Genomic DNA, 144,179 nt, shown 5'->3' with positions numbered 1-144,179 from the left:
AATTCTTGAATTATCTCCTCCACCTGATCGCCTCATCACCCTCCTCTGGGTCCCTGCACACTGTGGGCACCCAGGCAACACGGCCGCTCACACCCAAGCCCGAGCACTCGCCAACCAGGCTCACAGCGACCTGCCTTCTCTTCGAGGTGCCAGGGATCGACTCCTCAGCTATCACGATATCACGCTATTGTACCGAAATTCCCGCCTAACGTATCCCCCACCACATAAATCTCTTTCCAGAAGTGACCAGGCTTTGTGGCGCAGACTTTAAACGGCCACAGTGACGACTCCTTTTCTTCTCTTCCTTTTTACACATGGCGAAACCTCACCTCATTGCAACTTATGTCCCCGCACCAGAGCCAACTTCCAGCACATATTTCTGAATTGTCCAAACAAACCCAAGCCCCCGTGGCAAGGGTCAGAACACCAGGAGCGATGGGAGGCTGCTCTGCGCAGCTCGCAACCGGGTTTACAGCTCCGGACAGTGAGCTGGGCCAGAAGGGTCGCCGAAGCACAGCAGTGTCCGGCCACCTAGAGCGACCCGAGGGCTCATCGTCATCCTGATTCCACTTCCCCTACCACACCCTCCCCTTAAATGATTCCTTCGTGAATCAATCAAGTTGATTACCTACCTACCTACCTCACTTCGGTTTACATAAACAGCGACTGGCGTAGGCAACGACGTTTTCAGCAGCTTCATGGCGTTGGACAAAGACGGCGCCGATACCTACACCACTGGCGTCAGTATGAACTCCTGTGGCAGGAGATAGGTCATAGTGGCGAAGTACGGGCCCTGACGTAAGAGCAAACTTGAGTTGCGAAAAAGACGACTCGCAGTCCGCTGACCACCCAAAAAGGTGGGTTCTTGCTGAGTAGGGACGGAGTAATGCAAGAAAACGGTATATTCAAGCTGAATAGCAAATGCACTTGTTACAAAAGAGTAAAGTAGTTCATTTACTTCTTGCGGCCTGCTTTCACTGGATGGATTTTAAAATTTTAAATGTTCATGTAGTGCTGCCTTATATGATCACGTCATGAGGCAGCTGCGAAGTTACTAGTAAAAGTGTGTTTTGAAGACAAGTTTTCAACTCAAGAGTTATAGAATGCTTCACTTTGTTACTGAAATATCTGAAAAATATTCAGTCCACTGAAGATGAGCAGAGTGTAAAAATGTACATAAAATCATTGCAGCAAGAAATGAAGAGTGCGACACTATCTATGGACAAACACACAGACTCAATAACCCGCACATTTCATGCTCGGCGGTATTGGGTAAAAGAATCAAGTTCGTCACTGTAGGAATTGCTGCAACAGTATCCTGCCCTTGAAAGACCTGAGCTGGCAAGTTTCAGATGCTTTGTGCAGCTCGCAGTCTCAATACTTTCCGGCATCTGTTATTTCAGATCTTTAACGAGTTCAAATTGCTTGGTGGGTAGCCACCAATAGAAACTATTGTGCATGCAGCACAGAAGCATGTTGATTAATAGTAACCAAATGAGGGAAAAGATGGAGCTGATAACCTCACAGCTGCTGGGAATGGCCGTAGGAACCAGTGAGGATGACAAAAAATGTACGAACACAAGGACCTTTCCTGCACTAAAGTAGTATTTAGGTGTATGTAACACATATTTATATTGCAGTCTGACAACTCTTGCATTCCTCACGGCTCTTCCCTGCACAGTGAAGGAAAAGTCATCATCACTCCTCCAACAAACAGCAAGCCATTGTCAAAGATATATGATACTTTCCACAGTTCTCTTGTTTGTAATACCCTATCATGATGGGGTCTCACCAATATTGTTTGAGGTGGCCTATGTCTCCCAGAAGAGCGGCACTTTCCACATAGGAGTATGAATTGTACTGGTTCCACAGCTTTTATCCTCTTTTATGAATCTTTTAAGGGTGGTAGGGCACCTTCGCACTTTCTGCTATCATAATAAAGCTGAAGTGTTGTATAACTGCACAATACTGCTTTATATACCTTGATTATTGCATTGTTCTATAAATATTACTTACTTTTTTTTGAAGTGTGCTTGCAATTTGAACCTGCTGCCCACCTTTAGAGCAGGAAGCTTTGCCATATATGGAAAATATTTTAAAAGACATGATGGCAACTTCTCACAGCCATGTGCGTTTAGTGAAAGTGGGCTTCCAGCTTGAGCTTCTCGTGTGTAGCTACATTCCTTCCTTCTGCTCTGTTGAGGTGCAATTCACATTATTGACATTTGCATAGACTGGTACTAGACAAGGTATTTTTGGTGTTCATTAGAGAAGTGCAGCTACTGAGCTTAAATTATAAAAGTTGGTGCATTGATACACAACACACCTATAATTTTCAAGCAAGATCATTGCACTCGTTGGATAGCCCCCTGTGTACTACTATGTTGTCCAGCTAGCAAAAACGAAATAGCCTACATGAAAAGGGACAAGCGAAAAGACAGCTGTCTTATCCTGTTCCTGCATCGCTAGTCACATTTAAATAAAACTAAACGGCAGTGTTGCATGACCAGGCTAGCAGGTTACCTTTGGAGCCTGAAATATAGGTGATAATTTTTCTGTTAAACCTCTCTTCTTTTCTCTTCTTTTTATCTCTCTCTCTCTTCCTATCCGTCCAGTTTTCTTGGAGTACTGCTACTAGACTAACACTTAGGGTACCTTACAACAAGAAAACATGTAACATTTTGAAGCCTGACATGGTAGGTCTGCGTGCAAGGTATGAAGTAGCAGAATGTAACCACTTTCTGACACAGTTCTAGCGTCAACTTGTGATGGTATACAGCACATAGACACTAAGTGATTTATAAGATTGATGACTCGTAATACCTATAAAAGACGCAATGCATACTGAGCCAAACGATGTAACATTACGCATGTTTTATAGCCACTTTTCCTCAAATAATTGCACCATACTGATTCTTCCCTTGGTCTAGTACCGGTCTTAGATAGGCATCACTATCTCAATTACATGTGTACACGTGTTTTGCATAATCTGGGAGTAGTCAATAAAGGGCTGGACAACTAAGCACTTGAGGCTTGCAGAAAATGTTTTAAGTCAGAAGGAAGAAGTATACTATTTGCAAACGTAAAAGGGAAGTTGGTATGTTGCAAAATATTCATGCATCACTTATGCTGTCATAAAATTTTACTGACCAGAGTTCTCATAACAAGAGTCTGGATGATTTCTCAAAGTGGGCCTTGCCGATTCATGGGATTCTGCAGGCTCGAAGAAAGTTAGCGGAAGGTCTGGAGAAAAATTGGTCCCTTCCCTCTCCCCCTTTGAACCTTGAGAGCAAGCCTATTCAAAGCAGACCGCTTAAGTTTCACGCCTACTTGCCCCTCTGAAGGAACCCACTTGTCATGAATGTCGTCTCCCCACCCCACCCTATGAAAAGCTCCTAAACTCCTGGTATGGTTCCTGCATAAGCACATCCTTTGTGTTTCGCGAGCCGCTAATCAATTTTTCCTGGTTCTACATTCATCAAGTCACCCACTACGGTTTCGCCTAGTCACTAAGCAAACCTGAGTGGTGATTGATCTATGCAACGTCCATTAATCACGCCCAACTTTCTATAAGCACACCTCAGTGCATAACATGAATGAGCAAGCTGTGAAAGAAATCTATTGTGCACCTGGGATATCAAGTTCTTGTGGAATGTGGAAAGGAAAGCAAGTGCAGTTGCATTTCAGTGAATAATTTTCTGTGGGCTCTTGCTTTTTTTAAATTTTGGGCTTATGAAAGTAAAACAAGAATGATTGCTTGAAGGCGGATGAGGGGGTAGGTTCTAAGGATGACTTCCTGAGAATATGCTTGAGAACCCCAGCTCTACTGTATAGGTAGTATTTCCTAATTTTAATACACAATTGTAGGCTAGACCGTATGACGAAACAGAAATTAAGGTGTAAATTTTAGGGTATTTAAAGCAGCTTATGCAGCTCTTTGTGTGTGTGATGAAGAATTTATGGTTCAAGGTAGCTAGGTGGTCTAGGTTTAACAGACTAGTCATGTACTGTGTGCTAAGGTTATGAAAAACAAAAGTGTGAGTATTCATAATGTGTTATGCAAATTGATGAACAAATGATCAGCATTTCATCATCTTGTTTTCACTAAATGTTTCATTGGAAAGATATTCTTGTGTTTAGGAATGTTTGTACTGTGTTACATATCAATATTAAACTCTTTCAGGCACTGTGGTTCAGCGCACATCCCTGTGTCATTCTAGATAAAGATGAATACTTCAGGCCATGCATGGTGCTTACAGAGAACCAGCTTTTTAAGGAAGACAACCCCATTCAAGCAATTCCTATGTGCTTCTGCCTTCACTGGGTACTAGATATCTGCTAAGGCACTGCCTTTAAGGGGTTTTACTCTATTCTAGAGAACGTGCTTGGGCTGCACAGTGTGAACTGTCAGTGACAGCGAATCATGTTCTTTCTGCTTTGGAATGATTTGTCCGAACAAATATTTGTAATTAAGTGTTTGTTAACTGGTGATGGTAGAGTATTTTCTTTTTTTGCGAACTTACATTTGAAAACTAGTTAAAAAGTGCATTTATTGTGCCATGATAATAGAGTTCATTGCTGAACGAAACGTGTATTGTAATCCGTTTTACTTGTGTTTCGTGTTGCTGCGCATTATTAAACTTTATGCAATGATTGACTGCCACAGTGTCCCCTGGTTGCACCCTTTCGTGCTGCTGCAGCTCATTGAATCATCCAAGCTTCTTCAATTTGAAGATGCTGACTGAATTTGAGCAGTGTTGTAGTTTTTTGCGAGGTTGAATGAACGCATTCTTACTGTACATCTCCCAATGTTCTTTGGGCACTTGTATATTGTGTGGATTCAATCAAACAATTTAAAATTGCCACTTTGGAATGGCTTTTTCTAAAATAACATGGAATGATAGGGATTAGAGACATGCAAGTTTGAACAAAATAATGAAGCTGAAAAGTTAATTCACACGCTACGTCGAGAACCTCAGGCACGACAATGTTATGTTTTATTTACATGCATACTTACCTAAAAATTAGTCAAATATGAGTGGCTTTGCTATAACACTAGACTCTTAATGCAGAATTAACCAAATGATAATTGACTGGTAATGTTAAAAGACTAGATAGATTTGTGGGGTTTAACGTCCCAAAACCACCATATGATTATAAGAGACGCCGTAGTGGAGGGCTCCGGAAATTTTGACCACCTGGGGTTCTTTAACGTGCACCCAAATCTGAGTACACGGGCATACAACATTTCCGCCTCCATCGGAAATGCAGCCTCCGAAGCCGGAATTTGAACCCGCAACCTGCGGGTCAGCAACCGAGTACCTGAGCCACTAGACCACCGCGGCGGGGCGTTAAAAGACTAAGGTGAACCTTCAAACTAATTTATGAACATGTAGCTTCACACTAATATGCCAGGCAAAACAGCAGTATGCTCAGCCAAGAAGCTTAGTTGAAGAAGGCCGTGGCCCATCAAGTGCAGTGTCTCAAAGAAACGAGTGCAGAAATATGATGATACCTATTTTTCTATTTTGGTTGCGTCACCTCAGCTCATCGTTTTCACTGGTATAGCGCACCAAACAAGGACACACACAAAGGAGAGATGAACACACACAGCGCTTACTTGCAACTAATGTTTTATTTGCGATAACACACGCTGTTTATACAACAGTAGACCGATAAAACCTGGATAATGTCACGTCAAGAATACAGCACAGCCCATGCACGTGTCATCACCGATAGCGACAATCTACACTAGCCCATCAGGGTGAAGATTCTAGATACTTCTTTTTTTAGATGATAATGCTATGGAAGCCACACTCACACATTTTTCTTTCATTTTGTCTAATTCAAAAGCTTCAATAATTTCACGTGTGGTTCTGTCACGGGCCTTAAAGAGTATACGGGTGTTTTGGAACATAGCGACGCAACCGCAACTCTGACAGTGAAGGGCCAATTGACCACATACAGACTTTCTACATTGTACTCGTGTTCCCTTAGTCCTTCATTCAAACACCTTCCAGATTGGCCTATGTATTCGCAACCGCAAGTCAAAGGAGTGCTATAGACAACACCACAACACCATTTCACAAATTTCTCCCAGTGCTTACTCTTACAATCCTGTTTCCCGCTACTTTCTGCATTGACCTTTTTGCACATTCCTTGCAACGTTTCGGGAGCAGAAAACACTACATCCGCACCCGCCTTCCTTGCTATCCTTCGCAAGTTATGCGAAATGGCATGCATGTAAGGCACTACAGCAACCTTGCCTGCCTTAGTGGCGGTTGCCTGGTCTTTGACGTTTGCCCTTCCTTTCCTGCTTATACATTCTGCGACAGCGGTCAACAAGTGTAAGGGGTAGCCAGAGTTCAATAAACGTTTTGCTTGAGCCCACAAGCTATCCTCAAGTTTGTGGTGGCACGACTTCATCAGTGAATTCCGAAAACAGGATTTTATCACCACACGCTTTACCAACTTCGAATGAGCGGACGTGAACAGAAGAACCGGTTTATTCCCTCGCGGTTCTTAGCTCCAGCATACTCTTGCTGGCGAAAAATACAGCCCGAGGTCAAGGAATCTTATGAAATTGTCATTTGGTACTTCATGCATCAGCACCAAGGGAGATAACACTGTAATGAACATGGTTAGAGTTTCAGTCACAACTTCGTCAAAATTGTTATGATTATTATTGGCAACAATCAGATAGTCATCTACATATCTAAAAACTGCAATAACGTCAGTGTGCTTCATAGGTTCGTCAAGGACCTTGTTACGTTTTGCTAAAAACAGGTCGCTCAGGTACGGGGCTATGCAGGAACATATACATATCCCTTTCTTTTGTTTTACAGTGTTTCCATTCCACGTCGCATAGGTCGAGTTAAGATAAAAGTAAAGGAGCTCTAAAAACTGATCACACGACAGACCGGCAGCATTTTGAAAATCAATCACTCCTACTCTGTCTATACCTTCCGACACACACGCCATCAACTCTACCTGAGGGAGGGTGTATTAAAGATTCTTAACGTCAATCAAAAAAGCCAAAAGGTCTGCGTTTTCCTTGCTTGCGAGAAAGTTTAGCACTTGTTCCGACTTTTTCACCAAAAAGGGGTCGTCAAGAGATATCAACTTCAAATGTTTTTGTAGAAATAACGCAATGCACTTTTGCCAGGATTCATTCTCTGAGATGATCACTCTGAAAGGGCAGTCAACTTTATGCGTCTTTGCCGTGAAAAATATATGAAGATCCACTTTTTTTGTCTTCTCGATCGATTTAACCAAGCCTTCAAGATTAAAGCTTTTGCATAGCTTCTTCGCGGTAGTTCGCACTTTTTGTAACGAAATATTGTTATGAGTATCAAATACAGAATTGATGGCCTCTGACGCCTTCGCTCGATACAATGATTTACGCATAACCGCAAAGCCACCGTCTTTATCGGCTGGTAGCAGCGCGAGGGAGTTGTCCTTCAAGTGCCTAATGGCCTCCTGAATATCACATCTGCTACCCGTATGACGGACACGCATGAGAACGTCGGCACCTTCAGATACACACCTGTCAACGTCACCTTCAGGTACTTGTTTTGAGACAATCCGAACCATCCCTAGAAGTTCGGAGCTAGATTTTCACGGCTTGACGGCGAACTTTGGTCCACACTTGAGTACCTGTCGCACTTTGTCGGGCAGGTTCACATCACCGATAACGTGAAGAAGATTCGATGGCGCGGAGTGCTTCTTTGGTACTTGCGTCCTCAGCCCCGGCAGAACTTGCCGCCAGAGAAATTCGGTTGTCCGTTCAGCTAGTAGCGAGCAATCGCGCCAGTCGTTGAAGCTTGACCTTGGTCCCAGAATGAGCCTTGGATGATTTCTGTACATCCGAGTTTGCCTCTGCCATTCGTATCGCATAACTTTGCAAATACGAACACCATGGTTGAAGGAAGGCAAACAGTATCCAAACAGCGCCAATATTTCAGGATGGAGCAGCTTGTGTCGAATGTAGAACCCAAGTGTCCAAGCTCTGCAGGCTGCCGTCGCGATCAGTGGGATGATTCGGCAAAGTCGGTGCTGTACCATAAAGGAATGCCCGATGGAAAATGATGAATCTCAACCAACTAGCCCGGCAACGTGCCTTAGCAAAGTTCATTTCTTGTACATCGGGCATTCTTCAGATCAGATGACTATCTGATCTTTGCCAATAATATTAATAACAATTTTGACGCAGTTGTAACTGAAACTCTAACCATGTTCTTGACAGTGTAATCTCTCTTGGTGCTGACGCATGAAGTACCAAATGACAATTTCATAAGATTCCTTGACCTCGGGCTGTATTTTTCATCAGCAAGAGTATGCTGGAGCTATGAACCGCGAGGGGATAAACTGGTTCTTCCGTTCACGTCCGCTCATTCGAAATTGGTAAAGCGTGCGGTGATAAAATTCTGTTTTTAGAATTCACTGATGAAGTCGTGCCACTACAAGCTTGATGAGAGCTTGTGGGCTGAAGCAAAACATTTATTGAACTCTGGCTACCCCTTACACTTGTTGACCGCTGTCGCTGAATGTACAAGCAGGAAAGGAAGGGCAAACGTCAAAGACCAGGCAACCGCCACTAAGGCAGGCAAGGTTGCTGTAGTGCTTTACACGCATGCCATTTCGCATAACTTGCGAAGAATAGCAAGGAAGGCGGGGGCGGATGTAGTGTTTTCTGCTCCCGAAAAGTTGCAAGGAATGTGCAAAAAGGTCAATGCAGAAAGTAGCGGGAAACAGGAATGTAAGATTAAGCACCGGGAGAAATTTGTGAAGTGTTGTTGTGGTGTTGTCTGTAGCACTCCTTTGACTTGCGGTTGCGAATACATAGACCAATCTGGAAGGTGTGTGAATGAAGGACTAAGGGAACACGAGTACAATGTAGAAAGAGCTGTATGTGGTCAATTGGCCCTTCACTGTCAGAGTTGCGGTTGCGTCCCCATGTTCCAAAACACCCGTATACTCTTTAAGGCCCGTGACAGAACCACACGTGAAAATATTGAAGCTTTTGAAATAGACAAAATGAAAGAAAAACGTGTGAGTGTGGCTTCCATAGCATTATCATCTAAAGAAAAGGAGTATCTAGAATCTTCACTTTGACGGGCTAGTGTAGATTGTCGCTATCGGTGATGACACGTGCGTGGGCTGTGCTGTATTCTTGACGTGACATTATTCAGGTTTTATTGGTCTACTGTCGTGTAAACAGCGTGTGTGATCGCAAATAAAACATTAGTTAAAAGTTAGCGCTGTGTGTGTGCATCTCTCCTTTGTGTGTGTCCTTGTCGTAGTGCGCTATAACAGTGAAAATGATGAATCTCAACCAACTAGTCCGGCAACGTGCCTTAACACCTCAGCTCAACGATCGCGACTATATAATTTTTAATTAAATCGGAGAGCTACAATTTCGGCACCTTACACAAGGTACAAGTGCCAAAAAAGTAAACTACAGCACTTATCGAATAAGTGCTGTTCTGCTGCAGTTGGCGAGCTCTAGGGGGGACTGAGCCTCTGCTTGAAAAGTGGGAAGGGGAATACCCTTCCCCCCACTAAGGCTGCCCCTGACTTTAGGCCCTGCATGGGAAGGCCTGTGCCACGGTCACTGATTTTCACACCAGGTTTGGGTTAATGGCAAGAGCTATGCTGTGGTTACTTTCGGGCGTCACTGCGTTACAGTTATAAATAAACAAGGACCAAATATTTCTCTCTGCACTTTACAAATTTCCTTACCTAACAAATAATATTGAGAACTAACATTGTGTCTAATTGTGTCTAATAAAAAATATGAGCTCTTAAATTTCCGCTTCCCTTGTTAATGCAACAATTCAAACACGGTCAGCACTTCCACGCCAAGTTCTATGTGTAAGTTAACATAATCAATCGAAGAATATTATTTTTAGTTCTTTCATGTAATATCATTGTTATTCATACAAACATGAAAATAAGCCAATAATAATTTTTCAAAGTTGTAACTATTTACCTGCCCCACCACTTCTCCCAATATATAAAGAAATGATTTCGGTACAAGGTTATTTTGTCCGACCTTAAGGCCAAGGAGGATCGCAATACTAGCTGCTTTCTTTTGCTTTGCCTTAATTGTCCAAAATCATCAATGTGCTCCCAGTCCTGCATTGTAATCTTAAAGCCCATTGCTTTCTCTCTCTGAAATATCATTAGCTTAGCAAAATCTGTGCAACTCTCTGGTAAGGTATTATTGCCCGTTCAGATATAGTTTTAGCTGTACGCGTGGGCATGCGCCCAAGGGGAGGGGGCGGTTCCGAAAGGAAGGGGGCGCCCCCTTCCTTTTCACGCAAAAGGAGGGTGCAAAAGTCAACACCATACTTTTATGTAGTAGGGTAGTAGAGACGGGGGTGCTGCGACAGAGTGGGGGAGAGGGGTTCAAAGTCAGCCCCATACTTTGACCTAATAGGGGGAGGGACGCTGCGACGAACCTTCGCCGTCGTTCTCTATGAATGAAAACCCTGCGCGCGCCTATTGTTGTGCGTCGTTTTGTTCTTACAGGTGTGCCCTTCATTTCTATATGAAACAATTTTGCGATTACTTTCACAACTTTCTGAATTAACAATCACGAAGTACAGTCGAAGTAGCACAGTACCACTTTTCAGGCACCTTCTGCGCACCGCAAGTTGTTCAATAAATGATCGGCACTGCTGGCGGATGATAATGCATCGCTTTTTACGCCTAGCCAGCACTCTGAATCGATCTGCAACACTCGACGTAGTGAGTTGCGTGCGACTATTTGCAGCTTGTATTCGCGCGAGGTACGAGGGAGTTAGCAATTTTCACTCACAATAACGACCTGACGCATTGCGGCCAAATAAAACCACTGAACGTACGCATAGATGCTTTTAGTGTAACGCTTTAATGTGTGCACATGTCGTTATTTCTGTGCATATTTAAAAATACGCACATTAACTCGATCCACTAGATCGTTTATCTTTAAATAAAGCGATCATCCATCGGTTGCGGGAATATGATGAAACAGCTCCGTAATTACACCTATTGCCATTAGTCACTTTCGAATTAAAAGATATGTGCCTCTTGCAAAAGAAGGTAACAAATGATATCAACTAACCCTTTGCATTATCACTAAACAAAAGTAAATGAAATAAAAACATGCGCCCCAACGGCACTCATATGACAGTCGTATTTCCTGCCTATAGAAACTGGAACGTTTCAGAGCTTCCGAGTGAGAGAAGTAGTTTAGTGTGTTGGCGACATTGCTGGGTTGTCAATGTAAATATGTTAGGCTGTATACATGTATTGCGTTGTATTATTGTGCATTTATATGTGTTTACATGTATGTAACTTTGACTTAACATCGCGTTGAATAAACTGCAATATATATGATATAAAATAACAAAGCTAACTTTGTTGCATATAATTATTTATTTCTGTAATTTTTATTCATTCTCTGTAACTCATTCTTTTTTTTTGCATCGTATTTCTTTTAGTATCATTCTTTTCCTCTATATGGCGAGAGTTACCATGTACTTCATGGCAGTGAAGATGTTATTCTCTATAGCTATACTGTGAAACATCCATCTACTGAGAAGTATTCCTTTCAGGAATGTCACTTTTCTTCAGGTGGCACGAGCTACTTTCTACTTCAAGGATGTAGTCCTATCTTGGGCATCTGCCTCAGTTGCACAGAAAAAGACGAAAGCACTCCTACTTTACTTGAAGACTACAAACCTGAGCGACCGCCCGTAGACTGTGTGTGCTCCTCCGAGCGTGCTAGTGATTGTGTGTACCTTCTTTTCTCTCTGCAACCTCTTTTCTCCCCTTCATTCCTTCTCCAGTGCAACCACATGCACGTCTCCAGTGCAACCACATGTGCGGTAGCAAACCACATGCGCGTCTGGTTAACCTCCCTGCCTTTCCTTGCATCTTTATATGTCTCTCTCCCTAGTGCTATCACAGATCCACATCGTATACAAACGAAGTACATTTATCTCTGTAGTTACCCATGCATACGCTGGTGCATTTCTGCTGCAATTAAATTAATCACGTGGAGCGTACACGTTTAGAGAAAATTGTACCTGCGAAAGCAGCTATGATGTGCAGTGCGACCTTGTGTATGTGAAGTGAAAATTTGCGAAGGATAATTAGCCGCATGAATGAAGGTGAGCTGAAACACGAAAGTGGGACCGTTCTTCTCAGCAGATCGTTGTCGACAAAAGTTGTCATCGCCGATTGCCCTCGTAAACAAGCACACAACGTCACTACACTGGCTGATGTTTTCAGAAATAAAGACAGCCTTACGTTTACTTGTTGTGTGACAGTCATTTTGCAGTAATTCCCGTAATGTTCTTGTGACTGCCGTTTAAGTGGGCGAGTGAAACGCACGATCAGCGTTGTTGTTACGCGTAGTTCTTGTCACTAAGAATTTGACCGCTTCGTTTTATTTGCGATATAAATTGATATTACGCTGAACGGTATCGTTTTTACGGTGCCCAGTTGCGCATGTTGTTTATTTGTCGAGATTCAATGTCGTTGATAGGCTTTAATCTAGTGCTCGTTTCGCTGGCTTGGCATCCGCCATCTTGAGTTTGACGATGGAGGAACACGTTTCTCCATGGCGAATGAAGCAACTTTGCTCCATTAAAAGATGAACATTGGGGACATCGCCGTTCCTTCTTAAATAGAGAGAACGTCACTTCATTTTGGTTAAAAGTGTACTACTAATATGTAGAGATTTAGGTGGTGGGTTTCGAGCACACCCCTACATGATATGATCTCGGTTGGCATCGCTACGGCGGTGTCAATTTTCATTTTGTCGCTAGTGCGCCAGTCATCTACGTGTAGCGTTTGTTGGATGAAATCGAAAATCAGAAAAAAAAACATGAAGGATACGATCACAACAACTTCCACCAGATATTTCAATTACGCAAGTAAAACGCCCAGAAGGCGTCAGCTTACGGGACAGTACGGAAGCTTCAGTGCACACGCATGAGATACATATAGATACAGGGACGAGCGCAGACTAACAACTGATTTTCAATGCGAAGAATTTCTTAGAGAACTGCGACTTTGAGCGTATCTATCTAACCAGCCGCCTACGACTTCTAGTTCTCGTGGCCGTTTCGATAATGATATCGATACCAAACTTGGTATGGCATAGCACGACTGTATGTACAACATATCTGACTAGTCATAACATGAAAACAACAACATGTATGTCATGAATGTCATGATTTACCTTTCTTAGTTCTGCAGCTCTTGTGGTGGTTTCGTTCAGATGACACGGTACAAAACTGGTATGGTATGACATGATTGCATGCCGAACACAAGCGGTCGACCCTAACATGAAAATCATGACATGCGTGTCCTGTAACAACATGACTTCGTGCCACACTCCTGATGCGCTCGCGGTCGTTTCGCAAGCCTGACATATACCAAATTATATAGTAAAGTACGTGAATGGATGACGAAGGTATGTGACTGGTGAAAACATGATAATCAAGGAATGCGTGCCATGTAACAACATGACTACATGCCACGCTCATGATGCACTGGTGGCCGTTTCGCTAGCTTCACCTATATCAAATTTGGTATTACGGGACGTGAATGGAGGACGAAAGTATGATACTGGTGCAAATGTAATAAAAATGAGATGCGTGTCATGTAACACCATGACTACCTCCTACGTTATGATGCGCTCACGGCCGTTTCGCTAGCTCTACAAGTGTTAAACTTAGTATTACGTGACGCGAACGAATGAGATAGACAAATGACACTTCCAAACATAATTACGACATGCGTGTCATGTAACAACATGAATACATGCCACACTGATGAAGCACTAGTGGCTGTTTTGCTAGCTTCACTTATGCAAAATTTGGTATTACGTGACGCTAATGGATGACGAATGTATGATGTGGAATCATGATAGTCATGAAATGCGTGTCATATGAGAAAATCACTACATGCCACAGTCAAGGCGCCAATACATTTCGACGTGACGCGGTGCGCGTGCTCGGCGGCGATGCCATGGCAGGCGCCGGTGCTGCCATATACTCGCGGGTGCGCACCGCTCTGCGTTGCTTTGACGCATGCGCGTTTGAGCGCATCCGGCGTGTCTACGTCACGAAAAGCGGGAGACGCAGTGTTTTCTGGATATTGCATCAGCGCCGAAATGCAGCATGTCGCATTTTGCGCCAGTTGCTGTCGGGCCGTGCCGATTGACTCTGGTCGCGCCTGGCGTCAGACTATAGAGTACTCGCGTTTTTCAAACGTGGCGTCGCAGTGCCCAGCATGGGTGTGCGTCAACGCTATATTCGAGTGTAATGGGTGCTCTATGATACGCTCGCGGCCGTTTTGCTGGCTTCACATATCCCCAATTTGGTGTTACGCTATGTCAATAGATGACGAAATATATGACTGGAGCAAACATGATAATGTCATTTAAAGACATGAATACATACCACGCTCGTAGCGGGCTCGTGGCCGTTTTGCTAGCTCCACATATACTAAATTAGGTATCACGGGACGTGAATAGATGATTAATCTAAATGACACATCCAAACATGATAATCATGACACGGAGGTTATGTACGACCTCATTTACCTCCACCTCGTAACGTTGTACTGATTTTAAAGTGACATATATCAACATTTCTAATTTGTGCTTCGCATATCATCGATTCCCATGGTGCGTGGGATCGGCCAATTTTTTTTATTCAATAAGAAAAGATAATATATACATTTCAGCACCTCATTACCATTGCGCATAAGCAAAAACGGCGTTGAACAAACAAGAAATAAATAAGATCTATTCATTATTTATGAGATGCGTTGTAATATCACATCTTATACAGCAGTTCAATTTATTTTTCAATCAGTGATACTGGATGGCTATAATACCGGTGTCACACGGACACATTTAATCGCGATCAGTGTCGATCCGGATTGAAAATGATCCAGATTAGGTGATGCTGCGCTCCATGACGAAGTACGAAGCTGGTGACGAAAAACTGGGTGATTTCGGCTGAAGTAGCTTTGGGCAGGGCCTTTGTTTTGCTGTAACGCGTTGAATAATCGGTGATGGTCACTTTTAATCAAGGTCAGGCGTTATCGGCATCAAGACTATAGTGATCCCAGCATCGTGATCTGCCTGAGAGATCGCGATTTTGCTGTCGTCTGCACCCTCTAGCCGAGCTTGTTGAAAGCACAATAAGCAATAAGATCAAGGATAGTTCAATGAAAACGTTTTAGAGGGCTACCCACTAAGATTGACAATTTCGAGCTTACAAGAGCGATACGTAGACGAGGCGTTCATGATCACGTCTGCCAAAATTTTCAACGTTAAGTGCGGCGAAAATGCGTTAAATTTCAAGATGAACGCTGCTCACCCTCCCCTCTGCTGGTGCGCGCCTAGAGAATGCGGGCATGACGTGCGCGTATGAATGGCCCTACGGCAACCAATCCTTCGGTAACCAATTTGCTTGCATAGTCGTTTGTTTCCTCTGCAAGAGCAGCGATTCTACGCTGTAGCGTTCTGTTCAGGCAATGACGTGTCGCACGCTTTAGTAGGCTACGCCTGCTCTTCCATAGGTGTAGCACACGGCTGTCTACTGCTGGCGTCTCTACAGTTCTGGCTATTTCCTTCGTAGTGATTGCGTGCACTGACTTTATGTACTCCGACCATGCCTCTATTGAGTCCAGTACAGAGTCGGGTGAAGTATCGTGTTTCCTGAACTCAGTACAATCTGTGATCGCCACGTCGCCTATCAATCTGCGCAGTTTGGGAGTCGATATAGAGACGCTTATAATGTAATGGTCGTTTCCTTGATTTTCCTCCAGATTTGTCCAGGCTGCGTCTTTGAGGTTGAAAATGAAAGTGAGGTTCGGGAACGAGTCTATACAAACGCTGTTGCCCACTCTCGTGGGCGCGATTGGGAAACTTACTAAACTCAGGCCCAGCCTAGACGCAGCATGTTCGAGACGCGTTCCCTTCGGCGAGTCTTTTGGGTAACTACATGTGGTGCTGGGTGCGTTAAAATCACCTGAAACCAATAGGCAGCCCTTGTTGCCTGCGATTTTAACCGTTTCAGCAAGTAACTCATTGAAGTATTCGCCTTTGCCTTTTGAAGGACCGTGTAGGTTCACTAATGTAGTCTTCGCTTTGCCTCTCTTTTGCGGGAATAAACTGATAATTTTGTGATTGATCTTTAGCTTTGCTAAGTAATCATCTGTTGCCGCAATCATCTTGCTCACCAGCGTCGCTACGCGGGGATATATTTGGTTCTGAAAATTATAATAACCCGGAAGCTTCACCATTCTTGCACCAATTTCTTGCAAGCATATATAGTCGGGCTTAATTGGTGCCACATTGATATAACTTCAGAGTGCTGTGGCGCGTTTGTGAAAAGTGCGGCGATTCCACTGCCAGATCTCTACTTATTCCACACTCTTATGGTTAATTTTGGGCACGATGTACGGGTGCTTCTATGTCGCCGCGAATCCCCTTAGATTGTTTGCTATTTCCAGCGGAGGTCGAGCGAGAGCGCTTGTTTATTGCCCTTTGGTAGCTGCTCACAGCGTCATTCACGTACTGCCTTTGAGTTTTTAATTCCTCCCCGACGAAAGATTTTATCTAAATAATGAAATCGGCTAGCAGTTTATTAACGTTAGCTATACCTTCCCTGTTTTTGTCTGACTGCGGCTGTAATTGCTGCGTTATTTGGTCGTGGTTATTTACTGTTGTACTTGGGAAAGGTCTGGTTGTACCTGCGTACACCATCCCTTCCTCGACTTCAGCCGACGCCACGCTACCCCCCGAGAGGGTGGGTTTTATTGACTGTTGATATGTCGCTTTCTGACTACATCCTCCAGCTATTTCTGTCAGGTTTTGTGGTCGTAGTTTAGCCTCTAGCTGTCTCTCTAATGAAGATATTGCTGCCTGTAAGTTATTTGGCTCTTCTGCCATTGGTTTTTTTAGCTGTTTAACCTTTTCAGTCAGTCTAATGATTTCTTTCAATATTTTCTTATATTGTAAATTTTCTGGTATAAGAGCATTGGAAGACACTGCCCCCGCAAAGCTCACCTGAATCATGTTTGTCCAGCCAGCGGCTAGGCCTTCTTGTGATTCCTGGCAAGAGCCCATCTCGGCAGGAGGTCCACGGTGCTTTCGTTGGTTTTTCAAGCTGGATTTCCAAGGGGCCGGAGGTGCCGTTTTAGTGTGATGTTGCCTGTCACTCCTTGAACGAGATCTCGATCGCGACCTTGAGTGGGATCTTGATCGAGATCGTGAACTTGACCTTGACTGGCGCTGTTCCTGCCGGCCCGAACTGAACCATCAAGGCATGTCCAGCCTTAGTGGAGGGAATTCTTTGGATGACTTGCCATCGCCAGTTCATTCAGGTACATTCCTAACGTACACAGATATTTTGGAGCCTCAAAGACTCGAAGGACGGACAAGAGTGGCGATGTGAGCTTCCACAAGAGTGGCGATGTGGAAACTTCCGCCCCCGGGGCCTAATCTCAGTAAAGAATCTCAGGTAGTGTGGCGTCGCCTGCAGACCTTGTCTTACCCCCATCCATACATACAGTCCAAGATAGATCCTGACACTTACGCACCATAGTGCACGTTCTGCGTGACTAAAACAGCCACCCTGTGCCACATGGTAAGGGAATGCCCACACAACCCACCTCTCTAACCCACAGCACAGCACAACACTGTAGGGTGGGAGGCAGCTCGGTCCAGCTCGGATCCAAAGACCCAAGAGGCCCTCCTGAGACGAGCGAGGACAGCGACCCGTGCCAATGGGATCCCAGACTGAGGAGCCCACTCACCGACACTCTTTCCTTGGTCCCAAATAAATGTTTTATTCTCTCTAAGACCGCGATGAGCTGTTGGCGTTCGGCGATTGAGAAAGAGCGTTTTTATCACATGCCCAGCGAGTTGAACGTGGCAACCCTTTTCAGGGTAGATGGGCGCTCAATGTACGACCTTCTATGACAAGTTTTTTTAGTAAGCCTCAAATTCAAGGCAAATTTTATCAGAGATTTAGTCATTGATACTCGCCTCAATAAATTATTTCAGGACGAACAACCATCTCTAATAGGAATAATGTGTTCTGATTTTCTTCTTGATTTGAATTCAAACACGTGCGGCTGATCTGACGGACGCTCGAGCGGACTGACGGGTGATTTGCCTCAAAGACATCATCATTTATTCCGTTAACGTGCTTTGATTTTTTTAAAGTACGAATGCACTTCTTAGTGGACCTATGTCAGGCGTCTGTCGGGACCTGTCCACCGCCATTTTCTGTAGCAGCAGATTCAGGCATGCACATTCATTGCAACCAGAACCCTCACAATTTCACGATTCAGCGTCCGCAGCTGTCAGCAATAGGTGCGGGCGCACGCGCGTACCCACGCCCCTAGCAACCTGAGCCCCCCCCCCCCCCCTCCTTGACTTTAACGTGACTTGCCACCAGCTCAATGCAATGCGTTTGAAACGTATTTTAGCGTTTGGGCTGCCAGCGTTTGCGTAGCGTTTGTGTTCATAAGACGCTGACAATATGGCCGTAAGGTACTTTGACAGGTTCAGTGCTTCGCCACTCCTTCACTTGCCGTTCGCGCTTTCTAATTCCTGCGTCCCACTCTCCCGTCCGATGGAGTAGAGCCAGGCCCCGGAAACTCTCAATTTTCTGTGATGACCGTAGAGAGAGAAAGAATCGACCGTGGCGAGTTTCGTCATTTGCGCGTATAGTGGAACTACTAACTCCTCTTTTAGTGGTCGGATAAGTTAGTGTGCATTTTCCCTGTTAGGGGCACTGAATGCGGCTGAAATTTTTATTTCAGGATGTATCAAAAAACCGTCAAAGGAGTGGTTACTGCGTCGTTTTTCATAAAAGATTGAATATAATATGTTTATCTTATTTTTGCTAGTAATACAAAAGCGGTGATCGTTTTATTTCAAGTATTGATATTATCCTGGTGATCAAAAAGCAGCAATCCACTGGCATCGATTGCGTTTCTGTCTGTTAATTTATTCAAATTGTCCGCGGTTCGTCGCGGTACTATTTGTCGATCGGCATTGCGAAGCTGAGTTTTAATTCAGCTTTGACATATCTATGCGAGCTTGTACGTCAGATTTTACTGGCCACTACGACGGACTGAACGTGCCCGGAGGCTGTGAAAAATGTCAGCATCCGTGCTTCGCCGACATCCGGCTGTGCAGAATCCAGCGTGAAAATTCAATGCCGGCAAATTGCTCGAAGGCTACCTACGAGGACGGAAAAATCTTGCACAATGAGGGCGTGATCTCCTGTGAGTGAAAATGCGCTGCTTTGCATCTGAACATGGACCTTTTCTTTTGCATGCGCTACAGTTTTTGTGATTTCTTAAGGCTTTTTGACTTGTACAGCTAATAAGATGCACACCTTGTGAACATTCGCTAAAAACACCGTTACTTCCAAAACTTGTAGCACAGATCACAACATAAGTTATACCTGTTTCTGCTCAATATGAGTCTGCTGCATCATATTCTTATAAATTTATTACATATTAGAGCCAAGTGAACCTTTGGTTCATATACGCATTTGAGTATATGAACTCAAATGCGTATATGCAGTGTTCTCATACACATTCTTCTTTGTCATGCATCACCATTCCGTTCACGCTTCTACCAGAGTAACCAGGGCTTTTTCATTCTTACAACCTAACCGCAGCCTCGAAGGAACTGTTCATCTCAGTGTATGCCTGGATGCTTCATTGCTCTGAACCTACCTCAAGTCAGCGGTGAATGTGTCATCCCTGTAAGAAGCTCATGGGCCAAAGTCCTCGCAAGGCGTGTTTGAAGACTATTGATTGAACATAATTTGTTCAACCATTCTTGTATTACCCTACACCTGAGTCTACTTTTTTTCTTCTCAGAAAACTAGAGTGAAGAGAGACCATTGATTTCTATGCTACCCACATCCAGTCGTAAGAAGCTCTACAGTTGCCATGGTATTCCCCACCAATATGCCAGGCGACCAAATGGAAGCCTTATACTGAAAAGCAGTGATAGTGTACGGTATGTTCAAGTTGTACGAAATTGGGTGCACAGATTGTTGTTTCTTGCTTCATGAATTACTCAGTTTCCAGATAATGTGCAGGCTTCAAAATTCGTGGACAGTGCATGTCATGGGGTGCACACACTGTCAATGTTTGCATAGATTATCCCATGTAATTAGGTAACAAATGGGCTTGTAGTAGTGCATATTTAGCAGCATTTCCTTTTCACATGCAAAAACTGTTGCAAGGCAGTGATAGGTACAGCTATATTAGTGTTGAAACAGTTACAAATGACGTGTGCATGTTGAGAATGACACTACCAAATTCTAAAAAACCGTGCAAGAACTCGTGCGTTCATTAAGCAAGACTTGTCTTGCAGAGGTGGCAATCGCGGAGCCAAACCATGAGATTAAAATACCTAAAAGAATAAGAAAGAATAAGAATGGGTGGATCACATTCGGCAAGCATTCTCAAATCATCAATGATAATGTGTCAATATTATTCAAGAAGAAGATATATAACAGCTGCATCTTGCCCAAGCTTACGGAGAAGAAATCGTGAGGCTTAAAAAGAGTGTCATGCCTAAATTGATGACGACGCAGTGAGCGATGAAAGGAAATTGATAGGTGTAGCCTTAAATTACAAGAATATAGCGGAATGTGTCAGCGAACAAATTGGTGTTAAGAATATCGTAGTTGAAATCAAGAAAAAGAAATGGACATGTGCTTTGCACGAGTTACGCAGGCAGAATAACCGGCGGTCATTAAGTGTAACTGACTGGATTAACAGAGAATGAAAACGCATGAAGTGAATGAACAAGGTTAGGTGGGCCAATGATTTTAAAAATTTTGTACGTATAACGTGGCACCAGAAAGCACAGGACCAAATTTATTGGCTGATCACGGGGGAGGTTTTGTTCTGCAGTGGGTGCAATCAGGCTGATGATACGCAAAACAAGCCCCGACATGCAAGAAGGCAATGAGCCTAAAAGGTTAAACGTATGTCAATATTTGTGCTTCAAAACATGTCTGTTCACATGACACAACACAATCAAAATGAGAAGTAATGAGTAATTTGCATTAACTTGCACTGATTCCTCTATGACTATATGGCCATCATTCCTAGCTTGTCCAAGGGCTCCAGTTCAGCATCCGAAATCTCAACTTCTGAGAAGTGCTGCTGTTAAGTTGTTTTCCTCCTCTAGTATCTTTAGTTTAGTTTGCTTTTGCAAATTGTTGTGATCATTCAGGACAGACGTGTGCGAGCAGCAACGAAAACAAGGGGCTCTCAATTTGAATGAGCTGTTGCGAATACCAATGTGTTCAAATTGTTGAGAGATTTTTCCCCAATAGAAATACACAGTGCTGTGCGCCTTTACTTAACCAAGTTCAAATAACGACCTTTTACTGTAATATACTTGTTCTATGTGAAATACCTGACACATGATAAGACATTTTTATACTATGAAAATTCTTAACAGAACAATAACTGAGTGCACTTAGTAGGTATAATCAAAGTTAGCCAATGTTTGCACATGTTGATAATTCGAATGTCTACTAACAGCTATTTTCTTGATATTGCTGTGAAATATGTAGCCAAAAGGACTAGTTTTGTATGTTACGCATGTTATGAGTGAGCCAGACAGTTAGGAAGTAGTGAAGAATAGAAATGTGAATTCAGCTTCTGCCGTTGTCTATTGTTTCAGCAGTGTCTTTGACGACTATATACGGTTGGCACAAAAAACTTATTCTTTCACCTGTCTAGTCAAAGCATGAAAACTTTGACAGTCATTCAAAAAAAGGGGCCATTTGGTCCCAAGCTAGTAAATATTCATTAGCAAAATCTTTTATTGGTGAGCTTAGTTTAGAAAAACCCTACTACACTTTTTACAGAATCCTTGCAAACTTCTTAGTGCTTCTCATACCGTCGCAGTAGCTTCTTTAGTCAATGTGAATAAATGATCGCCGCTTGGTAATTGAACCTGCTGCGAACGTTGATCTTCAATTTCTCGCTGTCTTCAAACCGTACCACGAGCCACAGTTTCAAGTGAAAGAAGAGATAATATTCACACGGTGATGGCACAGGACAGTAGGGAGAGAAATTAGTGTTCCCTACTAAAATATTTGATCTTTCCATTGGTTCTGATTGTGGTGCGAGGATGCATGTTGTCATATACGAGGCCGATTGCGGATGAGAGTTTGTGACGTTATCAATGTTTATCGTACTTATTACTGTGGTGAATGTTTCACAGAAGATGTCAGCTGTAAGTGTGGCCTACATTTTATGAAATTAAACAATAAAAATTCTCTTTTTGCCCTTCAAAATGATAGCCATCATTTTCTGACTGGAGTTAGCTATTTGCTTGAATTTATCTCGGTTTTTGTAAAAAGGATTCGTGGCACCACTGTATTGTTTCTGGACTTGTGCACTCTATGAAGCGTCATATACTGTTCAAAAATGTGCAAAAAGAAATCATCTCTTTTTTATCCGGAGCAGTCTAAAAACGCTCATCCACTTGATGTGTTTTAGTGTTTGAGTTGGCCGGTAAGCATTTTTGGAACCTAGCTTTGTCATATCTGGGCATATCGGTTACAATTGTGCAAATTGTAGCGAGGCCAATAAGAGGAAGTTTGTATTACAGAACATTAACTGTTAGTCCTCAATCCACTGCAATATCCTGTCCACTTGAACAGTTTGTTGGGTCTGAATACTAGGAGTGGTGCTCCACTCTTTCTTGTATGCACTGGTGCAGCCATTTTGGAAGTTTCAACACCGTGTACCGACACTTGTTTCATTCCTCACAGTTATATCACGAACTGTGCACAACTCCTCGCAAATTGGAAAAGCTAGTGATTCTTTTACATTAAAAATGTAAATACAGTGTGCACCCCAAAGAGGCAGGAGCAACAAAGTTCGCCAACATTGTTGCCTGCGTTCCGCGTTAAGCAGATGACTACTGAGCCAGAACAATCACTTCAATACTTTCGCTAAAAAGTAGCTGATTGTGCTGTGCACCTAACTCTTCAGTCTGACGTGCAAATACCTAAAGATTAGGAAATTGCCCTTACTTTGTGATTAAACATAGTAGAAGATTTAATTATGCAGATTTGACTGCAATGAGTATTCAATGCCTGTTTTTCTAACATTGCTACTGTGACTTCAAGCACATTTCTGGTGTCTAGTGTTACTAGTGTTCCATATGTCCCTATTGTATAAGTAAATGTCATGTGCAGTGTATTCCGAGTGCTTCCCACTGCCTAATTTCTTTTTTACGAATAAGTGCTTTTGGGAGCACCAACAGGCATCCTCTGTCTCGTTTGTCAGCTGATCAACAATAAGCGAGCAAGGGCAAGGGTAGCTAATTCCCTTAGCTTGTTATCCATGACAACTTTCACAAAAATGTTGAATTGCTGAGATATTTGACTCAGGTTTTCGCTATTTGCCAACTGGTACTCAATTAAAGTGCCTGTCACTGCAACCCTTTTACCTCTTTTGAAACGTACAGCAAATTTCCTTTTCAACATGAACCTGTATTTGGTGTTTTCCCACGATGCACGTGCTTACCACAACTCGAAGATAATCTAGTTAGTCGTAAAAAGATCGGACGCGCAAGTGAAAACACATATTCTAAACCCAATATCGAGAACAATGTTATATGGAGGGATACCTGGCACATCAGCATGGGGTTATTTCTTTTTATTCTATGCGATGCGCTCCTCGCCAATGTGTTGTCGAATATCATATTGTGGCTCAAGCTAATCGTACTGACACTGCACTTTTTGAGAGCATGTGTGGTGAGAAAGACAATGGGCAGCAAAGTACCAGGTACTGTGCAAGGGGTGTCCAGTGTAAATATCGTTGTCTGACTGAACAAGCCAAGAGACACAGTTGCACAATTTCAGTGGGTAGTTTTATGAAACAGATGGTGATCACTGTTTTTTTTTTCATGTATTGTTCAACTCTGTGAGAGACAGTGGTTCGTGTTTACATGTATACTGCTGCATTCACTATTGTGAATAAACTATGGAAGCTTGCTTGCTTAGCATGTTTTTTGCCAGTTGAGGCCTCTCTGTCACGTAGTAGCATAGCGTAAATATTTCTAGCAACGTTAGGGTGCTAAGTGCGAATACCACCACGCAATAGCAGGAAATGAACGCTCATAAGCCTGCGGGTGCGCACCGCGACCCTCCGCACCCGCTACCAAAGCAGCCGCCATATGTTCCCAGCGCAATAATGATGATAGGCCTACCAGCGCCGTCTCTAGGTCGGATAAGTTAGTTCACAACACCACCGCTACTCTTATTTTTGTGGTACTGTCAAAGGTACAGTTTTCCTTCTCTAAGTGATAGTGCATATGTTTTCTGTTGTGAAACGCGCGCCTCACTTTAGACTGTTCGCTGGCTGGACGCCTATGAAGGCGGTGGCAGAAGTCAGTGAAGGCGAAATTCAGACGGCAACGGTACCCCTAGCAAGAAGAGTAACACAATGCATCTCGAGCATTACACCTCTCGCTGGAGTGCACGTTGCTGCAGTAGCTTCAACGCAATCATCAACTGGAGCCGAAGAAGCGGAAGAAAAGGCTGTGAAGGCAAATGACGTGATTCTAAACGCAAGCGAACGACGCAAGCTGCCAGTACCAAACTGGGAGCTCAGTGAAGAGCGTGTGATGCCGAACGCAAGCGATTGAAGTGAGCTGCCAGTATGCAACTCTGTGCTCGTTGAGCTGCTGCAAAACACCAATGCCAAGCGGACGACGCAGAAATGTGTGCTCGATACGCCACTGGGAAATGTGAACAGTGAGCTGAGAACGCTGTTTTTTTAGTTTTCTTTCATATTGTCACAGTTTACAGAAGCTGCACGCTAGCTGCTAGAGCTGGTTAGGCAGAAAAAATGCCATGTGTGGCGAACGGCACTATTGGCTGCACAGTGTAAGAAAAAAAAGAAAACAATATTCTTCTAAGTTCTCGCTAAGTTATAACGCTAAGTTCATACGTCCAAAACGCCATTACAGACGCTAAGCAATGTATCCACATTTCATCACGATTCCCTTTGGGAATGTGGGGGCGTTTTTTTTCCTTTACATGATGAGTGGTACTGGAGAAGTTCGATTTTTGGAGCGAAGTTTCTTAGACCGTGGCTCTTTCCCTTCTTCGTATGCGTATATCTTGCCACCTCTACTTCACAACTTGTTCAATAGACGGCGTTGTGTGTATATGTCCTTTAGAATAATATAACTAGGTGGCGTTAGTGGTGTACACAGCATATCTACGGAGTGAATGATGATGAGAGAGGCAGTGTGTCTATCTTTCCGTCCCTGTGTCTAACAGTCCCTGAATCTATTCATTCCTGCTTTCCTCAGTCCATCCGTGCTTCTGTTCATCCGTTTGTCAGTCTGTGCGTCCGCCTGTTCGTCCGACTGTGCATGAGTCTATCTGCACGTGCTTCCATCCGTCCATATTTTCGTACTTCCGTCTTTCCGTCCGTACGCTCGTGCTTCTGTCCCTCCGTTCATCCGTGCTTCCGTTCGTGCTTCTATTCATCACTACATGCGTTCATCCGTCTTTCTGTCCGTGCGTCTGTCCATCCGTGCTTCTATGCGTCAGTCAGCCGGTGCTTCCATCCATCTGTCCATGCGTCCATACCTCTGCAGGTCCATCCGTCCGGACGCATGGACGAATGAACACACGAATGATTGGACACACGCTTTGCCACACTCATCATTATTCACTCTGTGGATATACTGCGATTTGTTTTTTGCGCTTCTCAGACAGACAGATTAAAAGACAGAAAAAAGAACTTCGGAAGATTGTGAAAAGCTTTCACGTGAACCCTCATTGGAAACCCGCGGGAACCGCTGGCCGCGTCCAAGTCAAGGCAGAGAATTCACGATGTTACACCCTCTCTTCAGCCCTCTGGATTGCCTAATGTTGTGTATAGAGCGATGAGTTCCGGAGAGCCTTTTCCCAGTCGGCTTCTCTAAATAGAGGGGCATTAAGTAACGCGGGGCATTGACAAAGAATGGGCGCTAAAAGACAGTAAGCTTCGTTGCAGTCCGCACAACTTGAATCAATTTCTAATACCACTGAGAATTCCCGCGAAGAAAATAAGCCTGTTTGCAGCATTCTAAGTATGACTGACTAAGAGCCACCTACCTTCGGGTGAGGAAGAGGATAGGCCCTTCTACTAAGCCGATAGTTAGTTTGAGATGATTTTGTTGAAAGTAAGAAGCGGATCGTTAAGCTGGATTTCATCCTGTCCTCATAAGGCCGCTGGGCCGTCCGAGCACGTGAGATCTCGCGCACGGTCATGGGCAAGCATATTAAGGTTAGGTATGGTCTGATGAACTTCTGCGTCCAAACGAGTGGGAAACGAAGAGAGGAAGTAAGTGCCATGGTGTCTTCTTTTTTCCAGAATGGGGGCAGCATCTCGCGCTAGGTTACCCGATTGAAAAGCTTTGATAGCCGCGTGTGAGTCTGTAAAACTGTTGGTGTTGGAAGGGTCAGTCATGGTGATGGATATGGCAGTCTGTTTCGTGATTGTGCTAGTAGCTAATCTAGCCGAGGCCAAGGAGCATATTTCTCTGTTGCCATGAATGATTGCGAGCGCAAATATGCAAGACTGGCCATAATGAGCGAATCGACAAGGACAGTCAATTGCTCGTGCTCGGGCCTTTCGCCTCCCTACATTGATTGCGGGTGCATAGTTAGAGAAAATGGGCTGACCACAAAGGTCTCCCGAACCTCCCTGAATAAGGCAATTTCGCGTTCTTTCACCATTCTAGAAGCCATGACAGCCGAGGATGGGATTTGTCTTCCAGCCCTGTTTGACGAGAGCCTGACTATCTGTGTGGTAACCTGCACTTCGATCACTTCATCAATGTCTTTGTGCATACCAAGTTTGCTCAATCTGTCAAAACAAGTGATTACCGGTAACTCCGTTGCTCTTAAGCATAAGTGTATTTAGCGTTTTCTTTGTTTTCGCCCAATTAGGGGCGAAGCCACACAGTTGATGTGACTCAATAGAAAGGCGCGATGAATCCGGAATAGATTTTCTTCACGTAGTCTTTTCCTGCGTCGTGACTCTGGTTATGAGTCACAACATGTTTTCAGTTCTGGTCATGATGTGCGTGAGTGTTTAGGCATTACACCCTCTCGTGTCAATAAGTGATTCCAGAATTGTGATAGAATCAACTTCTCAAATGCGCTGTCCATTTTTTTGCAAAAAGGCCGATAGAAATTCGGTTCATAATTGGACCTCTCCGAACACCTTGCGTGGCTGACATGTAAAGCAATAGTTCCGACTTTTTTTTGGGGGGGGGGGGTTGAAGGCCAATGTCTTCTGGTAGAAGTTCGTTTCATTCAGAGCCGATGGCAGTGCGCTTTCCCCTTTTGCGAGTGATCCTACTGGGCACCAATTTGTGATATCTTACGCGTAATGTGAGTGGCCTATATCGGTCAGGGAGCTAAGCTTTTCCAATAAACCTTTCATAATTGTGTTGCTTAACAAGGGTGAGATGACTGCTCCTTGTGGGGTGCCTCTGGCCCCATTGCACGTTTTAGGGCAGTCTTCAATTGGAAAGTAATTGTAAAAAGGTTGGAGATAAAAAATACCCTCTACCTGTCCCGAGCTCTTCGTACCATGAGCGGTGAATGGTGCTCACCATCAAAGCCTGGTGCGGTGGATATATTCGATAGTGCCGAGGACTGCGGAGCGAGGGGTCAATAGTTGGAATACCCAGTGTGTTGCTTTGTTATTTTTTATCTCGTTTATTCTAGAGCGAATTTGTTAAGAGATCAGAACTTGGGTCATGCGTGGTGCCGTAGTATTCCGCCGCAACCGCCGCTGGTGTCCGTAAACACTTTCGCGTGGAATAGAAAATCAATTGGTACATCGAATGTACAGTGAGAATTAATGATGTGCGAAGCACGAATGAGGACGATTGGTATTGATACAAGCCATCAATAACACCAAGCAATGGACCATGCAGGCGTCGAAGATGACAATTTACCAAAAGCTCGTGTTGTTGTTTCCACTCCGCCATCTTGGTTAAAGGACACTGTGTACTGCGTGTACAATCTGTAAATATATTTCAACCCTCTGCCTACTCCGACCCCGGGACATTTTGGTGGAGGTGCGGGGTAACAAGACGGAGCTACGCAGCGGCTGAAGCTTGGTTTCTTCCACGAAGACACAAGAGGATCCAGCTCCAGCTCCCGCAGCGGCCACCGCAATGACGACAGTTGTTCTGCCCCAGCTGGAAGTCCCTGGCACGTTTTGCGGGAACGACAACGTCAGCATTTAAGAATGGTTGCCGTTGTACGAGCGAACGCGCACGAATTATTACTGGGACGAAACGCTGATGCTGGCGAACAGAACATCCTATTTTACCTGAAGGGGACAGCCAAAGTGTAGTTTGAGAACCACGAAGCTGAAATTGGCAGCTGGGATGCGTGCAAAAAAAACGTGCGTGCACTGTTCGGCGGTTCGGCGAATCAACTGGCAGGAAGACAGCGGCCAAGAAGGAGCTGGCATCTCGCGCTCAAACGTCATCGAAGTCGTACCTGTCTTACATAAGGACGTGCTTGCCCTTTGCCACAAAGCAGACGATGGTATGGAGGAGTCCGAAAGGCAGCGCACATATTAAAAGGCACTGCCGATGACGCGTTCAGTTTGCTAATTTGTAAGGACTGTGACACAGTAGATGCCTTTATACGAGAGTGCCAGCGTTTTGACGTTGCCAAAAGCCGACGTCTTTCCCATCAGTTCGCTCGACTTCTCAACACCACAGCAACATTGTCGTGGGAGCACATGCCTGTACCACTAGCACCGTTGACTGCGGAGCACGTCACGAAGATCATCCGTCAAGAACTTAAAGCTATGCCTCCCGCTTCAACTTTCTCTCGTACCTGTGAGTCCAACTCCAAATTGATGCCTTTAGTGCATGATAGTGTTCACCAAGAGCTTTCGAACGATGGCCTGGAATCTGTGTGCACCACCGCCCCCTTCCGGCTGACTGACCATCGTCCGCTAGTTTTCTACGCCCAAGGCCAGAGGCTTCCAGCGCACTCTCGCAATGCACCTGAGTGGAGAACTGATGATGACCGGCCCATTTGCTTTAATTGCACCGTGATTGTCACGTGGCCCGCTATTGCAATAGCAGGTGGTGTTGGCATCAGCTTTCTTATGGCTACAACCGTCACAATGAGGCAGATGATGGCCACTTCAGAACTCGCCACGAGTCGCCTCGGCCGGCCGGCAGTGATGGTTCGTCGATGGTGCATTGCCGATTACCATCCCCTCCCGGCAACTAGTCCCGCTCAGCGCTGTCTCGTCGCTCATCATCACGCTCCGGCAAGTTTCGCCGTCTTCCTTCACCGCCGCACATCTGGCTCGGGAGAACTGGACGATGCTGCTCCAAGCGGTGATGCTGCATCAACGATTCGCGAGCCAAATCTTCTGACTATGCCGGCATGACGCAACCTCATGGACGTTAAAGTAGACGATGCACTTATTGTTGCCCTTGTAGGCACAAGGTCCCATATTTGGGTGATCAATTCGGAGCTTCACCGCCACTTTGAAATGTTTTAACACCGCCCACAGTGCCGCTCATCCAAATCGCTGATGATGAAACCTTTCCTTTGCTTAGAATGTGCTCCGCACGTGTTACTGTTGCTGACCGCTCGACAACTGTGCTTTTTGCCGTGCCCGAGAAGTGCCCTCATGAACTCATCTTGCGCATGGAGTTTCTTGCCGCGCACTCTGCCTTCATTGATGGTTGAATAGGCTTGCTTTAGCTTGACCTACCTTATTGCTATGGCACTCCAACTACACCTCGACCACGTGTGTGTTCTGTCGAGTATGTTAGCCTAGCGCCCCAAGCTGTTACCTATGTAACCATGAGGTCTTTTCTTTCTGTACTCAACGGCGATTATGTGCTGGCACTGATTTTGCACGTGTTATCAGACAGAAATTTTGCCTTTCCGCATACGCTGTGGACGATTACGAATAATGTGGCATCGCTACCAATGCAATGCTTCCACTACATGCGAGACAATGATAGACTCCCTGCTACGGGGTTTCAAATGGTCAACTTGCCTCTGTTATCTCGATTACGTCATAGTATTCTCGCCGTCATTTTAAAGTCACCTTAGACTCCTGCCAGTTGTTCTGAAAATTTTCAGATGGGCAGGCCTACTGCTCAACTCCTCCAAAAGTCGTTTCGGCCACCAAACAATCACTGTGCTAGGCGATCTTCTCAGTACTAAAGGCATGCAACCCGATCCCCTAAAAATTGTGTCCTCAAATATTTCCCCCCACCACGTTTTACGAAAGATGTACGAAGCTTTGTTGACCTCTGTTCCTATTTGTGGCGTTTCATCCACAACTTCACCGACATAGCCCATCCCTTGACACAGCTACTGAAGAAGAACACGTCGTTTTCTTGGGGTTTCCAGTAAGCCAATTCGTTTCACCGACTTAAGCGTTGCTCACTTTCCCGCCCATCTTGGGTCTTTTTGATCTTTCAGTGCCCACTAAAGTTCGCACCAGCGCCAGCATACACGGTATTGGCGCTGTCCTCGCCCAGCGGCCACACGGCCACAATCGTGCATTCGCCTACGCAAGTCGCTCCTTCTCCCCACCCGAGTGCAAGTTTTCCTTCACTTATCGCGAGTGCCTCGCTCTTGTATGGGCAGGTGGAAAATTTCAGCTACACTTGTTCGGCCGCTGGACATCACGGAGCTGTTCGCACGTATCACCGCATGCGGCGTTGATTCTCTAGCCCGGCCTTTACCACTCTGTGCGCCGATACGTTGCATCTTGTGAGTCCTGCCAGCGCCGCAAACATCCTTCATTGGCATAACCTGGCCCACTTCAGTCTATCGACATTCCAACATACCCGTTTAACCGCGTCAGCCTCAATTTCATTAGACCCTTTCCAACGTCTCTGAGTGGGTATAAGTATTTAGCGGTGGCTACACACTACGCGATATGGTTTGCCATCATGCAGGTGCTACGAACAAGCTGTGCTACTGATGTCGCAGACTCTCCTTCATGACGTTATTCTCCACGATGGTGAGCCGCGTCAACTGCTGACCGACCGTGGTCGTTCATATCTCTCCAAGTGTTAGATGACATTCTTCGCTCGTGTTCCACATGTCATGAACTCACCACTGCCTACCACCTGCAAACAAACGGACTCACTGAGTGCCTTAACTACACACTGACGATATTGCTATCCATGTACGTCTCTGCAGATCATCGCGACTGGGAAGTCACTTTGCCTTACGTGACGTTTGCCTACAACTTGTCACGACACGACACCGCTGGTTTTTTTCCCTTCTATCTCTTGTACGACCACCACCCCACTTTGCCTTTTGACACTCTCCTGCCTTCGCATACTGACGCTCCTATCGAGTGCGCTCGCGATGCAACTACTCCTGCTCGAGTAGCCCAGCGGATTGCTCGAGACCACTTTTCTGCCTCGCAGCTCCCTCAAAAGAATCAATTGCTACGACAGCCGCCACAGAGCTGTCTCTTACTCCACAGGATCGTCGGTCTTGCTCTGGACTCCCTCCCGTCACGTTGGTCCGTAAGTTCCTCGCTCGCTACAACGTGCCTTACAAAATCTTGCGCCAACTAAACGAGGTCACTTATAAGATCACGCCCTTGGACACTCTATCCTCATTGTCTGTGCCATCCACTGATGTTACACACGTCTCCTGACTGAAGCCGTACTTCTCTGCGCAGGATCGCACGCTTTCTTGAGCACCAAGACGGCGCTTTCAACGGCGGTGGTTATATAATATAGGCCATCAATAACATTAATGAATGGACCATAAAGACGACGAAGATGACGATTGAACAAAAGCTGGTGTTGTTGTCGCCACTCCACCATCTTGGTTCAAGGACACTGTGTACTCCGTGTACAATCTGTAAATATATTTCTACCCTCTGTCCACTCTCACCCAGTGACATTATATCACTTGAAAATCAGCACAACGTTAAAAGGCGGACGTAAATAACGCCATACATGACTTCCATGTCGTCATTATCATGTTTGGACGTCTCATTTACCTTTGTCGTCTTCACGTCACGTGATACCAAATTTGGCATATGTGGAGCAGCAAAACGACCGCAAATGCGTTATAAGCATGGATGTAATGTATTTGTACAAAACGCATGTCATAATTATCATGTTTGCACCAGTCACATACATTCTTCGTACTTTCACGTCCCGTTATAGGAAATTTGGTGTATGTGAAGCTAGCGACTCGGCCGTGAGCGCATCGTGAGTGTATCATGTGATCATTTTGTTACATAATACGCATGCCATGAATATCATGTATGGACGTGTCAATTACCTTCGTCATTCATGCACGTCAAGTAATACAAAATGTAGTATATGAGAAGCTAGCGATACGGCCGCGAGCACATCTTGAGCGTGGTATGTTTTTGTGTTCTTACATCACACGCATGTCATGATTACCATGTTTGCACCAGTCATATACATTCGTCATCTGTTTAAGTCATGTAATACCCAATTTGGTATATGTGAAATTAGCGAAACGACCATGAGCACACCATGAGCGTGGCGTGCAGTCATGACTCATGACTTACATGAAATGCATGTCATCATTTCCTAGTTAAGGTCTGTCACTTGTTTTTGCCATGGAGTCCTGTCATATACTTGTTTTGCAGCATGTCATGTGAACGAAACACCGCAAGAGCAGGAACACTACAAAATATATGTCATAACATTTATGATAATCATATTATGGTACTCATGTCAAAACTAGTCAATTATGCTCGTCATACAGTCATAGGTTGCCGTACCAAATTTGGTATCGATACGATGAACGAAATGGCCAGGCAAACTAGGAGTCGTAGGCGGATAGATAGATATATAGATAGATAGATAGATAGATAGATAGATAGATAGATAGATAGATAGATAGATAGATAGATAGATACGCTCAAATTCATTGAAGTTCACTAAGAAATGCTTCATATTTAAAATCAAGACACATGGGGGCTCGAACTCGGGTTTGCTGCATGCCAGCCCAGGGTCCTACTTTTGAGCCACTTCGCTGCTATCTACTTAGTATCATCGCGTTATTGTGAGTTATGAAGCGTTTCAGAATGGAAATGAAAAAAGCAGGCGTTTGCGTTGCGATTCACGTAACGAGTTGGTCGTGTAGAGCTCGAATATAGTACAAAAGCTTGTTCTTGAGCTCTAATAATGACGCAAACAGTACTTCTCTTGTCTTCGAAGGCAGGCAAAAACATCCTGAAGTCAACAGGACTGGCCCCCTTGGCCATCGACGACAATTGCACTGTGTTGTCAGTGTTTTGTGTTTTGGTTCCGGTTTTGCAATCGGTTTTCTGGCCCCCAAGGGGCGTTGTGCATATGTATATAGTAGCATGCTTGTGTACATAAGAAGTGTTTCTGCTTGGCAACCGGCTGCTGCATACGTCTAAAATGCCGGCGCTTCAGCGCCGTGCGTTGTGTTCTTGGTGTGGCGCGTCTGCCGCACGATACATTTTGGCGAAGAGGATGAGATCCACGTGCATCCAGCCAAGGTGGGCATACGACCATTCGCTACTGGCGCTACCATACTCAGCACCCTGTATGCAGCCCACCGATACTTCAGTTCTGTGGATCAACAGTACATGACTGCTGAGAACATACCTGCATTGCACTGCGTTTACCCTACCGAAATATGAGGCATACTTCGTTCTTTTTTCTTCTGCTGTGCAGCTCATATTCATGATGCTACCTTTGGATATTTCGGCGGAGTGATAGGAATGCGGAGTTTTACACGTGGGGCGGTCTACATTTCTTTCCGCATCTGGTTTGTCGGCAGCAGCATGTTCCAGCAATTCCACCACCTCCGTTTCTACAATGCCCGGGCGTGCCTCCGATTCCGTGGACGACTTGGCGTCTCGTCGTGGAAGTGTACACCGACGCGGCAGTCCCAGACTCTACGCCACATGAAGGCCTTGCTGCTCAGCGCGTTTGGAGTGGAGGGATTGCAGGCTTACTACAAGACTGCTGACAAACAGACGTTGCTCAAAGGCGTCCAGGCTTCAGCAATGGCGCAACTTGTGGCGCGTACCAGCAGGCCTTAGTCATTCTAGACGCATACTTTACGCCACCTGAAGACGCTTTCTGCGTACGGGCCTGATTCCGACGGAGAGTTCAAGAACAGGACGACACTCCTGCCCGATTCATTCTAGCGCTGCGGTTGTTGGCCAACAACTGCGATTTCGGCACCGTAGCAGAGACAATGGTACAGGACCAGATTCTGCACGGCCTGTGTGACCCCGACCTGCTTAGGTGATTCGTTTAGATTGGTACGCGTTCACAGTCTGGGCAGCGTTGGAACAGGCCAGGGAAAAGAAGCGCGTCGACTGCGCCTTGCAGAAGCTGGCTGCTCTGCACGACGACTCGATTACGCGACACGAACATCAATGCCGCGGCGTTCGTGCTTCTCAAGCCATACTGCTACAACGTTACGCTTCCAATCCTCATGTGCTACCGGCCCCTAGGAAATCTTGCAAATTTTATTGTACCATGCTTCACCTTCACCAACTACGACGATTCCGTCCCAGACTGAATTCGTGTTGGCTTGTACTGCATCTGTCAGTGTCTCAGCTGACCGTGTCCCGGATGTGCCTGCTCCTATCGTGTTTCCTGTGGCTGACCATACCCGGACTCTACGTGCTTGCGTCCCGGCTCACCATACATCGGTTGTGCCTGCTGCTCCCATCTTGTCTCCGCCCCAGCTGTGCGTCTTTTGGCTTGTGGTGGCCTCTGGGATGCTGTGTCTGTTCTCGAACCACCAGAGGTGCATCCATCAAGTGTTCCAGCCATAATTCCTGAGTCAGTTTCTATTCTACGTGCTGCCGAGGTTCATCCGCTGGTCGTGTCTACACCTACCATGCCCATTCCTGCACTCGGCACGGGTTCTGCATTGGTGGCGCAGAGCCACCCTATTGAAAAAACGTCCACTATGGGAATGGTGGATTCTACCTACCACCAATTTGGTGGATTACGGCGGTGGAAATGGGGGCACATGGTGTATGGTGACGTAACGGGGTGCAGATGGTAGATGGCGCGCACCAGCCGGCAATGCTGGAGCGTGAAGCAGCGTCAGAACCACCGTGATGAGCTACCGCTAAAAAATAGGAAAAAAATTGTCAAAAAAGGATGTAGCAAGCACCCGTAAAAAAAGCTGCACCAGCGTGAAATCGGACTTTGCACCTCTGAATTTGGAACTTAGTACACTACCACTGCGCCGCGCCTACGAATGGCGGCATGGGTGTTGAAGAAATAGTCAACTCACAACATCACTGTTTACTTCAGTTCTGTTTTGTCGTTTACTCTGGAGAGACGGGTTCTGCAGCTGCTACTAGTATTTGCACATTTGATAAACACGAGCAACTGCTACCTGTAATGATTGTCACTGCGATAATGGCAACAGCGCTATGTTTTTGTTACAATTTACAACCGCAAGAAAAAAAACAACTCAGTGGACTGAAAAGCAGGTAGAGTTCATTGGCGGTTACTGCCAAGTTTATTATCCGTTTCTCGCTCCTTCCAAAGGGCGTTATCTCTTCAGGCTTTGCAGCGCTTTTATGCTCATTCCATAGATGCGCCTACACAATTGACTGTGATGTTTATTGCGCAACGCGCACCACAGTCGCGCTAGCGCACCACTGTTGCTCTGCCGTTAGGAACAACTACATATTGGATTGAATAAAACGAATACAGTGTGCCAGAAACATTACACTATCATATTGGTTCAGTAAGCATACGAATTGACGTGTCTATGTTCTCGCACGAGAACCAGCAAAGCGCCGGCGAGTGCGACCAGTGGCTGTCGGTGAGGCGAGGCGTACCTTTGGTGGAAGTGCTGCCAGCGCGTCGCATCGATGTTTGTCGCTTCTTGCGCGGACACCGTAGACAATAAAAAAGGCTTCATTTACGTTAAATGATGTCACAGCTGTGCTGTGTAGTCATTTTTCTCATCAAACTTGTGTATTCTGAAACCCAGAAGCACCGATAACACTTGTGCGCGCACAGTCGGCATGATTAACCTTTGGTGGAAATCATGGTGGTAGAACAGAAGGGCGAAAGTCAAATTTGCTGGGGCTCATCTCAACGCATGTCGAAAGTGAAAGTTCATGCATATTCGCAAGCACTTTTTTAACTTAAAGGTACGGCTCAAACAATAGAGTGTGCAAAAATTACCAGAGTTGCGTTTCTAGCGTGGCGACATGAAGTGACCGCTGTGTAGTGCACTGACAATGCAAGGGGCAATTGCGAACTGGAGCTCATTTATTTGTCGACAACTGCTCGCCGATGTAAAACATTTATTGTCATGTTCACAGTAACAACACTAGTCTTCTAAACATCACAACAAAGAAACTCATCGTGAATGTCAAACTGATATAAGTACGTGCGCGAAATGTAAACATATTCCCGGCCGCATATTCTATGCTCCAAAAAAATGAAGCGTTGTTGACAACACACGAATAAAAAAAACGTACTAGATAGCAAAGTGAGCAGCATTGGTTTCTATTGACCGTAAACATTTTTCTCTGTGCATTCAAGAATTAGACACTACAAACAAGTGATTTCACATACTGTCATGTGTTTTTCATGATGCCACCGTCATCCACCAAGCTTCCATCATGTCACCGTTATCAACTTTGCTCACGAACCCTTCCACCAAACACGTTTTGCCTCGCCACCATGAGCCGGCATTATCCACCATAACCACCATTGGCTCGCCACCACCAACACCACCTGCCACCATTTTTTCCATTCTAGCCGTCATCAACCGGCATTTTCCACCTTCACCACCATTGCCTCGTCACCATCACCGCCATCTACCACCATTTTTTCTCCACTCTCGCCGCCATCAATCATTATGCCCACTACAGTTTCCACCACATCCACTAATATTCCCACCATATCCACTATTCTTTCCACCATATCAACTAACGATTCCAGCATCAACCAACCCAGGATTTTCAATAGGGCATGCTCCATCGGAGCGTCTTTACCTGCCTGTTCCGGCCCCGAATATGCCGAAAGTACCCTCAATGCAGAGTTCTTTGGCCTATTCTGTCGCTCCGCAGGACTGCTGCGGGCGGCGGCAGTTCAGACGCCTGTCGTCAAAATGGCACCGCTACAGGCGTTGACGCCATATACTGAAACACGATAGTGACTGTGCAGACATCCTATCTCAGGGGAGGGGATGATATGGTGGTTGCTTGTCATTGTGCCTTTGCTTGTATTGTTGGTCTGCATGCTACACATTTTCAATTCATCAGTCGTTGTACAACGTGCAGCGTGCTTGTTATTCCCTCTCAAGTGTGCAATACCTTTGTCATTTGTGTGTTTGCTGTGTAATTTTTCTTGCGTTATGCTGTGCGATTTCTTACTGTTTTGTGTATTCTGTGCATTGTATTATTGTGCATTGGTTGCGTGGAGGACCGCCCCCCCCCCAACATACTTATTTCAAGAAGGGATGATGTGGTGTATGGGTTTCAATTACGGTTTGGGAACCGGTTCTCTGGCCCGCAGGGGGTGCTGTACATATGCATAGAGTAGCATGCATGTGTATATTGTCGCGACGTGAAGACAGAGGTCGCAATTGAAGACCATGAAAAAGCAGCAGCGGGTCGGTATTTTTATTAACCGCGCGCGCCAGAAAGTTCCTCGTCTTTCTCGTTGTTCCGTTCTGCATTAAAGCGTGCAGGTGTGCGTAGCGCTGTCGCCTTCTTCTTTTTCGCTGGACGCACGTGACATTTGCCTCCCTCCAAAAATGGCATCATCCCAATGCGCAGCCAAGGCGCTCTACTTATAAAAACGTACATATGCACCAGCACCCACAGGACAAACGAGAGTTGGCTGGACAAGTAGGGTTTCATCCGGATGAGATGCACGATCTCGGGTGAGCAGTTTCGGCAACTAGAACTGCAATTTCCGTCGGGAATAACTTCGTAGTTGATATCCTTCAATCGCCGGGTGACTCGGTATGGGCCGAAGTATTGTCGTAATAGCTTCTCTGAAAGTCCGCGCCGACGTATTGGGATCCAGACACAATCTTTGTCGCCTGGTTTGTAGGTTACCAATTTATGTCATAGGTCGTACCGTTTCGCATCTTTGTGTTGCTGGTGACAAATACGCACGCGGGCTAGTTTTCGGGCTTCTTTGGCGCGCTGAGCAAATTCTTCGGCGTCAGCTTGAGTGTAATAACACTCGTGCGGCAGGACAGCGTCCAACGTTGTAGTGACTTCACGCCCATGTATTAAACTAAACGGCGCCATTCCAGTAGTTTCCTGCCAGGCGGTATTATAGGTGAAGGTCACATAAGGCAAGACTTCATCCCAGTTCTTGTGTTCTGTGTCGACATACATGCAAAGCATGTATGCGAGGGTCTTATTAGGCCGCTCTGTTAGTCCGTTCGTTTGTGGATGGTACTTCGTTGTTCTCCGGTGAGCTTTATCGATGAGCCTGAGAACCGACTCCAAAAGTTCTGCCATGAACGCAGTTCCTGTATCCGTGATGAGAACTGTTGGAGCACCGTGCTGAAGGACGACGTTTTCCATAAAGAAATGAGCCACTTCTGCTGCTGTGGTCTTCGACATGGTTTCAGTTTCTGTGTAGCCAGACAAGTAATCGGTGGCGACAGTGATGCATCTGTTCCATGAGGTCGAAGTTAGAAATGGGCCCAGGAAATCCATTCCCATTTGGGCGAATGGCTTTGCTTGTACTTGGACGGAATGTAATAATCCTGTTGGCCTGCCGGGTGGTGCTTTGCGTCTTTGCAAGTCGGCACATGTATGGAAGCGATGTTTCACAGCAGCAGGTAGGTTCGGCCAGTAGTAACTGTTTTGCAGACGGGACAATGTCCGAGTGTAACCGAGCTGACCGGAGGTGACTTCGTCATGGCAGGCTTCCACAATTTTTTCGCAGTGATGCTGGGACAACGACCAAGTATGGGCTGCCGGTGGGAAAAATGTTTTTCTTCTATACACTCTAAGGCAAAATTACTCGGAGAAGGAGTAACGGAGCCAAATACGCGAGCGTGATGAACGGATAGCCCGTTAAAGAGCAACCACAGAGGGAAGCGTGCGGCACGAAACCACTTAGTCTCCACTGGGATTAACCGCGCGGGCATCGCAGGCAGCGCGAAAAGCGTTGCCAAGGGGAGCAGCTCTCCTTCTCCACAGAACACATGTCTTTTTCCTCCTCTGCTGGCTGAGTCTTTTCCCGTAATTTACCGGCGGCAGTTGCGTAGCATCGCGCTCGGAGTGCTTGACCACGGCCGCATGGATTTGACAATCTAAGAATTACGACGTGGTGCTTGTGTGTACGCCTGGATGAGCGTGGGCTGCTGCTTTAGCATTTCGCTGCACACATGAAGTCTGGAGCAAGCCTCGACAGGTCACCACGCCGCGCTGTATATCTCTGGCTTCAAGATAGTCATGACCAACACAAGACAGCAACAGTTGGGAAGGCCATTATGGCGGCCGAGAAGAACAGGCCTATCAGATATATACATCAGTCTGCCCAGGGCAGAAAACAACGCTGGATTCTAGGGCAAGTAGGATATCATTCTTTATTCTACTCTACTTGTCGGGTGTGCGATACGGATTGCACTTGCTGGCAACGGGCTCGGTCGTGTTGTATATCGCACGCACGAAATGCATTGCGTAGGTCATCTTCAGCGTCTTCAGTTCGCCTGTGCTTAGCAACCGCCTGGAAATTGGCCGCCATTGCCGTTGGCCTCCCGTACGCTCGCTCATCGAGTGCTCGCCTGTCTTCGCCACCGCGATGAGCTCCGTGCTGACTATATTGGGCTGAGACCTCGTCACTGCGTTGGAAGTCATCGAAAACACGTTCCGGGTTCTCGTAAAGAGATTAGTTGTCGTATGTCGCGCCCTGTTAGCGCACTAGCACGGGCTGGCGGGGCTTTCACTAGCGTTGGAACTCACTGAAAATTGGTCGCCATTACAGTTTCCCGCCAGTCGGTCTCAAGCAGCTCGTAGCCATCCACTGGCCGCGGCGGCGGACTCGCGTTTGCGCGTTGCACTCGCTCGAGTTTGTCGAAAAGGGCCGCATTACCGTCGATTTCTTCGGCGCTAGCTCCAAGCCAGCTCTGCGCTGTTCGTGGCGGCGGCCGAGCGTATGCTCACTCTCTTGTTTGAAGTTCGCTGGCGGCAGACACTTCGCGTGCAGTGCCGTGTTTGGTCTCGCGTTCGCTTGCTCGAGCTGAACCACGTCGCTCGCTTAGGAGTTGCTGACTTGTTAGCGGCACGGTGGTTTGCGGAGTTGAGGCTGCAGCTGCCACTCCTAAGCTGTTGCGCTACGGGGATCGAAATGAGTCTTTGACGATGTGTGACATCACGGTGAAATTATTAGCATGTCATATCTCACGTTTCACCTTGAACGTATTTCTCATATGCAATTGTATTCGTCCTCTGTCACGTGTGACTCACTATTTTAAATACTTATTGTACTGCCATGGGCACACACCGTGCTGAAGACTGTGCGCTGGCGTTTGCGATGCCCGTCATTCAACTCTTTCGTCAGAGCAGCTTCAGAAGGACTGTGCGAGATGTGAAAGTAAAGTTATTTGTGTGTCATATTTCGGCGCTTGTTTTTATATTAACGTGCACGTACTTGTCATATGCCTGCATCTTCATCTTCTGCGACGTGTGCCTAACTATTTTTACTATATTATTTACGTCCAGCCGTGGAAACACAACAAGCAGAAGGCTGTGTGCGCTGGCGTCTGCAATGCCTGTAATCAATCGCTTCCGTCGGAGGAGCTCCCCAAGGAGTGAACAAGATTTGACAACGAGACTGGACTTGTACACTTCTCCATGAATTCACGTAAGAGAATGGGAAAACTTCGTGTGTATGTATAAAATTAAAAGATTTCGATGTCTCACTTTTGTCTATCGTTGTTGCAGGGACTGTGAAAGCAGTTACACATAGGTGGCTAACTAGTTTTTCACATGGTATTTTCTGCGGAGTTTGTTGCTCACTGTGCAGAAAAACAGGCGAAAAATGTATTAGGCCTGGCGGAAAATAAACAAAACACAATGTTCGAACTGGGGACAAAAAGTTCATCCGATTGAAGTATTTGAGTGGATCAACCGTTTGTATGCAAGATGCCACTCTGAGGACTAACGGTTGCCCGGTAAGGTGTAAATGTGGGAATTAACAGTTGCTCTTTAAGGTGCAAATGTGAGGACTAAATGTTAGTCCTTTGGGGTGAACTGTGGGACTAACGGTTACTAAATAAGGTGTATATGGGAGGACTAAATGTTAGTCCCTTGAGTGAACTAACTGTTAGACCGGGCGCCGCTAGTCCTCAAAAGGATTAATGGTTGTAGCAGCCCCATTATACCCCAAAAGGACCAACCACACACCCTTTTAACAACCTTTTGCCTTAGAGTGTAGGACGTCCTTCCTTGAACAAAAAGATGGCACTCCTCTCGCAAAAACTCGCGGCATGCCTTCACGTCGTCTTTCTTAGAAGTCGATAAGTGGAAGCAGGTCAGGGTCACTGCGCTGCTCTTGTGAAATAGTGGCCACGTTGATGACTCCCAAGAATGTGGCGTTTATAGAGTGGTAATTAATAGCAGCAAGCTTGATGAGTGACCGCGAGAGACAGTCTGCGTCAGTGTGCTTCTTCCCTGATTTATAAATAATGACCTTATCAAACTCCTGAAGCTGAAGGCTGCAGCGAGCTAAACGGCCGTATGGGTTTTCCAAGTTAGTGAGCCAGCAAAGCGACTGGTGATCACTGACGACCTTGAATGAGCAACTGTACAGATACGATGAAAATTTGAGAATCGCCCAAACCACGGCAAGGCACTCTTTCTCGGTAGTCGAGTAGTACTCTTCCGGGCGAGAAAGAGGTCTGCTGGCATAGGCTATCACTTTCTCGGAGTTATCTTACCATTGTATCAGTACAGCGCACAGGCCTACATTGCTCGCATCGGTGTGAAGTGCTGTTGGCGCTTCCTGGTCAAAGTGCGCAAGAACCGGAGGTGTTTGGTGGCGTTGGCGTAATTTGTTGAATGCTGTTTGTTCTTTTTCGCTCCAAAAAAAGGGGACATCCTGTCGTGTGTGCCGCGTCAAAGGCGCCGCAATGGACGAAAAGTTGGCGATGAATCGTCGGTAATAAGCTCAGAAGGCTAAAACACGTCTCACAGCTCTTTTGTCATGGAGTGCGGGAAACTTTGCGACAGCGTCGATTTTGCCCGGGTCAGATCGAACATTTTCGTGGCTGACCACGTGGCCTAAGAAGCAAAGTTCGCTGAAACTGAAATGGCACTTTTTTGGTTTTAAAGTCAGGCCAGCCGAACGTATAGCTTGTAGAACTGCAAATAATCGACTTATGTGTTCCTCTACTGTAGCTGAGAAGACGATAACGTCGTCTAGATAGACCAACATGTCTGCCACTTCAGTTCTGATAGCACATTGCCCATTTAACTCTAAAAAGTGGCTTGCGCAGAGCAAAACCCGAATGGAAGCACTTTAAATTCATAAAGACCGTCGGGTGTCCCGAAGGCAGTTTTCTCACGGTCTCTCGTCGTTCTCTGTTTGCCAATAGCCACTTCGCAGGTCCATTGATGAGAAATAGCGTGCATGCCGCAGCCGATCAAGAAAGTCATCCATGCGTGGCAGTGGGTTGACGTCTTTTTTCGTGACTTGGTTTAAACTGCGGTAATCTATACAGAAACGCAAGCTGCGTCTTTCTGTTTAACCAATACCACGGGGGATGCCCAGGCACTTTTGGAAGGCTGTATTACGTTATCTTGGAGCATCTTCTGAACTTGCTTCTGGAACTCTTCACGCTCTTTCGGAACCTTACGGTGTGGGTTTTGACGGATCAGTCTCGTGTTTTCTTCAACGATGATTCGGTGCCGGGTCAGTGGTGTTTGCTTGACTTTCGACGTGCACGAAAAACAATTTTTGAACTGGTGTATCAGCTCTAGTAGGCGCTGTTCATCCGAGTGTTACAGAATTGAGCAAACGTTGACAGTCAAAGGTGTCGAGGCTGGGACGTTCGCGTCGTCCGGTTGCGAAGCGAAGCAATCTCTGACTTGGTCCACGTCGTCGTAGTAGGCAATCGCGGTGCCCTTCTGGTTGTGACGACGCTCGTGGCTGAAGTTCGTGATGAGCACTTCTGCCCATCTATCAATTATTGCCAGAACGCCTCTCGCTATCGAAACACCTTGCGTAAGCAATAGCGTGTCTATTCGCTCCGCTATCACCTCACTACGGCACCGCCTCTCACATAACACCAACACAAAGCAGCAAAATCTCGGCAGGAGCAGCACATCATCGGCTACACGTAAGCGTTGCAGTTGCTCTTCAGTGGTGGCATATGCACGGCCAAGTAGGCACGGCCAAGTTTCTCTTGCATGCTCCAACGATTCGCCACAGTGGCCCGCTCGAACTGGTCGAGTGAGTCCTCGATATCTTCATACGGTTCTCCACGAAAGACTTGGGGAACACGAGGAGTCTCATAAGTTACCTATTAGGGATGAGTCGTCTGGGACGGAGGAAGATTCGCAGACGTTGAAGGGGCCACCATGTTGGTAACAGGAGATGCCGTCTAGAGTTCTGGACTTAGGCCTAGTAGGCGCCGGCTGAATCGGTGCACTAGAGTTGTTACAAGATGTTGAGGCTCTGGACTGGGTGTAGAGTCCCGAACAACGCTTTCCTGCATCAGGTTGCAGGCCCCAGCACCTCCACCAGTGTCTCGACGTGAAGACAGAGGTCGTATTTGAAGACGCTGAGAAAGCAGCAGCGGGTCAGTCTTTTTATTAACCGCGCACACCAGAGAGTTCCTCGTCTTTCTCGTTGCGTTCTGCATAAAAGCGTGTAGATGCGCGTATGCGCTATCGCCTTCGTTTTTTTTTGCGGGACGCACGTGACAATATAAAGAGAGTTTCTACTTGGCTACCGGCTGCTGCGTACTTGTCGGCCGGCGCTTCAGTGCCTTGCCCTGTGTTCTCCATGCGGCACGTCCGCCACACGATGGTACAAGCACCAAGCTCTCTCACACCATTAGGGAGAACTTTCAGGTAGTCCCTTTCCCAATAAATGTACGGCCGCAATGTATTGTGGCTATGTGTAGAACTCGAGTTCGCTCCCTCGTAGACTTTCCGCAGAAAAGCAGTGACATATCTACTTACGTAGATGCTGCGCAGTATGGGCGGACAGATTTATTGTAGCCGTTGTAGCTGATTCGTATTGGACGATCCCTAATGCGGCTTCAGTTAGAGATGTCACGGTTGCAGCCGAAGAGGCAGCCATCGCGCTAGCTATGAACAACTCCTCAGGACCTTACATCTGCACTGACTCCAGACCAGCCTTCCAGGCCTTTTATGTGGACCCATCTCGAAAGAAGCGGTGGCTATAATGAAGAGAAAATCACTTGATGGCTTTCACACTATAGTATGGTTCCCAGAGCACATGAAAATCAATGTACGTCCCAGCAAACCCAACCCGCATGAACTAGTTCATGACCAAGTGCGAGATCTGCCATATCGCGATGTTCCGGATACGCTTGAAATTCGGGGTTTGGAGGATAAATCCGACCCACTACTCTTTTTCTCACGAAACAGTGAAACACTATAAGCTTAGGCGCAGGAAATTCCAGCTCCCGCCCTTAAAGCTTCCTAGACCTCAATCTCCTTCTGTTAGAATGTTATAAATAGGATTTTTCTCGCCGAGATGAAGGTTTCAGTCGCTTTGCTACAGGCATCAATCCATACTGCCTCGATTGCTATGAAGAGTATTGCTAATTAGCTCACATGCTCTGGCAGTGTTCAGCGTTACGAAATGACTCTTTTAAAAAACAACTGGGAGAAAGCCGTCATAAGCAGCGATCTTCATAAAACACTGAGCGCTGTCCAAAGCGCCTGCAATTAGGCAGACGACCATGGTCTTCAGACACCAACGTGGGTGCGGCCCGCAAATACTACTGTGTAGCTTCTAGAACCCAATAGAGTTTGTTGACTGACTGACTGACTGACTGACTGACTGACTGACTGACTGACTGCCCCGCCGCAGTGGTCTAGTGGCTAAGGTACTCGGCTGCTGACCCGCAGGTCGCGGGTTCGATTCCCGGCTGCGGCGGCTGCATTTCCGATGGAGGCGGAAATGTTGTAGGCCCGGGTACTCAGATTTGGGTGCACGTTAAAGAACCCCAGGTGGTAAAAATTTCTGGAGCCCTCCACTACGGCGTCTCTCATAATGAAATGGTAGGATTGGGACGTTAAACCCCACAAATCAATCAATGACTGACTAACTGACTGACTGACTGACTAACTGACTGACTGACTGACTGACTGACTGTGACCGACTGACCGACCAACCGACTCTGCATAAAGAATTGGCACAAATTCATTGCAAGTGTTTAGCGGATACCACGCTTCCTAGTAGAATGATGAAGCCTAGCATAGTGAAGGCAAGCCTAATACACAGAATTTATGAATAATAATAGCGTAGTACCCAGCATGTGCTTGTACCAGTTACCCAAAGAGTGTTAGGCAAAAGCTCTGAATTGCCGGTCTTCTATCTTTCGCAGTGACTGTTCGTGCCTTCGGCGCTGACCTGGCGTATATATATATATATATATATATATATATATATATATATATATATATATATATATATATATATATATATACGGATATCACGTCACGGATATATATATATATATATTGCCACATTGAATATGCAGCACGAAGAGAACAACGAAGAACACGCGCAGCGAGTGAAGAAGACGAGGTTCTCTTCCGATCAGTTTGCCAGTATTCTAATACAATTAAAGTGAGTTTCCTGGATTCGACTGCTGCTGTTTCTGCATTGTGACACTGGTGGAGGCGCTGGGTACATGTTCGGGACGCCTGACAACAGCCCCGCACCTGGTCAAGAAAGACTTCCACGCATCGACACCCCCGTTCACCGCAGCAGCCGGCACCTGTTAGGCCTCAGCCCGGAGTTTGGTCCATTTTCGGAAAGCGTGACTGTGCCAGAAAGCATGACGACGCCTGCAAGCACTGGCCCCAACATGTCCAGCCCAAGCACGACCCAGGTAACTGTCTTGAACCCTCGACTTCCGGTTGACTTCCACGGAAACGCATATGAGGATGCACATGACTGGCTCGAGGAATTCGAGCACACAGCGAATGTCAACGGTTGGAACACCACACAGAAATTGGGCTACGTTTATTTTCCGCTTCAAGACGGAGCCCGAACGTGGTTCACGAATCGCGTGTGGTCGTCTTGGGACGAGTTCCGGCAGAAGTTCCTCGACACGTTCGCGAGCACTGAAAGACGAGAAATCGCACAGCGTCTCCTCGAGTCACGGATTCAGAAACCAAATGAATCCGTTACGATGTTTGTTGAGGACATGGCGCGGCTATTTCGTCGAGCAGATCCTAATATGCCCGAAGCCAAAAAGGTTAGCCACCTCATGCGGGGCGTTAAGGAGCAGCTGTTCGCTGGCCTCGTACGAAACCCGCCTACAAGTGTGGATGAATTCTCCAAGGAGGCGACATCTATCGAACGCGCACTGCATCTACGTTATCGCCAGTATGACCGCCCAACCCACAGTGCACCGATCAGCGTGGCAGCCTCTACCACAGCAATAACACCCGACGAAGGTTCTTTGCGCCAACTAATACGAGAAATCGTACAAGAAGAGGTCAAGAAACTCGTCGCCAAACCGAATGACTGCGCGATCGCCTCAGTAACGGAAGTTGTACGCCAGGAGATCAGGCAAGCGCTCTCGCTTCCTGAGCCGAACACGAGCACTCCCAGGGCAAGCTATGCAGACGTAGTCCGCCGACAGCCAGCGAACGTGCCGACACCACATCAGTACCACCAGCAACATCAGCCGACAGCGCCTTGGTACTACAGAGAAACTTCGATGCCGAGGCGGCCACCACTTCGCAGAACTGACATCTGGCGTACCCCTGATCATAGGCCCCTGTGCTTTCACTGTGGGGAAGCAGGCCACATCGTTCGGTATTGCCCGTATCGCGCCGCAGGGTACCAAGGGTTTCCTTCTACGGTTCCTCGGCGCCATTTCAACGGAACATCTGACGTCGACACGAGTGTCATGACCCCGCGGGATGTTCCTCCTGGGTTTCGGTCACGCTCACCCTCTCCTGGGCGTTATTCTCCATCCTCTAGACGGAGCACCACTGACATGCCAAGAGGGAGATCTCCTAGTCCACGCCGGGGAAACTAAAAGCAGCGACCTCAGGGGGGAAGGTTGCGAATCGTCGAAGTGCTGAAAATCCCCCATTACTGCCGAGTGAAGAGAGACACATTTTCAATGAATCGACGAAAGATGGGGTTGTTACTGCCGAAGTTGCAATTACGATTGACGGACATGACGTCATGGCATTGGTCGACACTGGCGCGGACTTCTCAATAATGAGTGAGAGTCTGGCAGACACGCTCAGGAAGGTTAGAATGGAATGGACAGGACCGCAGATTAGAGGAGCTGGAGGGCAGCTACTCACACCTACCGGAAAGTGCACCGCAAGAATGAAGATAGGAGATGCATCCTTCGTCGCAACTTTTGTTATCCTTTCTGAGTGTTGCAAACAGGCAATCTTGGGGATGGATTTCTTGCGGGAATATGGTGCCATCATCAATATTCCGGACGGTGTACTGACCTTTTCAGCGGATCAAAGCGCAGCGCTACACCGAAAATCCCTACGAGTCATTGACGATGTGACCGTACCTCCGTTATCGTGCCGCCTTGTTTCAGTCACGTGCAGCGAGCAGAATACTGGAGAAGGAATCGCTGAACAAGTATTGACGCTCCTACTATCTCGCGGTGTTGCAATTGCCAGAAGTATCGTCAACGTTGTGTGCGGTGAAGCAGAGGTTCTGTTAACGAATTTTATCAACGAGCGACGACACATTACACAAGGCACTACAGTCGCCTACTTCGACGAGATCACCGAAATCCGCGAGTGCTGTGTAGTACAGCAGGACGAGTCGCAAGCCACGTCAGCCCCACCACCTATTGACGTAAGCTCGGATTTGTCACCAGCGCAGAGACAGCGTCTAGTAGATCTTCTTCACCAGTTCAAAGACTGTTTTTCATCGACCTCGAGGGTCAGTCGAACGCCACTGACGAAGCATCGGATAATAACGGAGGAGACGGCAAGGCCAATACGACAGAACCCATACCGCGTAGCACCGAAAGAGCGTGAAGCAATCCAGGAACAAGTGAAGAAAATGCTCGATGATGACGTCATCCAGCCGTCAAGAAGTCCTTGGGCATCGCCGGTAGTGCTGGTTTAAAAGAAAGACGGAAGCTTGCGATTTTGTGTCGACTACCGCAAGCTGAACCGTGTGACAAAGAAAGACGTGTACCCATTACCGCGCATCGATGATTCACTCGACAGGCTGAGGTATGCACGCTACTTTTCGTCAATGGACCTCAAAAGTGGGTATTGGCAAATTGAGGTCGACGAGCGAGATAGAGAAAAAACGGCTTTTGTAACGCCTGACGGGCTTTATGAATTTAAAGTCTTGCCATTCGGATTGTGCTCAGCCCCCGCAACATTTCAGAGACTGATGGATACCGTTCTGTCAGGCCTTAAGTGGCAGACATGTCTGGTCTATCTGGACGACGTCATTGTTTTTTCAAAAACATTTGAGGAACACCTGAGCAGGCTGCTATTGGTATTCAGGGCGATAAGGTCTGCCGGCCTGACACTGAAACCCGAGAAGTGTCATTTCGGTTTCAAGGAGCTTCAATTTTTAGGCCATGTGGTGAGCCATGAAGGTGTTCGACCTGATCCCGATAAGATTGCGGCCGTCAGAAAATTTCCGGTACCAAAAGACAAGAAAGCAGTCAGGCGTTTCCTTGGCCTATGCGCATACTACCGAAGGTTTATTGCCAATTTCTCCCACATAGCCTCGCCGTTAACACGACTCACAAGAGAAGACGTTTCGTTCACATGGGGCGACGATCAACAGGTGGCATTTGACGATCTCCGACAACGCCTGCAGACTCCGCCTGTGCTTGCTCACTTTGATGAGGATGCTCCTACCACGGTCCATACAGATGCCAGCAACGTGGGTTTAGGCGCTGTACTCGTCCAGTGGCAAGACTCAGCCGAGCGTGTGATCGCATATGCTAGTAGGACGCTTTCCCGCGCCGAGTCCAACTACTCCACAACGGAAAAAGAGTGTCTTGCTGTCGTATGGGCGGTTATGAAGTTTCGTCCGTACCTCTATGGTCGTTCATTCCACGTAGTCAGCGACCATCATTCCCTCTGCTGGCTGACCAACTTGAAAGACCCGTCTGGTCGGCTCGCACGGTGGAGCTTACGCCTCCAAGAGTTTGATATGACGGTCGTGTATAAGTCCGGACGGCAGCACGCCGACGCCGATTGCTTATCAAGGTCACCGATAAAGCGCGACGTTGACACAGAAGATGACAGCATGGCGTTTGTAGGAGTCGTTGACACCACTACGATTTCGTGCAAGCAGAAAGAAGACAGTGAGTTGCTTCCTCTTATTGAATTTTTGAATGGCCGGACAACAACCGTCCCTAGAAGATTTGCAAGGAGCATGCCGTCATTCTGCTTACGTAGTGGTGTTCTCTATAAGAAGAACTTTTCTCCCAGAGGAAGCACCCACCTACTGGTCGTTCCGACGTCACTTCGTGAGGAGATACTTTGTGCTTGCCACGATGAGCCAACGTCTGGTCATCTCGGATACACACGCACATTGGCCAGAATCCAACAGAAGTACTACTGGCCAAGACTTACAGCTATTGCGAAGCATTATGTGCGCACGTGCCTCGATTGCCAACGACGAAAATCGCCACCGTTAAAACCAGCTGGACTATTACAACCAATTCAAGTGCCCATGGTACCTTTTGCCCAAATTGGAATGGATCTCCTTGGACCATATCCGACTTCCCATGCTGGCAACAAGTGGGTAATAGTCGCCACTGATTATCTTACGCGCTATGCCGAAACAAAGGCTTTGTCAAGTGGCACCGCCATTGAAACCGCACGATTCTTCGTAGAAAATATCGTCCTGAGGCACGGTGCTCCAACAATCATAATAACGGATCGAGGTGCCGCTTTCACAGCCGCGCTCCTGAAGACAGTGCTTGAGCTCAGTGGAACCGCCCATCGGAAAACCACTTCCAATCATCCACAAACCAACGGCTTAACAGAACGCCTCAACAAGACTATTGCCGACATGTTGAGTATGTACGTTGACGTGGATCACAAGAACTGGGACGACATTCTACCGTACATCACGTTCGCCTATAATACAGCGCAGCAAGAAACTACACGAAGAACGCCGTTCAGTCTCCTTCATGGCCGTGAAGTGACGACGATGCTTGACGCCATGTTACTGCACGACTGCAATGACATCGATTTGGACGCTGCATCTTTTATCCAACGAGCAGAAGAAGCGAGGCAGCTTGCGCGCGTCCGAATCACCCAGCAGCAAAATTATGACGCCCAACGTTATAATCTGCGACACCGACATGTCGTCTATCGGGCCGGCGACAAAGTCTGGGTATGGAGTCCTATCCGCCGCCGGGGACTGTCTGAAAAATTGCTGAAGAAGTATTTTGGCCCCTACACAGTTTTACAACGCCTGAGTGACGTTAATTACGTGGTCGTTCCTGACAACCCCTCGACAACTCGCGAGCAAAAACCAGAAATTGTGCACGTTGTGCGAATGAAGCCCTCCTTTTCGGACTGATTTACACCATACATCTACTACTCCGTCTTTTGTACAAGAGCATCGGGACGCTGCTCTCTGGAGGGGGGCAAATGCCACATTGAATATGCAGCACGAAGAGAACAACGAAGAACACGCGCAGCGAGTGAAGAAGACGAGGTTCTCTTCCGATCAGTTTGCCAGTATTCTAATACAATTAAAGTGAGTTTCCTGGATTCGACTGCTGCTGTTTCTGCATTGTGACAATATATATATATATATATATATATATATATATATATATATATATATATATATATATATATATATATATATATATATATATATATATATATATCTGTGACGTGAAAGTGACAGAAATAAATAGTCGACCATGTTCAAAAGAGTACTATCGGAATCAAATACTGCATTGGTTGTGTTATAATTTTTCATGGTTTATATGATGGACTCAATTATGCGTGGTGTTCACCATCCAAAAACCACCATATGATCATGATAGACGGCTTAGGGAAGTGCTCCGGAAATCTGGGCAACCTGGGGTTTTTTAACGAGCATCCAAATATGAGCACAGCATTATGTCTTCCACTAACTGCAGCCACCAGTGCTTTACATTTAGGGCTACAGTAAATAAATTGTTACGTGAAAATTACAGGAGCTGTGTCTTTTAGAATATATATTGGCTGTGATCCAATTTCTAGCACGTAGACAGTCTACGCAGACTGCTTGGAAGACAGCACTGAGCCCATGCTGTCAGAAAATATAATCACGTTTGGACGGCTCTTACGCGACGCTACCTCGCGTCAAGAAGAAAAAGCCATAATAAACAAATGTAACGCTTGTTTTTTTCCTATTTTGTGTAAAGCAAAAACAAATAATTGTTACTCACATTTAGCGTCTGGGAAAGCGTCTGCTTGTGTGCACAGAATTATTCCGGTGAGATTTGTTCTAGTTGAGTGATTTGCTGAGCCGCCATCTTGTTTAGACAGCAAGGTAGCCTTCATCGTATTTGTCTACGATGCAGTCTTTTCAGAGCTGTCTATTTTGCCGGTTACGTCAGAATTGGAAGTGGACTCAAGATGGCCGCCGTTCATTTAACTGTATATTTAGCCGTCTACAGTGAGTATTGAAACACACCCATTCACACTGATGCGTGTAGCACCGACTAAGATGAAGCACAGCAAGCACAACCGACAGACCACTTCCTCGTTGTCGCCTTCTGACCACTGATATGTCGGCTACGTAGCATTACCCCTGGCGGTAAAAGCGCCGTCTCGGTGAACAATAATTGCGGTCTTCCGAAGGCAGGTGGTAAGGTTTTAGCCTGCTAACGTGCACAAATCACTGATTGTGGTTGCAGGCACTCTTGTGGTCTCAGATGCAGGAATGATTTCATAGGTGACGACGGTGTCTTGGCGGATGATACGGTGAGGACCCATGTAGCAAGACAACAACTCCTCTGATAAGCCAACTCGACGAACTGGGCCCCACAGGAGAACGAGATAACCGGGTGAGAAGCGAACGTCAACATGCCGGCTGTCATAGGTGGCTTTCTGGGTGGCTTGAGAAGCCGAAAGTTCAGAGCAGGCGATGTGACGTGCGTTGTCAGCACGAGCAATAGCGTCGCGAGCATATTCAGTTGACGGCTTTGTGTTGGTCGGAAGTAAGGTGTCGAGTGGTAAGGTTGTATCATGGTCATAAAGCAAATAAAAGCGTGAATAACAAATGGTGTCGTGGCGCGAAGAATTGTACGCGAGCGTCACGTGAAGCAGCGCCAGGTTCCTGTCATGGTGTTCCTAGGACACATATATCGCGAGCATGTCTGTGACGGTGCGATTTATGCGTTCGGTAAGGCCATCTGTTTGGGGATGGTAGGAGGTGGTCAACTTATGCTGCGTCGAGGAAGAGCGCAGAAGGTCATCTATCACTCGAGACAAAATGCGGGTCCGCAATCCATGAGTGTTCGGCGAGGAGTTGAATGTTGTAGGATGACAACGTGGAGCAAAAAGTCCGCAACGTCAGTAGCGGTACTGGTCAGGAGCGCTCGAGTGATGAAATACCTAGTTGCGTAGTCTATAGCAACGACGACCCACTTGTTGCCCGATTTCGAATCAGGAAAAGGACCGAGAAGACCTATACCAACACTGAAAAAAGGTTCGGTTGGAATGGAGACTGGTTGAAGAAGTCTGGCCGGGAGCGCAGTAGGTCACTTCATACGTTGGAATTCATCGCAGGTGGACACGTAACGGCGAATGGACCTGGCGAGACCGAGCCAAAAGAAGTGGCGACGCACAGGGTCGTACGTTCGAGATACACCCAGATGACCAGTAGTTGGTTCATCGTGAAGCTCGTGCAACACGATTGAACGCGAACGTTTAGGCATGACAAGAAGGATCAGGACCATCTGGCTGGAGGGTACGACAATACAGCGTGCCGTTCAGGAGGACGTACATGCGAAATGACGCGTCGTTAGGAGCAGATTTTAGATGGTTAATAGGTTGTCGAAGAAAAGCATCACGACGTCGTTTCACATCAAGCTGAAGAAACTGGGCATTTATATGGTTCTGAGGCTAGAGTCGATGTCTGATTTGTCAGGCTGATCAACAGGATAGCGGGATAAGCAATAGGCGTCCAGTTGCATATGTCCAGACTTGTAAGCAACCGAGTAGGAATATTCCTGTAGGCGTAATGCCCAATGGCGAAGTCGTCCAGTGGTGTCCTTCAGAGGAGAAAGCCAACAGAGTCCGTGATGATCTTCGATGACATGGAATTGGTGGCCATACAAACAAGGACGGAATTTTGAAACCGCCCAGACAAGCACGATATATTCCTGTTCTATAATAGAGTAATTGCGTTCACACATTGAAAGCAGGCGGCTTGCATACGCAATTACACAGTCGCTGCCAAGCTGAATTTGCGCCAAAACTGCACCAACTCTGTGACCACTCGCATCTGTTCACACTTCTGTAGGAGAAACCGGGTGGAAATGTGCAAGACTAAGAGCTGTCGTTAGTGTGGTGATTAGCTGAGAGAAGGCGTCAGCTTGAAGAGGGCCTCAACAAATTTGCATGTCTTGTTTGAGAAGGTTGGTGAGTGGTTGTGCGAGTGCCCTAAAGTTTTTCACGAACCGGTGAAAGTCGGAACAGTGGTCCGCGAAACTGCGAACATCATGGAAAGAGCGTGGGATTGGGAACTTTGTTACAGTGCGTACGTTCGCCGGGTCTGGTCATACGCCGGCAGCGTCAACAAGGTGACCAAACACGGTAATCTGACGAAGACCAAAGTGGCACATGGAGGAATTGAGCTGCAGGACGGCCCGTGGAAGTATGGACTGAATGTTCAAAAGGCATTGAAGGTGGGTTGCAAAGGTAGGGTAGAAAACTATCATGTCATCCAACTAACACAAACATGTCGACCATTTAAGTCCTTGTAGGAGCGTGTCCATCATTCTCTCGAAGGTTGCTGGAGCGTTGCAGAGACCGAAGGACATAACCTTGAATTGGTAAAGGTTATCAGGGGTAACAAAGGCAGTCGTTTCTCGGTCCATGCCATCTACAGTGAATTGCCAGTAGCGAGATAGGCGGTCGAGAGATGAAGAGAAGGTGGCACCATGGAGGCAATCGAGGGCATCGTCTATGCGTGGTAGAGGGTACACGTCTCTTTTGGTAATTTTGTTGAGGTGGAAATAATCAATGCAGGAACGCCATGAGCCGTCTTTATTTTTTACGAATATCACGGGAGATGCCCAAGGGCTTTATTATGGTTCAATTATGTTTTTCGTGAGCATTTTCGCCACTTCTTTTTGAATTACTTCTCGCTTGGATGATGACACGCGGTACGGCCGACGGTGCATGGGCGCAGATTTACCAGCGTTAATTCGATGAGCGACAATTTTAGTCTGGCACAAGGGACAATTTGGGTGTCAAAAATGTCAATATATGAGGTCAAAACTTGGCAGAGAGCGTCAGAATGCTGAGGCGAATGCTCCGACCCAATCATGTTTTGAAAAATAGCATCGTCTGAGCTTGGTGACCATGGGACTGCGCTTCGATTAGGAGCAGATACAGCGATAACACTGACATTGTCGTCTGTTATGGCAGTTAGCTGGGCCAGAGACATCTGGCAGGGCAACTCTTGAGGGTTGAAACCAAAGTTAAGGAGCGGATGAAACACAAAGTTTGGTTACAATGTTGTGGGGCACAGTAACACTTCACGTCAGCCGAACGTCAGTAATCGGCGTAGCTGACTAATCACCGTCAGGAACGGGAGGGGCTAATGACAAAGCACGTACGTGACTGCTGAGGTGGCAGGAGAACGAAAGTGGTTGGGCTCAAGCGGCTGGTGGGCTTTGCGGAGTAGTCAGCGAAGATTGGAAGATCGACGCTGAGGGTACCAGACCAGCAGTCATTTAGGGTCGAGCGTGCTGAAAGGAAATCAAGGCCAAGTATGCGGTCATGAGAGAAACAGGATAGCAGGGCAAAAAGGACCACGGCGTGACGACCGGCAATGCATACACGAGCAGTGCGCCTTCCGATTACTGCCACAGTACCGCCATCAGCAACACGTATTGCCTGCGTCTAGACGGCGTAATCATCTTTTGCAAGTGACCGCGTTGAGAAGCGCTCATAACAGGCAGGCGCGCTTCTGTGTGAATGAGGGCAATCCCAGAAACATGGTCGACTTGTACTTCAAGCAGGCTGTGGTGCGTGGGAAGCATAAGTAGAGGATTTGCGGCTGTGATTGGTATTGCAGCTTCACCTCTATAAGCTGCAATATCTAGTTTTCCTGCTTCGATCGTCCAGAGAAGCTCGGCGAGGAAATGCGCTGAGGTGGCGGAGAGCGGAGTTGGCGGTGTAGCGGCGACATGGGGCGGAAGTTGCGGCGACCGGACGAAGGGGCGCCAGTGTAGCGGTGACCGGGCAAAGGGGCGTCAGTGGAAGATGACGATTGAAGTTGAAGGCCGTGGTGGCTGAACGTCGAAAGGTCGTACACTCTAAGTCAGGTGCCGGATAACGAATGACATATAGTCGGCGCGCTCCTGCATACTGACAAAATCTTGTCTGTAGAAAGCATAGCAATAAAAATTACTTGGGTAAACCGTGCGCTTCAGAAGTAACGCGCACAGCCAGTAAGAGCAGGTGCAAGAAGGAAAACAAATGAAAAAAGGGGAAGAGCCGCCATCTCTCTCGTGCCAGCCTGGCGCCAGGAGCCACATCAACTTACGCAGAACCATTCAGCCAGAAGCGCAAGCACGGAAAAAGAAAGAAACAGCCCCCTACTCCACCTGCCACCACCGCGTCAGCTGCGCCCTCGGCGCCGGCATCCCGTTCGCCATCATCTGCATGACATAGCATTTGTGCGTCGCCATGTCGTCCCGCTGTCTTGTGGTGGTGGTTTTTCTACAAGATGTTTTCGGACGGAAACATTTTCCAGTGCTATCATCATCATCATCATCATCATCATCACACCACCATCAGCCTCACTACGTCCGCTGCAGGACAAAGGTCTCTCCAATGTTCCGCCCATTAACCCGGTCTTGTGCTTGCTGCTGTCAATTTACACCCGCAAACTTCTTAACCTCATCTGCTCACTTAACCTTCTGTCTGCCCCTAACCCACTTGCCTTCTCGGGGAATCCAGTTAGTTACCTTTAATGACCAGCGGTTATCCGGTCTACGCGCTACATGCCCGGCCCATCTTCAGTTCCTATTCTTCATTTAAACTATGATATCCTTAACCCCCATTTGTTCCCTAATCCACTCTGCTCTTTTCTTGTCTCTTGAGGTTAAACCTACCATTTTTTTTTCATTGCTCGCTGCGTCGTTCTTAATTTAAGCTGAACCTTCTTTGTGAGTCTCCATGTTTCTGCTCCGTAGCTAAGTACCGGCAAGATACAGCTGCTATATACCTTCCTCTTGAAGGATAGTGGCAATCTACCTGTCATAAATTTTGAGTGCTTGCCAAATGCGCTCCACCTCATTCTTATTCTTCTAGTTACTTCAGTCTTGTGGTTAGGCTCTGCGGTTTTTTAGCTGCTCTGAGTAGATATATTCTTTTACAACTTCAAGTGCTCAATTACCTATCTCGCAGTGCTGCTCTTTCCCTGCTGCTATACGACACACTTTATTGAAGATGTCATGCATCTCTCTGCATTTGGGCAAACACTGGAATTTTCAGTCCCATTGTCACTCTTTTGACTTTAATAAAAGAATACAAACAAATTTCCCTTCTTCAGTTGTTGAGGTATGACATTGTGTCATGCACTAAATAAAAAAGTACTAGTGCATGCGCGACAGCTTACTGAAACACTGGCCAATGTGTGTTGATACTCATGTTCTACAAAACAAGTTGAACTGACGATTTTAGGAAAGCATGGCGAAAAAGAAACAAACCGAAGGCAGCGAGGGAGAGAAAGATCAAATTTGAAAATAGATTCGTAGATGTTTGATTAGTGGTTGCTCAATTTGATGATGAGCATCAGGTACAGAAGTCAGAAGTCAGCAAGAGAGCATATGTTACCAACATTTGCTCAATCTTTTGAATAATAAGTACAGTTCTCGTATTCCAGCATGGATTTGTAACAGTGAACCACGACCAAGACAACCAGTGTACTGCTGTAGAGATAATGTACCAGCTATGAAAATCCCCATTTTCTAATGAGCAACTGCATGCAGTAAAAATAAAGATTTTGAGGGTCGTTCAGCGCCATTTCTTTACCACAATTGCACGCGGACGTTCGCGCAAGAGATGTGCAGAAGCATCATTTATTTAGAGGGAGACCGACCTGTCCGTCACTAATTTGTGTACGTCATATTTCACCTTGGCACGCCTTCCGGCACTCACTTGAACAACGATGTGATGCTGAATAAAGGTAAGAGTAGCCACTCTCTATAAATAAATTCAGTTAAAGACTGAAAACGAGTAAAACCACTCCATATAGCGAAACAATGGGCATAAATTCTAATTGCAGAAAGAAGTAGTCGTCGAAATGCTGAATAGCTGCTGCTGCCCCAGCGTGCAGCTCGCGACAGTTCGTGCGTACGAAATGCAAATGTTAGTGTAGGCACGCTAAAATACACATGACACCGTTACGTCCGAAGGCGCATTTTCTTCATACAGCTGAGAATAGACTATTGTCACTGACACGCGTGTGCCTCCTGACACAAATCAGCGAAATCTCTCACAGCACGCGCACGTGCGAGAAATATACGCAGGTTTCAACTGCCAAACACAGCCTAGTCCGCGAATTTCAGTAGGCGTAACACCCGAAGTTCACCGGGAAGCACTAAAAGGACGCACAAAGACGCGTTAATTGTTTTTGCAGATCGGCGCTCCATGAGCTGAAGTCGGAGCCGAAAGCGCTCACCGTGGTTGTCTCGAGATTATGAAGCCCTACAAACTATTCGCTGATGAAATGCATGCACATGGCACAAAAACAGTTCGAGGTTCCACCGATGGTTTGCAAAGAGCCACTTGGTAGATACATACCCCACAAAAAAAAACTTGCCTTCATGCGGTGGTGCGGCGGCGCAATGGGTAAGACATCTTCTTCACGTGCATGCGGTCCCGAGTTCGATTCCATGGCCGTGCTTTGCATTTCAATCTCCCAGATGTAGGTGATTGTGAAGCTAATGGTTTCTAACGGTTTTAATTAATGCTTATTTCAGTTCTGTGTTCGTCGTTGACGACGGGCGCGCACCGGATTTTAGCAAATTTTATCATAGCGAACCTCTGTATAATGTGTATATATCTGAAGAAGGCATACTAGCTGTACTGTTAAAATTAGATGACGAGAAATCGCCAGGCATAGATAGTATACCAAAAGCATTTTTAATATGATATGGTTATTGGTGTTCTAAATATCTTTGTTGTTCAAGAAATTCCTGTGAAATTTGAACTGGAAGTACTAAAAAATCACGCCGATTCCTAAAACAAACGAGCCATCATCTCCGTCATCATATAGACCTATTTCCTTAATATGCACATGCGCGAAGGTACTAGAGAACATAATTTTTATACATGTATCCAGTGTTCTTGAAAACAAAGGCTTAATTGGTTCCTTCCAGCATGGCTTTCGCCGTGGTTACTCTCCAGTCACCCAGCTCATCGAAATTGTCCACGACTTAGCAGCAGCCCCAGACAGACATAACCAGGTCGACATTATATTTCTCGACTATGAAAAGGCATTTGACCGACTCTCACATCGAAAGTTATTATTGAAGTTAAAACCAATACTCAATAACACCAAATTACTAGCTTGCATAGAAGCCTACCTCTCATGTACACGGCAAGTCGTGGCCATTGATAATGAAACTTCGCCTGCCCTTCCAGCACTTTCGGAAATCCCGCAAGAGTCTGTTCGGAACATACCCGTTAAAATAAGGCTCTTTGCTGATGACTGTATTATATACCGAGAAATTACCACACCCCACGACCAGATAACATTAAAGAAATCTTTGGACCGATTTCAAACATGGTGCACAGACTGGCAAACGACCTTCAACAAAAAGAAAACTGTCGCAATGACAATTAGTCGCAAAAAGCACCCTATAACGTTTTACTACTGTTTTGATAATGAACCTCTCGAAGTAGTAACTAACTATAAGTATCTGGAAGTTATCAGTTCTCACGATCCTAAATAGAATGACCACATTGACTACATACATAGAAAGGCAATGAAAAAACTCGGATACATAAGAAGGCGCTTGAGTAAGTCCTCTCCAGAAGTTAAAGTATTACCCTATAAAAATTTATTTGGCCACTCCTGGGATATTGTGCCGCTGTTTGGTATCCATACACAAAAAAAACTTTTCTATATAGGAAAAAGTACAGAGGAAATCAGGTTCATCTTTAATCAATACAGCTGGAAGGCATCTGTAACATCTCTTCTAGAAATGGCTGAGCTGGAAAAATGAGCAAATCTTTGATACTGCGAACGAAAAAAACTATTTTTCCTTTATTATCATGGACACTTAGGTACCAAAAAGGATACATATCTAAAAGACTCCCACCGACGGCCTACTCGGTCCCTTCATAATAAAAAATTAAGGGAGTTCTCTAGTCATACCAAACTTTTCCAGTATTCTTTTTTTCCGACAACTGCAACCAATTGAAATTCCCTCCCTTCAGCTGTGGTGGAATGGCCGTCGCTATCATTTTATCTAAAGACCCTTCAGTTTTACAGTTTAGTTTTACATGAGCCCTCCCTACAGAAACGTTCCGTATGATACGGAGACCTCGACTACGGAATTAATGGAATATGGAAGACGTATGATGCGGACTCCGCATTTTATGAAAAGACGTATGATGCGGACGCCACATTTTATGGAGAGACGCATGATGCGGACTCCGCATTTTATGGAAAGACGTATCATGCAGAAAAACTGAAATGTGTGCATGTTACGTCCGAATCTAGTGCAAAGCAATATAATGTGTAAATTGAATAGACGTCCACATGTTGAGTACATGAAAATACGGTGTACAAATCACAATATTTCTTAAGTATGCATGATGAGGGATTGAATCATCGGCATCTTTCTAATTGTCGTGTTGCGCAAGCAAAATTAGTTCTTAACTAAAATACGTTACAAAGCTACTAAATTAACATGCTAGCGATCATAAATGGTGGTTACATTGCAACACATTAATGCAGTGTTCTATGCAAGACCTAAAGAACTTATAAAGTTATTATTTGCAATAGAGAAGCATTACTATACACATCAGCCCTGCTAAAATCAATATATTTTCTATTTGTCTGTATGCTTCAGCTGTGAATTGCAGTGTTGATCGTACACAAATGTGGTGACTACACCGCGATTTCACAAGCTCCACCTAATCCACAGGATGGTGGCACAAAACACAATGTAACAGCAAATTTGGAATGAAATCTTTAAGCATAAATAATCGTCATAGCACTCTGAAAGTGTGGCGCTATGTTTATCTCATGAACGCCTTGTGCAGATCGGCGAAATGCTGCTTGAGGCTCCGGCACCACTGAATATTTGGGAGGTCACTGCCATAGAACTTATGCGGCTTTCAAAGGCACATGGAAATGTAAATAATTGGCACAAATAATGTCAGAGACACATGTTAGCACCATAGTTGACATGCACAAGAAATATAACACACAGAATGAAACTAAAAATGTAAGGCGCACAATCCTTCATGTTATGCATATGTGAATAATAGAAGAAATAAGTGTAAGTTCTGCCCCATGAAAGAAAACAGCATGCTTATCACAGTGATATAACTAGGTTATTGCCATGATTTTCAATGGTAGAGATAATCTATGGATATGTCCTTATAAAATTATGATCTAAATGCTTCCTGCACACTAAAGCTTTAGGAACTGCCAGTGAAAGCTCTAAATGTACATTTATTAGTGTGTGCATGTACATCTGCTGCCTTTATACTATACAGTTTGTGCACAGAATTGGCATCTTGAACAATTTCGAGAGGTAAACCTATGCAAATTATGAAGGTTAAATTCGCCATGAAAGCAAGCAGGATCCGGCAGGTGCCATTAAAAATCTCTGCAAGCCAGACAACTATAACCGAACTGCACAGAAATAGGGGAGCAAGAGTAATAGAAATCCGGCTGCTGGCCCGCAGGTCGCGGTATCAAATCCCGGCTGCAATTTCGATGGAGGCAGAAATAATGTAGGCACGTGTGCCCAGATTCGGGTGCACGTTAAAGAACCCCAAGTAGTCGAAATTTCCAGAGCCCTCCACTATGGCGTCTCTCATAATTATATAGTGGTTTCGGGACGTGAAATCCACATATCAATAAAAAATAACAGAAATAAACTGCCAACAGAAAAGTTGGGTGCATGTGCTATCTGTAAGTGCTGACACCTTACTACATACAGCATGCTCATTCCATCTTGAATACCAATATTGAAAATAACTGCTCTATTAGGAATGTAAAAGGTAAGGTAAAAATAACTTTATAAAAAGTGACCCTATTATGGAATCACGTTTTCTTATAACTAAATTGACTAAGACTCTGAAATATCATTATGCAAGAAAAAATCTTCAATAGAACAATCAAGTTTGAAGTCATAATTTTTAAAATGGCTACTATGACTATAACCAAGAAATCGACCTCAACATAGCTAATGTTAGTTTTTAAGGCCTTTGTTCACTAGACGATGAACTATACCACGAAAAGCACAGGGTTCAGGCAAAGCACCACACAAAAAAAGAAAGCAGACCTTTTTGTTATTACCTACAATGCTTTTAAAATGGTATTTTTACCTCTACTTGCCGCTTTTTATCTAAGTAACTGGTGTGAAACAATTTAGCTGAAAATTCTCTGTGCCTCCAAAACCTGTTGGTTGAATCTGAATTTTTAAAAAATGGTGAAGCTTGCACTAAATTAGGCTCCACATGCCTTGGAACAGCGAGACTGCATGACTATTAGTACTACTTTCGTCACTTGAGTTTTGTTTCTGGGCCTCAGCACGAAGACAAGGGCTTAATTGAATTGCTGCTAACAAACAAATGCTTTTGAAATTGCCCGAGCGTCAAAGGATGCTCAGACATTTGTTGTTTTTCCCACTGGGCTATTCTACACCAAACATCCAAACCATACTGCCTGGCGACCATCACAGATATATAGTTTTAAAAATGATGATAATTTACTCTTTCGAAAAAAGTTATTTTCAGAATTATTTTGAAGAGAAAAAAAGAAGTGGTCACGTGGGTACCTTCAGAATTTCGCAGAATGTCGTGCGGGTGTTATTTGTGAGAAAAATTTAAAAGTACCGCTTTTTCTTGCCATATCAAATTTGATCTACATATTAAGTAAAGGTGGTTCTTTAAAGTATTTGAAGCCGAGTAACATTAGTGCAATTTATCCGCTACATAGGCTTTGAAGAATTCAGCCAAACTATTTATTGGTTGCATTTCTTGTATGGCAATACTACACTTTGTATGAATATTTCAGCCACAAATACTCACTCCACAGAAGTTATATTTCACAAAAAAAATAATTTTAGGTCCAGATTACAAATATCACTATATAATCGTTTTGTCCACATTGGATGCATTGTGAACAATGTGCTTGTCTAATAGAAAATTACTTTTATGAGTAAGTTGAAAGCAAATAAAGAGTTCTTGTTATATGGCAAGTGTTATCATTACAATTTTTGTTTCAATGAGAAAAATTATTTTTAAGTCTCCTATTGAGAGCCATGGGGAACTTCGGAACAGAATCTGTCGTATATCAAATGCAGAAAACAGCCATCATTAGGAAACTTGAAAAATTACTTTATTCTTGAAAATAAAGTGTAATCTTATAACTTTATATATAAAGAGAACTGCTTCCTTGCTTTGGATGGATGGATGGATGAAAAACTTTTATTGGGGTCCTGAAGGATTCCACCCCCGTTTTATACGGGTAGAATCGCGGGCCGCTCCCACGTTGGGACGGGGAGGCCCAGCCTCACCGCCGCATCGTGGGCCTTCTGGACAGCCTTGAGTTGTTGTATGAGAACCGGACTCGTGAGCATTAAATGAAAGGAGTTCTCAGAAAATTCTTCACTTTTTCTTTGTAAAGAGGGGCACCTCCAGAGCATGTGGTTAAAATCACTGCGATTCTGGCAGTCTGGACAAAGTTCTGAAATATCGGAGTAATGGCTATAGGTTACGAGGCTAGGGTATGTTCCCGTCTGAAGCATGCGAAGAGAGATTGCCTGTGGCCTAGACAACTTTTCGTGTGGCAATGGAAATGACCTACGGCCTAATTGATAATAATTCGTGATCTCGTTGAAGGTAGTTAAAATGTCCCTAAAATGAAGGCTGCTGGCTGACTCCTCTGTCTGAGAAGCACAAGTCCCGGCGCGGTAAGTGAAGCCTCGCGCCTTGGAGTGGGCTAGCTCGTTGACATTGGGAAGGCCTCCAACCCTTAAGCCAAGGTGAGCAGGGAACCAAATAATTGTGTGGTGGGTGAGTTCCTTGTGAGCGAGAATTCTCAAAACTTCCTTGCAAACGGAACCAGAAGCGAAGGCCCAAACAGCGGATTTAGAGTCCGTATAAATATCAGTCCTTTGTGGATCAAGGAGTGCTAGTGCAATGGCCATCTGTTCTGCTTTGTAAGAAGAAGGGGTTCGAACTGACGCCGAGGATAAAATCTGACCTTTAGTATCTACGGATACTACCGCAAAGCGAGCGGAAACGCCATATTGGGCGGCATCAACAAAGCATGAAACAGACGATTGTTTGTGAGCTTGAGCTAAAAGAGAGGAGGCTCGAGCGACACGCCTGCCCGCGTTGTACTGTGGATGCATATTTCGTGGAAGGGGGCATACTTTGATGCGAGAGCGTATATAATCATCGAGTGGCGTATTTTGCACTTCGAGCGTCAGGGGGTTGACTCCAGTGTCAATCAGAATCTTTCTCCCCGCTGGTGTGATCGAAAGCCTGGCAACCTGTGCCGTTTGTTGAGCCTCGATAACTTCTTCAAGCGTGTTGTGGACTCCAAGTTTCATAAGGTTCTCAGTGCTTGTGCGCATAGGAATACCAAGAACTTTCTTGATGCTTTTCCTTATGAGGATGTTCAATTTATTTCTTTCGTGGAGTTGCCACCTGTGCATAGATGCGACATAGCTTATGTGGCTCATCAAGAATGCATGGAATAGTCTGAGGAGGTTGTGCTCTCGAAGACCACCCCGACTGTTGGAAATGCGTGAGATTAGTCGGATGACCCCTTCCGCCTTGGAAGTCAGACGGTCGATCGTGCGGCCGTTCTGTCCATTAGCCTCGATAATCATGCCCAGAACGCGTATGAAGTCCACCCTTGGAATACGCTGCCCCGATGCCGTGTGCAGCCTAATGTCGATGTCAGCCAGTGGTTGCCAGTTTTTGGGTTTGGGTCCCCGTCTCGTGGGTCGATATAAGAGAAGTTCGGACTTTGCTGGCGAGAGCTTGAGGCCCATTTCATTTATGTAGACTTCAACACAGTCTACGGCCCCTTGAAGAGAGTTCTCCACAGAGCCCTCCGAGCCACCGACACTCCATATGGTGATGTCGTCCGCGTAGATGGCGAACTTGATGCCCTCTTGGTTTGAGAGCTTTGCAGCAAGGCCGCAATTTGCAATGTTAAAAAGCAGTGGGGAGACGACTGAGCCCTGCGGGGTGCCGAAGGAACCGAGATCGTAGGGCTCAGACTTGAGATCCCCAAGCTGTATAGTGGCTTTTCTATTCCTCAGGAACGAGCTGGTGAACTTGTGAAAGTTGGCTCCTAAGTTGAGAGAAGAGATGGAGGCAAGTACGTGGGAGTGCGAGACATTGTCAAAGGCCTTTTCAAGATCCAGACCGAGAATAGCTCTAACGTCTTTTGTCTCCTGATCTATGATGTGATGCTTCAGCATTTTCATGACGTCCTGAGTAGATAGGTGTGGTCTAAAACCTACCATGTTGTACGGAAACAGGTTAGTCTTCTCTATGTGCTTTGATATTCGATCGTTGATGACATGCTCGGCGACCTTGCCTATACAGGACGTCAGTGAAATGGGTCGTAAGTTGCTAAAACTGGGACTCCGGCCAGGTTTAGGTATGAGAATAACCGACGTCCTTTTCCATTGCTCAGGGAAAGTCCCCGTCTCCCAAATACGATTGATTTCTTTGGTGAGGTAGGTGATAGAGTCATCGTCTAAATTGCGTAGTGTCTTGTTTGTAATGCCATCCGGGCCCGGGCTGGAGTTCCCGTTAAGATTGTTTAAGATGGTGCGGACCTCTTCTTCCTGGAAGGGCTTGTCCAACTCGAAGGCTGGTGATCCCGTGTATTGCGCGTAGCCAGAAGGAGGCCGGGTTGTGTCCAAAGGGAGGTATCTCTGTGCCAGACACTTCGTTATTTCCGTGTCCGATTTAACCTTCCTTTCTGAGTGCAGTATTCGGTCTACCAAGCGCGTCTGGTTGGATTTAGATTTGGTCTCCTGCAGCAGGTGTTTGAGGAGGTTCCATTTTCCCCCAACTTTCATCTGACCATCCACCTTGTTGCAAATCTCGTCCCAATGCTGTTTTTCCAGCGTCTGACAATAAGTTGTTATTTCTTGGTTAAGACTTGCGATGCGTTTTCGCAGTCTTCGATTCATACGGTGTGCTTTCCACCTGGCTAGGAGGGCGCTTTTAGCCTCAAGAAGATGAGCAAGCCTACTATCCATTTTATTGACCGGTAGATCAGTCTCTATCGTTTTGGTGGCCGACTTGACGTCTTCGACCAGCTGAGACAACCACTTGTCGAAATTCGGTGAGTCATTATTCTCTTCTGCGCTCTTCGCTCTGATCTTACGGAAGAGGTCCCAATCTGTAAATTTGAAAGCTTTAGGGGGCTTTGCTTGAATTTGTAATGTCGTACTCAAAATACAATGGTCCCTCCCCAAGTTTTCTCCTAAGTTTAACCATGATACCTCCCCCATGGTTGTGACAAAGGTGAGGTCTGGGGTAGTATCCCTAGAGCAAGAATTTCCAGTGCGGGTAGGAAACGTGGGGTCAGTGACTAAAGTAAGATTCAGATCCGATACCGCTTGCCAGAGCTCGGCTCCCTTGGCAGTGGTGCGAGGGTAGCCCCAAGCTTGATGGGGTGCGTTGAAATCTCCCGCTATAACTATGGGTGCGTCCACTTTCCTAGCGATCATAACGGCTTTTGATAACAATGAGGTGAAGCGATGGTGCCTGCCTTTTGGAGAGCTATATATGTGGAGTATGAAAATGCTATTTTTAAGGTTGCTGCCAGGTATAATTTCTAAAAGAGAGTGTTCAATCTTGCTATTTGCCATGTGCAAATTGTGCTCAATGTAAGTGTACTTCTTGGACACAAACGTGCAGATACCGCGGCCATCTGGAGGTTTTGTGATGTGATGGGTGTAGCCTGGCAGGCTCATTGTTTCCGTAAGCGTCTCCTGTAGCATAATAACATGTGGTCGAACTGGCTGGAATTTAATATACTGCTGGAGAGCTGCCTTTTTTGATTGGAAGCCCCAGCAGTTCCACTGCCAAATTACAAAATTTTTAAGGTGTCCCGCCATTGTTGGGACCCTCAAAAGCTGTCTCCTGAGAGACGCTACGGGTTGCCACCTTCTGCACGATCCTGACCTTAGGTATTACTTGGGCCGGAGTAGCCTCGGCTGATTGTAAAGCTTTAACTTGGTCAGCCTCGATCTTTGTGACTCTGCTGTCCAATACCGCAATCGACTCGACCACCGCCTTGAGAGCATTTTTGATATCATTCAAGGTTTCCTTGACCTCTGTTTTGAAATCTCTGTCCTCGTTATTGGCCGGTTGTGCTAGCGCTCTCCTTTTTGTTGGTTTTGCCCCTGGATGGACGTCCATGGGTACCTCATCGTGACTCGCATCCGATGTGGCCTCTGTACAGGTAACTGTGTTTGAAGGAGACGGAGACGAAACCTGCTGTGATTTCCTTAAGTCGGCTATTTCTGCCCTGAGTTGCTCGACAATGGCCCTAAGGTTAGCATTTTCCCTTTGCATCTGCGCATATATATCTGAGTGTTGCTCTGGATTGGTACCCCCCTTTACCTGTGGTTGGGAGCCCTTGATCTTGGATGCCCAGGTCTGGTGCTGATTTCCTTGCTGCACACCATTGCGGACGGTAGGCACACGTGAGTTAGAACGGCCCTTGGATCTAGAATGTCCTCTGGATCTCGAACGGCCCTTAGATCTAGAATGTCCTCTGGATCTCGAACGGCCCCTTGCTCTGCCTCTGGAACGGGATCGCCCTCGCGGTGGTTGTAGCTGTTGGCTGACGTCACGCGGGCGCCAGCTGCTGCTCGGGCGCTCAGTCGTAGCGCGGCCGCCTGCAGCGGCTGGTAGTGATAGGAAGTCTCCTCCACTATCTGTGAAGTTCATGTCGTCGGCGTCTTGTTCCGCAAATTCCATCGTATATTGCATCCGTCGCTCTCGTCTTCGTCGACGGACTATGTAGGGCACTTGAAAACGATGCTTACACGTCTTGTCTGCCGTGAGATGTGGACCCCCACACAACTTGCATTCTGGAGTGCAGACGTGACCCTCCGAAGGAGATGACATACCACACCCTCTACAGACGGCCTCCTCTGGATGGGGACAAACATCGGCTCGATGACCTAGCTTTCCACAGGCATAACAGACATCGGTCTGTCGACGATACAGGGTGCAGCGAACCAAACTATTTCCACATATGACGTAATTTGGCATTTTCAGTCCGTCAAAAAGGACGATTACCGTGGTGGAATTCTTGATTCTTTTCACTTGGAGTGCAGTCGGGTTCCTTGGGTGTACAATAAGTGAATAAAGTTGTTCTTGACCGATGTCCGCGTCAACACCTCTGATGATACCTTTGCGGGTGTCATCGGGGGCAGCTCGGTAGGCACTAACATCAAAACTGGCGGTACCGAGAGTACTGGTGATCTTACTTCTAACCACTACAAGAGCTAACTCATACACTGGCACAATATATTTGCCTCTTCAGATTATAAGGTACCTTTTTTACATCAGAAAATCTGCAAGAAGAATAGAAGTGTTGTAATTGTGAAGAAAGAAAAGTTGAAGGAAAAAAGAGAAAAAAGATAACCTGCCCTGGACAGGGACCGAGCCTGCGAACTTCGAATAACATGTCCGATGCTCGATCATCTGAGCTACCATGGTGGCTACCCCCTTCCATTTTGTACGGTATATATGTGCATTTAATTATGGAAGAGTCAGTCAGCGCTGCCTGTTACCATTATGGCGAGTGTGGGACACGTTTTTTTGCCTACTGGCAATCGCATTACTATTATTTCCAATATCCCTATACTTCTTTGGCAGCATTATGCATATGTTAGTTCTCAGAAAATCTGCTAGTCACAGGAGGTGGCAATGGTTCGCCCTCCCACCTAAATGCATGTACTTGAACACACGCACAACTGACCAAAAAAAAAAACAAGTCACACACTCCTAAGATTACTGAGCTTCACTGTTTCAGATTCATGAGTGAAGGAAAGAATTATAAAATAAAGGGTTCGTTGTCTTTGTTGAACACAATATAATGAGAACTGGCAGACAATGATGCAAAACAAACAATAGGTGATGTTATCAAAAATAACTTTAACAAAATTGTGAAAAGAAAAGTGAACGAAAACGTAACTAGCCGGCAAGTTACTAATGGGTTGACATTTTTTGACAATTGAATTGACATTGCTTTTTAAACATCCCTATAATTTCCTGGGTAATGTTCTCGGGTAATTTTCATTATTAGAGTGGTAAGTAGGCTGACAAAGAAAGGATATGGCATTGATACTTCTTTGGAACACCTAATAGTTTGAGGACCTTAAAGAAGCGGAAGCTGCTTTGAGTAGACCAGAATATTTAGTTGGAGCAAAAAAAAACGTACACACATTTTAACCAGGCTTTCTAACTCATTTTCAGACATAAAAGTGTATGCTGCCAGTAGTGGTAAGTACCATAACTTTTGTCACACTATGCACTGTAGCCGGTGTAGTTAGAGTGGTGATTGTTAAGCATTATTCAAGCACACCACCAACTGCGTTCACATCTATGGTCGCCTATTTTAAAGATAAACCTGCTGTATAGTAAAAAAATTTGAGTGCATTTATGATTTTATCCAAATCAAGTTATACCGACTGGGTAAGCAAACCATTTGCATAAAATCAAAGGGCATAAAGTTGATGATTGATTTGTAGGGTTTAACGTCCCAAAACCACTATATGATTATGAGAGACGCCGTAGTGGAGGGCTCCGGAAATTTAGACCGCCTGGGGGTCTATAACGTGCACGCAAATCTGAGTACACGGGCCTACAACATTTGCGCCTCCATTGAAAATGAAGCCGCCACAGCCGGGATTTGATCCCGCAACCTGTGGGTCAGCAGCCGAGTACCTTAGCCGCCAGACCACCGTAGCGGGGCCAAATGGCATTAAGTGGTTCATATATTATAACTATGTGAACAATTTCAGCAATGCAGGGCAAAGTGACAACAGTTCTAATAAAACCCCTCTCATTATAACATGCATGAAGAACACCACACTAGAATATTTTATAGTGCATGTAATATCGAGACTACTAGACTGTCTATTGACCTTTTAGAAGAAGGGTATCTCCTTCACGTTCAAGGGGCAACCGCTTAGCATTTTCCTGAGCTTTTCTGTGAATATTTCTTGAATTTTAGATATCATTAGGATTGATTTACAGTGAACAGATTTTGCTTACGCATTGAAACCTAGTTCTGCATGTAACTGCAATAAAGAGTGCCAAACCACCTCCAATTATTTTTTTATTCATTGCAAGCTAATGTGTGCAACGACTTCAGAATAGTGTCCTGATCAACAATGAAAACTGCAGCAGCACAACTAGCAACGGGTGCCCAAAAAGTAGCTATAAATAATACCTTTAGCTCTTTGAGCCTTTTGGACGTGTCCAGCCCCTCAGTGCTCACCTTACAACATTTTTTTTAATACGTGTTTGTTTGGCCACTGTTCTTGCTCCTTGCACAGTGTGGAGGAGCACAAGGCAAGAGACAAGAAAGAAGCATAGCGAAAAAAAGAGAAATAGGCGAGGACCTCTTTTGTATCGTTCAATGTGTGTAACATTACTATAGCGACAACATATAGAAAAATTATCACGGCTATGCATCCATTGCAGAGTCATACACAGCTGTAACACCACGACTAAATTTCAACTCTGTGTTGGTTTAGGATCCCTTTATAGTGGCAAGCTAAAGATATCTGCATTTCTTCGACACATATTAAGATGCAGTGAAATGTGATATGATAATCTCATTTAGAATGCACGTCATATGGCTTCAATGTATATGTGGCCACAAGTAACTCTGGTTGCAAAGCAATATGGCACAGCCCAAACAGACATCACCGACCACTCCAATCTGAACTTGCCATTGCTACTTGCTCATTATCATCACAGCAAAAAATGAACAATTGGATCTGCTATAAATATGTACAAGCTTATGCTAAGGACCAAGTATGTGTTTTGTCATTATTGAGATCAGTTATTTGTTCAAGAACACTTGCTGTCAAAGACAAATACATTGCTGTCGAAGCATCAAGACTCAATTATAAAGCAAAAAGAAGTGTCTCTTTAAAAGTAACATGCCACAAGGTGCAAGATAAATATTTGATATACTTGGGATGTAAGGCATGCACAAGAGGAGCTGCCATAATATACTTTTCCCTGTGTTGAAACCTGCTTGCTTTACTCACACAACACACCTGTAAAGATGCCGTAAAAACACCAAGCAGCTGATGCAGCATGGTTGAACACATGTCCAGGGATTCCACCACTCATATTCGCTAAGCAGCCTTACAGCCTCCGCAGTCCTGCAACCATTTGTAAGACAATTATCGTTCTACCCAAAGTTCTTGGTTTACAGACACACATGCAAGACGCATAACCACTCTATAGGAAGTTTGCATGATAATGCGCTGGGTAGCAAAACGGATGCCAATATCAAGTAAATATCCCGGCCTGCCCCTTCTTTCTTTCCGTTCTTAAAAACTATTCAATCCATGGATAATAATTATTCCCCCAATGTGAAGTGTACTGGCAGTCCAGTGAAGAATTGCAATGTATTTCAAACACAATTCAATTCATGGCAAGTAAGCATGCAATAGCGTTTTGTCAGCTGTTCAAGAAAACAGCATGAAGTTTAGCTAAAACCCATGTTTTTTATAAACACCATTCAATTTGATATAAAAGTTGTGAGCATTATGTGAAAGAACACAGATTCATGTTTAATCATTGATTACTTATAATGTACTGATATGAATGCAACTAACTGAATATGAAATATTAATTTATGCTTGAGCTTTTCGAGTTATGAACACTGTCGCATTTGCCAGCTGCATCTTGTCCAAAACAGCGGCAAGCTAGGCTTGTTTCTGTAGGTGAGCAGTAATGAACAGTGCAAAGTAACAACCAGAAACACCAGTAACACCAGTAACAACAGTAACACCAGTAACAACAGTATGGGGCAAGCGTAGACTGCCAAATGTATAATTTATTGCACAAAAGTTCGCCTGAATATCAGTCAGACAACTTGTGTAAATGAAGGTTCAGTTGGAAATGAACAAGTTACAAAATCAACAATGCCTGCTTTCTATAACAAAACCCTCATTCACATGAAGTATGCAGCGATAGGCTCCTACCGAGGTACGTCACAGCATGATGTCACTGGCACACGTAAGAGGTGTGGCTGGAAAAACACTCCAGCTGGTGGCTCAGCCAGGTACAGTCGTGCGGTGTTTTGGGCAAGTTTTAATTTTTCAAAGCTTACACTTCACGTTACAATGTCGACACTAGCTATAGTATGTGTCAGCAAACATATAGCTGTGTGATAAAATATTTGCCACGCTGTCTGTTTATCTTTAAGAAGTGAACACACGTGGTGACCTGTGTGAGGAACAGCGGCACACTCTTCAAAAATGTGCACTGTTGATTGCGGCATGTAGAGTGCATTGAAAGGTATTGAGAATATCGGTTCAACTGAGAATATTGAGTGGGGTGTGTGCAGTGTCAATAACAATGTGTCTTGTTTGCTAAGACGTTAGCACTAGTGGCAGGGACTGGTCGTTGAAAAAACTTGACTGGACATTTTAGTCAAGGTAAATATGCACTTGACGCGACCATCTGCGAGTGGGTACAGCTCAGTGTTTGCGCTGTGTGCAGAAAAAATTGCATGGTCACCTGGCTGGGAGATACCATTTGCTCAAGCTGCATGTATGAATCGCGCCGATGAGTACACAAGCCCAATAAAGGTATAACTCGTTTTATCGAAGGCCTCATATGTCTTCATGTAATAAGCAGAGATTCTTGTTTCACATATACTCAGTACCTTTACCGCTCGAAATTCATGAAGTGACGATGCACACTACAAGTTTGTGTGTTAGGTCCTAAGGGAGCAATGTAAATATGCAAATAAGTTGTAGGTGTCAGATGCAGAGATGTAACTGCACAAAAGATTAGGTATATATTAGGCTACAGGCTTAGAATCGCATACGTATCAGTGGTCTATCAGGAACGTCACCAACAACTTCCTTGCCAACCAGCTCTTGCACAGAGGGAGGGAATGGCTGGCACGGTGCTCGAAGTGACGTCACACTATTTGCAAACATAGAGAGGTTTCTTACTTAGGCAACATTTTGCACAATATATTTTTTTAGATGCAAGACTGTACTCATCCACATTGATCATACTGATGTCTTTTGTTGTTACTTTGTGCTGTGAGTTACTAGGCATTTAGTCACCATGATTTTTAAAAGCTAATTTCAGTGTTCACTCTCATATTGCTGACAACTGTGTTGTTGCATAAATTGGGCAAAAAAGCAACACAGAAAGGCTGTCACAATAAATACACCAACATGGGTATTCTCCTGCAAACAAAAGTCGGCACTGGTCCTGTCATTACCCGTCTTCTTTCTCTCTTTGCCTTGTTTGTGCTGAAACAGCCAAACACCTGATGAGTTAGATGAGAAATATTAACGCATCAAAACTATAAGTTCTTGCATCAGCAACTACACAACAGCGTGATAACCGCACCCCTGCTACACAGCAGCGAAACATATTTTGAATATACTGGCAATGTATTATTTTATAAAAAGCAACTCTGGCAGATTACAAAATCTCACAGTGTGCATGCAAGTTTTCTTCAAAGTCAGGCGTACAGTGTAGGTGCTTGCCGGCACATTATCAGTTACAAGCAAAGGCGTCTTGCAGGTACACATACCGATTGCACGAACGCCTCTCTCTCTACACTAGGCACACACATCATATCTTTTAACAAGCATACGCCACTGTTTAGGGGTATAATAACGCTCTACTGTGAACGTATGCTTATCAACCTACTGAGGCGGTTGGCTAGGTGAATTGAGCCAAGTTACAAATTGTATCGCCCGCGAACGTGAAGAAAATGCTGCTTTGCATCAAATGGCACCGCAGGCTTCGTTTAATCAACAACGTAGCAAGCGCCGTGTGCGTCCTCCTCACTACATTGCACTTCTGAAAAAATCGATCACCATACACATGCATGTTGCCGCAGTTGTCGCGAATTAGCTCCAGTAAGGCCGTGCCGATGCGCCATGGCTCTGCTGGCGTTAGCGTTGTCAAAGCGAATCGGCAACCGCACACGCAAAGGCGCGTAACGTTGCCGTTTCACGACTCCTCGTTCGAGTGTGGCAACACACACTTGCACTGAGTGGCATACATAGTGTACATAAAAAAGTGTCCCCCATACCTTTAGTTTCTTGCACCCTGTACTGAGGGAAGCGACCACAGGCGTCAGCCATCACCTCGGAGAACTTCGATCGCCCGCACAACCCGCTAATTCCTTGGACGACTCGCACTTGATCCGCACTTGAACAACCGCGGGAATAGGGCGCGATCTTAGCACATCCCACGAACGAGGAACGGCGCTTCCTTGCGTAAATTTAACATTTCGTGCTCTCGTGTGTAGCAGCGCGAACACATGAGAGGCGCACCGAAACGGCATGCCCACGGAAACAAAGAAGACAAACAACATGTGGCTTTAGCTGTGAATTGACTTTGATATCGGTGTGAGGAAAAGAAACATCTGTCGCTGCTATAAACTGAAAAAAATGTATGTTATCTGGCAAAATAACTTTAAAAATGATAAACGGTCATTCAAAAACAAGTTACAACTTATAAATATTTTCGCAGGTCTTTGTTTTGTTTTTGTTCTAGCAGACGACAGCCTCCTATTGCTTCTACGACAGACGTAGTGCAGTTTTACGTTCTGTGCGTGTCGCCGACGCAAAGCTCTATAGTAGTCATATCAGAGTTATCAATTCTCAATGAATCATAGGATGACTACAAAGCAGTAACATTTTGACATAGTGCAGTACGCAATCTTTCAAGGTATGACATTTCTTTGCTCTGAAGCAAATCGAAGCAAGCCGGCCGGCGCAATCAGCTGATGTCACCGTGACGCGAGGCATGGTCGTGCGCAATAGCGTCGTGCCCCGCGCTCGATTTGTCATCAAGCGATAGAGCTACTAAGTGGAATACAGCTAGATGCAGGGATTAACGGCGTATCACTCTAATTTCCTGTGGTGGCCGACTCAATCGCAAGAGAGCCCCGGGAAACAACCTTCAACTGCTCAAGCTTGTATGTGGGTGTAAAATACTTGTTTTCATCCGCGATGGGGCGGCTATCTATAGTTGAAAGACATGCGAAAAGCATGTGACGTATATACAATCACAAAACATATGCACAGAACAATAGGTACGCTCACATATTGTACTTAAATATGCCAACACATAGCATGTAACTAGCAAATTTATTATATAACCTAAACACGTTCGGGCTCTCCAGTGCGAATAGCTTAGCAAGCTAACGCACTCAATTCACGTACGCGAGCACAACTAAGCGGCGCAGGTTCGAATCCCGCCAAGTCGGTTTTTTTAGTTTTTTTCCAATGTTTTTCATGTACTGCAATCTTTTCTAACGCGTTAGGTACTAAAACAAAATAAAAGCAATATTGCGTTCAAGTACGTATGTGGGACTGTGTTTTATGCGCAACAGTTATCAGTATTTTTATTTTCATTAATACATTTTTTATTTGTTTCATAATATAACAAAATAAGGACTAAGGGGAACATTGGGTCTGCTTGATTGTGAAGGGACTCAAGAAGTGAGAAAACTCAAACCAAAAAATTTATTTGAGAAGAAACCGAGCAATTCCAAGCCGGACCAGCTTGTTCAAGGGTAGGCCCTTGGTATGCGCGGGACTTGCTATGACTCATCTGAAGCTGTGGCAGTTGAGGGAAGGCCATATCACCGAGAAGGAGTTCTAAAATATATTTTGGTTGATGTTTTTTGATTCCTTCAAAATAAGGACTGCAAAATTGTGATCGAGCCTAATCAAAAATTGCGGGCATGAAGTCATGAGACAGAAAATGACTAATGTTCATTGTTTGAAAAATTGCCCTTAATAAAAGGAAGAGTCATGGAGTGCTGCGTAGCTTAACTCGCAGTAGTAATTTTATTTATACACATAGATAGTTTAAAATGGGCAATGTTGCACAAACAGACATGGGTTAAATTTCTATGCAGCACAGTTGAAGCATCTATGTACAACTGAAGCGTCAAGAGAAGCTTATGCGTCCTCACTTTATCGAGCTTTACATAGCTTGTATGCGTCCATGCAGCCTTGATATATTTTAAAGCATTTCTTTCACTTATAATCTTATTCTATTAGGCTGGCCCATAAGTTGTGTCTTATGTAGCACTACAATTCAAGCGTAATCTGCATGGTGGTCTGAAACAATGCTTTTGAAAATCTCAAAACGACCCAGCTCTATACACGACCATCGGAGCATCAATGATAAGCACCATTATGTGTCCGTACATATCAGTTGGGCTCTCATACTTAATTATTTTTCTGACCACTCCCTCTACCCCTACCTCGTTTCTGTCGTGAAGCTGTGGCAAGTCGTGTATAGCTGTATTTATTTTGTAGGAGCACATTCTATCAATAAAAAATTATTTTTAGGCTACATGCAATTAGTTTTCATGGATTTTTATTTCTTCTGTCGGTGCTCAGGAGGGCTAAGCTCATGGTGAATATTTTAAAATGACATTTCTCTTTGCCAATGTTAATAACAGTTTCATTAGTATTGACAAGTTCATTCGCATTGAATCTAGTTCTCATTAATATTGTTTGTACCAAAAAAACGAGCCCATGAAGTTAAGCTTTTTTGCTTGATTTGTTTTCGTGTGACAGCATGCAAGTAAAATGACAGTTATTGTCTTTCCTTGTGAATGACACATTTTTCTTGTGACAGACTTTAACACCTGGTCATCTGCAGAAGTTGTATTCGTTCTGGAAAGGGGCGAACAGCGGTGACTGACAATGCAGACTAGCCTGCGTTATTTTTTTCCACTATATATGTCACTGTGCATTCATTTATAACTACATAGAGCTCGGATTTCCTGCTGAAATTGTGACAACAAATGTAGATTTTCCACATTTTTGCAACAATCCACATGCCTTTCATACACTATTGCACATTGTCGTAAGCACCTTACAAAATCTGTATATTTCCGTAAGACCGTACGTTCCGCATTTTCCTTATGAAAGCTTCTGTACACTCCATACACGTTCCTTATCTTTCCATATCTTCTATAATGAACTCTCCCTATGCTCCATAAATTTCCTTATCTTTCCATATTTTCCAAAAAACTCACTCCATCCACACCATAAAGCTTCCTTATCCTTCCATATACTCCATAAAAAGCGCTCCTTATATGCATACATTTTCCTTATCGTTCCGTATACTCCATAAAAACATTTCCGTATACGCCATACAATTTCCTTATCTTTCCATATACTCCATAAGAATCTTTCCGTATATGCCATACAACTTCCTTATATTTCCATAAAACTCCATATTTTTTCCGTCTGTAGCATAAGGAAATGTTACGGAGTCCATATATTTCCCGTAAGATTTCATACGGAACGTTTCAGTAGAGAGCTGACACTTTTTTTCATATGTTTAGGTATTCATGTTTTCACTAGTCATTCAAATATCTTGCTGCTGTGCTTGTATAAACTCGATGTACTCTTCTTTTTTTGCTGTTATTATCGCCGCAATGCGTCATATTTGTTTATTGTAACCTTTTTTGTACTCAGTTGTACCCACTACTGCCTAAGGTGTGAAGGTCAGACAGGCAATACTGTAATAAATAAATAAATAAATAAATAAATAAATAAATCAATAAATAAATAAATAAATAAAGGAATGAACAAAAAAATCAGTAAATGAATAAAAAAATAAATACATGTAGTGGTAGTATCCGTCGCGTTATCAGCGAGAAAGCACTCTCAAAAGTGTACTGTAATGCTTTTTCTCCGTCACCGCATCAGGCCCGGGCCCCCTACAAAAATGTCACGCCTAACGGCTGGCCATAACCTGCCAGGAAAAATTCGACCGAAAATCCCGGCTAATCTTTCTCCCGACTAGCCTTGAAGGACACTTCAAATTGGGCCAGTTTCTGGCCCAATTAGAATCGACTTGATATCCAGCCTGCGGCATGTAGTCTAGCCAAGATTGGACTAAGAGAGTAGAGTGCATGTGCGCAGAGATAGAGAAGGTCTGATATGTTTGGTTTGGTCAACGGTGGCGGCAATTGCGAGAAACGTGGCCAGACCGGTGGAAGCAAAACAAATAGGCCAGTGGTCGGGTGTTCGCCGTTCTAAAGGGTTATATGGAAGGGCATTGCTGGGGGAAAATGGTGAGCGTGCCCTGGGGAGTAAGACGGGACTTCAGGGTGACTCAAGAGACATGCTGATGGAAGGCCGACGTTCGCCAACTCCTGCCTCACCACAGTTTCTATGAACGCCACTGACGGCTGTTGTTGGTCAGAGCCAGCGTTGTGAAAACGGGTGGCTGAATAGGAGCTGGACAGGCGACTTCAATTTTCCGACGAACAATGCGCTCGACGTTGTCATACGTGGGGACTGGCAGGCGGCTTCAGACGATGAGGATGCGGCTGTGTCGGGCTGCGGGTTGGCTCTTGGCTTTTTCAACTAGGGCGGCTCTTGGCTTTTCTAAACCTCCGGCACTCTTTAATGATGACGTCAACGGTGACAAAGTTGTATACTAGAAGATTAAAGGTCCGTCTGCTATGCCTTTCAGCACATGGGCCACTTTCTCAAACTCACTCATGTGCTCGTTAATCTGGCACTATAGGGCCATGACCTCGTGAATGTGCGTGACGTACGTCTCCGTCGACGTCTGTGCCCGAGCCGCAAGTTGATTTCGCGATTTGAACTGCTGTATAACGCTGTGGCCAAAAAACGCGAATCTTCTTTTTAAAGGAGTCCCAGCTTGTATTCTCCGCTTCGTGCGTCTCGAACCACACCTATGGTGGGCCAACGAGGTAAAAAAGCACATTGGCAAGCATAGGAGTCGGGTCCCACCTATAGCTTGCGCGGACCCATTCGTGCCACCTAATCGATTTGTTGCCGTGAACGTCATCCTGATGGGAAAATACACTGAAAGCACGAGCACGAGGTGAAACGAGGTACGTAGATGCCACCGAAAGAGCAGGTGGTGAAGACGATGGTTGTTCAACCTGTGGCATGGTTGTACCTCTGATGATGCAGTCATTGCGGAGCTTCGTGATGAAGACAAGGAAGTACCCAGCACTTCCACCGCAAAGATGTTACGTAAAAATGACACGATGCGTATTTATTTGGAATCTATATTGACATGGTGCGTATAGTATCGATTATAGCATCTACTTTGCTTTACTATGCTTCCCTAGATACATGGAACGTACCCATTTCAGGGGATTGGCCAAAAATGCAAACTAGAAACTGTTAAATGTTATTTTAGTTGAGCTATAAAAGTTGAGACCAAAAATAAGGACTTGAAATAGCAGTATAGCGTAAATTATTCAATTTACCACAAACGCTGTTCCTTTGATGCTGTATTTTGGACTGCCGTATTAACGTGACGGGAGTAGTTTTAAAAACTTAAGTATTATCCCAATGAAATGACGAAGATTTTTAAATACCAGATTGAAATTGTACTCGTTGAGTAGTTTTATTGAAATTACACACGGCATCAAAGGCACCCTTGCCGCAGTATCCCGATCCTGAGGAACCGAAGAATTAAACATTTTCCTCCGATAAGGTCAAGCCTATTTTTGTAAAAGCAGTATCTAGAAGTCGAGATCTGATACGAGAATCTGTTGCACATGAAAAATGTCATGTGCACATTTTCCAGCTCTCCGCTGAATTGGCAGATGGTTGATATCGCCAGGCAAGCCCTGTACCAGTAGAAGTTTAACGGGGAAACACTACATCAAAATCTGATGATCATCACTTCTGGTTGTCGAGATTGGCTTCACTGCAAATTCCGTGGATATTTTAGGTGATTATAGTGCGTTGGTGTGGTTATTGCTTCCATCCTATCTGTGTGGATAGCTGGTCTTCCAAACCTGATTGCGGTGAAGTATTTTGCCACCACAGAACCTGAATTATTGGGAGATCTAGCGATAAACGGGCTAAGGCGTCAACCATTTCATTTAACGCGAACCCGCAGTGACCTGAGACCCATACTAAGTTCAGGTATTTTAGCTGATACGGAACTAAAGATCGCAACGTCGTGTAGCACGAGATGTATGAGAAGTTGTAAGAGCCTTGCATACTGAGAGCGAATCAGTAAATATTACTGCCCTTTTATCATTCCTCGGAAGTTTCCGCAGTGCCATGATGACTGCCATAAGCTTCACATCAAAAGCAAGAGTGAAGTCAGGTAGCCTCAGGACAAATGATTTGCCAAGTGATTCAGAGACTATTCCTACGCCTGCCCTTTCCTCATTGACGGAAGCACCTGTGGCTATTATGTTGCGTGTGTGTGTATGCTGCAGGAAATGTGCTAACCTGTTCTCTAAGAATTTACGGGATTGAAATTTATATTGTGGATGAAAGATCTCATCATAATCTATATTAAGACTGTGGTTTCTGCCCACACGCACATACAGCTGCTGCTCATGGAAGCAGCTCAGTGAAGAGGCTGCCATCGGCTGCGGGCTTTCGATTGCACGTCCTGTGAAAAGGGATTGGCCAAACTTATCGCCTTTGGTTCTTTATTAGCGGTAGAATTTCTTTTTGCTGATTTTTAGGAGCCATCAATGCCAGTCTCTAGTCAGCCAGTGTGGGTCAACTGAAGCGACAGTCTCTTCCGCAGTGTCGGCAGCAATAGATAAGTCCATGCCGATGTATATGGAACGGCTTTTAAATACCTTTACTGAAGATCTGACCGAGATGCTCGCCGCCAGGTTAAACAGCCTTATTCCCTCCTTCGCTGCACACACTGTCACGGTCCAGGGTGAAGCTGAGCATCTCGACAATGACCAAATATTGGTGTCAAGAAGATGTTATCCTAGAAACGCACGTCAGCTCTCAGTCGCCTACCCCTGTGGGGCCCAGTGGGTCGTTTGGTGACATGAGGCTTGGTAATATCATCCATAAACGACGCAATGCTCCATTGTCTCCAACCAGTTTGTCAATGTCGAAACTTGAAAAAGTTACTACTGATACCAACAACGAGCAGGACGTTTTGCGTTCTGCAGTCAAGTCAACTATATTAAGTCCATCATAGCACCTGTAAAGTTCTCCAGTTGAAAAGTCATTCCGTATCTTCCGCTTACATATGATCTGTTTGCTGTATGAGATAAATAGGATGTAATATAATTTTACTTCAAGAGTCTTGGCTTTCAGTAAACCAAAGAATTACTCTGAAATATTTTCGAACATTTAGACTGGATGGGACAGGTAGGGGAGGTGAAGTATTGGCCCTAAAATCTGCAAAATGTATCATCATGTTACTGTAACTTTTGAACATATTTTTCCGGATTGTGAATTGTTAGGAATATATAGTTTGTTTCCTGACTCCGACAAGAATACATTGATTAATGTGTATTTTCCGAATGGAGTAAGACGCACAGATCACCCAGATAGTGTTATCAACATTTCTTCGTCAAATTCAATTTTATTGGCAGGGGATTTCAACTCGTATCACACTTCTCGGAGGTTTAAAACAGAAGGCTGTGGCAAAAGATTGCGGAATTGGTTGCAGGATAATAATTTTCGCTGTCATAACTCTGGACAAGTTACCTTTCTACGTGGGATAAGCTCGTTAACTTTACACCTAAATTTTTCGTGTGGCTAGTTTATAATTTCACTGTGGGGAACGTTTGATAATAGGAAGAGTAATGATCATGTACCGATTATCTATGAAAGAATGCTACCACGACTCCCCTCTGCTATTCGGGAACCACAGTTCACCAACTATAATATTTATAAAACTGTTTTGAACTCCACACTCTCGTCATTGAGAGGATGCGTCGGACAGCAACGAGATGCTTCAGTGGTAGCCTGTCTAAGTACCTCTGTCCATCCGGCAGAGTTTTCTGCTAAGTACGGCAGCACGCCGTCAAATTCAGCTTGGTGGAATGAAGATTGAACGCTTGCGTAAAGGCGACGTAAGATTGCTTGGAAATGTTTACGCCACAACCATACTCCGAAAAATTGGGTTTGCTTTGAATTCCACGCAACGCTGTTTTAACGTACAGTTGCTATAGCTAAAGATAAACACAAATCTGACTTAGCTTCGCGTTTATCGAAACTTATTATTAGATCTGCTCTCTACAGGTTTCTACGGAACGAGAAATGGACGCAGGTACTAGCATATTCGCATTCAGTAGTGCTGTTTCCTAAAGAGACAACAGATTTGTTAGAGGGCATCGCGAAAGGACTTCAAGCGCGGTTCGCTTCGTCATGCTTGAGACCAGTGACATTCAAAAGCTCAACCTCGGACTTTCGGGAAGTCACTCTGGCGCAACTGGTAGATGTCAAACTATTTGTATATCAAGTGACTCTGGGTCCAGATCAGATTACAAACTCTATGATTAAAGTGATGTTCAATTCCCATCCCGGTGAGCTTTCGAATATTATTAACTGCTCGTTACAGCACACATGGTTTCCAAGCGCATGTAAAATTGCTAAAGTTGTAAAGCTGCGAAAAAAATCCAAGCGTCGAGTATGTCCTGGATAATATTCGGCCAACTCGGTCATCGCTCGTCAGTACATCCTTTCACGAATGCAAGTAGGATTTAGACAGGGGTGCTCTATATTGTCGGCTCATGTTGATTTGGAAACCCAAATTCGCCTTGCAAAAGTACCTGGTGAGCTTTCTGCATAGGTCACGTTAGATATTGCAAACGCCTACGATATTTTGAAACACAGTACATTAATTTCATGATTAGTGGACTGTGAGGTGCCCAAGTACATTATATATTAGGGTCAGGAGTTTGTTTTTGAGAGACAATTATTTGTTGCCAAAAGAATAACTTATGCCTTATATAAGCAAACAATAGGTGCTCCGCAAGGTTCAGTCCTGTCACCTCTTTTATTTAACATCTTATTATCATCTATTCCTGCTCATGAAAATGTTCCTCGTTACGTCTACGCCGATTATATTGCTTTTTTCTCGTCCTTCCGAGATATCAATAGTTTGTATTATATCTCACAGACATATTTGAGTGAGCCCAAGGTATGGCTTGGCGGGCTGTCTTTTTCACTTATTTTTAGCTAATTTGCTCTGCTTGTATCTGACCCGCAGGTCGCAGTTTCGAATCGCGGCTGCCCTTCCGATGGAAGCGGAAATGTTGTATGCTGGTGTGCTCTGACTTGGGTGCACGTTAAAGAACCCCAGGTGGTCGAAATTTCTGGAGCCCACCACTACGGCGTCTCTCATAATCATATGATGGTTTTGGGACGTTAAACCCCACATATCAATCATCAATCAATGCTCTGCTTGTATTCCCTCTATCCGTTCCCGTATTTCTTTCACTGCATTATCAAAATGATCCGATACCACAAGTAACAGCACTAAATTATCTTGGCATTGTTTACGTGGTCAATTTATATTGGCAGCAACAAACAGACTCAAAAACCCGTAAAGCAGAAAGCGCTCAAGGATTGCTACGCCGGTATTGCAGTAAGAATTCAGGGATGCGCAAGGATACGTTACTTATGATATACAAACTTTACGTACGTCCAATTCTGGAGTTTGGTTGCGTTCTGTTTTCCGAAAGTGCGGAGTACAAATTAAGACCTCTTATATTGCTAGAAAAACAAGCTCTGTAGCTGTGTCTCGGGCTAACTAGGTGTGTCGTGAATAGCGTGCTTTATTGGGAAGCTCGAATTATTCTACTTGATGCTAGATTTCGACAGCTTACAGTGCAAACATTTTCAAAACTCTGCGTTGTGCCCCTCTTCTGTTCACAGACAATTTTCATCAAATATCCAGTTTCTTTCTTTAAGCGTCCGTAGTGTCGCTATCAAAGACCCAAAGTCATTTTCGTCGAGTCACTGTTATCAAATCTTCACGTTTCCCTCCAGCATTTGACTCACCAAACCCTATGCTCGGTGCCAGTTGACTTAGTTTTGGATAAAATTTTTCCGAAAAAAGCCAAGTTACTTTCAAAGCATGTTCTGGAGGGCGTCTTTGAAGACAATCTCAGTCATTTTCGCAATTACATAGTAATTTCGACGCATGCAACGCAAAATCTTCAGATGGCTGGATTTGGTATTTTTTCATCAGCTTAATTGGTATTTTGCGCTCTGATTGCCTGACTTCACATCAATTTATCTCACAAAATTCCTGGCTATTAAAATGACTTTTCGAAAATTAAGTTATCAGCAAACAAAAGTTAATAATATTTTGGATGCTTTGTCTGTATGTACACATCTAACGTCCTCAAAGCAGTCTCCTCATCTCAGGATATTTGGTCTCTACTACCGCTTAGCGTTTCAGAAGTTCGGTTTATTTGGGTCCCCGGGCATGCTGAAATTGTACTAATTGAAATTGCTGATTCGCTCGCTTCGGCATCTTTAAACTTCCTGGTGGTGCTAGTAGCTCCACAGCTTCCTTTTATTACTGCCGAACGATTCAAACGCCTGTGAATCTTCAAAATCCACGAAACATTGCTCCTACAATATGAAGAACTTCGGCCGTTGCAATTCACGTGTAACACCGCAAAATGCCTTTCCCGTCAATGTGAGGTGACCCTCACAATCTTTCGCTGTAGAGTACCGCGGTAAAATTTTTATCTCAACAAATCAGCATTTCGTTAATCAACCTATGTGAAGTTTGCGGTGAACCGGAAACAGTAGATCACTTTCTTCTCACATGCCGCCGCTTCGGCTCACTGTACCGAATAATTATTGAGAGACCAATTGGTATGCTCAGATGCCAGTCAATAAATCCACCCTATTATCGTTTTGAGCCAGTCAGTTGGGTACAGACCTCAGTGCTATACTGTCAGCGCTACATAAATTCATTCAGGCAATCGGAAGGATACGCTGCCAGTGGTACTGCCAGATATATCCAATTCTTTGTCCCCCTTCCTCGTTCTTGTTATTTTTTTATTATATATTCTGGTTTATCGAATTTTCTTCTGCACTTTTTTACGTTTTTTCAAAGGAACAATATTATTCTTCCTATTTATTTCCTCTCTTTTTTTAGCAAGCGTTGTAAAAAAAATATCTATTTTTTATAAGGTACAGTGTGGCCAATCCCCCTTGTGGATATGAACCAAGATCTCCTAGACGACAAGACAAGACAGAAAACGTATTCAGCTCTTCTCACTACACAGCACGCACAAACCACAGACCACTTCCTCATTGTTGTCTTCTAACCACTGATATGTCAGCTACGTAGCAATATATATCGTGTAGAACGGTATTTCCAACTTAACGTCACTTAATTATCCGGGTAACAAAAAATAATTGAATTAGGTTGTGTAAAGTCAGACGCTTTAGTTGTGAGGACATGGTTGCGTCACCTTGCGGAGAAAGCCTCTACTGCACCATCATTTTTTTCCACGTGTCCTCTGATAAATGCCTCGCCAGGAGCTACTAAGCACAATTTAAACTCCAGAAACGTGCACTATCATCAGTTCTCCCCATCACATTTGTTTACCTTCCCCTTTGTAAATAGCAATGTCCAAAGCTGTGTAATACATTATCCTCTCCTCCCTTTCTTTTCATAGACATTCCTGAAATTAACGAGAAGGGACTCTGGCGCCGTGATCGTTCAGCGACTATAGTGTCTCCATGCTCTATCAGGGACCAAGAAAATGGTGATGTCTCTTCGATTTGGCTGCACCGGCGGCACCAGTTCAACGGGTGCAGCACCTTTCTCCTCCATTTAATGGCGCCGCGCGCGCACTCTGCACTGGCTTTCTCGTTTTGTCGCGGTACAAACGTAGTGCTGCACGAGTTCTCATCTGGCCTGAACTTGCTGAAAAGGAGGTGCAGAGAGGTGTAGAATGGCGTGCGCCCCTTCCTTCTCCCAAGCTTTGAGCAGACAACGCTGGGTGTTGTTCAGGGCGTGCGTGCGAACAGCTGAGTCAAGCTCGTGCCACCGACGGGTAATCTTAGCCGTGCCTTATCGGCGGCTATTAGGACAGACTTTTTTTACGTGTGTCTCATGAGCAAAAAATTACACTGTGGTTTACTGAAGTAGGAATCGTAGAAAAAAAAAGATTAAAGTAATAAAGATGCAGCTCGAGGCGCAAGCTTTTCGCTCACTTCGTCTTTACGAAAAGGTGGAGCCGATGTGGAGGAAGCCTTCAAAAAGACTATTTTAAAATGTGTATTCAAGGGCGCTTGCTCATGTGCTTCAAAAAGATATAGTGCGAAAAAAGTGGCTGCGTTGGTCAAAAAACCCGGGGAGATTTTTCGCGTTTTCTTGCTTTATGGCCTCGCACACACTTGAATATATATAGAAAGAGTACGGGATTGAATACTAAATTGCTCAATCGTCGTTCTAGACAGTATGAACAGTTTCTTGAAATCATACTCATGAAACTGTCCGAAAGCGTTTCATTACCTGAGAACATGGCTGGCATTTTCACGTACAACGAGTAAAAGACCAATACAAACCCCGTCAACACTTCCTAAGGTCACCGTTGTCAGAATCATGGACGCTGTCGAGCAGTTTTCTTTATACGGCATAAAGACAGCCATCACCGCAGTGTTTTGTAAAACAACACCATCGATACACGCTGCGTTGGCTATTCGACGAACTCTACCTGCACTTGCGTCTTCGTTTTGGTAGTAGCCGTTGCGCTGTAGCGTAACGGCTGCACCTGCACTTGTTGAACCAGTGCTGCACGCCCAAAGCACCACTTGCACCGCTGTGACACTTTCCAGAACTAGTGCAGGCAGTGCAAGCCAAATCAAAGAGACCTGTGGAATAGTGGGTAGTACATGGATTCGCATAGTCCTCGTACTCGCCGGTGGCACGTCGCACTAGTGACCTCGTTCATTGCTGAGTTTCAGTTTCGTTTTAAAGAAAAGAATAAGCCCTCTTAAACTTCATGACCCATTTTCAAATGATAAACCAAAAAGGACTGCTGTGATGAAGCGATCCCGTTGATCATTTGCGGATTTTCTTCTCGCGAAAACATAGCTCCAAGCCACACGAACACACACGGGGTCAGAAGTAGGAAGATAAGACAAATTTGTATACTACCCATCAATCACATGCTCGCTAAAGCACTGTGCGTTGCAGCTGCCATATTTACTAGCGCCGTAGTTTCCTCCAGTGTATATTTACGAAGCTCTATGTTTCTTTTCGTTCCACGCCATCCTCACGTCACTCATCTTCACCCAGACCTTTACTTCCCACCCCAGATATACATCATTCCAAGAATGGCTATGCTACGTAAGGAGCCGCTTTCTAGGGCGCACACTCGCCCAGTTATCTGCTGAAGATTCCAGAGTCTCATGAGGCTTGAACAAATCCGCTGCTATTAAAGCTGGTTTGAAATCGACAGTTGCGCTTTAAGGTAAAACTCGCATTGGGTGTACATGACATTGCCGTAGAGGTTTAGTTACGGTGAAGGCCGAATACCTGTCGGGATAGTTATTAAAATATGAAAAGCGTGACCTCATACAAAGAAAGGATGGTTCTCTTCTGAGCAGATTGAACTATTTCTGCCGCACTCACATATTCTTCCTGCATGGCGATTGAGGTCGCTTTATAGGTGGTGTGACAATAGACAAACTAGCCTCAAGAAATGCAGGCCGCATGAGCAATAAGGAGTGGGGGTGACAAGGCTACCCCCATTTTTATCTTTTCTGAAATGTATGAAAGCTCAGTAATAACATATATAAAGTGCTAATTATTTCACGGTTCTCACGTGGCGTATCATACCTAATTACAATGTCACTTTTACGAAATTCACAGTCCAATTCTATGCTTTTGGTGTTTTGAAGGAATTTGGTTTCATATGTAGGTTGAGCGTGATCCGGGATCTAGATTCAGCAGAAGAAGAAGAAGAAGGAGGAGGATTGATGAGCAGCCGATCATCGCTCTCTGAAAAATGCTTCACAACAGTTACGATGGTCTGTCCTCAAGCATCGGTGAGCAGAATTCCGCAAATTTTCTGGAGTTCTATTGGAAGATATTTTGTCTGGCTAAGAGCGACCGCAATGCGTCAGTCTTGTGATTTAGTTTTGTGCAGGTAGTACACTGCTCATCATCATACTGCTCTTCAAGTGAACCTTCTGATGACTTCTTGAATTCAGCAGTTGCGTCGACCTACGTGAAAAATCCGGTGTAGCATGCGTCCCTTGGCAGTGTATCAGTCGAATGCGTACGCGTGTGCGTCGTTTGTTATTGGTCATGCTACTTAGATCGTAGGCATGTCGACAATTGGCTGTTTTTGTTATAGTAATGTAATCTTATATCGACGTCTCTTGTCGTCATATGAAAACACATTTCATATTTGTCTGAAAGCGGACGCATTTCCTCAAGTACCGGCGCTGCATCTGAAACGCGAGTCGTTATGCACGTTGACGACTGCGCAGGCACGCCCTCACTGCACTACCGCATCCAAGCATAGTCGCTTTCTTTGCACCGCGGAGCGAAAGGGCACGAACGGTTTTCCATAGTTGCGCTCTGTTGCTTCCTTTCTCGAATAAATCAAAAAAGACTGACATAAAAATTCAAAAAATAAAGTGAAACTCACTCACTACATAGTCAAACAATGCGATTTACAAAGGTTCGAAAAGGCTTTGTCAGAGGATTTGTAACCAAATTGCTTGTTGGTTGAATATGTTCAATGTACTATATCAATATGTGCTATATCACTTCAAATTTTTTCTCTTTTTGATGACGTGTACGAGATGTATTCGAACATGTTTCTCTTATCCGTGACCTATGGGGGATGTATTCTGACATAGTTTTGCGTATTTGTTTTTGTTATTTCTATATAATATGCGTCTTGAGCGTACAGTTTGAAACTTTTTTCCACATATGTTCTTTGTACGTGCCAGATATGTAACCCCAACTCCTGTCTTGGCCCTTGGGCTGACAGTATGAATAAATAAATAAATAAATAAAATAAATAAATAAATAAAAAGAAACTGGAAGTGGTAAACAGGAACAATATATTGCTATTGCGTTCAACACTGGAATGCGAATCTTAAGGATTTTCTGAATTTCGAATAGGTGGGAACGCTACCGCAACCCCTACATTACAAAGTTCAAATGATTGGTTTTCTTTCTAAAAATGTGGCAGTGATGTTCATGTGATTAATAACTTTGCGTAAAATAAAGCCGTTGTATTCTCCAGAAGTAAACACATGGCTATTAGGAAGACAATAATATCAGCAGAGATCATCTGTGAAGAAGCATATATCAGCATGGTTTCATTCAATCGCACAAAAAACTTTATGCGTGTAAGATTTGTTCAACAATGCATTAATCTTTTCACCGTTTTGTTCTTTATGGACAGTGCTCGTCTTTTGTTTCATTTTTTTGCATAACTTTGCGATATTTCCACTACTGCCCATGCCTTCAATGTTATAAATAGCACTTCTCAATGGTATAGCCCATGTCGCCTCTCTTTTTTTCCTCTTTGAGATTTCTGTGTGGTGACTACGTCATCACTCCGAAAAAGTCGTCCCTATGGAAAAAACTTAGCATCACATCAAGATAAATACGTATACTAGATGCCTTGAGAGATGTTTCAATATGTACAACGCTCTGAATACTGCATCGCCTTACATGAATGTAGAGTTTGGCTAATTTGTGTAAAAATGCACTCAGGCACACATGTGCTCTCGATATGTTCCATGCAGTGAATTGCTATCCTAAAATCCTGCCATTTTTTTGTACAAAAAACAAGACTACTCAATGGGCACGGAGTCTGTCTCTGGAGGTAAGTATCCACACTCACTTCCCACTCCATAATGAGGAATTTCTTGCTTATGCAGGCAATCTTCCGGAAATACATTTCTCGGCTTTAAATTTTGCTACATTTCGCTATACTCTGCGACCACTTTTGTTGGAATTGGAGCGAAAGCTACAGAGCCAAATGGCGGGCATCCTATCGCAAGTGAATATAGTTCCACAATAGCGCCCGTATTTTCACCATGATATATTGAAGTTCTCTCTTTATTTTCTACGTGGAGCTATTTGAGGCAGAATGCAGCTCCCACCAATAAGACAGTCGTATTTAGTTCATATTATTCGCTGTGACTTCGCGTTTTTGAACGCACGAAAAAGTTCCGCCTTTTTTTACGTGCACCTGAAACGCTCAGTGGCATCTGCTTTTACATGGAACGCTGCTGATGCGCCCCCGTCACTGCCCCTAGCGTTACAAGACGCGCACCAAAATGGACTACTTCGCGTAGTACTATATGTCAAGAAATTTTGCCTCCTTAGCTTTCCTTTCTGTGCCAAGAAAAGTTTTCGCCGAGCATAGACTCGTGCATTCTCGTTCTAAAATCTTTATGAAAAGGGCATGGAGGAAACGTAGTTGTTTCATTGAAGTTTTGTCTTTTTTTGCTATAAACTAAGATACGTTGTTCTGCTGTTGTGCATGATTATCTGACGATTGGGGTAGCTATGACTGTAGCCCCTTATTGATGAATATTTTTTTGTATTCGGCAGTTATGAGTATGTGCCTACTTGACTTGCTTATGAAAAATGTGTAGCATGCATTTGTGGTAGCTTGAATAAGTAATAGGAACCATTCCTTGCGGGCTTAGCATAGTCTTTTCTTTGAATAACACTGAAGCCAATATTTTCTTTTTTAAAGGTGATACAGTTAACTTTTTTAGCGCCATTTGTCGGTAGCAATAAATTTTGACTGCGTCCTAAAGTGACCCTAGCCGTAAGAGCAGTGGTCAATTTTGCTGATCAATAAAACATGAAATACTGAAAGCTAAATAATTTTGAAGTGCCAGCGGAAACTCCAATCGCTGCAACGTGCAAGATTGCAGATCTAGGTCAGGCCAGGTATCAACGCGCCTTATCAACAGCCCGCTACATCTTCTCGCTCGAAATGTACGATGCTTAAAAGTTTACGCAATAGACTTCAGAACACTAAAAATAAGGCCTGGTTACGTAAGTATGAAGTGGTGGTATGAGATTTCTGTGCTTTTTTTGTTTCAGACGAGTCACCATTGACTGCGGGTGAGTTTTTCTGCGACACCGTAGGCATGACTAATGAACAATTTTATGGCATGAACGCCGTAGGCATGACTTATGAACGCCCGATAGAAGGTAGCATGAGAGTACTAACATTACTTGACTGAATGAATCTGGTCTAGTTTAGGTTTTTGTAGTGGTTGTGGCGGTGCTCCTGCGTAGGATGCTGATATAAAGAGGCCTGGATCTTTCTTAAATAAAACCAGTTGCTGATTGCGCCCGTCCTCGTCCATTTCTTTCTGTTTGTTGTGTAAAGTTGCGCCCTCACGAAGGTTTCTATGTAAAAGCACGAGCTCGCCCAACAGTCAACTTTTTAGAATGATGGATAGGCTTGGTCAAAAATGATCGCAACAACGCTTGCATAATCCCTACAAGTCAACTACCATCAAATAAAAGAATGACATTTTTTTAAAGGTGACTGTATATACTCAAATATTTACGAAATGACATCACATACTTATAAATTTATATACAATTATCACATTACTGGTTATAGAGCTGTGGATCACGTTTTCTTTAAAGGATTACAGTTTTTTTGTTTCTGAAGCATTTGACGACGAGATCCTGAATTAGAGGTTGCGCTTGAAAGTTTCGATGTAGGCCCCAAGTTCAGTTTTCCTTGCCGCACTTGTGTGCTCTGACTTCGGGGTGCACCTGTCGACGAGTTTTCTTCGCAGCAACAAGGGCACATAGTACCTCACAGATTGATAACGGGCACTTCAACTATCAGAAGATTGGCGAATGATATAGGCACGTAAAGGGTACTTCTATACTTTACGAAAGTTACTGTGTACATGAAGTGGGTACATTGCACAGCTGCGCATGTAGTGTTCACGCCAAGACAGATAAATCGAGCTTAATAAGCTTGGAAAATCAGCTCCTGAAAATTGTAGCATCTAGAATGTGATTATACTTCATTATAGTCAGGGTCTTGGCCCTCTTCTTGGCTTATAGTAGGTAACTTTCACGTATAGTAGGTACCTTGCCGCAAGTACAGCCAATGACGTCAAAAACTTTCGAGAATTGCATGCACAATATACAGCAAAAATTTTATTAAATACTTGCAGTTTTGCATGCACTAGTTTATGGCAGATGCATCAGCTCAAATACGCTTGAGATGGTGCATTAGATGCTTTTGGATCTCAAGATTTTACATCTCTAATGCCAAATTGCGAAAACATTCCTATACCGACGGAACCCCAAGGTTCCAAAGCGTCTTATTTAGCAGAATTTATTAAAGTTTGACGTTCCAAAACCATAATATTGTCACGAACAAAACAAGACCTGCAGCCAGGAGTTCACTTGAACCAGAGCAACGAAGATGTTCTCTTCTTCTTCACGTCCAAAAACGCGTATGAGCCACAGTGGCTCGTTCATCAATGGTGGCATTACCCCCTCTCCCAAGAAGCATCGTCTCGATGCTGTACATGAAGGCAAAAAAAAAAAGAAAATTAGATGAAAATTAGCATGCGAGCAAAATGAATGGCGTAAGGCGGAATAACGTAGTTGGTTGTGGGGACAAAAGTTAGAGAACTAAGAAAAATAGGAAAAATGTCAGGAAAAGACGAAACAAAAAGAAAGACGCGAAGTTACTAATAAAGTCAGTCACTCCCTGGCGATTCACAGCGCGAAAAGTATGGTTTGAGACGTGAAACGTGAATGACTTCAGTTTGCGGGGTGAAACGGGAACGTCTCGAATCGCCTTGTGGGAGAACCTCGTAAATGACGTCAGTGAGACGTCGCACAACCTTGTAAGGGCCGAAGTAGCGGCGAAGAAGCTTTTCGGAACGTCCACGCTGTCGGATAGGGGTCCACACCCAGACTTCATCACCTGGCTTAAAAATAACTTCACGGTGGCGAAGATTGTAGCGGCGCGCGTCTGCGGTTTGGTGACGTTGAATGCGGTGGCGAGCAAGTTGACGGGCCCCTTCTGCGCACTGCGCGAATTTGGCGGCATCTGTGTGGTATATTCCTAAGTTGTCGGGCAGGAGCATGGCGTCGAGCATCGTCGTGACGTCACGACCGTGGACTAAGCGAAAAAGCGTGAAACCGGTACTTTCTTGAACAGCAGTGTTATACGCAAAAGTTACGTAGGGAAGTATGGTGTCCCAGTTCTTGTGATCGATGTCCACATACATTGACAGCATGTCTGCAATTGTCTTATTGAGTCGTTCAGTCAGCCCATTTGTTTGCGGGTGTTAAGCCGTTGTTTTACGATGTTCCGTGCCACATAATCGGAAGACTTCCTGCAGCATCTCTGCGGTGAAAGCTGTCCCACGATCAGTTATGACGACAGCTGGAGCACCGTGACGTAAGACGATGTTGTTAACAAAAAATTGGGCGACATCTGCTGCGGTGACTTTTGGAAGTGCCTTGGTTTCACAGTAGCGTGTTAAGTAGTCTGTAGGGACGACAATCCACCGGTTTCCAGACGAAGACGTGGGGAATGACCCCAGCAAGTCCATGCCAATCTGAAGAAAGGGCGCCTTTGGTGGGCCAATTGGGTGCAGTAGTCCCGCTGGTCGTAAAGGTGGAATCTTACGTCGCTGACAGTCGTGACATGTGCGAACGTAGTGCTTCACAGTCTTCGCGAGACGTGGCCAGTAGTAGGAGCGTTGAATCCGATGCAGCGTGCGCGTATAGCCGAGGTGTCCGGATGATGGCTCATCGTGACACGCACGTAAAATGTCACCACGAAGCGTAGTTGGCACAACAAGCAGATACATAGCTTGTGTAGGATGAAAGTTCTTTTTATAAAGCACTCTATCACGGAAACAAAAGGAAGATAGTGAGCGTGCAAAGCTTTGAGGAAGGTGGGAATTGCGTCCTTCCAGGTAGTCAATGAGCGGGATGAGCTCCGAGTCATGACGCTGTTGCTCCGTTAAGCTGGTCGCTGATACGGCAGAAAGAAAAGTGTCGTCGTGTTCAAGGTCAGTGTTGGCATTTTCGACCGGTGCACGTGAGAGACAGTCGGCGTCGGTGTGTTTCCGCCCAGATTTGTGGACGATGGTGACATCGAAATCTTGTAGCCGAAGGCTCCATCGTGCTAGACGACCTGAGGGATCTTTGAGTTTTGCGAGCCAACAAAGGGAATGGTGGTCGCTAACTACCCTGAATGGGCGGCCATACAAGTATGGGCGGAACTTTGTTATGGCCCAGAGAACAGCGAGGCATTCCTTTTCGGTTGCAGAATAGTTTTTCTCCGCTGGGGATAACGTTCTGCTCGCATAAGCAATCACGCGCTCTATGCCATTTTGCCACTGAACTAATACCGCTCCTAGTCCAACGTTGCTGGCGTCAGTGTGTAATTCCGTGTCAGCGCTTTCGTCAAAATGACCTAGTACAGGCGGAGCCTGGAGGAGGTTTCGGAGGGTGTCGAACGCATGGCAATGATCGGGACCCCAAACAAACGAGACACCGTCTTTTGTAAGCTTGTTGAGGGGTTCAGCAATCTTCGAGAAGTTTTTGACAAAGCGCCTGTATTACGCACAGAGCCCCAGAAATCGGCGTAGGTCGCGCTTATTTGTGGGCACGGGAAAGGTGGCAACGGCACGGGTTTTCTCGGGATCTGGGCGGATGCCAGCATGGCTCACAACGTGACCAAGGAACTTCAGTTCTTCATATCCAAAATGACATTTGTCGGGTTTGAGAGACAACCCCGCTGTTCTAATTGCCTGAAGAACTGCATAAAGGCGTTGGACGTGTTGTTCAAACGTGTCTTCAAAGACCACAACGTCATCAAGGTAAACAAGGCATGATTGCCATTTGAGCCCCGTGAGAACCGTATCCATCATTCTTTGAAAAGTAGCTGGCGCTGAGCATAGACCGAAAGGCAACACTTTAAACTCGTAAAGACCGTCGGGAGTAATAAACGCCGTCTTTTCGCGGTCGCGCTCGTCCACTGCGATTTGCCAGTAACCGCTACGCAAATACATGGAGGAAAAATACTTAGCGTTGCGTATACGGTCCAACGAGTCATGTATCCGGGGTAGAGGATAAACGTCCTTTTTGGTGACCTTGTTCAGTTTACGGTAATCAACGCAAAAACGCAACGTACCATCCTTCTTCTTTACTAGCACAGCTGGCGAAGCCCAGGGACTGGTCGATGGCTGAACGACGTCGTCCTGAAGCATCTGCTGGACTTGGTCACGTATAGCATCTTGCTCTTTTTGCGACACCCTATAGGCATGTTGTCGGATGGGTCTCTCAGTAGGTTCCGTGATGATACGATGTTGAGCAAGTGGTGTCTGTTTAACCTTTGACGTAGTGGCAAAGCAGTCTTGAAATGAGCCGAGTATACGCAAAAGGCTTTCTCGTTGAGCCGAAGGTAGTCTCTCGTTTACGTCGAGAGTGCTCACGAAGGCCTCGTCAGGGTGGCCATTCCATGAAAATGAAGCTAACGTAGATGGACTATCGGCATCGGCAAGTTCTTCACAATATGCAATGGCAGTGTGTCTCGTTAGGTGGCGATATTCGTCGCTGAAGTTCGTGACCAGCAGGTGAGCATGCCTATTGCTAGGCTGAATGATTCCTCGGGCAACACAGATTTGTTGTGAAATAAGGAGGGACAAATTGGCCTCTGCAATTACCGCGTCAGACAAGTTATGTCCCAATTCTACTTTGACAAAGAGGCTGCTTCGAGGTGGGAGAGTCAGAGAATCGTCGGTAACACGGAGCGCTCTTTTCCGGAATTGCATACTGTCAGTTGCAGCGCAAAAAGGATCCTCGAACGACACAAGTAATTCACGGAGGTCGATGACGGCGCCGTATTCACGAAGGAAGTCCATTCCTAGAATGACTGGCCGAGAGCACACGCGCAATACGAGGAAAGAGCCCGCAAATGTTGACGTACGCATTCGAATGCATGCCGTGCACATACCAGTAGGCGTCACCAGATGGCCACCTGCCGTGCGCAACTGAGGTCCTTGCCAAGGCGTCGTAACCTTCCTCAGTTCAGATGCCAGTGTTGCGCTCATTACGGAATAGTCGGCACCGGTGTCGACGATGGCGTTAACAGCATGATTGTCGACGAAGACGGCAATTTCGGCAGAAACAATCTTTTTGCTGTCGGAGAACACTGCAAAACCGGAATCGCCCTCGTCTGGTCGTTGCGTCGAAGGAGGGTCTTTTACAGTTCGCCGGGCCGCGACTTCACCCCCAGAAGTCGCTCTTCCTAGTTTCCCCTGCGGGGACTTGGTGACCGGCTCCTGAAAGGAGCGGAAGACGATGAGGGCAAACTGGGTGACGTAGACCGGCGAGGCGATGGTGATCTCGACTGGTGGGGCCGAATATTCGAAGGAGTACGTTGGCCCGTGAGATAGGCTTCAATTTCGCGGGGGCGCTCACCGTAGCGCGGGCATCGAGCATCAGGGTGGAAGCCGCGGAGACCTAGTTGCCGGTATTGACTGTTCCGGTATACGTGACCCGCTTCGCCACAGTGATAGCAGAGCGGACGGTTATCCGAGGTGCGCCACGTGCTTGCCTTGCTACCACTTTGTCTTGAGATTGACGGCGGATAGGTGGGTGGGCTCGAAAACCTTGAGCCAAGAGGTGGGCTTGAAGCAGTGTCGTGAAATGGCTGCATAGCCTGGTACCTTGGCCGCATAGCAGTATCTGTAGCCGGTGGCGCAGGGGATCGCAATGCCGCTGCGTATGTCAGGACTGGGGCCTCGGGAATCGGCGGTGCGATTGGGGCTAGGGGTGTGACGGCCTGCCGGACTTCTTGTCTGATCACATCCGTGAGGGCTGACACGGGTGGATGGGATCCCACTGCCTGCAGCTGTCGCAATTCGTCCCGAACGATACTTCGAATGAAGTCTGCGAGGGTCTGTCTCTCGCTGTCAGAGCCGATAGAGCATGTGGTGGCCGGGATCTGGCGTTCGTATTGTGACGACCGCTGCTGCAGCGTACGTTCCATCGTAGCTGCCTCACTGATGAACTGGGCGACTGTCGTCGGTGGATTGCGCACGAGCCCAGCGAAAAGCTGTTCTTTTACTCCGCGCATCAAATGGCGCACCTTCTTTTCCTCAGGCATGGCAGGGTCCGCGCGCTTGAAGAGTCGTAGCATGTCCTCGACAAACATGGATACACGTTCGTTCGGCCGTTGGTTTCTGCTGGATATGGCTTGTTCGGCCCTCTCCTTCCTTTCGGTGTTGCGATAGGCGTCACGGAGCTGTCGGCTAAACTCTTGCCATGTTGCAAAGGAGCCCTCGTGGTTCTCGTACCACGTCTTCGCAGAATCCTCCAAGTAGAAATAAACTCGGTGCAGCTTGCGAACATCGTCCCATTCGTTGATACTGGCAACCCGTTCAAAGTGGTCTAGCCAGTCATCAACATCCTCGAAGATGTCTCCATGGAACGGCTTTGGTGTCTGTGGCACGTGAAAAACATGGGCGAGAAGCGACTCATGGCCATCGCTGGTTTGGACCACCTGGCTTGTCGTCGCAGTTGCCATCTTTCTGGGTGTCGATGCCAAGGGACCAAATTCAGGGAGTAACCCACGAAGGCGGCGGCTAATTCTTGCTCTGGGAGATGTAGCTGTCTCCACGATGGCCGACACAGCCGAAGTACACGTACCCAGCACCTCCACCAGTAATGTCACGAACAAAACAAGACCTGCAGCCAAGAGTTCACTTGAACCAGAGCAACGAAGATGTTCTCTTCTTCTTCACGCCCCGAAAACGCGTATGAGCCACAGTGGCTCGTTCATCAATGGTGGCAATATGATATGAGAAAGGCAGTAATGAAGAGCTCAGGGAATTTTGATCATCGTGTGCCTAACGCAATCTGACTTTTTACTTTCGACCCCACAATAAATGGCTGGGGTTCAATCCCACAATCTGTGGTACAGCACGCCAGCCCCACAACCACAAGACCACCCTGGTCATTATACATCCTGCGTTAAGTAATCTTTGCATGACGTGGTGATATGTCGCAACCACTTTATTGTCTCGCCTACACATCTGAAGGGACGCAATTGTGTGCAGGCTTCACTGCACTAGAGCCTACAGTAGGGAGTGACGAACGCAGACGCGGCGACTTGGGAAACCCTCGAAATGACGTGTACAGAAGGTTGGTTGTACTCATACCACCAGCTAATCTTAAGGCGGCAATTACTACCGCACATTTATTGTTTTTCAGTGCCATCTCGCAAGTAGGCAAACCGGACAACTTCGGGACTGGTTAATATGCTGCTATGTGAACACCGACAGCAGTTTCACCCCTATTACGCTTCTCTTTTTATGTTCTTATATTTTATATAGGAACGTGCTTATAATTTGCGATTGATTGCGACACACCACTGTCTCTCACAAGAATAAATGGCCGTTTTTCTAAGTATTGTTGATTGTATTTTGCTTCCCGTTGCGTACCGCTTCTGGGTGTAACCGAAACACTAACGCAGAATACCTGGAAACGTAAGAGTAGCGCATAAGAAACGGAAGAACGCATAGGTTAGAGGAAGGTTAGGAGAGCGTTAGGTTACGCGGGCAATACTTATTTCAAGAAAGAATTGTAGACGGCAAACGTAACGTGTACTACAATTTTCTTAAGAGACATGAGGTCATGTTTTATTAGGTGCACTGAAAGAAAAATTACTTCCATTGAGCTGTGGCCGTGACGCCACTTTACTTGGTCACGCGCGCTGCGTACATTGTACAAAACACTTTTTTCACAACATACTTTTGTAGACGTGATATCTCACTGTTCATCTTTTTCGCTTTCAGACGTGACTCGCGGGTAAGTGGTTACAAAGACAATAACGGTAAAATCGGTAGATCCAACGTACCTTGCGAATCGATGTTAAGCGAAGCACGTGGAGGGATGGTGATAGTGTGGTAATTTGTGAAACGTTACCAATTGAAACAAAATATGTGTACAATTGTTGTATGCATAGACATATGTGCAACAGTCGCATAACTGTTATATAATAACTTGTGTGGCGTTTCATAATGATGCATTGAAGAGAATGATTACTAGCAGTGTCAAAACCAGTGAGCAGATATGTAGCGCTTGTGCTCGCGAGGATGGTAGCCCTGAACACTGCTACATAAATCAACATCAGGGGATTGAGCTTACATAAAGTTTACGTTACAGGACGTTGCACTAGTAATTCAGGAGTAGGTGTAATTCTTAATTAAAGAAATGAACAGTCAGCATTACAACAAAAATTGACGTTTGACCGGCATAACGCCTGCAATGGTTCTTTTTCCAAAGCAGTATCGAGTTCTGTCGTGACTATGCTGCGAAGTACTTAACTTCCACGCAGATTGAGAAGTTCGACTCTTGGTGATGCCCTGATATTTATTTTTTGCATCCGTTGGGTCAACCTTTTTCATAATTCTCTCACACTTGAATTTCCAGCGTCTGTTATCGCCGTTCCTGGGTAGACATACACTATCAGTAACCTGTGTCACATACAGACGCGTGGCATACGGGATTGCAGAACACGTGTCTGACAAAAAGGGTCGGATGACGTATGTGACAGGTTGTGTGTTGACCAGCTTTTCATGCTTCTCACCTCATGCAGGACAAAACATTCAAAATATAATACATCAATCAACCACAGAAGAGAGTTATTCAAATGTTCGTTTTTATTTCGGAGCATTGACAATTGGAATCGGTTACCTCAAATATAGTCCAGTGTTGCAATTTACAAAGTTTTAAAAAGGCTTTGTAGGAATATTGGTGAATTATATATATTGCTCTAGCATTTGTTTGTCCTTCAGTAGGCTTGTTGGTTACACGTTGCCTGAACGTGTTCAATGTACTATATTACTTCAAATATGTGTTTTTCTTTTCTTTGGAGACGTACACGGGATGTGTTGGAACCTGTTATTTCACATATATTGGTGAGCTGTACGGGATGTTTTCTAATATGATTTCGTGTTTTATTTTCTTCTTTAGTCATGTTGTGCAATTCTTGAGCGTTCCGTGTTGAAATTGTTTTAGCATGTACCACGTTTGTACATAAGAGTTATGTAACCCCAAATCCTGTCTTGGCCTATGTGCTGACAGTACTAATAAAATAATAAATAAAATAATAATCTTACTTTTCAAAAATCAGTTTTGTTAACCCAAAATAAGTAAAACGGTGATCCCGAGAGCACCTCAACATAGGTGGCTAGATAGATAGACAAACAGACAGATAGATAGATAGATAGATAGATAGATAGATAGATAGATAGATAGATAGATAGATAGATAGATAGATAGATAGCAGCCCAAAGAGTTAGGAGCACCAGTGACAAGGCATCGACCCAGGTCCCTACACTGAGGTGGGTGGTGAGGGTGGTCTTCAGTTCAGTGATGGTTTTCAACCATCCCGTTAGTGCATGAGTGATTCGCAGCGGTACGACAATGTCTGGCCCCGAGTATGCCTTGAGACTCGCAAACAGCGAAGCTTCCAATTGACGTCCATGGTCTGTTGTCACAGTGTCAGGATAGCCAAAACGACACACCCACGTAGAAATGAAGGCAAGGGCAATCGTATAAGCGGTGATATAATGAATGGGAACAGCCTCCGGCCAGTGTGTGAAGCGATCGACCTTGGTGAGCGATTAGCGGTATGTCTGTGACACTGGTGGAGGTCCCACTATGTCCAAATGAACGTGGTGGAAACGACGGCTAGGTGGAAGACATCATTGGGAGGCGTCTCAGTATGGCGGGAGACCTGTGTCTCCTGGAAGGGCAGGCGAAACTGCGTTCAGTCACGCACAATACGGCTGATCCTGGGCCAGGCATTCTGACTCATACGAATACTCTTCCTCTTCTCACAGGGTGAGAAGACGGTGAGTGGCACAAATGCCTGAGTAACAGGGGACATGCAAGTGTGCAAAGCGGTGCAATTTAATGAAGAAGGAACGAAGGGGCGGTGTGTGTACGTTGAGAAATCGCACCGCAGACGTCAGATGATGAGAATGTGGCACCGTGTGCAGTCGGAGAAAACGAGGGTTCTCGAGAAAAGTGCCAAGACTTCCATCACTCTGCTGTGCGCTTGAAATGTGGTCCATTATATGGATGAAGCTAGAGAGTCCACCGTGGCTATAGGAGAAAGGGCATTCGCTGCAGTGTTGTCAGTGGCTTTCTAGTAACGGATATTGGTTGTGAATTCTGAAGTATATGCAATATGGCGGCATCCACGTGGCACATATACTGATGAGCTTGTGCCGAACACATGTGCCGGTAGCATATGATGGGTCAGTACGTAAAACGAGCATCCTTCCAGAAAATGCCGTAAGTGCTGTATCGCATTGCACACGACTAATAACTCCAGGACAGAGACACTCTAAAGAGCATCTGCAGGAATTAAGTTCCCGGAGTAAAAAGACCATTGTCTTCACGTGGAGTTAATCTACTGCTGTGAGACGGCTGCGACTGCCACGCTGGATGCGTTTACTATCGACTGAGTAGGCGTTTTGATGCGCGGATGAATAGGTGCGGTGTTAGCGACCACTTGCTTGGCAGCGGTAAAGGCGATGTGGGCTTCTGAGAACCAAGAATCAGCAAAATAGGGGCTGGCCGTTGAGAGGAGGAGGTCAGTAAGCAATCGAACCAATTATGCGAATTGTCGTACGAAATGTTTAAAAAAAATTCGCAAGCCCCAGAAATCGAATATCGATCTCACGCATGCATACGAAAGTTTTGGAGTCGCGACGCTCCACCTTTATGCTGGTACAATAGCCGTTTCCGACAGCGAGCCGCTAAGTGCAAAATACTCGCTTCGTAGTCGTGAAATCCTTACCTGGATCACTGTTGGCGGCGCTAATTTCCCTTCTCGCCTCTGCCGCCTGTTCATGCTAACAGACCAGCTGTTCGATACCAGGCTCCTTATAGATGTGGGTGCAGAAATTAGGGTTGTGGTCCCGATTGAGGCTGATTGTTCAAAGTCACCTGGGCAGCCACTTCGTGCTTCCAACGCCCCTTCTATAGCAACGTATGAACTTCAATTTCTCACCCTTGGCATCACCCTTCATTGCAGTTTTGTATGTGTTTTCGTCATCGGAGACATGGATTAACCGATTATCGGCTTGGACTTCCTCTCATATTTCTATTTGAACATAAGCGTGTGGCTTAGCCTCATCATAGACAGACTCATCTCGCTATTTCTAGAGTCATGTACGGCATTATTTTAGAACCATTCACATGCTCATACCTTTCTCAATATTCGAAAATATTATTGGTGAATTTGTTGTAGTAAAACCAAGCAATCTCACTCAGCAGCCTAACCACACAACGACACAGCGTGTCTCACCCCAGGTCCACGAGCAACTAGTCGATCACGCCGACTGTTTGGGGACCACCTTGCTAAAACAAAACGGGAGTTTGAACAACCTCGGCATCATACGCCCGTAGTCAAAAGAAATTGGTGGAAATGGCGGAGTGTTGTAGATTTAGGATTATTCTGGATCGCTTTAACGCATGACTGTAGAGAGCGTATACTTTAGAGTAATACGTGATGGTACAGAATTTTGAGATCGGAGGTGCCCGAAGTACATTTTACAAGTTCCCAATGAAGGCTTACTACTGTAGGCATTGGAAGAGAGCACGTAGATGCTGCTCATCATTTTGAGGAGTCGGGCTGGTGATCAGGAACTCGTCAAGGTACGCAAACACATTAGACACGCCCCGTTTGGCTTCAGAAAGGACCACTGGAAGGTTTGAGCTGAGTTGCGGAGTCTAAAAGGCCTTCGAACGCACCCAAACAAACCAAAAGGCGTCGTGATATTGTTCTTAGGTATGTCGGTTTACTCGACGAGGATATGAAGGTATGCCTTAGCTAGGTGTACTTTGCCGAAACTGGTGTAGCCGTCGAGGTGTCATGTGAAGTCCCGGATGTGAAGTAGGTGATAAATGTCGTAACAGTCTTGACGTTCAATGCTGTATTGTCTTCACAAGGACACCAGTCACCGAAGTCTTCTTTTTTTCACAATAAATGCAGAGGAAAAGTCAAAGCTCGCGATGATGGGCGTATGATGCCGAGCGTGTTCAAACTCCGAGGTATCGTTGTGTGTTTAGGCGAACGAGTGTACCCTACTGAAACGTTCCGTAAGATGCGGAGACCTCACATACATAATTATTGGAATATGAAAGACGTATGATGCGGACTCCGCATAAGACGTATGATGCGGACTCCGCATAAGACGTATGATGCGGACTCCGCATCTTATGGAAGGACGTATCATGCGGAAATTACTGAAATGTGTGCATGTTACGTCTGAATCTAGTGCAAAGCAATATAATGTGTAAATGTAATAGACGGCCACATCTTGAGTACATGCAATACTGTGTACAAATCACAATATTTCTTAAATGTGCATGATGAGGAATTGAATCATCGGCATCTTACTAATTGTCATGATGCGGAAGCAAAATTACCTTTTAAATAAAATACAATACAAAACTACTAAATTAACATGCTAGCGATCATAAATGGTGGTTACATTGCAACACATTAATGCAGTGTTCTATGCAAGACCTAAAGAACTTATAAAGTTATTATTATCAATAGAGAAGCATTATTATACACATCAGCCCTGCTACAATCAATATGTTTTTTTATTTGTCTGTATGCTCCAGCTATGAATAGTGACATTGCAGTGTTGATCGTACACAAATGAGGTGACTGCACCGCAATTTCACGAGCTCCACCTAAGCCACAGGATGGTGGCACAATGTAACAGCAATTTTAGAACGAAATGTTTAAACATAAATAATAATCATAGCACTGTGAAAGTGTGGCGCTGTGTTTATCTCATGAATGCCTTGTGGAGATCGGCGAAATGCTGCTTGATGCTCCGGCACCACTGTGAATTTCGAAGGTCACTGCGATAGAACTTATGTGTCCTTCATAGGCACCTGGAAATGAAAATAATTGGCACAAATAATGTCAGAGACACATGTTAGCACAATAGTTTACATGCACAAGAAATATAACACACAGAATGAAACTGAAAATTTAAGGCACACAATCCTTCATGTTATGCATATGTGAATAATAGAAGGAATGAGTGTATAAATTAGTTCTGCCACATCAAAAAAAACAACACGCTTATCACAGTGAAAATAACTAGGTTGTCACGATTTTCAATGGTAGAGATAATCGATTAATATGTCCTTATGAAATTATGATTTAAACGCTTCCTGCACAGTAAAACTTTAGGAACTGCAAGTGAAAGCTCTCAATGTTTATTTAATAGTGTGTGCATGTACACCTGCTGCCTTTATACTATACAGTTTGTACACAAAATTGGCATCTTGAACAATTTTGAGAGTTAAACCTATGCAACTTATGAAGGTTAAAATCACCATTAAAGCAAGCAGGACCAGGCAGGTGCCATTAAAAATCTGTGCAAGCCAGATAACTATAACCGAACTGCACACATATAGGGGAGCAAGAGTAACAGAAATTCGGCTGCTGACCCGCATGTCGCGGTATCAAACCCCGGCTCCATTTCCGATGGAGGCAGAAATGCTGTAGGCACATGTGCTCAGATTTGGGTGTACGTTAAAGAACCCCAAGTGGTCGAAGTTTCCAGTGCCCTGCACTACGGCGTCTTTCATAATCATATAGTGGTTTTCGGACGTGAAACCCCACATATAAATCAAGAATAACAGAAATAAACTGCCAACAGAAAAGTTGGGTGCATGTGCTATCTGTAAGTGCTTACACCTTACTACATACAGCATGCTCATTCCAATTTAAATACTGATATTGAAAATAACTGCTCTATTAGGAATGTAAAAGGTAAGGTAGAACTGAACGACTCTACAAAAAGTGACCCTATTATGACATCACGTTTTCTTATAACAAAATTGACTAAGACTCTCAAATATCATTATGCAAGGAAAAAATCTTCAAAAGAACAATCAAGTTTGAAGTCATAATTATTTATATGGCTACTATGACTATAACCAAGAAATCGACCGCAACATGGCTAATGTTAGTTTTTAAGGCCTATGTTTACTAGACAATGAACTATACCACAAAAAGCACAGCGTTCAGGCAAAGCACCACACAAAAAAAGAAAGCAGTCCTTTTTGTTATTACCTACAATGCCTTTAAAATGGTATTTTTACCTCTACTTTCCGCTTTTTATCTAAGTAACTGGTGTGAAACAAGTTAGCTGAAAATGCACGGTGCCTCCAAAACCTGTTGGTTGAATCTGAATTTTAAAAAAATGGTGAAGCTTGCACTAAATTAGGCTCCACAAGCCTTGGAACAGTGAGACTACATGACTCTTAGGACTACTTTAGTTACTTGTGTTTTGTTTCTGGGCCTAAGAATAAAGACGAGGGCTTAACTGAATTGCTGCTAACAAACAAATGCTTTCGAAATTGTCCGAGCGTCAAAGGATGCTCAGCCATTTGTTGTTTTTTGCACTGGGCTATTCTACACCAAACATACAAACCATACTGCCTGGCGACCATCACAGATGTATAGTTTAAAAATGATGGTAATTTACACTTCTGAAAATAGTTATTTGCAGAAATGTTTTGAAGAGGAAAGAGTAGTGGTCACGTGGGTACCTTCAGAATTTCGCAGAATGTCGTTCGGGTGTTATTTGTGAGAAAAATATCAAACTACCGCTTTTTCTTGCCATATCAAATTTGATCTACATATTAAGTAAAGATGCTTCTTAAAGTATTTGAAGTCAAGTAACATTAGTGCAATTTTTCTGCTACATAGGCTTTGAAGAATTCAGCCAAACTGTTTATCGTTTGCATTTCTTGTATGGCAATACTGCATTTTGTATGAATATTTGAGCCACAAATACTCACTGCACAGAAGTTATATTTTACGAAAAAAATAACGTTAGATCAAGATTACAAATATCACTATATAATCGTTTTTGTCCACATTTAGATGCAATTTGAGCTGTGTGTTTGTCTAATTGAAAATTACTTTTATATGTAAGTTGAAAGCAAATAAACAGTTCTTGTTACATGGCAAGTGTTATCATTACAATTTTTGTTTAAATGAGGAAAATGATTTTTGAAGTCTCCTATTGAGGGCCATGGGGAACTTCGGAACGGAAGCTGTCGTACATCAAATGCAGAAAACAGCCATCATAAGAAAACTTCAAAAATTCATTTCTACTTTAAGACAAAGTGTAATCATATAACTTGCCATATAAAGAGAACTGCTTCCTTGCTTTTGATGCGGCGAAAAAATTGCACTAATATTACTGAGCTTCATGCACTACACACAATTACCTTTACTTAATACCAAGACCGAATTTGGTGTAGAAGAGGCCGTATTTTTGAAACACTTTACTTTTTACAAACAACACCCAGACGACATCCTGGGAAGTCTAGAAGGCACCAACGTGGCGTAATATTTTGTTCTCTGCGATATACTTTAGCATTTTGCTGTTTTCAGAAAAATACAGTAAACGAGCACAATATTTTTTTTCACATTTAGGACGGTTGGCAAAATGGCTGGCATTTTTGATGCGTAATTGCCTCACTGCCAGCATTTATTCTTCCGAAGCTCAAGCTATCACCTCTCTGTTACTGCCTCCCTCACATACAATGCCTGCATAGGATAGAAAAAAAAAGGCAGGTCCGACAAAGTTCACAAGGCAAGATATTTTCATGTTGGCTAAATTCATTACCATAAACAGCAGCAAAATAACATTCATTTTGAGTAGTCCAAGACACAAGCTATATACCAGCATACTAAGAGCCAAGCACAAACTTTTCAATTGAACATGTGTGGTGATAGACAGGAAGCACTTATTGCAAGACTGATCAGTCTGTAATTAACTAAATGAAGTACAATGCAGTGTTCAATCAAACACCACATAGGCATCTTTGCTATAGCAAAGCCATGTGTCATTGATTCATGCACTGGATGGGACAATGCAAATGTAACAAAAAGGTGAAAAAAGAAAACAAAGAAAAAAAGAAGAAAAGGGGGGATGCAAAGTAGGAGCAGTGTAGCACTACTTTTACTTTGCATTCCCCTTTTCTTTCTTCTTTTTTCTTCTTTTTTATCATTTATCTTTTTTTTGCTTCCCTTACCCCAAACCTCCGACAGGAGAACACTTTGTATCAGCGCAACCTAACTTGAAAAGAAGCAAGGGCTGCACTCTGCTGCATTATAGGTTTTTTTTTCAGACAAACATTTCCAACAGGCACACACGCCTATACCAAAAGATGATGTCATTACTGACCCAATTTAAACTAACACGCCAAGGATGACAAGGTGACTTCTAAAAAATAGGTCCTCCTATCGCAACATCGGCCAGCCTGTCTGAAGCACTTCTACTGTTCACCCTGATTACCCCACTAGATGTTTCCATCTGTCGACTCACATCTTCATTTTGGATAACACTAAGACGAGCTTACATTGATGAATACGCACGAAAGTTTAGTGATGTATCATACATCAGATTAAGTAACTATGTTAAAAAATTATTGATAGCTTGCTTCCAGGCTTTTTATACTGTAGCCTGAAACTTCGTAATGTCTTCTATGCACATGAACCAGATTGACAACGTAATGCACAACATGCTTAAGAATACTGCGAGGAACAAGATAACGACAAAAAGACCAGCCACCCAAAATTTTCGCTGTACATGTTTATAAAATGTTCATGTACCCCAAACGAGGTGCTTATGATACAAGCCGAAAAAACCTACAAGTAGGGCCTTGGAGTCTTCTGGAAGTAGACGTGTTGCATTTTTTCTGTAGAGGGCTTTACACCCATAAGTGAGGAACAAAACTCCTGTATAATGAAGAATGTTGGCAGCTATCAGTTATAGAAAAACCTAATGCAGCTAATCTTCCCCGACACATCTGTACATTTAGAGAGGTGACGTAGCTTCTGTGATTGTGGCAGTAACTCCAACAGGACCAGTGCGAAAATTGGCACTACTTGGCTAGACAAATGTCCAAACATGCCTGCCCGACTCCCTCTAGCCATCCTGGCTGAATCTGACACATGATTTCTTAACTGCTGGCTGGACAAAAACAAAACCACTGAAGCACTCACAATACACAGCGTGAAGTTCCTCTGGAGTGGTCAACTTCGTCTTCTGCGATGAAAGAGCAGCACAGTGTACTGATAAGGCACTCCTTCCAATGGTTTTCAATGCCACACAGTGACCTTGCTGTTCCTGTCGAAGAGAGCTTCGGGAGCTTGGAGGGTGCTTGCTCTTTTCTGGGGGCTGCTGCCGCTCCTCGTTTTCTGCTCAAGGTCAACCTGCATAAAGTTGTAGACGAGGCTTTAAGAGTTGTATATAATGATATACAAATTTTCGCTGAACACACATTTCCTCGTGGCACACTGAGGAATTTCTTATAAAACTTAAGGCCTCGCATATGCAAACATTTACAATTGATCCGAAGATGCACTCGACTCTAAAGAAGCAAGTTTGTTATGTAGTGTATATAAAGAAAGGTCATTCAGCACAACCACAGCTACATTTGCACACGAAAACGACATTTTACACGATCCTGTTTATTTACCTGGTCCATTTTATTTTATTTACACGGTCCATTTTACACGGTCCTGTTTTACACGATCTGGTCTGCATGAACTCTTGAACCGGGCACCATATAGGTTGAAAGACACACACAGACTTTGAGACAAACCTAGTTTCCCGTGGAGCATCCTCTTGCACTATAACAACACATCTCAATCTAGTTAGTTGGTCAGAACGAGGTGAAAACAGCTCGCTCTTGAAAAGCACGGGCAGAAGGAATGACGCCTGCACCTTGTGCTTTCTGTACATTCTCGTTGAGGGTGAAGTTTTCACCTTATCCTTATGCAATTTCGCATTTATAACATTGTTCGCTGCATAATCTTTGTGGCGTAATTGTGTGATACCGTCATGTGTACCCCATGTAATTTATAAAAGTAGAATACAAGATAGCTTGATTCAAAAATAACAAAGTGCATCCAGCGCCATGTCCTGTAGCCAGTCTTTAGGCAAGTGGCAGAATGATTTATTCTTCAAAACATATCTTACTTGTAACCACTACAAGAGCTAACTCGTACACTGGCACATTCTGTTTGCCTCTTAAGAATATAAGGTACCTTTTTTACACCAGAAAATCTTCAAGAAGAATAGAAGTGTTGTAATTGTGAAGAAAGAAAAGTAGAAGGAAAAAAAGATATTGATTGATTTGTGGGGTTTAACGTCCCAAAACCACCATATGATTATGAGAGACGCCGGAGTGGAGGGCTCCGGAAATTTTGACCACCTGGGGTTCTTTAACGTGCACCAAAATCTGAGTACACGGGCCTACAACATTTCCGCCTCCATCGGAAATACAGCCGCCTCAGCCGGGATTCGAACCCGCGAACTGCGGGTCAGCAGCCGAGTACCTTAGTCACTAGACCACCGTGGCGGGGCAGGAAAAAAAAAGATAACCTGCCCTGTACAGGGACCGAGCCTGCGAACTTCGAATAACATGTCCGATGCTCTATCAACTGAGCTACCATGGCGGCTATCCCTCTTCCATTTTGTACGGTATATATGTGCATTTATACATGGAAGAGTCAGTCAGCGCTGCTTGTTACCATTATGGCGAGTGTGGGACACCTTTTTTTGCCTACTGGCAATTACATTACGATTGCAATTACGTTACGATTATTTCCAATATCCCTATACTTCTTTGGCAGCATTATGCATCTGTCCGTTTTCAGAAAATCTGCTAGTCACAGGAGGAGGCAATAGTTCGCCCTCCCATCTAAGTGCATGTACTTGAGCACATGCACAACTGATCAAAAAAAACAAGTCACACACCGCTAAGATTACTGTGATTCACTGTTTCAGATTCATGAGTAAAGGAAAGAACTATAAATTTAAGGGTTTGTTGTCTTTGTTGAACACAGTATAATGAGAACTAGCAGAAAATGATGCCAAACAAACTATAGGGGATGTTATCAAAAGTAACTTTAACAAAATTGTGAAAAGAAAAGTGAACAAAAACGTAACTTGGCAACGTTTTTTGACAATTGAATTGACATTACTTTTTATAACATCCCTTTATTTTACTGGGTAATGTTGTCGGGTAATTCTCATTATAAGAGTGGTGAGTAGGCTGACAAAGAAAGTACATGGCATTGATACTTCTTTTGAACACCTAAAAGTTTGAGGAACTTAAAAGAGTGGAAGCTACTTTGAGTAGACCAGAATATTTAGTTGGAGTGAAAAAAAAAACGTACACACCCTTTTACCAGGCTTTTTAACCTATTATGAGACATAAAAGCGTATGCTGCCAGTAATGTTAAGTACCATTACTTTTGTCACACTATGCACTGTAGCAGGTGTAGTTAGAGTGGTGATAGTGAAGGATTAATCAAGCACGCCACCAACTGCGTTCACATCAATGGTCGCGTATTTTAAAAATAAACCTGCTGTATAGTAAAAAAAATTTTAGAGCATTTATGATTTTATCCAAATCAAGTTTTACCGACTGGGTAAGCAAACCATTTGCATAAAATCAAAAGGCATAAAGTGATTCATGTATTATAACTATGTGAACAATTTCAGCAATGCAGGGCAAAATGACAACAGTTCTATTAAAAAACCCTCTCTTTATAACATGCATGAAAAGCACCACACCAGAATATTTTATAGTGCATGTAATATCGAGAATACTAGACTGTCTATTGACCTTTTAGAAGAAGGGTATCTCCTTCACATTCAAGGGGCAACCACTTAGCCTTTCCTGAGCTTTTCTGTGAATATTTCCTGAATTTCAGATATGATTAGGATTGATTTAGAGTAAACAGATTTTGCTTACGCATTGAAACCTAGTTCTGTATGTAACTGCAATTATTTGTGCCAAACCATCTCCAATTAATTTTTAACATTTAACTTATTTTTTAACTGCAGCAGCACAACTAGCTATGGGTGCCCAAAAAGTAGCTAGAAACAATACCTTTACCTCTTTGAGCCTTTTGGAAGTGTTCAGCTTCTCAGTGCTCACCTTACAACATTTTTTTAAATACGGGTTTGTGTGGCCACTGTTCTTGCTCCTTGCACAGTGAGGAGGAGCACATGGCAAGAAGAAACAAGAAAGAAGCATAGCGAAAAAAAGCGAAATAAGAGAGGACCTCTTTTGTATCGTCCAACGTGTGTGACATTACTATTGCGACAACATATAGACAAATTATCACGGCTATGTATCTATTGTAGAGTCATACACAGCTGCAACACCACAACTAAATTTCGACCTTGTGTTGGTTTAGGATTCCCTTATAGTGGCAAGCTAATGATATCTGCATTTGTTTGGCACATACTAAGATGCAGTGAAATGTGATATGGTAATCTCATTTAGAATGCACGTCATGTGGCTTCATTGTATATGTGGCCACAAGTAACTCTGGTTGCAAAGCAATATGGCAGAGCCTAAACAGACGTCACCGACCACTCCAATGTGAACTTGCCTTTGCTACTTGCCCATTATCATCCCAGCAAAAAATGAATAATTGAATCTGCTACAGATAAGTGCTAGCTTATGCTAAGGACCAAGTATGAAGGGTGTTTTGTCATTATTGAGATCAGTTATTTGTTCAAGAACACTTGCTGTCAAACACAAATACATTGCTGTCGAAGCATCAAGACTCAAATATAAAGCAAAAAGAAGTGTCTCTTTAAAAATTACAGGCCACAAGGCAAGGTAAATATATGATATACTTGGGATGTAGGGCACGCACAAGAGGTGCTGCCATATTATACTTTGCCTTGTGTTGAAACCTGCTTGCTTTACTCACCCAACACATCTGTAAAGATGCCGTGAAAACACCAAGGAACTGATGCAGCAAGGTTGAACACATGTCCAGGGATTCCACCATTCCTAAGCAGCCCTACAGCCTCCACAGGCCTGCAACCATTTGTAAGATAAATATAGTTCTACCCAAAAATCTTGGTTTACAGACACACATGCAAGACGCATAACCACTCTATAGGAAGTTTGCATGATAATGCGCTGGTAGCAAAACGAATGCCAATATCAAGTATCCCGGCCTGCCGCTTCTTTCTTTCCGTTCCTAATTAATCAATCCATGGTTATTAAATGTTCCCCCAATGTGAAGTGTACTGGCAGTCCGGTGAAGAATTGCAATGTATTTAGAACACAGTCCAATTTATGGCAAGTAAGCATGCAATAGCGTTTTGTCAGCTTTTCGAGAAAAGAGCATGAAGTTTAGCTAAGACCCATGTTTTTTATAAACAACATTCAATTTGATATAAAAGTTGCGAGCATTATGTAAAGGAACACGGATTCATATTGAATCAATGATTTCTTATAATGTACTGATATGAATGCAAGTAACTGAATATGAAACGATAAATTTTGCTCGATAATTTAGAGTTATGAACACTATCGCACTTGCCTGCTGCATCTTGTCCAAAACAGCGGCAAGATAGGCTAGTTTGTGTAGGTGAGTAGTAATGAGCAGTGCAAAGTAACAACAAGAAACACCAGTAACAACAGTATGGGGAAAGCACAGACTGCCAACTGTATAATTTATTACACAAAAGTTCGCCTGAATATCAGTCAGACAACTTGTGCAAATGAAGGTCCAGTTGGGCATGAACAAGTTACGAAATCAACAATGCCTGCTTTCACTAACAGGACCCTCATTCACATAAAGTATGCAGCCATAGGCCCCTACCGAGGTACGTCACAGCATGATGTCACTGGCACATGTAAAAGGTGTGGCTGGAAAAACACTCCCGCTGGTGGCTCAGCCCGGTACAGTCGTGTGGTGTTTGGGGCAAGTTTTAATTTTTCAAAGCTTACACTTCACGTTACAATGTCGACACTAGCTATAGTATGTGTCAGCAAACATATAGCTGTGTGATAAAATATTTGCCACGCTGTCTGTTTATCTTGAAGAAGTGAACACACGTGGTGACCTGTGTGAGGAACAGCGGCACACTCTTCAAAAATGTGCACTGTTGATTGCGGCATGTAGTGTGCATTGAAAGGTATTGAGAATATCGGTTCAACTGAGAATACTGAGTGTGGTGTGTGCAGTGTCAATAACAATGTGTCTTGTTTGCTAAGACGTTAGCACTAGTGGCAGGAACTGGTCGTTGAAAAAACTTGACTGGACATTTTAGTCAAGGTAAATATGCACTTGACGCGACCATCTGCGAGTGGGTACAGCTCAGTGTTTGCGCAGTGTGCAGAAAAAATTGCATGGTCACCTGGCTGGGAGATACCATTTGCTCAAGCTGCATGTATGAATCGCGCCGATGAGTACACAAGCCCAATAAAGGTATAACTCGTTTTATCGAAGGCCTCATATGTCTTCATGTAATAAGCAGAGATTCTTGTTTCACATATACTCAGTACCTTTACCGCTCGAAATTCATGAAGTGACAATGCACACTACAAGTTTGTGTGTTAGGTCCTAAGGGAGCAATGTAAATATGCAAATAAGTTGTAGGTGTCAGATTCAGCGATGTAACTGCACAAAAGATTACGTATATTTTAGGCTACAGGTTTAGAATCGCATACATCTCAGTGGTCTATCAGGAACGTCACAAACAACTTCCTTGCCAACCAGCCCTTGCACAGAGAGAGGGAATGGCTGGCACGGTGCTCGAAGTGACGTCACACTATTTGCAAACATAGAGAGGTTTCTTACTTAGGCAACATTTTGCACAATATAATTTTTAGATGCAAGACTGTACTCATCCACATTGATCATACTGATGTCATTTGTTGTTACTTTGTGCTGTGAGTTACTAGGCATTTAGTCACCATGATCTTTAAAAGCTAATTTCAGTGTTCTCTCTCATATTGCTGACAACTGTGTTGTTGCATAAATTGGGCAAAAAAGCAACACAGAAAGACTGTCACAATAAATACACCAACATGCGTATTCTCCTGCAAACAAAAGTCGGCACTGGTCCTGTCATTACCCGTCTTCCTTCTCTCTTTGCCTTGTTTGTGCTTAAACAGCCAAACACCTGATGAGTTAGATGAGAAATATTAACGCATCAAAACTATAAGTGCTTGCATCAGCAACTACACAACAGCGTGATAACCGCACCCCTGCCACACAGCAGCGAAACATATTTTGAACATGCTGGCAGTGTATTATTTTATAAAAAGCAACTCTGGCAGATTACAAAATCTCACATTGTGCATGCAAGTTTTCTTCAAAGTCAGGCGTACAATATAGGTGCTGGCCGGTACATTATTAGTTACAAGCAAAAGCGTCTTGCAGGTACACATGCAGATTGCACGAACACCTCTCTCTCTCTCTACACTAGGCACACACATTATATCTTTCAACAAGCACACGCCACTGTTTAGGGGCATAATAACGCTCTACCGTGAACGTATGCTAATCAACCCACTTAGGCGGTTGGCTAGGTGAATCGAGCCAAGTTACAAATTGTATCGCCCGCGAACGTAAACAAAATCCTGCTTTGCATCAAATGGCACTGCAGGCTTCGTTTAATCAACAACGTAGCAAGTGCCATGTGCGTCTTCCTCCCTACATTGCACATATGAAAAAATCGATCACCATACACATGCATGTTGTTGCAGTTGTCTCGAATTAGCTCCAGTAAGGCCGCGCCGATGCGCCATGGCTCTGCTGGCGTTAGCGTTGTCAAAGCGAATCGGCAACCGCACTCGCAAAGGCGCGTAAGGTTGCCGTTTCACGACGCCTCGTTCGAGTGCAGCAACACACACTTGCACTGAGTGGCATACTTGGTCTACATAAAAAAGTGTCCCCCTTACCTTCAGTTTCTTTCACACTGTCCTGAGGGAAGCGACCACAGGCGTCAGCCGTCACCTCGGAGTCCTTCGAGCGCCCGCCCAACCCGCCGATTCCTTGGACGACTCGCACTTGATCCGCACTCGGACAACCGCGGGAATAGGGCGCAATCTTAGCACATCACACGAACGAGGAACGGCGCTTCCTTGCGTAAATTTAACATTTCGTGCTCTCGTGTGTAGAGCGCGAACACATGAGACATGCACCGAAACGGCATGCCCACAGAAACAAAGAGGACAAACAACATGTGGCTTTAGCTGTGAATGAATTTGACTTGGTTATCGGAGTGAGAAAAATAAAAAAAAAACATCTGTCGCTGCTACAAACTGAAAAAAATGTATGTTATCTGGCAAAATAACTTTAAAAGTGATAAACGGTTATTCAAAAAAACAAGTTACAACTTACGAATATTTTCGCAGGTCTTTGTTTTGTTTTTGTTCTAGCAGACGACAGCCTCCTACTGCTTCTACGACAGACGTAGTGCGGTTTCACGTTCGGTGCGTGTCGCCGACGCAAAACTCTACAGTAGTGATATCAGTGTTATCAAATCTCAATGAATCATAGGATGGCTACAAAGCAGTAACATTTTGACATAGTGCAGTACGCAATCTTTCAATGTATGACATTTCTTTGCTCTGAAGCAAATCGAGGCAAGCCGGCCGGCGCAATCAGCTGATGTCGGCGCTACGCGAGGCATGGTCGTGCGCAATAGCGTCGCGCCCCGCGCTCGATTTGTCATCAAGCGATAGAGCTACTAAGTGGAATACAGCTAGATGCAGGGATTAATGGCGTATCACTCTAATTCCCTGTGGTGGCCGACTCAATCGCAAGAGAGCCCCGGGAAACAACCTTCAACTGCTCAAGCTTGTGTGTGGGTGTAAAAATACTTGTTTTCATCCGCGGCGGGGCAGCAATCTACAGTTGAAAGACATGCGAAAAGCATGCGACGTATGTACAATCACAAAACATATGCACACAACGATAGATACGATCGCATATCGTACATAAATATGCCAACACATAGCGTGTAAAAAGCAAATTTATATACATAACTTAAACTCACGTGCTAGCTTCAGCGCGAATAGCTTAGCAAGCTAACGCACTCAGTTCACGTACGCGAGCACAACTAAGTTGCGCAGGTTCGAGTCCCGCCAAGTTTAATTTTTTTTGTTTTTTTAACGTTTTTATTGTACTGCTATCTTTTCTAATGCCTTAGGTTCTAAAACAAAATAAAAGCAATATTGCGTTCAAGTACGGATGTGGGTTTGTGTTTTTTGTGCAACAGTTATTAGTATTTTTATTTTCATTATAAACTTTTTTATTTGTTTCATAATATAACAAAATTAAGGACAAACGGGAACAATGGGTCTGCTTGATTGTGAAGGGACACGAGAAGTGAGAAAACTCAAACCAAAAAATTTATTTGAGAAAAAACTGAGCATTTTACAGCCGGACCAGTTTCTTCAAGGGTAGGCGCTAGGTATGCGCGAGACTTGCTATATGACTCATCTCAAGCTGTGGCAGTTGAGGGAAGGCAATATCACCGAGAAGCAGTTCCAAAATATATTTTGGTTGATGTTTTTTGATTCCTCCAAAATAAGGGCTGCACAATTGTGATCGAGCCAAACCAAGAATTGCGGGCACGAAGTCATCAGACAGAAAATGAATAATGTTGATTGTTTGAAAAATTGCCCTTAATAAAACGAAGAGTTATGGAGTGCTACGTAGCTTAACTCGCAGTACGAATTTTATATATACATATAGATAGTTTAAAATGGACAATGTTGCACACACAGACATTGGTAAACTTTCTTTGCAGCACAGTTGAAGCATCTATGTAGAACTGAAGCATCAAGAAAAGCTCATGCGTCCTCACTTTATTGCGCTTTACATAGCTTGTATGCGTCCATGCAGCCATGATATGATATATTTTAAAGCATTTGTTTAACCTATATTCTTCTTATTCATTAAAGCTGGCCCATAAGTTGTGTCTTATGTAGCACTACAATTGAAGCGTAATCTGCATGGTGGTCTGAAACAATGCTTTTGAAAATCTCAAAACGACCCAGCTCTATACACGACCATCCGTGCATCAGTGATAAGCACCATTATGTGTTTGTACATATCAGTTGTGCTCTCATACTTAATTATTTTTCTGACCACTCCCTCTGCCCCTACCTCGTTTCTGTCGTGAAGCTGTGGCAACTTGTGTATAGCTGTATTTATATTGTAGGAGCACATATCAATAAAAAATTATTTTTAGGCTACATGCAATTAGTTTTCATAGATTTTCATTTCTTTTGTCGGTGCTCAGGAAAGCTAAGCTCCTGGTCCATATTTTAAAATGACATTTCTCTTTGCCAATGGTAATGAGAACAGTTTCATTAATATTGACAAGTTCATTCACATTGAATTTAGTTCTCATTATTATTGTTTCTACCAAAAAACGAGCCCTTCAAGTTATGCTTTTTTTGCTTGATTTGTTTTCGTGTGACAGCATGCAAGTAAAATGACAGTTATTGTCATTCCTTGTGAATGACACATTTTCCGTGTGACAGACTTTAGCACCTGGTCATCTGCAGAAGTTGTATTCATTCTGGAAAAGGTTTAACAGCGGTGACTGACAACACAGACTAGCCTGCGTTATTATTTTGTACTATATATGTCACTGTGCATTCATTTATAACTTTATAGAGCTCGGATTTCCTGCTTAAAATGTGACAACAACTGTAGAGTTTCCACATTTTTGCAACAATCCACATGCCTTTCATACACTATTGCACATTTTCGTAAGCACCTTACAAAATCTGTATATTTCCGTAAGACCTTACATTCTGCATTTTCCTTATGAAAGCTTCTGTACACTCCATGCACTTTCCTTATCCTTCCATATCTTCCATCATGAACTCTCCGTATGCTCCATAAGTTTCCTTATCTTTCCATATACTCCATAAAAAGCCTTCCATATATGCCATACATTTTTCTTATCTTTCCGTATACTCCATAAAAAGCCTTCCGTATACGCCATACAATTTCCTTATCCTTCCTTATACTCCATAAGAAGCTTTCCGTAAATGCCATACAACTTCCGTATATTTCCATAAAACTCCATATTTTTTCCGTATGTAGCATAAGGAAATGTTACGGAGTCCATATATTTTCCGTAAGATTTCATACGGAACGTTTCAGTAGTGTAGCGGATCCTTTTCAAGGCATTATGGTACAGCCAGAATCGCACCGCGATCATGTGGAACTTAACGTAAGTGTGCTGGGGCCAGAAAAATGGGAGCCGCAGTTGCACATTCGAGATGTCCTGCCGGTGTGAGGCTCGTTCAGTGGAAGGCGTGCTCGGATCAGTCATTGTCGTCTTCCTATGTCACCACTTGTAGTCAAGGAAAGATACGCCTGAACAAAAATATAATTCCGCAGGGAACGAGAGCCTTGATTTCGCAGGCCAGCGCCATGTGCATTCTTCAATTTTTTTCTTTTACAGTCGCGCTCTCTGTCTCTCTCTTTTGCGCGTCGTCCAAACTAGAGCGCTACAGCAGTGTGACAGCAGACAGACAGACAGACAGACAGGCAGACAGACAGACAGACAGACAGGCAGGCAGGCAGGCAGGCAGGCAGGCAGGCAGGAAGGCAGGCAGGCAGGCAGGCAGGCAGACAGACAGACAGGGAAGGAGGGAGGGAGGGAGGGAGGGAGGGAGGCAGGGAGGCAGGCAGGCAGGATAGATAGATAGACAGACAGGCGGATAGATAGCTAGACAGATAGATAGATATAAAGATAGATAGATAGATAGATAGATAGATAGAGAGAGAGAGAGAGAGATAGATAGATAGATAGATAGATAGATAGATAGATAGATAGATAGATAGATAGATAGATAGACGCTAAAAGTGCCTCTCCGCACTGCGGCTGTGCGAACAAATGTTTCGCATTTAAATTTATTTGAATTGCCCCACCACGGTGGTCTTCGAAACCTGGAGGTCAGCAACCGATTGACAAGGCAGTCTGTTGCTGACCCTCGGCTCACGGGATCGAATTGATGATGCTGCGAAAATGCATTGCGCCCGTTTGCTTTGATTGGTGCTCTCATTAAGGAACCCTAAAACGTCGTAGTTTTCGGTGCCCTCCATTATGGCACCTCTCGTAATCATTCAACATTATTATGGTAGTTTCCTGACAATAAAACCCCCCGCATTATATTATTAAAATTTGTGTAAAATAAATGCGCTGTTCTTTTAGTTGCCTATGTCAAGACGTTCAATGGCACACACTCGGCGATGATGCACGACAGCGACAGTGAATGCGGGGACCGACTCTTTGCACGAGCTGCTCTTCTGAAAAGGCGACCCACTAGAAGGCGCTGGAGAGGACGACCCACTGTTCGAAGGCTTCGCCACAACTATCCCGGGTACGAAAAGGGCGCTGCCTGGTTACCTAACAACTGGTTACTATAAGCGCATCATGGTAGGCCTTGATGCGCTCCACGTTGACATTGGCGCGCCCTCGACGGCGCATGTCCGAAGATGGTTCGATGAGTGTATCAAGTAGTTCACAGAGGAAGTGCGTTCAACGACATGGTAGGGGACTTCGTATTTGGGCAATAGTTTTGAAGATAGGCCAGTTGCAGTGGTAGAGATCGAGAGCCAGACAAGAGCTCCCGGGAAGAACGGGGGCGCAGTGTGGCTGGCGTCATCGTGAATGCTTTTTTCTGCACTTAATCATGCGCAGTAAAAGTCTTTACAAGCTCTCGACACTCTTCAGCAAGCTTGGATATAGCTGAATTAGGCACCCCCTCGGACGCATCTGGCTTGTACGGAAGTATCCTGAGGGTGGTGTGTGACGGGTGCCTTCCATATATAAAAAGAAAGTTGTAAAGCCAGTAGTGCTCGGAGGGTAGGTATTATATGCGTAAATGACGAAGGGTATATTGGCATCCCAATTTGTGTGATCGGCGGCGACGTACTTGGAGAGAATGTCACCGAGCCTACGGGTTAAGGGTTCGGTGAGGCCATTAGTCGGCGGGTGGTAAGCAGCAGTTTTGCGGTGAACAAGGTTGCACTCTTTGAGAATGGCTTCGACGACCTTAGACAGGAAGACGCGGCCTCGATCACTGAGGAGTTCGTAGGGTGGACAATGTCACAGCATGAATTGTTGGAGCAGGAAGGAGGCCACATTGCTCGCTGTAACCGCGGGGGGAGCAGCAGTTTCGGCGTATCGCGTGAGGTGGTCCACAGCGACAATGGCTCAGTGGTTACCAGCCAACGTTAGTGGAAGTTGGTCATACAAATGAATGCCAACGCGCCCAAACGGCCTGGCAGGGCAAGGTGGAGGTTGCAGACCTACCGGTGACAGGTGCTTTGAAGTTTTGTGGTGCCGACAATCTATGCAGGAGCGAACAAATTTCTGCACATAGTGGTACATGCCGCACCAAAAGTATTGTTGGTGAATGTGGTGGTAAGACTTCGATACCCCGAAGTGTGCACATTGCGGATCAGAATGAAAGAATCGGCATATGTCAGAGCACAGACAGGGGGGTATGACTAGTAGCCACTGGCGGCCGTCACCATTGTAATTGCGTCGGTGGAGGTCGTTGCGAACGGCGAAACGGTGGGCTTGGCGACGCGATGCACGAGTGGATGGAGTGGATGGGTTAGTTGGCAAGTCTATCAGTGAAGCGATTCATTGATCCCTGCCCTGTTCAGTAGCAATGGTGTGAATGCTAATAAAAGAAATGGCAAGGTGAGACGCTGAGTTGTGGGCATTGTCGTTAGACAAGGGATAGCACGACAGGGCGTCGGCGTCAGCATGTTGCCTTCCGTTGCGGTACAGCACGCAGATGTGGTAGTCTTGCAGGTGAAATGTCCACAGGGCGAGACGGCCTTAGGGATCTTTCAATGACGGCAACCAGCATAATGCGTGATAGTCCGTAACGAGACAAATGGGTGACCCTACAAATGAGGTCAGAAATTTGTAAGCGCCCAGACAATTGCCAGACATTCTTTCTCAGTGACGGAGCAATTAGTCTCGGCTTTTGTAGGCGTACGGCTCGAATACGCACCGGCATAATCTGAGAAGCCTGGTTTGCGCTGAGTAGGAACAGCGCCGAGGCCGACACCACTGGCGTCCGTGTGTGCCTCTGTAGGGGCCATCGGGTCGTAGTGGTGAAGTATGGGAGGCGACTTCAACAATCAATGGAGCGTTGTGAAAGCGTTGTCGCCTTGTGATGACCACGAATAGAGAAGCCCGTTACTTCCGCGGAGCTTGGTAAGCGGCGGTGATATGATAGTCGCGAAGTTTCGAATGAAGCGCCAAAAGTGTAGAAACACAGCCCATGAAACTGCACAGTTCCTTGATGAATGTCAGCTTGGGGAACTTAGTCACGGCCCGAAGCTTGGCTGGATCGAGAAGAATTCCATATTTGGACACGACATAGTCGAGTTTTTCCAGCGGGCCAGCTGCAAATAAGCACTTCTTTAGGTTCAGTTGCAGACTGCGTCACTCAGACGCGTTAGAACATGCCGCACGCGTTGAAGATGCGTGGAGAAGTCCGGAGTGAAAACGACGACGTCATCGAGGTAGCACGGGCACGTGTGCCCTTTCAGGTCACGCAGAACGGTATATATCATGCGCTGAAATGTGGCGGGCGCATTGTACAGCCCAAAAAGCATGACGTTAAATTCGTGCAAACCGTCGGAGGTGACAAAAGCGGTCTTCGGTATAGCGTCCTCAGCCATAGGTACTTGCCAGTACCTTGAGCGCAAATCGACGGATGAAAAGAATTCTGCTTCATGCACACTGTCAATTGCGTCATCTACCCGCGGAAGTGGGTACACGCCCTTACAAGTGATCTATCTTGGCGTCAGTAGTACACACAGAACAACACAGAACCCTCATTCTTCCGACGAGAACAACAAGAGACGCGCAGGGGCTTTTAAAAGGTCGAATAAAATCGCGGGGAAGCATGTCGTTCACTTGCTCGTTGATTACACGGCGTTCTGTGGGAGATACGCGATATGGACGTTGCCGCAGTGGTGGGTGGGCGCTTGTGTTGATGCTATGCGTAACGGTGGATGTGCGGCTGAGCAAAGCTTGAGGGACATCGAACGGAGAGCGGAATTCTTCCAACGGGCCCAGAAGCTGAGAACGCTGGCCCGGAGCAAGGTTGTCAGGAATGGAGGGACCGAATACAATAGAAGATGATGAAGCAGGGGCCAAATTCACAAAGCTTTCTCTTTGGCTACGCATTTTCTTAGCCAAAAACTCTCTAATCTGGAGGGATTATTATAGCGCGGTTATAAATTTAACTTATTCGGCACTTAGGAGGGCAAGGAGGACGCACGATAGCCGATGAAACGACAAGGGAAGAAAGAGGTGTGTGCCGATAATATCAAGGTAGCACGCAAGGCGTCTAGCATCGAGAGTATACGATGATAGCCAATGATTTGCTGCATCTAAGTTTCAGTTCCGCGAGCGTCTGCTACAGCACTTACGGGATGCCGCGTACGTTGTAATAGACGTTTTGGTGGGCTGTGCAAAGCCAAGCACTCGCCTTTAATCAACGACTGTAGCTAAAAAAATAATTGCTCGATGGCCTTAAGCCACCGAGCAATCCATGCACTATCTCGCCAAGTACAAGTAAACAACACTCCAAGTGCACCACATAAATGAAACCACACATAAATCGATGCATGCAATGTTTGAAAATGTGCCTGGAATGTCTTCCCCTATTTAACGCGACCAGTTACCTTACATTTCATTGAAGCTTCGCTGCTACTTAACTAATTCGGTGCAATCTAGCACGGTATAGTGGTGAACGTAAGGGTGTTTTGTACCTATAGTCAAAGGTAGCCTTTGTTACAATATTTTTATTACATGACACAAAAGCGACTTTGGTGCCTGCAGACGAATTGTGCGGAAATAGATAACAGCAGTAATCAAATGAAATTGTGAGCGAAATTTCGCTGGTTCCTCACCGCAGCATTTTTATAAAGCCAGAATGCGAGAACGTGCATACGCTTACGCTTAGGTATATGTCTACGTAAAATGAGGGGGACTCGTCGGGAGATGTCTCAGTGCTAATGCTTTTCACAAAACACGGTGCAAATATTTCGTCCAGCGTTGTTTGAGTGCGCAAAAAAGCAAGGGACGTGTATACGAGTCTTGAGGTCGAGAGACGTTATCACACGTGCGAAAAGAATGAAGAGAGAGAGAGATTCTCGTTTCGGCTTCGCGAAAGCTTGAAATTGATAGATAACAAAGACAATTTTCTGGCCCAGCAGACGTCAGGGAAAGTCTCCGCAAAGCAGCGTCAGATGCTCGGAGAGCATAAAAATGTGGAGTACGCGTTATATGGGAGTGACAGCCACTCAGAAAGCGAGATGAAGTGTGACTGTCCTTAGATGTGAGAATCAATCCTAATTAGGAGAGTTGAGTTAATGAGCCAAAACTTTCCTAAATAACGATAATGGAAGCAAACTGAGCATTTATTTAGTGAAAGTGACACTATTGACAGTGAACTCATAATAGTTGATTAGCGTTGTCACAGGCCGATATATATTTTTATTTTCTTATTTATATTAGGAAAACTATGAGAAGGTAGCCTACGTTAGAGCCGGCTATCCCAACGTCATGACAGTAATGTACAAGAATAAATAGCGCACGATTATTCAGTCACACGTGGAGGTTTCTATCTTCTAGTAACCTTGGGCAAACGCATTCTAACTATTTTTTCTATTTTTCACAAAGTTTCACCGGACGTTTTTGCATTTGGCTTCATTCGAAGGAATGACAATATATCAGCAATAGGGCGAATGCGAGCACTGATGCAGTGGACGAGCGGTTACAGCGCTCAACTACAATCTAGGAGGTACTTGGTTCGATTCGCAGAATCACTGAGCACTTTTTTTTTCAAGAGGTTGCCCGGCCTGACATTATGCGTGGTGGCGGGTACTAATTTTTTTAGAAGTAGGCTTTTGCACTTGCTTCTTTCACTCCCCTTTTGACCCAAAAGCGCTGTACTGTGCTCCTTCAAAAATTAAACAATTCAGGGTTCATAATTTTCTCCTCCATCCTCTCTTATCGCAAAAGTGTCCAGTGCTGAAATACCAATATCATACTTGGTATATTACTTTTCACGTGTTTGGATATTCGACCAGCAATCAGTCTTCACGGTGTTTTGAAGAAAATCTACAAATGCAGTGAGCTAACTGCTTGCAGCCAAATTGACTGCCTTTGTAGGGACACGCTTTCGTGCTAATTTGGTGGACATCATCACATGCAGCAAGACCAAAGAGCACGGACAGTCAGAGCTGACGCAAACAGAGTGATTAGTCTGTGTCTTCTCTCCCGCTATTTGTCATGCTGCACGCTTCAGTGTAATGTCGCTGTCAATGGTTAAAATGAACTATAGCAGTTAATCGAGTTCTGCTGAGAGGGTCCCCTATTGTCCAGAATGGAACAGAACAATGGCAATTTGATTTGTGTGGTAAAGAGATACCCTGCTTTTGGTTACTAGAATAAATTTCTGAACTGAAGTTTATTTTTTAATAACAACAGTTCCAGTGCAGATGAAAGGTGCATGGACAAAATTCGTGTATTAAGCTTGATTAGGTTTGTGACCTTAATTGTAATTGCTAACCGGTATCACAGTATCCATAAATATCACACACATATAGAACCACGGGTGATAGCTTGCTTATTCTGATTAAAATTGAAAGGTTGAAATCGGCATATTCAACCAACGCAATGTGTATGAGATATGCCTTGTAGAGTAGCTATGCTCTAAACTAATCTTCGCAGGTTCGTTCCATTTTACCCAATTTCTTGCCCATGACTGCAGGTTGGTAAATGAAACAACTTCTTCAACACACATATTCTGTGTAAGGTTACATTTATTTTTATGCACTACAAAACAAATTGAAATATATAATGGCTCAAAAGGGAAATAACTAGAAACAAATTCAGCCAAATCATTACCAAACTTACTCACCAATGATAAAAGGATTCTCATTTAAAAGATACATACATACATACATACATACATACATACATACATACATACATACATACATACATACATATACGCACACACACATATACATATGTACACCCATACATACATACATACACTCAGGTGTAAATATTAAAATGAATGGCTATAAAACAACAATTCTAATACACTCATTTTGAATATACTGCAGAAAGTAACTTACGAGAGAAATCCAGGGGCACTGTTATGTCTGAACACGATGTTTCTCGAACCATCTCGCAAAAGCTTGATGCATATTTTTCCGCTGCTGCCCAGTGACAAGCAGTTTTTGTAAAAAACACAAGAATAAAGCCCTTGACAATGTCATGCTAAAGAAAAGGGCTGTGCATCAATATTTTGTACATGTCTGCAATATCACTCTGTTTATTTACATAGCTTGGCTCATTCACAACCCACTAACAAAGCATGTTAGGACACTTGGGCTGAAAGTTGGCACCGCGCGAGTAAATTCTAGACAATACATGAATAATACAATTATAAGCCGCTACGCTCCTTGGTGCAAACAGTGTTTATATTGACAGCTATAGGTGCCATTTCGTTTCCCCAAAACACTTCTCAAAAGTAGAATCAACTTTATTTAGCTAAAAGTTTCTATTCTGGCGCGTCGTAGTGGCTCAACGGTGGAAGTGACTCTTTCGGCCAAGAAAACAAAGACCAACTATTTTTCCAGTTCGTGAATTCACCCCATGCTAACATTGAGGCAGCTGGTAAGAGTGCTTTTTGCGATAAAAAACCACCACATTCCCACCAGTTGTGGCCTTGGGTAGCTACTTCACTTGGACAAAAATGATGAAAAACACTTCTCAAGAAGATTTCAAAGTTTGCACATCAAAACAGTTCCCATACAGTTGTCTATTCGTCTGCTTGAAAAAATATTGAGTTTACTGGTGGGAAAAGACTGTACACTATGCGAGGGGATGCTCCAGTGCACTGCATGTATGTTTTGCTGCTGGCCTCAACTGCGATGTTGCTCAGCACATATGTGTAAATTAACAACTAATACTATGCCACTGCAAAGTAATTATGTGTCATTTGCGGGAAACAGGAACCACATTAAAAGAACTTAACAGCATTTGCCTTCACAAAGTTAAAAAAATTTAAATAAATTTCCACATAGTTTTCACAGTTCATCTGAGGATAGTAATATTGGTTGTAAACACATTCTTACTTCAACTAACAAACTATTTTAAGATGCCAAATTCAATATTAGAGTATACAGCACTTTTGTAGGGCTAAACAATTGTACAGGCACCTACAAAAACACAAGTGAATGCATGCTATAGCTACATATAAAAATAAATACTTCTATTTCTAGTCTGAGTAGAGCTGCATAGTTGATAAGTCACTTGCATTACATTATGAACAAACCTATCCGAGCAAAGTATACATTTAAAAAGTTACACTTACACAGTAGATAAGTAGACTGTTGAAGGACGAACAGGCAGTGGGATAATACCCAAGCACTAAAATCTACTGTTAAGATATACTAGGAGTAGTGATGATCCTCTTCCTTCCAAATTAAATTATCCACATAGATTCACTTCCCAGAGCTTATACACTCATGGCATCATTGGTGCTATACAAATGAGTGTACACTGAAGGATTACATCAACTAAGTACATGATTACTGCATCCATGGCTTTACTTCTTGTACTACAAAGAATGCAAACACAGTTACCATTGGCGACCATGGATGCTGGGACTTCTGGCGTGTAAATGTAGAGGCACGCAGGCACTTAACACACATGTTAAAAACTTTAGCTCAAAAATATTTGCCCACTAACACTACAGCAGCCTTTAAATTAGTGTCATAGTTTGGTATCTTTCATGCAAAATTTAAATAAATTCGAATGCAAGCAAATGAACTGCTGAATAATGCACTGCTAAGAATTTAAGCAGGAGCTGCTCCTGAAATCACAATGTGCTCTTTCTGCTTTTGTAAACTTTGAGCAGGAGAACAGTCACTGGCACTCCCTTTATACTTGTTGGTCATTTGTGCTCTGTTTTTGATACATTGTACATGATGGTGGAGCACCGAACCCCTTGTTACTCCTGGAACTTAGAAAAATATAGCTCATTGTTACAACCATGCTATATGCAAGAGTGTATTGTTGTCAATTATGTGCTCATATTTACAGACATTGTATTTTCAGAAGCCAATGACAAGCCTCAACACACACACACACAAACAGTGAAGACTGAAAATCTATTTGATATGATACAAGAGCAAAACTACAATGTTATAGATGAAGGCATGAAACTTCTGCCAGACGAAAAAAGCCAATAAAGTTTCTTCTATTTTGACTTTACACTAGGTGCGAGAAGCAGACCACAAATAAGTTCACTAAGAAACACAAGTTAGACTGCATTACAACACAACAGCCAATGTTCATAACTTTAAGGCTGTCTAACATAGCCAACTCACCGTACTGCGTATAGGAGCAAATGGGCAGTCTAGAAGACACAAAGAACTTGTGGATTATGAGTGTGCTTGTTGCTGACATCTATTATTCTAATCGATGAAAACATTTGAAAAATGCACTTAATCAGGGGAAATAATCATACGCAACAAACACAACGGGCTCCTACAGGCGCCACCAACGCTCACCATTATTGTTGATACCAGTGTCTGGCCGGATGGATATGCTGCGTCCTGCACAGAACACCAAAGGAGCGCTCCATGACTTGGATTGCATGTGTGCTAGCTGCATCGCTCTGCTGCTGAAATAGGCTAGCCACAGACAGAGAAATGAGAAGCCATGGCTTTGAAACACACTGAACGTCACCTTTAGAGATCAACAATGCATACTTAGGTCAGGTACAATTTGTAGAAAAATATATATCACTATGCAATCGTGGTGAACATGTTCGGCTGAAACACAAGCAACAGCACTGAGAGAGAAAAAGCTGCATTAAGTGAAAGATGCAGTTACTGGCCCTATGTCATCTGAGGCTTCTTCAATAGGTCTTTCTCCTTGCAAGTTGTGAACATCCAGACAATTTTCCCCACTTGCTATTTCCTTCCAGAGCACTTGATCCACAGAGGGAGTCACAAGCTCGAGAGCTCAATAAAGAATCAAAGTATTTGTGCTCGTTTCAAAGCACCAGCGTTTGAGTCTCCGATTATTGGAGTTTCATTCATAAGCTGCAGGCTTTCAGCTTTGAACATTCTCAATTATCTTGCAATTTAGTTCTATAAATGTTGAATAAGAATTATGTGTAAGAATATTACAGGTATCCACTGAAAGCAACCATGCTTGGGTTTTCAATTTGTGCACAGTAAGTGGTGTTCACGTAATCGTATATATTAAAGAAAAACTAACCTTGCAGCCAGCCGTTAGGCAGGTTTGTGCCCTCGAAGCTCCCAAGCAGATCGCAGTCCTTCCAGATGAGGCTGCCATGCATGCTTCCACGCCACATCCGCTGAATGATAACAGTCCCAGCAGTGACATAGGCTTGCATAGTTAGGGAGGACGTGTCGTTCCTATTTTTGTACAGGTGCTCCAAGTAATGATGAGGATTGATGTGCCAGAATGTGCAACCGATGCATCACAGGACCTTAACAAACCAATCTCTGCGATCTGTGAAGAGTCAAAAACGAGATATTTAAAAACAATAATTAGAAGCACTCACTTCTATTACTTATTTGAGGAAGCTATCAGTTCGTTAAAGTGACCAAAATCTGCTATAATCACTTTGAAATAAACTGAAGCCTCATGTAAAATTTACGTACCGCAATATATATGTCCTACTGAAGTACAGTACTACCACAGTGGTAATCGTCTATAGAACTAATTTTCCAAAATAACATAAATTTTTTAAGTGCAATCTGGCTCCTGAAAAATAAATTCACATTAACTTTCCACCTATCAAACGTGGTCAATCGACAGGCCCAACCTCATAATCAAACAAGAGCTCACTTGTATCAAATCGCAAAAAATTGTTATGTATTTGCTTCATAATATATGTATGTATATAATAGTAGTAGTAAATTTTTCAAGCTTCAACTTACCATAGAGAAACATTACATCTGATGGGCTTAAAAACTTGCACACGTTATAGAACTACGTGAATTATAGTACCAGTGAAATGTAGTTCTGCAAGGTGAACTCACCGATGGCAGCATTTAGTAGCCGTCAGTGTCATGAAGAACCAAGAACGGCTAACAGGCAAAGGGCATCTGCAGACTGCAAGCTGCCAATGACAGCAATGAAGGGCTGGCCAGGCGTGCACGTCCATTGATAAAGTGTAAGAACTGGCCATGACTGGCTGTTGTCAAGGCTCTAGTGCCGTGCAAAACGATGGCCAGACGAACTCGGAAACCTGTAGTTAGGCGATATTGGCCTACAACTTCATCCAAAGCAAGGCACCAGTGAAATATTTGCTTTTTCTGGGGGCCGGAGGGAAGCCTGACGTTCATGGGCTCTCGCTGCCACATAGAACTCTCAAGTTGTTACCGAAGAACAGTCTAGGCGCGCTTCCAATGTAACACGATCCACAACAGAATGTAGCATCTCGCAGCTTTGGTTGATCACATCGCAGCGCTAGGTCTGGGGGCCGGAGGGTAGCTTGACGGTCACTGGCTCTCGCTGCCACATAGAACTCTCAAGTTGTTACCGAAGAACAGTCTAGGCGCGCTTCCAAAGTAACACGATCCACAACAGAATGTAGCATCTCGCAGTTTTGGTTCATCACATCACAGCGCTAGGACTATGGTTATCACAAAAGGAGAAGTGACGACTTAACAAACAAAAGCGCCAAGCTGCCCCACCACAACTTCGCAGGGCAAAACAGTTATCAACGCTGTCTTTCAATTTTCGGTCACACGAGCACAGCTTGTTCACAAGCCTTGGAACGTCAACACAGCACCACTGTTCACAACGAACATCGTTTCACTACCGAACAGTACATTGCTCTCAAGTAAATAGAAGCGTACGGGCTAACTAGTGGCGAAACAAGAACCGAGCGCGTAGTTCATACGTTTCCGTACGTACTTGGGGTCACTCAAGTAACGTGTCAAAAGGCTGTCAATGCAAAATGTCGCACAGCACCCATCTGAGAGACTGGAAAGTTACCGGCACACAAACACACATTGCAGGCTTCTCGAGTGCTAGTTGCTGTCAATAGATCGACGCTGATCCCCGCTTGATAACCACACCGACGCACAGGCTTCACTGCGCTTCACCGTACACCATCGCACTGCCACAGCTTTCCGCACTGCTTACACGCATCGAAAGAGCTGCTGTAATCACAGCACATCCGGTCAAACGCTGAAGTAACTTGTGCGAGAAGCGTTTGCTGAAAGTCGCACCGACCGATAAGCTGTTTACGACGCCATGTTGTTTTCGAAAGCTCTTAGAAAGCTCTTAGAAAGTACTTGCACTATTTTCACGGCGTGAAAAAATTTTCTCTTATGTGCGAGGGGGGTGATATGACGAACAGGACAGGCGTGCCAGATGAAAGAAGTGTTTTGGCAACGTCACGGAGTGAGCTGATGTAGAGGGTATTGCTTCACAACCAACCACAAGCTGTGCCTGTCGGCCAAGCCGTCGTCTGCTCGCGTTTGTCGTCTGCTTCGATCAGAGCATGCAACAGGGGATTCGCCTTCGCAACGCTATTATTCTCAGGTAAAGTGGTCGCTGCGTTGCACAAAATACATGTCAGTGGCTCGCTCTACCTTTGAATGATGTTCGTGCGCCACGTTACATGGCTGGTAATTGACGCAGGAATGAATTCATCCAAGGTTTGCTCTAGAATCGTGAGGGTTTGCATATTTTCGGTGTCATACAAAGTTACTAGGGTCATTTCATTCCGATTGCTTGCCATATTATCACGGTCCATATAGGTGTCTGAACAGTGAAGGTGAAGATGCGTGATTTGTTTGTAGTTCCATGTGTAATCACGCGCACCCCTAATACGCTTTGGTTTACAAGTACGCTTTGTTCCAGATCGTCCCAAAGTGTATTGACAGCTGTATTTCAGAGATCGCAACCATTGGACCGTAGTTAGAGCCAATGAAAGTACACTAGAGCACAAACTTTATGAACCACTCACTGAAAACTTCCTCTCATTTTTATTTCCAATAGCGTGCAAAGAATGTGCTCCCATTAACCTATTTGGTGGTAATTTCCACCAATGACGCAAGGATCTCGAGTCGCACTTTTAATTGGATGAGATGGGGCGCATCACAACAACATAACAAATAAGGTTGATCCTATGCCATGCCGCGTTCGAATGCACCGACTATTCACGTATCACATTGGTTTTCATCCAACCACAAATCTTTACATGCGTAGTTTTATGCCATTGACGCCCAATAGAATTCTTCAATTACTGCGACTTCGAACTTATTGGACGATGGTGGTTGTCAACACCAACCACTGCGTACAAGGGAAACAACACGCGAAGCTCAAAGCGCCGAAAGAACTAAAAACGCACCAGCAGTCATCAGGCAGCCCTTAACGGGCGTGAATTAACTCAAAACCAGCCAGGGCACCAAAGTATACCGCCGCGGCAGCAGGTTCTAAGTAGCCACATTGTTCCTAAGAGTGGTCCGGACCACTCTTAGGATTTTCTCTTAGCCATGCTGTTTTTACGCACAATTTCGCTTCGTGAATCCACTTACGAGCACTTTTCGGTGACGTAAGCAAATATAGCAACTGCATCACTATCGCTGACATGTTCCCGGGCAGTCACAGCGCGCTTTATTTGCAGCGCCGATGTGACAACGATGGCCTCTTATGACGTTTTTTCGTTTCGTGAATTGACTTACGCAACAAAATTTCTCTTGCGCAAAAATGTTTTCGTAAGTGAGGTTTGTGAATCCGGCCCCAGATGTAGAAACAGCACTTAGCGTACTAGAACTTCGGCAGTGCGCGTCATCGGGTTGACCCATAACTTGTGCGTCTTCGATGGGTTCCACGCTGCCGAGACATTCCCCTCGCACCAACGTAACACTAAACGCGGATGAGTTCAGAACAAAAATAGTGGTGCTGCCGTGAGTTACTTGCACGGTCGCTAAAGGAACCAACAAGCCTTTTATGACGAAAACACGATGAGATGGCGAGAGGTGTGCAGTGGTGTTTGAAAGACTTGCGCAGCAGACTGACACCGCCGCGGATGAGTTTTCAGGCTCTTGCGTGTTGTCTCTGACGAGTCACTTGCTTGCAGTAGAGGGACAGTCAGCCGGCGTCAAAGAAGAGAGTTGTGTGAGCTCTATTTCTGCTAGTTCGCAATGAATGACGGCGTCGTGCCGGGAGAGAAAATGCCATCCTAGGGTGACTTCGTGAGAGCATGAAGGAATTACGATAAATTCGACGGCGTACATCACGTTCTGAATGATGAGGTGGGCTGTGCACTTTGCTGTAAAGCGAATTGTTTGGGCGCTGGCTGTACGGAGGGACAGCCCGGAAAGTAGCGTGGTCACTTCGCGCAGTAATCGGCTAAGTTTTGCGTCCATGACGTCTATGGCGGCTCCAGTATCTACACGGGCAAATACACGAACACCATCCCCAAGCACGTCTATCACGTTTAATAGGCTTTCCTGAAGGCTTCCGCAGTTCGACAGCGTCGCAGCCCTTGCCTCGTGGATGGGGACGACTGTTTTCCTGGTCACCCTTGAGTGGACAAGGCCGCATCGGTGACAGTGAGCGACGTCGCGGAGATGGTTAACGGCGGGTACACGGAGCGGGGCAGGACGACGGTGGCATAGGCGACGATTGGTCATAAGAGCGGCTCGATTGGCTGGGAAGGTTGGAGTTGACCTGCGGTTGCTGCACACGATTTCAATAGAGTGCTACGTGACCAACGTAACCACAAGCATAGCAGGTGGGGAGATTGTCAGAAGCGCGTCAATGGTTCGCGGATCCACTTCATGAGGCAGAACGCGATGGGCGAGCCGGCTGCTGATAAGACTACATGGTGGGCGGCACTCGGAACACATGGATAACGTCGGCATATATAGGCGGCACAGTTTCTAAGAAGACCTGCGACCTGGTGATGGTTGCGGTGCAGCTAAGGGCGCCAGCCACAGAAATTGGTAGGGGGCGGCCTGGCGACAACTTGGGCGTAGCTGAGTGGCGCAGATACAGAATGTGGCTGGTGGTATTCAGGAACGATCCCCGCGATTTACTGCTGAATGGTTCGGCGGAGAAGAGGCAGAAGTGTGCTGGACGGCTGTTGGGCATGTTGTGGGATGCAAAAGGCAGTGAAGAGACCTGGCGGGCAACTTCCTCACGCTCGAATGACTTGATTTCGGCGAGCAAGATTGTGTGGACAGGAACTGCTGACAAGGCCGAGAGATCAGCGTCATCTGATGGCGGTCGATGGGTCATCAAGCGCTGCCGCCGCAGCTCCTCGTAACTTTGGCCTATTGAAATGACCTCTGCCCCAGTGTGAGGGTTGTTGGGCAAGAGCATGGTGAAGGCATCGTCGGCGATGCCTTTTAGAACATACGTAAATCTGTCCATCCCTGACATGTTCGCGCCCACTTTTTAGCATAAGTCAAGGATGTCCTCAATGTAACTGTGAAGGACTCGCCGGTCTGCTGTGCTCGTTCACGTAATCACCGCTCGGCTTGCAGCTTACGAATGGCAGGCGGCCAAACACGTCGACAACAGCAGTTCTAAAAGGGGATCAATTCGGGAAATCAGATACGTGGTTGTACAACATGCCGGCCACAGCCTCGAGTTAGAAAACCATGTTTCCGAGTTTACCTGCCTCGTCTCAATGATTGAGGGTGCGCACGCGTTGCCGGCACTGAGCGCTTTTACACAGCACTTCCCAAAAGGTGTCCGAACAATTTTGATTTCACTAGCTTGATTAACCCTCAGATAGTTTTACATGTCACCTCTTATTTTAAAGAGAATAGTCTTTCTTGAAGACCTTCGACGCAAATGTTTCGGTCTGTCTGTCTGTCTGCGTGCCTGCCTGCCTGCCTGCCTGTCTGTCTGTATGTCTGTCTGTCTGTCTGTCTGTCTGCCTGCCTGCCTGTCTGTCTGTCTGTCTGTCTGTCTGTCTGTCTCTCTGTCTGTCTGTCTGTCTGTCTGTCTGTCTGTATGTCTGTCTGTCTGTCTTCTCTTAACAGCTCCGGGTACTTGAAACAGCCGATCCTATCCGCATCGCCCACCAGTGTTGCTCAAGGTTTAGCGTTCATACATGTGCAATTGTCAATTAAAAACAATTATTGCGCATGTCTGGGGCAGCACAACGACACCTATATATTCTGCACGCGTATTTTTTACTAGAAAAGCATACATAGTTGATTTTAAGGATCGTAGCCTTTGTAACGCTGTGGTGATCATGCATCGCTTGCACAAAACAGCAATTAAGTGTTTTCAATGCTTTGCTAAGACGACACGGTGGTGGCACCTACCCGTCGCCTTGCATTCTACACCTTATCACCTCAGAGACAGGCACGCACGGCGCGCTCGTTTTCCAGGATAACTACTATATAGAGCTCATGTCCCACATGTGACGTGACTTGATGCGCTCGTTCACCTCCTCTCATGCTCGAGAGACTCTAACGCAGTGCCTCCAGAGTACCATTCACCTCTTTTCTTGCGCAAAACTTCACTCTCTCTGCAGACGCGACTATCATCCTTCGATGACTTTTGCGATGTAACATGCAGATATGAGGCCAATGTTTTACGGGAAACTGCTCGTTTGAATATTTTCTTGATAGTCTTTATTTATGCTTTTTGTATTTTAAATAGAGTGTCTGTGGGAAACGAAGCCCGAGGATTCTTCTCCAAAGTGAGACCTCTGTGCCCATTTGCCATAGCAGGTGCTGCTTTGATGGCCTATATTATTTTGGGCTCATTTGTCTCTGTTTTATTTTAAGCGCTGTGGAATCATATCGTTATTTCTTTCTACCATTTTTCTAAAAAATCATTGTTTATATTTCATTGAATATTTGGGCTTTCTTCTTTTGTATATTTGCTTACAAAATATTAGGTAAAACTAATTAGGTAAAAGAAGTGTTTGTAGTTATAGCAGTCGCTTCCTGATTTGGCAGGGCATTCGGTGGCAACGTGTTTTCCACCAATTGCACCCACACATTGGGGCATGTTCCAACGTTCATCAAACTCTTTTGCAATCTGATGGGCTGAAAACATTGATAATAGCTTTTGTGGGAATAACACACAAGTCATCTTTGTACAGCGAAAAATTGAGGTGGACGCTAAACAAACAAGCCAATTGTTCCAGGTGCAACGTATGCAACATGCATTTATATCGTAAATTTCTCCTGTAGCCCCTCGCCGGCACTTGATTGAGGGGCAACGTATACAGGACCAAGTACAATCCAGAGCACCTGGCACACTGTCGACACAATACCGCACGCTGTCGAACGACCATTTAAATAGTGAAAAAAGAGCGACGAAGTGTTTCCGCTGCAGCCCAGAATCTGAGAAGAAATAAATGTAGAAGCAAGGAGAGCGCAGTATTTTATGGTGCTGCAATATTTGCGTAATCAGAAAATGCTCATATTTAGAAAAACCAACGTCACTCACAACATCCCCCTTTACGACATTTCGTCAGGTGGCTTTTTGCAGTTATGACTAGTTTTTAGGGTTGATTAGCGAGACAAACCGAATGACATGAAGCGCATGCACGCACATAAACAATGACCTTTTGACACTACGTAATAAAAAAACTATTGTAAACAAATCGTGTACCAAGTTAGCTGCATCTAACTGCTCGGAAAGTGTAAAGTGCTTGCTCTTTCCTTCACATTTCACAGCCACCCTAAGCAAATGAATGCTCTGGACGATTCTTAGGGCGACCTTACCTCAAGGATTTTGCAAGTCGGTGCTCGGTACTGATTACCTTCCGGAAGTTGTTGTCCTTTTAAAGACGATAGTCTTTCTTGGGAACCTTTGAAGCTAAAATTTTGTTCTTTCTCTCTGTCTGTACATTTGTCTTTTTGTCCACTTTTATTGGCACCGGGTACTTTAAATGGCCAACCCCATCCGCAACGCCCACCAAACTTGCTCAAGACTCAGCGTTCATACTTGTACAATTGTCAAATAAAAATCACTTACTGCTCTTTTTTTCAGCACCATAACAACACGTATATATTCTGAATGTGCGTCTTTTACTAGAAAAGGCATACTTAAAATTTTTACGACCGTAGCGCTTATCACGCTGCGCCTACCATGCAATTCTTGCACGAAAAGGTGAGTGTTTCCAGCGCTTTGCTTATCTGGAAGCACCTACCCGTCACCTTGCGTTCTACTACTTATCACCTCTGAGACGGGAGCGCACACTCGTCTCAGAGCCACGCGCTTCCTTTGTCAAGAAAACTGTCCGCAGGCGCTCATGTCTCACGTGTGGCGTGACTTGATGCGCTCGCTTGCTTCCGCTGAACGCTTGAGGTAGTCTATCGCAGCGCCTCCAGAATACACTTCAACGATTTTCTTGCGCAGAACATCAAATGTTTTGTTCACTCTCCACACGCAAGACTATCGTCTTTCGACGACACCTGCAGATTACATGCAGATACGAGGCCAACTTTTTTTTTCCATTGTGACGTTTCACAAGGTGCAACAGCGTGTCGAAAGTACGTGACGGCACCCTGATGTATCTACGAAGATACAAATGGCACTGCGTGAAGTGCTACAAACCACCTACGCACGCAAGGGCACCTAAGTGAACGTTGTAATCAGAGTTGAACTCACTTTCTGTAAATATCCATGTCTCAGTCTCGTAGAAGAGGTAGCAGTTTGTTGTCCTGACCAAGGTTGGCGCCTTCCTGCAAAGCAGTCCGGACCCACCAACGCTGCTGGCGTCGTCGTTGCTTCAGCGACGTTTCTTTTCCTCTCCTTTATGCATTGCAAGGCTGCTGCTTGCCAGAAGAGCTAGCAGCACTGCTGCTTCTTTCTCACTTGATAGCATAGCGGCTTAAGATACGAGTTCAACCGTGCAAAACAAAAAGATCGATTTTGTCCCGGGCTCACCGATATTGCGAGCCGCTGACAACATTCAGGCAACAGGTGATCCGTTCAGCGCTCGCCTCGTAGTTTATTGTTCACTCGGCAGATGGCACTCTATGGCTGTTCAGCGAATGTGGCGGCACGGGGCGTGTTCAGTGCGAACTACGCTGCGTTTCGGTGGCAGGAGATTTTCGGTCGATGAAAGAAGCGGATCCTTCAGTGTGAACTATGCTTTAGAGTGCCTTGAGCGTGGAGCGGAAGCAAACGAGCGCATCAAGTCACGTCACACATGAGACAGAAATGAACGCTATCAGGCAGTTATCCTGGAAAACGAAACGCGTGTCGTGGGTACCCGTCTCTGAGGTGGTAAACTGTGGAACTCAAGGTGACGGGTAGGCGCCACCACCTTGTCATCTTAGCAAAGCGTGGAAACAACTGCCCTTTTGTAGAAGCGTTGCATGGTCAGCGCCGCATGATAAACGCTGCGGTCCTCCGAATCATGTATGCCTTTTCTAGTAAAGAAACCTATACAGAATATTGACGTGTTGTTTTAGTGCCTCAGATATGCGTTATAATCAATTTTTAATTGACAACGGCAAAGGTATGAACGCTGAATCATGAGCAATATTGATTTGTGGGGTTGAACGTCCCAAAACTACCATATTGTTACGGAAAAGGGGACGCCGTATCGACGAGGCTAGAGGTTAGATGTATTTAAAACCAGCGGTAATGGTGGGACCGGTTCATCAGCGATCGAGTGGAGGCCACCCTTCGTCTTCCTCGTCAGGCACACACGCGCGTCGCCCCCTTGGATGTCAATATGCATGCATGTATTGTAACCCCCGGCGTCACAAGCGCCGTTTGGGCGCATTTAAATGTCAATGTCCCTAGGAGAGTGGTAGGGCTTCAAGTGCGCAACATGTATAATATCGGTAGCCTTTTGGGCACATGAGGGCGACGGGGTGGCAGGACCAATTTTATATGTTACATGAGTTACCACACGAAAGACTTCGTATGGACCTGTGTAGCGCGTATACAATTTTTCTGACTAGCCAACTTGACAGGCTGTATGTAGTCTTCGGTAGCCATGGCCAGAGACGGAACAGTGCGGCCACTGCGAAGATTCATGGTGAAGACAAACAACGTTTTACCTCTACCAAATATGTTACGGAAAAGAAGAGACGCAATATCGCCGAGGCTGGGGATTAGATGCATTTAAAACCAGCGGTAATGGCAAGACCGGTTCACCAGTGATCGAGCGGAGACCACCCTTCGTCTTTCTCGTCAGGCACACACGCGCGTCACTCCCTAGAATATCAACATGCCTGCATGTAGCAATAGGATTATAAGAGACGCCGTAGTGGAGGGCCCCGGAAATTTCGACCACCTGGAGGTCTTTAACGTGCGCCCAAATCTGAGCACACTGGCCTACAACATTTCAGCCTCTATCGGAAATGCAGCCGCCACAGCCGGGATTCGATGCCGTGACCTGCGGGTCAGCAGCCGAGCTCACCACTCGGGTGATGAACCCTCGAGCGTGTTTGTGAGCCGACGTTTTGCCGAAGTTACCTGAGTGGGTGTGGACCCAGGCCAGTTCAATATGACGTGGTTAGCCTCACAGTAAGGGTAGGTGAAGGAGCCACAGCATGGTAGGTAGAACAGGGTCTCGGTTGAAGCTTTATATTGCAAATTTAAATCACTAAAAACTACAGCGTCTTCGGTCGAGGTGGCAGTAATGACAATGTCCAGCTTCTCAGCCTCGACGACCTATAATGTGCGCACGTTCTGGCTGTGACTGTCGTCTTTCCATGAGGCGGCGTAGAGGGCGAGACAGAGACGATGGCAGAGGCGCAACCATGTCAGGTGCAACGGGCCGCGTCTTTGAAAATGACGGCTGGCTGGTTGCCGTATTTGTTGGAAAGCATGGCCACGCGGGTTTGGCGGTGGGCCTCGTGTAGGCCCACGAGCATGTTCTTGGGTAGCGGCTTGACGCAGAAGACTGCCCAAAGGGCGTGCGGTAGTGAGAACAGGTCTGGTGAATAAGTAGACGTATCATGGCCGATGGAAAAGAGCATCCGACGAGCAGTCGATGAACGACAATGTCGTTGCCAGTATGATGGGCTTCAATCAACTTTTCGAAGGTGTTGCATACACCGAGGCGCAAAAGCCGTTCTGTCGACGCATCGCGGGAACACCGAGAGTAGTCTTGTATAACCGACGGACCTAGATGTGTTCAGTTCTGAGAACTTGAGTATAAGGCAGGCCGCCGGTCATACGGGGAATGACGAAAGCGTCAGTTACGCGGAGTAGATCACGTTCACGCATACACTGGCGCCGATAGCTTCGAAAAGAAGTTTAAATATTGGGGGGCTTCCAAGAAGCTAATAAAAGTTTATCCAATCCAATCCAATCCAAGAAGCTGATATGACCGGGACCTCCGAATGTTGTTTTTGAATGTTAGTTACGTTAGGCAGAATTTAGTTACCGCTTTTATTTAACTCTATGACATCTATCGATGAAAGGAGTTTATTGGATAGCCTATTCATGGCACGTGTGATGCCATCTTGACAATCTATTTTCACACTGATCGGTACCTCCACATTCTGGAATCTGGAATACATGCTAAATATTAACGTTACTCGGTGATGCCCAGGTAATAAATCCAGTATAGTTTGGTGTACAGAATCGCGGCCCTTGAAGGTGCACTTGTCAGATAGGTATTTGTACATGCCGCTTTCCAGCAACTGGTGCCATTTCGATCTTGATATCTTCGGCAGTGATCAGTCGATTGTTTCCGATATAGCGATCATTTGTTTTATTGAGGCGACTTATCTCCTAACGTTTCCACAGAAAACGCGGATGCTATAAAAAATTACTTTTAGTTAGGACCGAATACGAATGAACGGTCTTCAGCTGAAAGGCTAGTTCGAGCCCCGAGCGTCATCGTACCCAGCCCAATAATCGTTCTCTTTTTTGTTCTCCTTCGTCATCACCCCCGTACTATACAAACCACATATTGAAGAATATTTCTAGTTGATGCGGATCTCTTGCAGGTACAACGCACTTCGAAGGGCTTTAATATAAGATATGCGAATTCACAGAAAAAAACGCATTTTAGCATAAATAGACGTCAGCATAAACTTCGATTGTAGTGCGCTTTGACCTGACATTTCCAAACTAGCCGGAGGTTATACAAAGGTTCCAAACCATATTCCTTCGTCTCATGCAAGCTTCGCGAACAGTGTGGTAGACTATTCGACCCTCAAAGCAAGTGCTGTTGTGCATATCCGGAGAAGACCACGCCAACCTTTGATATTGCGCCCTCTTCGGCCAATGTGACAGCCACAGAGAAACCCGGCCACGTGGCGATCTTGGAGGCCATGGTTTTGCAATACAGATGAGTTAAGTTCTCGTTTGTGTCACCTGTTACCTTGTTTCAAATGCGAATGCATTTCTTAGTCGGGCTTTGTCACGCGTCTGTCGAGATCCGTCCACCGCCATCCCCCGTTGGAACAGCTGCGGGCGTGCGCGTCCATAGCAACCGGAGGGAGCCCCCACCATGTCACGCCTCGGCGTCGGCAGCTGTCAGCAACAGCTGATGGCCCACGATTATCTTCGCTCCTTGCAACTGGAGCCACCACCTCATTGACTTGAACGTAACATGCCACTGCCTCAATGCAGTGCGTTTGAAACGCGTTTATGGCGTTTGTGCTGCCAGCGTTTGTGTAGCGTTTGTATTGATAAGACGCTGACATTAAGATAGTCATGTACAATGACTGGTGCAGTGCTTTGCCGCTTGTTCTCTCGCCGTTCGCTCTCTCTCCTACCTGCACCCATTCTTTCTCTTCTGCTCACGCCTCACTTTCGCTCATTCACTGGCTGGGCGCCTCTCCATCTATGCCCGAAACGTCGCTCTCTTCCCAATTGGGAGCCTCCTGCCAGCACGCAATCTCGGAGGCCATGCCTCCTGCCTTGTGTTGCGACCAGCCGCCGCGTGAGACCGCTCGTCTCTGTACCATAAGTCACGTGACATAACCGTACTGCTGTCTTGTGACATCAAGACTGCTCGGAGACAACTTTGAGAGCCTTGCTATGTTCGCAGGAGTGGCCGTCGGAAATTCTCGCGTTCGTACCGAAAGAGGAGGGTAAAATCAGAGGGTAGGGTAGCACGTTGGCGTCTCACGTTCCAGGTATAATTTTTAACTGCGAAGCATTCTTTAGCGAACTTCGGCGACTTCCAGCGTATCCATCTACCTATCTATCTAGCCGCCTACGACCTTTAGCTCTCCTGGCTGTTTCGATGATAGTATGGATACCAAACTTTGTATGGCACAACATGGCTGTATGAAGAACATATCTGAATAGACATAAAAAGAAAATAATGTCATGTATGTTATGAATGTCATCATTTACATCTCATGGCCCTGCAGCTCTCGCGGTGGTTTTGTTGAGAAGGCATGTTGCAAATCTCCTACGACATAATTGCATAGCGAACACAAGCGAGAGACCCTAACATAAAAAATACGACATGCGTGTCATGTAACAACGTGATCACATGCCACGCTCATGATGCACTCGCGGCCGTTTCATAAACGGCATATATACCAAATTTGGTATTAAAGTACTTGAATACATGACGAAGGTATGCGACTGGTGCAAACATGATAATCATGAGATGCGTGTCGTGTAACAACATGAATTCATGCCATGCTCCTGATGTGCTGGTGGCCGTTTCGCTAGCCTAACATTTACGAAACTCGGCACTACGTGACGCGAACGGGCAACATAGGTAAATCAAACATCCAGACATGATGACCACGACATGCGTGTCATGTAACATGACCACATGGCACACTCATGATGCGCTCGCGGCCGTTTCGCCTGCTCTACATATGCGAAATTTGGTATTACGTGACGCCAATGGATGGCGATGTATTTGACTGGTGCAAACCTAATAATCATGAGATGCGTGTCATGTGAGAACGTGACTACATGCCACAGTCAAGGCGCCAATTCATTTCGACGTTACGCGGTGCGCATGCTCGCTGGCGTTGATATCATCGCGTCACGCCGAACTTGCCACGCCAGGCGCTGGTACTGCCATATACTCGCAGGCACGCTCCGCGTTGAGTTGCATTGACGCATGCGCGTTTCAGCATGTCCGGCGTTCCTACGTCACGAAAAGAGGGAGGCGCAGTGTTTTCTGGGTAACGCGTCGGCTTAGAGCAATGTTACTCTGTGGCATCGGCGCGAAATGCATCGTTGCCATCGGGCCGTGCCGACGGACGCTGGTCACGCATGGCGTCACACTAGAGAGTGCTCGTACTTTGCTAACGTAGCGTGGCTGTACCCAGCGTGTGCGCGCGTCAACGCTAACTTTGAGTATATTGGGCCCTTCATGATGTGCTCGCGGCCGCTTTGCTAGCTCCACATATACAAAATTTGATGCTACGTGACGTCAATAGATGACGAAATATATGACTAGTGCAAACATGATAATTCTGACTCGCGTGTCATGTAAGAACATGACAACATACCGCGCTCATAGCGTGCTCGCGGCCGTTTCGCTAGCTCCACATATACTAAATTTGGTATCACGTTACTTGAACAGATGACGATGGTAAAGGGCATGTCCAGACATGATAATCATGACACACAAGTCGTGTATGGCATCGTTTATCTCCACCTCGTAACGTTGCGGTGATCTAAAAGTGACATGTCAACACTTCTCACTTGTGCTTCGCATATCGTCGATTCCCATTGTACGTGGAATCTGCCATTTTTCTTCACTCGTCTCAGCAGCTGCCGCAAGTTAGTGACGCTGCTCGGGTGCGGAGAACATACTTTCTCTTCTTGCCAGCTGGCTTCTTTCATTCGCAGTCAAGTGCTCGCTACTTGCGTTCGATATCTGTGACATCTCTTCACAAGTGCTGGGTTTACATTAGTTTGTGCCGAAGCACCATGGTCTCCTCCAAAGCTGCCTTCTTTGCTCTATTCCGTGTCTTTTCTCTGTTCAGGCACGTCTGCTGACGTAATGTCTTGCACCTTTGCGTTATCGCTGTCTTTGAGTGATGCGTCTTGATGCGTTGCTTGCAGACGCAGCATCGAACGCGTCTGCGAGAATCCCTCCGAAGGCGCAGTGGCCGCAAGTTTCGTACTGTCTCTTTCAAATGCGAAGCATTTCTTAGCGAACTTCGGTGACTTTGAGCGTATCTATCTATCTATCTATGTAGCTGCCTACGACTTTAGCTCTCCTGACCGTTCGGATAATGGTATCGATAACAACTTTGGTATGGCATGACATGACTGTATGGCGAGCATATTCGACTCACCATAACATGGAAATCAAGATATATATGTTATGAATTGCATAGTTCACATTTTATAATCTTGCTGCTCATGTGGCGGTCTCGTTCACATGACATGTTGCAAACCTGGTATGGCATGACACGGAATGGCGAACGCAAACGACAGACCCTAACATTAAAATTATGACATGCGTGTCATGTAACACCATGACTACATGCCACGCTCATGATGGCTCGCGGCCATTTCACTAAAGTCGCTTATACAAAGTTTGATATTACGGTACGCAGATTGACGATAAAGGTATGCGACTGGTGTGAACATGATAATGAGATGCTTGTCATGTAACAACATGACTATTTGCTGCGCTTATCATGTGCTCACGGCCGTTTCGCTAGCTTCACATGTGCGAAATTTGGTATTACGTGACGTCAATGGATGACGAAGGTGTTGGACTGGTACAAACATGATAATCGTGAGATGAATGTCATGTGAGAACATGACTAAATGCCACATTCAAGGCACCAATACATCTCGAGGTGAGGTGGTGCGCATGCTCGCCGGCGTTCCTTTCGCGGCACCTGGCATGCATGGTGTTGCCACGCCATGCGCCGGTCCTGCCGTACACTCGCAAGAACGCACCTCAATGCGTTGTTTTGACGCATGCACTTTTCAGCGCGTCCGGCGTCCCTCCGGGACGAAACGAGGCGGACGCAGTGCTGCCTTGGTAACGCAACAGCGCGAAATGCAGCATGTCGCATTTCACGCAAGTTGCCATCGGACCGCGCCGATGAAGGCTGGTCGCGTCGGTCGCGCCTGGCGTGAGACTATAGAATTGTCGTGTTTTGCTAACGTATAGCGTCGCTGTGCCCTACGTGCGTGCACGTCAACGTCACGTTGGAGTGTATTGGCCCTTTCATGATGCACACGTTGCTGTTTCGCCAGCTTCACGTGATGTCAATGGATGACGAATGTATATCACTGGTGCAAACTCAATAATTATGACACACGTGTCACACAAGTACATGACAACATACCACGTTCATAGAGTGCTCGTGACTATTTCGCTAGCTTCACATATACAAAGTTTGGCATTATGTGACATGAATAGTAGACGAAGGTAAACGAAACACCCAAACATGATAATCATGACACGGAAGTCGTGTACGGCATAATTTACCCCCACCTCGTAGCGTTTTGGTGACATTAAAGTGACATATTAACCTTCCTCATTCGTGCTTCGCGTACCAC

The sequence above is a fragment of the Rhipicephalus microplus genome, chromosome 7 (genome assembly GCF_043290135.1).
Source record: "Rhipicephalus microplus isolate Deutch F79 chromosome 7, USDA_Rmic, whole genome shotgun sequence".
In the NCBI taxonomy this organism is placed as follows: domain Eukaryota; kingdom Metazoa; phylum Arthropoda; class Arachnida; order Ixodida; family Ixodidae; genus Rhipicephalus; species Rhipicephalus microplus.
This window is presented reverse-complemented; position numbering follows the sequence as displayed.